At 39.5% G+C, this 121,896-nt stretch overlaps 4 protein-coding genes and 1 long non-coding RNA gene across 7 annotated transcripts; 2 read left to right on the top strand and 3 right to left on the bottom strand.

Moving 5' to 3' along the window:
• The first annotated feature begins 351 nt into the window (after positions 1–351).
• LOC122654803 (splicing factor U2af large subunit A-like) lies at positions 352–44,504 on the top strand. 2 transcript variants are annotated; one of them, XM_043849062.1, is made up of 10 exons: positions 352–409; positions 1,701–3,353; positions 3,452–3,589; positions 11,150–11,221; positions 26,196–26,237; positions 26,391–26,480; positions 42,684–42,791; positions 42,940–43,041; positions 43,144–43,223; positions 43,315–44,504. In XM_043849062.1, exons 2-10 carry the CDS (start codon positions 1,911–1,913, stop codon positions 44,072–44,074), a joined length of 2,835 nt encoding a protein of 944 aa, XP_043704997.1. In that variant the 5' UTR covers positions 352–409; positions 1,701–1,910; the 3' UTR covers positions 44,075–44,504. The 2 variants fall into 2 exon arrangements, with proteins under 2 accessions (XP_043704997.1, XP_043704996.1); XM_043849061.1 differs by having other exon boundaries at positions 11,129–11,221.
• Positions 28,858–35,119, bottom strand: LOC122654804. The gene is made up of 3 exons (XR_006331965.1): positions 35,109–35,119; positions 34,273–34,278; positions 28,858–29,056 (listed from the first exon to the last, which is right to left on the bottom strand). It is a non-coding gene; the product is annotated as an uncharacterized LOC122654804 (long non-coding RNA).
• A 2,922-nt stretch (positions 44,505–47,426) lies between the features above and the next one.
• Positions 47,427–92,006, top strand: LOC122656516. Of its 2 annotated transcripts, XM_043851074.1 has the most exons (11): positions 47,427–47,601; positions 47,929–48,236; positions 52,744–52,821; positions 52,931–53,496; positions 54,592–55,230; positions 55,350–55,504; positions 74,775–74,986; positions 75,075–75,208; positions 75,294–75,640; positions 75,746–75,849; positions 91,424–92,006. In XM_043851074.1, the coding sequence occupies exons 2-11, from the start codon at positions 47,948–47,950 to the stop codon at positions 91,492–91,494; spliced, it is 2,595 nt and encodes an 864-aa protein (XP_043707009.1). In that variant the 5' UTR covers positions 47,427–47,601; positions 47,929–47,947; the 3' UTR covers positions 91,495–92,006. The 2 variants fall into 2 exon arrangements, with proteins under 2 accessions (XP_043707009.1, XP_043707010.1); XM_043851075.1 differs by lacking the exon at positions 47,427–47,601 and having other exon boundaries at positions 48,095–48,236; positions 52,939–53,496.
• Positions 92,007–102,517: 10,511 nt separating this feature from the next.
• On the bottom strand, positions 102,518–107,104 carry LOC122654678 (rho GDP-dissociation inhibitor 1-like). Its single transcript, XM_043848884.1, has 5 exons — positions 106,829–107,104; positions 106,349–106,412; positions 106,017–106,238; positions 103,878–104,002; positions 102,518–102,690 (listed from the first exon to the last, which is right to left on the bottom strand). Exons 1-5 carry the CDS (start codon positions 107,042–107,044, stop codon positions 102,622–102,624), a joined length of 696 nt encoding a protein of 231 aa, XP_043704819.1. The 5' UTR covers positions 107,045–107,104; the 3' UTR covers positions 102,518–102,621.
• A 7,848-nt stretch (positions 107,105–114,952) lies between these two features.
• On the bottom strand, positions 114,953–121,658 carry LOC122654677 (protein NPGR2-like). Its single transcript, XM_043848883.1, has 5 exons — positions 121,362–121,658; positions 120,350–120,602; positions 118,512–119,728; positions 117,948–118,101; positions 114,953–115,372 (listed from the first exon to the last, which is right to left on the bottom strand). Exons 1-5 carry the CDS (start codon positions 121,614–121,616, stop codon positions 115,056–115,058), a joined length of 2,196 nt encoding a protein of 731 aa, XP_043704818.1. The 5' UTR covers positions 121,617–121,658; the 3' UTR covers positions 114,953–115,055.
• Between the last annotated feature and the right edge of the window lie 238 nt (positions 121,659–121,896).

Below are 121,896 nucleotides of genomic sequence, written 5' to 3'. Positions count from 1 at the left end.
TCGAAGCCTCAACCCCGTTCCTACCCAACCCTTATTTATGGCAAAAAATTTATAGTCCTCACCCGCCCTCGGGGCAGGGTATCTCAGCCCAAACTCTGTTCAGGCTCAGGGTGGTCCAGGACGGGTTGGGCCATGGCCAAACTTGCAAACCTAGTACAGATCCAAGTATGTACGCACAAAGGGCGATGATTGGAGTATTGGACACAATCAGGACTGAGCGTAATAGACCTCCGGTCCTGAAACTTCTTTAAAGAGCAATTCTCAAAGTTGATATGAATCCCGCAAGCCCAGCTTAAAAAATGAATCTGCCATAATTGTCTCCTCGTTGGAGCCCTAAATCAATCCCAACCTCACTGTCTCCTGTTTCGCCGCGTGAGCACCTCAGAGTCCAGACTTGTATTTGACTCAGGTCAGTTAATTTCTGTATTTCCATGTATTTCAAGTTTCCGTTAATTTTCTCCCAAAAAAAAAAAAAAAAAGGTTTCCTATTGAGCTTTGGTACTTTCCTTTGCTGCTTAAAAAACGGTTGTTCTGTGAACCTCAACGATAGTGTGCAGCGCCATTACCTGTTTATGCAGAAAAACAGTACATGAGTTGTAGCATATGTTTTAGGTTTGTTATCTGAAGAAGCACAATATGGTTGGATCTTCTTTTACTGTTTGTATTAATAAGGTAATATTTAATGCTTGTATTTATCCATGCCTTCTACTTTGAAAGCTTAAGGAAATCCCTGAACCTAAAGTAATACATCAGCTGTCTTGTACTCTTGTGTACACATTTTTTTTTTTAATTGTTGGGCGACTGAGCATAACTTGCGAAAATTTACTTCCAAATTGCATAATTTTTTGTTTACTGGATTGCCCAATCATGAAGAATAGTGGTAATTATAAGTGCTTTCATGAGGCTTGATTTCGGTAATGATTGGGAGACTGGGCATAACTTGCCAAATTGCATAAATTTTCGTTTGCTGGATTGCCCAATCATGTAGAATAGTGGTGTACTTATAACTGCTTCCGTGAGGCTTGATTTCGGTAATGCATATGAGTTCAAGTACTAAAGGATTTTTGGAATAATTCTCCGTGTCTCTGTTAGTTAAAGGTGGCTACTTGCTTCCCATTAAATGGTCAAACGATGGGGTTATTCCTCCTTTGTGGCTGGCAATGGTATGCACCTTGCTTTGTACTTGTTTTGCCACATCATAGAGAACAAAAGTTGTTGCTGACATTATTAGTGGTAAGTAAGATCAAGAGGTTTATATCATTGACAACGCAGAAGGAGACAACGCATAAGGAGTGTTTATGTATTTATGTTTGGACATTCTTTGTGATTGGGTATTTTTCTCCCCATATATTCATTTTCTTTTCATCTCCAAAAGATGAACATTCTTTCACTGGGAGAGTGACCATCGTGTGAAGGAATTGGTCAATGTATGTGGGTCTCGAACAATAACTCTTATCTGCTTTCGAACTGCAAATCTTGAAGTTCCATATGTCAATTCAAAGAATATTTACTTATAAACACTGAGTTGCTTGTTTTTAAGATCCACCTTTCAATATATTCCTTATTATCCTAGATTGAAAGCATGATGCTGTCATGGTTTGTTGGACCTTAGTCTTTATTGGCATCCTTTCCTTCTTTTCTAGCTTCATAATTCTCTCTGCATTTATTTGACCCTTGTGGCATGTTTGTTGTACTTGTAGGGATTGTTAGTTGGGGTGCATTGAAGCAGTTTGGGCTAAGCAGCCAACTTGCACTTTCTTTGATCATAAGAATGCATCAATCTTCATCTTTTATAGTGTCACTGTGCCAGAAGCAATCCAATTGATACCTGGCATATCTTTGACGGGTGAGCTTGTTGAATGTTTTTCATATTGTTGTGGGACATTGAAGTTTGTTAGTGTAAGGATTGTATGTTGGAGAAGATGAGCAGGATTAGTCGACACAAAGAAAAATATGGCACTGGCAATGAGCTTTCCAGGGATGACTCAGAGGAAGGGACTGCCGCTCGGACAAGACCGTTTAGCCTTGAGGAAATAATGCTAAGAAGGGAAAGAAAGAAGCTGGCTGCAGATGCTGAAGATGGAGCTGGAGAGCCGGGGAAATCATCGGGGAAAAACAATGTTGAAAGTGTTGTTGACCATTCCGAATCTGATAGAGGTTCCAAACGAAGCAAGGATATTGTCCTTGTTGTCAAGAAGCATGATTCAGAGGATAAACAAGCTTCTAGAAAGAAAGAAGCTGCATCCACGACGGAGGACAACATTGTTAGAAGTAAACCTAAAGAAACACGTGATATAGAAGCCAATTTGAAGGTGAAATCGGACAAAGGTTCAAGCAGTAGAGCTAAATCAGACAAGAGTGAAAAAAGGAGTCATCGCAGAAGCAGAAATGATGACCATTCAAGGGATGATTTTGAAAATGAATCTGAGAAGAAGCCTCCCAAAGGTAGAGTGGGGAAGGAAAAAAACATAGACAGAGATAGAGGGAAATCTGAAAGAGAAACCAAAAGAAAATATCGTAATGTGGACGATGAGAAAAGTAGGTCAGAGATTAAAGGAAGTGATGGGAAGAAACGTGATTCAGGCAAATGGCATGATTCAGAGTCTTCAGAAAGAAGGGGCAGGAAGGAGTCATCTCAATCCCATTATGATGAAGTGAGGTTGAAAAGGAGAAGGTCAAGAAGTCGGGAATTTGATGGGGACAGAGACAGGAGGTCACCCTCGGTCTCCCCGAGAGCACGCAAACATACATCTTATCATGGTCAAGATCGTGGAGAGGCATCATCTTATTCCTTCAGAGATAGGTCAGCAAGGCAGGATTCTGATGTTGACAGGTATAGAACGTCTAGTAACGGAGGATATTCAAGTAGTCACTATCGCCGTCATGGTGGGTATTCAAGTGGGATTGGTGGCTATTCACCACGTAAGAGAAAAACTGAGGCTGCTGTTAAGACTCCTTCCCCAACCACTCGTTCTCCAGAGAGAAAAAATGTCGGGTGGGATCTTGGGCCTGCTGGAATGGACAACATTTCTTCTGCTTCACTGTTGACTAATTTCCAACCGTCACACCAGGCTATCTCATCAAATTCACAAGAGCTGCCGGGCACTTCTCCAGTCACAACGAATATGGCAAAACCATCATCTGGGGCTGATCAGAAGTCCTTGTCAATGATAAACAATGTGTCTATTGACTCCATTCAACTCACACAAGCAACCCGGCCAATGAGAAGGCTTTATTTAGAAAATATACCAGATTCAGCTTCTGATAAAGACTTAATGGAGTGTCTTAATGATTTCTTGTTGTCAAGGGGTGTTAATCATTACCAAGGATTGAAGCCATGCATCAGTTGTGTTGTAAGTGATATAAATACTAGATATAAAATAAGTTTTATGCATGGGATTGCCACTGGGTGTTTCTGGGTGCTCATTATTGTCCTTGCCATGAACTGCAGATAAACAAGGAGAAGGGACAAGCTTTTGTGGAATTTCTTACACCAGAGGATGCTACATCAGCTCTTTCTTTTGATGGTAGATCCTTCTCCGGTTCAATTCTTAAAATCAGGCGCCCCAAAGACTTCGGTGAACCAGCAGTAAGATTGCTAATTGCTAATTTCTACTTGTGTTGACTTATTTTATTTTCATCCTTGCATTAATCTTGCTTTCTTGTTCTATTTCTTTGAGCTTTCTTTATGAAATATGGTTTTTCGTGGAGTTGAATAATATTCAGTGTCCCAAGACTACTGGCGGGATTCCCTATTCAACTTGGTTTCCCAGCTTTCATATGGATGTTCCTGAAGTGCTTCATACGTTGGTTAGGCCCCTTTTAAGGTTTCCTTAACTGGCTCGGATTGTTCTGATCCAATTGACCTGGGTTTTCTTTGAATACTGCTAACTCTCCATTTTCCAAGTTCAGGTTCACTTGTCTCCTTGCTGTGTAAAAATTTCTCTTTTGGTCCCCCTGCTGCACATATGTTCTAGCTAAAATGTGCCTGAAGCATTACCATGCTCCTCTAAAGTAGATAATGTCATGGGACAGCTAGACATCGGCTAAGACATTGCTGTCACTTTGGCCTTTGCAATTTACAAAGGGATCAATACAATGACAAAATTGTTTATTGTATGCTTCCTCCAATTCAGAATGCATTTGACTTGGTAGTTTCTTAGACTTGTCAAAATGGTTCCTGTCCATTCCCTAATGTTACATCAGGTTAAATACACTTCTTATATATATATAGTTGTTCTTAGAGTTGGGGCTTTGCTGACTGAATCATATGATTGTTTCATCTGTCAAGCATCAATCATTGATACAACAAACTCAGCCTTATCAAGCATCAATCATCGATAAAACCAATTATTTTTTGCAATATTTACTCGGTATATATTTTTGTAGCTGTTGCTTTTATCTTTTTGAATCTGTCATTTATAAACAAATGTTTAATTCAAGAGAAGTCTAGTTTTTCTTCAGTTTGCTCATGAGTGAATCTGATTAGTGTTGTTGTATTCTGATACAAGTTAATGATGATCTGCATGAAAAAAAGGTGTGGACCATGGTGTTTGTGAGCTTTAGAAGTTAAAATGAGTTGATGTGCAAGTAGCCAGTTCCTGAACTTTGGATCATGACCAACTGTACTGCTGGATCTGTGGGTGGACTTTTTCCTGCTATATGGTGGCTTCGTTGGCACTTAGATTTTGTGGAAATGTAGTCCGTGTTATCATTTATTCATCTGGTAATTTTCAGACCTAATAGAGTTAAGAACATGGCAAAATAAAGCTTTTAGCCTTTGAAAAATGGATGAACTGTCACTATTTTGTAAAAAAAGGGTTGGATGGCTGAGAATAGTTATAGTATGAGAAAAGTTCAATACATGGTCGGCTATACAATTTAGTTGGACCAATAATTTTTTTTTTTTTTGTGGGCGAGGGAGCTAGGTAGATTGTTATGTAATGATCTTAAGCCCTCCTTGCTTATGGCCAGCCAGAACATTGGAAAACAGCTGCAGCCTGCAGGAATTGAAGACTAAAATTCCAGCATTAAGGGCTCAAAGCCCTGAAAGGCACCAGCCAGCCAAGTATCCTTTTTAGACCTATGATGCAGTTGCATTAGACATTAATCCCGCATGGAGGCGTATGCACAAGCTTGGGAGTCCCATAACGTGCTTGTGGCAGTCCAATAGGTTGAAATTGACCTTTGGGTAGTTATATTATAGATCGAACCTTTTATATTTTTGGGTTTTATTATAATGAGACTAATTTATAAACCCATAAAGTGGGGATAGTTAGTACACGGGATTATTAGTTAAGTACAAGGAATTAGTAGTTAAGTTGAGTGTTTGAGTTAGATTAGAATACTTAATAGCTAGATAGAGTTCTGTTTGAGTTCATTTGCTTTATGGAGTGTGTGTGAATGTGGTTAGGAGACCTTTTGATGCAGAATCATCACCAAATAGAGCTTATTTCTTTAGAAATAGGTCTAGGGTTGGGTTATATGCATGTTGGGCCTTTGTTCCCAAGGGTTTTTTATGTAATAGGCCACTTTAATGAGCCTAAATTAGGGGTATATAGGTTGCATACGGGATTAGCCCAATACTTAGTTATTTTTTATGTTTTTAGATTGAACCGGTTTAGAATTGGTTGCATCCAATTGGTTCAATTAGTCTAATTTAAGTGAAGTGTTCCTATTGGTCAATAGGTCCTTATATCCTATTGGCTAACATGGAATCTTCTTTTAAATTAGTGTTTTAAGTTAGATTCTTTTATTTTAAATTAGTAATTTTATTTTGATTAGGTCCCTTCCACGATTTTAAGTGAGGAGGTAGTTAGATTGTATTAGGACTTGGCCTTTGGCCTTTATTTATAAAAGAAGAAATCGTGGGAGGCTCTCCGACAGAATTTTGAATTTAAAAAAAAGACAGATATTGTGGCTGCTTGTTGCTGTTCCTTGCTCCCTTGTGAGTGTATGCATCCTTGTGGATTTCAAGGTGGAAGGGTGGGTGGATTCCTGCGACTCTTTACGCCATGACGGCTGGGAGGATCTCTCTTCGAAGGTGGTTTCATCCTTCAAACATTCAAGCTATTGCCGGTGGATTCCAGTGTGAGTTTGAATTTTAATTTTCTGTTTTTATCTTTCCTTTCCTTCCCCATTCGATCCCCTTTTCTTTTTCTGTTTTATTCTCATAAACCCTAGGAGGATCTCAGTTCTGTCCAGATCTGTTTACCCATCAGAAATCATCCAAACTTTGACCACAACCTCCCCTCACCATTGTCTATACTCGATCCTGACTGCTGCCCCCATCCCTAGTTAAAGCCCTAATTTCTGTAAAAACTCCATTAACCATTAAACCCTAAAAAGTACAGATTCCACACTTCTAACCATCAAAACCCTCCCATATTTGGATCGAAGCTCCCTCTCACAGTCCCCTAAACTCGATCCCAAGCCCAGCCCTATCCATCCATCTAAACCCTAGTTTTAGTAGTTTTCCTAATTTCTAAAATCCGAAACCCTAACCCTAATTCTGTAGGAATTTTAAATTGAACAAAATCCTTTTTTTTTTTTATATCATAATAGTCCCCTAGACTTGCTGATCATTACCCTATATTACTTTCATCCATAACCCTAGCTTAAACCCTAGATTTGCCCAAAATAGCCCCAAATCTGCCCCAAACAGCAGACTTGATCAGAATCTGATTTCACCAGGCTCCTAGTAGGATTATCTCCTATTCTAGGACTACATTACCTTTTATGAGTCAATTTTAGGAATTTTAGAAGATCTTTATCTATGTAATACACCCCCATCAATTAGAGATGATTTGACAGTTGAGTAAAGAATATGAGTTTTTTAGGAGTTTTGGTGGTGTTGAGCAGTGCATACGGGAATGGTATACGAAACCTGGTTTCTTCTCTTCTCATCTCTTCTTCTCTCTTCCTCCCAAGAAGATCAATCTCATCTCTTTTCTCTCCCCTTTCATCGATCTGATTTCTTCCCTTGACAATGCAGTTGCTTCCCTTATCTCATATCTGATGGCATATTTTATCATTGGGCCTGCTTGCATCTGAGATCCATAATCGGGATTTTAGGTTGCACTAAGAATCACACATACCTTCATAATTAGATGTTCGATAGTAAGGATATGATCAGGATTAACAGTCCGTATGTTAAATTGAATCTTCAAAGAGATGCCTCTCACTCCCAGATCTCCAGGGCTTCAAGGAAAATGAGATCTAAACATTGAGAATTGATGCATGCAAAACCAGACTATAGAAAGACTATTATTTAGTTACAAATCCTCTTTCAATCCTAACACCTGCTGGGGGATTTAGAAGCTGATCAAACAGCTCAATTTCCCAATTGTTCAACCATCTTTTGAGTTGAGGATGTTGAGCTGGGTAAATGGAAACCGTAGAAAGGATGGAATTAAAATGACTGCATTTGGAGGAACTTAGAGGTAGCATCATTTGGTGGCAAAATGGTGCTGTCCGATTCCTTTGTACAAACTGCCAACATTAGGAAAGTTGATTGAGATTTTCTTTGAAGACCAATGACTGCAATGAGAAGGATCAATTTGGTATTCGTTGAAGGCCCTAGATAGTTGAGCAAAGTCCAAAAGCTTGGTTAGTGAGGAAATATCTATCAAAAAATGGGCATCAAGATTCATATGTATAGCAGAATTTAAATGAAGGAATTTAAATCCCTCAGTGCTATATGTAGTATAGTCCCTGATTCAAATTGCTAGTAAAGATTTTCTGCTATTGTTCAACTGTTTATAGAATGTTACTTATTTGAAGAAAATGGTGTTCTATAAATGTTTCTTTTGTGGTTTTAAATAATTAGAGTATAGAATCCAATTTGGCATCTCAATGCATCATTTCTACTCCTATTTGACCTGCTATTTTCACAAGGGTGAACATATGTAGTCATACAATAATATGCAGCCATTTTTTGTTTGTGCTATGACCCACTTCGGAGAGCCAATGACAGCAAAATATTTAACCTTGTATAGTGGCATTTGGTAAGACCTGATCAAGGGAACATGAATTTTCTTCCTTGTATGGGCTGGGAGTCATGGTCACGTACCCTCAGTTCCAAAAAAAGAATGTATCATCAAGGTTGCAAATTTTGTTGAAGCTTCAGAATCTCATTATTTTTTTTAATATAAAATTTGGTCATAAATTTCTCTTCATAAGGAAAACCTTATAGAAGAAATCAGAAAGCTAGAGAGGAAATGAGGAACAGGTAGAGAAAAATAGGTAGAGTTTCTGGGGAGGACCAAGTACCTAGTTTCTTTTCTAATTTTATGTTTTTGTATTTTATTAATTTGACGAAAATTCTGGAATTTCAGCAAAATCTGTTTAAATTTTTCTCTCAAGCTGGGTAGAAAACTAGTGTAGGTTGGAAAATCCACTGGTTGCCATGACGAAACTTTTGGCATGGGCTGCATGTTCCCCCTCCAGCTGCTAATGTCTTCTATTCACTTTTCTCATCGTTTGAAATTGGATATGTGAAGCAATAACAGCTTCAGGGAGGACAAAGAGAAGTGCTATTATAGATTTATATTAGATTCATCAAAATGTTGATTCCGGAAGAGGCAAGAGTAATAAAGAGTTGGAGCTCCCATTAGATCTTGGGCATTCAGGGCTCCCCATACTTGAGTCTTCATATCTAATTAATTTTGAGCAGTCTAGAAACTGTAATTATTACATGTGCTTGAGGATAAGACAGGATATTGTGCCTTTTAGTCCCATTTGGGCTTAATCGTCCTCAGAAAATGTCATTTATTGCTAGATAAGTCCTTGCCCCTGGAAAGACAGATTATTTATCCAATTTCCAATCATAACTGTTATTTTAGTTTTATGTTTGTTTAAGGCATGCATGATATATCTGTCTCCTTAGGTGAGATATTGTCTGACCATCATGTTAAAATCTCTCTTACATAGGGTATTTATGTTGGGTGTGTCATAATTCACCTTCAGGATGGTGTTGAAGCTGAGGACTTCTAGAAGAACCACTTCCAGGTGTAGTGGCAATTTTGATGTGATTGCTACTTTCTTTGAACCATTGAAATTCACTGATCTCAGCACTTGGGAGAGTCGATTCTATCTAAATTGTTTGTTTGATTTTATATGATGCGAAACTTTGCAAGATAATATGAAATGTGTTCCTGTTGGGATTGTCGCCATTTCCTGTATGATGTACTAGGTTTTCATTTTCAATCAATTTTTTTCCTTTTAAATTAAGTGGATTTTTGAATCTTGTCATCTGCCTGCATTCACACGTGGCATTCTTATGATGTTACCTTTTCATCTTTATGAAAATCATGTGGTGGGGTCTATTCTTAATGTTGGGTTCCTTTAATATATTGTCTCTTGACAGCATCCATTCTTGCCATCATGTGTCTCTATAGTTTGTGGAGAGGATTCTCTTAGATTTCTGACATCCATACACTACTGTTGCTTTCCTTTTTAATTATGATAGTTGTGTCTCTATAGTTTGTGGAGAGGATTCTCTCAGATTTCTGACATCCATAGACCACTGTTGCTAACTGGAGTTGGCCCAGTGAATAAATTGAAGTAATCTTGCAGTCCATGACAATTTTGGTTGATAATCTCTCAGTTTGAAAGTTCAGCAGATATTTCATTGAACTAAATAGGGGAATTAAAATGTCCTGTATTCATGTAAAATAAGAACTAGAATATTCGTAGTGGTAACTACAAAAATACTCTATGATGTACTGTTCAGAAGAAAATACTCTATGAAAAATACTGTTGCTTTGGGTGTTCAAATTTGCAGTCATAAAATGAAATAGCTTGTTAGGCCACTTAAAAAGTCACATTTCAGAATATATCTTTGGAGATGTTGAGGTTATATTGAGATTGTCAACCGTGGATTTGTTGAGGATAGAAGTGGATATGAAGTCAATGATTTGCTCCAAATGAGAATGGATATTGCCTGGAAAGCTATTGTAATGTAGTTCGGGAATCAATTATCTACTTGAAGTTTATCCAATCTTGCTTTTCACTAGATAATGAATTCATCAAGTTCAGTCATGAGGCTGTGCAAAGTGGATATGCGGGATATTTACTTCTTGTATGTGAAACTGCAAGATGAGTCTATTGATTGGATGTGTTAGACCAAAAATCACCTTGTGCTGACATGACCTTGAGGGTCAGTTCTCAGGGATTTGGTTATAAATGAGTTGGGTGAAAAAGAGGCCACCTCATTTCTTGACCATTCCTTGTCTTGCTTTTGTATGGAAATGCTAGTGCAACTCTTGGGTTTTTAAAAAGTTGCCCTGATTCTGAATTCAGGGTGGGCAGCAGGCAGTTGAATAAAGGTTTTCGCTCTAGCATTGCTTTAAAAAATGTGTGTAAATTACTACATTGATTTTATTGCATTTAATCTTAATGGTGGTGGTTTTCCTGAGGAAGTTTATTGACCCCATTGATGACTAGAAATGTGGCAGCCATGTTTCCCAAGGCTATAATCTTGTGAATAATGCTCTTTTTTGTGGTCTTTTGGAGCCTTTGGAGTGAGACAGAGTTTATTTTGTAGGATGAGTTTGCACATGCTCCAAGTGTGGTTGAAAGGCTAATAAGTCGTCTTTTTTGGGTCTTCTATCCTTGTGTATTTGGCTGGTTCTACCTCCCTACACTGTATAATTTCATTATTTTGGTGGCTTTTTTTTCTAACTAGAGGGCTGTGTATGTCTTCTTGGAATGTACTTTGTATAATTTTTCTCTCCCTTAATCTTTTCTGCTGTTGTTAAAAAAAAAGATCAATTTATTTATCTGCACTGCAATCCCTCGGGTATGTTTGTGATTGGATTTTGTATAGTATTTAATGGGGACCTGTACAAAGACCCACCTTATGAATCCACTGATTCATCTTCAAATTTATCACACATAAACTTTAGTTTGCTGCTTGTGTTTCAATAATCAAGCTTGTTGCATTTAATGAAGCTCCTACTCCAACTCATTGTTTTTTTCCCCCCATCAAATGGAGGTTCGTTTTTCTTTTATCTACTTCTGTCTTTTATTTCTGCTCAGAGGCTATTTTGGTTCAACTAGTACTTTCTACTAGTCCTTTCAGTTTCTGAGGTATATTGTGGTTACCATTCATGTAGCAGGTATTCAGACAGTTGCTATTTTCATGCAGACTGCTGCTGCAGAGAAACCAGCGGCCTTGGCTGATGCAATATCTGACATTGTTAATGACTCACCACATAAGGTATATATTTAATGCATCATGGGATGTACTATTTTTGAGTTCCATGTTCTTGTTTCCATCATCCACACCTTCTCAGTCCATTAGGTTATCTGTTCAGTTTTCATGTTATTCCACCCTTATGTATTGATTTTTCTTAAGTTTATTTTTGACTTATTTCTAATAAGACAATAACTTCCTCTGTAATCATCAATAGAATTTTGAAGGAATTTTCTAATGCAAGATAATCCTTATTGTACTTTTGTTTATAGTTGACAGCAATTTGCTATCCATAGTGAGTCCAAAAGTTGCTATGTATGGCCATGGTGATTTTATTTTAGTAAATCTGAGTTTCTTAATTATTAGGGATGTTTATTTGAATTAGGAAATTGACTCTAATTGGTCTTGTTTCTCTCTCCCTTTCCCTGCGTTTGATCCTGAAAATCTGTTCTTAGTTGTTCTCGTGGGTTGGAGTCAGGATTTTTCTTGTGGTGGGGTCGGAGTAATGGCAATTGTTAGTTGACAATATTTTCATTCACATTGGGGCGGGTCAGGTTAGAAGAAGATGTTACTTTGTGAGAAAGAATCTCTACTCAATCTTTGGAATTTCAAAATTCCTCAACCTTAATATATCTGTTCTTTTTACAAGTTTTTCTCTTCTATTTTTTTTTTTTTTTCATTTATTTGGAAGTTATAATTACCATGGTCCTAAAACGGCATCAAAATACAGAAATACCAATATATTTGACTATAGTGAAATGGCGTTCTTGTAATTTGATGAAAAATTTAAGCTCACATTTTAGGTTGAAACTTGACAAATGAGATGGGTGTCGGGTTCTCTATCAAGGACCCACCTATGCCCATTTGAGTCTGCCTTGTGGCAAGGGAGCATAACCTTGTGCGAAATATGAAGTTCATAAAGTCTCATGATACTTGGTTTTTCTTTTCACACTATATTAGCATAGAGAGAAAAGAAAATCACAACACAAGTATTTGACATTTGATGTTGTATTCTTAGTTTCAGAGGACACATGGTTTGCTATGTGATAGAATTTAGAATAAGGTTGAAGACTGAAGAGTGGCAATTGTCTGTTTTTCAAGACATGTTTGATAGTTTATACTATAAAGTGTCCCTTATTTATGTGATGGATGGAATGGCAGTATCATTGATATGGCAGCGTTAGATTGGATGGACCGATTTAATTGACTTTGGAAACCGATGCCCAAACCCAAGAAATCAAGTGTAAAGACCATGCCGATGGGTCAGTTTTGGGTTGTCCATGCAAGGCATTGCTGGACCGCTGGTAGCTATATTAGTTGGGTGTTATTACTTGGGGGGCAATTTTTTGCTTTGTTTCTTTAAACTAATAACTGTTAGTAGATTATTAGGCCGTCCCATGGGCCCTAAGCAAGGGAGCCGTGGGTTAGTCCTCTAGCCCAACCGTTAGTTATTTTTAGGATTCTTTAAAATATTGAGTCAATCTGGTAAAAGAATTCAGAGTTCTAAGTCAACTAGAGTTTTTTTTGTAATCTCGAATTTCTCTAGGACCCGGGCTGGCCCTTAGGATTTTATTAAAATAAAAACAATCAAAATAAATAAATACACGGGGGGGGGGGGGGACATTCCCGCCTTACCCCAACCCGGAGAACAATCAATAATCACTCACTCAAAAAAAAATTGCACTCCCTTTACAACAACCCACAAGCAACTATTGCTTTCTCAATACAGGAATACCTGCTGCATCCTCATGCAATATTTGCCTAAGATCCAATGGAAAATTTGAATCAGAATAAAAAATACAATTACTTGCCGAATCACAAGCCAAGTTTGCCAACTAGTCCGCTGCCCTGTTTCCTTCTCTGAAAGTAAAAGCTATACCCGGGCAAAGAGCATCAACTAAATCCCAAATCTCCTGGAACCAATACCAAGCTTTCCAAATTTTGCATCTTCTATTGGAAATACAATGAACCACCATGGCTGAATCCGAATTCACGTGAGCTGCCAAAAAGCCTATCTCCGCGCAAAGTTTGAGGCCATCCCTCATCGCTTTGAATTCCGCAATGGAATTGGTACAGTCTCTATAGAAGTTAGTGAAAGCCGCCAATACCCGCCCCTCTTGATCTCTTATGATTCCCCCTCCTCCCCCCAATCCAGGATTTCCTCTGCAGGCTCCATCCATATTAAGCTTCACCGCACTAAATGGAGGACACCAATACACAAGGATAGGTGGCTTGTGCATAATTGGAGGGTGAGGAAGATTAAGAACCTGGAGAATGAGCGCCTCCTCTAATGAGGGGTATTTTGTGAGAGAAGAATAGGGAAGCTCCATAACCCAACTTTTAATAGCCTCCACTATGCAACTAGCAGAACGGGTCTTCTCACCATGCCTCCTGTTGTTTCTCTCCTTCCAAAGCTCCCAGATGATAAGCGAGGGAATAAAACCTGTAATCAGCTCACAAAGGGTTCTACCATTAGCATGATTTTGCCAGAAAGTCAACTAGAGTTCTTATTATGGTCTTTGTATATCTATTGTAATTCCCAACAATGGCCGAATTGAACAGAGTTTATTTGTGAATTGTGTGTGATGTGTGTGTCTCTTGCCCCCCTCCATTGTGACCTCTGATTTCTCTCTCTTCTGTACCTTCATTCCTCTCTTCTTCTCCTCTCTCTCTCTCCATACCTTTATCTTCTTTTTTCACTATTAATATCTTTTGTCTTCCTATTTTCCTTTCTTCTTTCTGTACTTCATTTCTTCTTCCTTTCACTATCGCAAGGTGCTGAAGTTATTTGAATCAGCAAGCAACTCTTCAAGAAAATAGGTCTTTTTGATTTATAGAATGTACCTTTTTTTTGTGCCAAGATTTGTAAAATATATCTAATTGATACTTGTTTATTCCCCTAATTTCTATTATTTTTTCTAGTAACTCGTTCTCTTATGCCTATCTAGTTCTGTTTGATTTGCACAGTTGCACACGTATCTTCCTGAATATATAATTCTTTCTACTCTGCTTCTTGTGATGGTGCAACGGTAAGGTTGCTCCATTGTGACCAGGTGGTCACGGATTCGAGTCTGGAAACAGCCTCTCTGCAAAAGCAGGGGTAAAAGGCTGCGTACATTATGAGTTTATGACCCTCCCCAGACCCCGCAGTGGTGGGAACCTCGTGCACTGGGTACGCCCTTTTTCTACTCTGCTTCTTAGTTCAAAGTTCAGATTATGTTCTTTATTACGTGTGTAAGTTTTGTTACATAATAATATTTCAGTCCTTCAAATTTCCTGTACTACATCTTCTGGCCATGTCCAGCAGGCAGCAGCTTGGAATTCATCAATTGCTCAAACAATTGGGAATTTTGGATGGCTGGCTGCATTAACCATCCTTCCATGCGATTAAATCAAGGGTCTATATTAGCTTTAAAAATACAGAATTTTGGGGTAGTGAGCATAGTTCGAGAGCTCGTTTCGTTTCGGTATTTCGAGCTGACCGAAATATTGTATTTTTTCTGGTATGTTTCGATAGGTCATTTCGGTGGGTTTTAGGCCAAGTTAAGGCCTGAAACTTCATGGAAACCCTATTTTAGGCTATATAAACACATTCAAATGTTCAAATTGCAAAAATAGTCACCCAAAATGGTGTTTTGGATGTGCACCATTGATTGGCAACGTACGGTCGAACCCTAATGTATAACTTAGTTAATTACACATTTACACATGCACATTGTACATTAAACAAGTAAATTGACTTGGAACTAAGTTGGAAATATAATGACTCATAAGTTAAGTCATAAATCATAATATTAAGTACATAAGACATCAAGTCAATAACAAGTTAACAAATAACAACTTAAGAGTTAAGATTTAAGAAGATGATATCAAACATTCAAAATCACAATATGTCAATATCCCCAATTGTCCCCTACAAGGCTACAAGTCAAGTAGTCAACTAGTCATCATTCATCTCAAATGTTTACAAATTTGCTAATAATAACTACTCCGCCGTCCAGGATCAACCTCACTAATGGTCCGCTGGAGCCGATGTGTATTGCTCTCCGATTGTAGGACATATGCATGCCACGTCATAGTCTGGGAGAAGAAGCGAGTGTAGTCATCCACAGTGGCCATGTAAACTGCATCATCAACATGCTGAAGGTAACCTAACCTAGGATATAGGTCACCAAACTGTGAAGAAGTACTACCCATTGATTCACTATGATATGAGTCATATGACGGCTCTGGGAGCATGTACGGGTTGTACGGCTGCTGCTGGTGGGTTGGGTAGCCAGTGTAGGAAAAGAAGTCATCCACAAAAGACGATCCACTATATCCTTGTGAGTGGGAGTTATACTCAAAACTGGGAATGGATGGAGAAGATATAGGCTGCTGCCCCCAAGGGTACTTCCCAGAATGCCCTTCGCCACATGGATGTGAATGAGATGAACCATGCTCTGATTGTGCTGGAGGAGGAGGGGGAGCTGCCCTCGTACTCTGTGATCTCCTAAAGGGATTAGGCAACCCACCTCCTCCACTTGTACCTGCTCCTCCACTACCACTAGCACCAGCTCTAGAGGTACTAGCTCCTCCACTACCACCTACTCTCTGTCTCTCGACTCTCTCCTGATCCTCATGATAACTGGCTCTGCTCATCATCTGTGCTCGTCTCCAATCCCTAGCCTCTTGCTCAGTTTCTATATCATCAGGAACATAGACATCATCACTGTCATCATCATCATCATCACGATGGCTTGATTGGCCTCCCGCTGTACACCTCACTGCTTCCTCAAGATCTACTTTTGCCTTCTCCCTCTGAGCCTTCCTCTTACTCCCTCCCTTCATGTAATCAATGACAGCCCTAGATACCTCCACAGGGACCATATGACATGCGACCACTTCAGGAGAATTCCCAGCTAGATGTTGTTTGAGTCTAGTGGCACCACCTCCCAAAAACTGCATGTGACAATAGTTGCATTGGGATTTTTTTTTATCCCCATCAATTGGAGTGCCATGCAACCATGCAATGTCACCCCTAGTGCGCCTGGGTGTGCTCCCCTCCCCTTGGGTCTTTCCAGCTGCCTCTGCCCCTCTTGCCTCTGGCTCTGTCGTTTACCACGATTCGTCATAATTAGACTAGTTTACTGTTGCATGAATAAAAGACAATTCATTAATCACTGAAGCACATCAATTCTTTTAGTTTAAATGTTTAAGAATTAAGATTTATGAGCACTAACACAAGTATATAAGTATATAACTATTTAGTATTTTTCCCCTAACCCTCATATTTTTCTCATATTTTTCAAATAAATATTGGCCTAGCACAACAAAATCGAAAAGATATGTAAATGGGCAGCAAATAAGAAGTATGTACAATTTACTTTTATATTTTTCAGTAATTTTAAAACAAAAACATCATATTTTTTCTTATTTTTTGCTATTTTTTTGAATTTTTTAAATATTTTTTATAATTTTCGAAAATTAAAATAATTAATTATTGGCAGAAAAATATTTTTGACACCATGAGGCCATAGATCGGCCAATGGTGTCCAACATATATTTAATTCATTACCATACAATATACATAACCCCTATTATTTTTTGATTTTGTTGTAAATAAATCCAATTTTTGAAGTAGAAAAATAAATAAATAATATATATACCAAAAAAAATTTTCGACACCGTGAAGTCGTAGATCGGCTTCCGGTGTCTAACATATATTTATTTCATCACAAACAAACATGTTGATCAAACATTTCCCTAAAAATAAACAATTTTGAGAATATTGTTTTACCTGAAATAGTGGAAAGGCTTCACAGATGTGCTAAGAAGTTTGTTCTCCAAGTGATTCTGGCGTAGATGCCGCAAGGATTCAAGTGGGAAGTGGAAGATTGAAGAAGAAATAAGCAAAAACCTTCAAAAACCAAGCAAAAGAGGAAAAATGCTCTCTGTTTCTCAGTCTCGGTCGAAATTTCGATCGAGACTATCGAAACATGGTATTTTATATAAAGCATTTTCTCGAGATTTTCGAAATCTCGCGAAAATCTCAAAATCTCAAGAATTTCGATCGAAATTTAGTATTTTTTTGATTCGAGGGGTCGAAATTCTCGAAATCTCGATCGAGGTTTCGCGAGATTTTGAACTATGGTAGTGAGGCCAAGTTTTTGTCTTGACACCAAACGTCGTTTTTTTTTTTTTGGGGGGGGGGGCCATGGTAAGGGATTTTGAAGTTTTCCTCTGTTGGCCACCCTAAATCCTGTTTATTATATAGGTGTTTCGAAAATTTTATGGGGTGGGGGGGGGGGCATGGCACCTTCCTCTCCCCCTGTATCCACCCCTGCTTGTTCTAATGTTGGTCTTCTATTTTTTGGTCATTTGATCACTGTGTCCAAGCCTTTGCTATTAGCTATGGTTAATAGTGTTTCTGCTGGTCTTATGATTGTTGTTTGTTTGGTACCTTTTTTTTTTTTTTTTTTTTAAATTCGAGTTCTTGATAAGTTCTTGAACTTTTAATGATATTTCAGTCACATCTTTTAGCTTTGAAGTGTAGGTTTATACTCCTATTTAATAGTTGGGTTTTTTTGATGAAAACTACACTATTCCAATTGCTCCACTTTAGAGGGTTGAGAATTTGTTTAACTGCTGCCCCCTTTAGCCCATCGTTTCCTTTGCTTCATTTCAAGTTTATGTAGTTACATGCTGGGTTAATTAGGGGTTGCTTTCGTAAGAGGGATCTCCATATGGTCTTTATTAACCTAGAAAAAGTCTATGACAGAGTCCCTAGAGAGTTAATCTGGAATATGCTAGAGAAGAGAAGAGTGTCATGTAAATATGTGGACATAATTAAAGATATGTATGATGGTGTGGTGACTGGTGTCAGGACTATGTGGGGTCAAGGCAGCGAATTCCCAATTACAATTGGGTTATATCAAGGATCAGCCTTAGGCCCTTATTTTTTCTGTGCTTATCATGGATGACCTAACCAGAGGGCCATACAAGATGAAGTGAGGTTCCTTGGTGTATGCTTTTTGCAAATCATAGTTTGAAATCTCGCGATATCTCGGTATCTCGGGCTCGTTGAGATATCCGAAATATTCCGAAATTTCGCCGAAATATGGTATTTTTTCTGCCATATTTCGGCACTCCATCTTGGTGGGGTTTTGGCCATATTAAGGCTTGATACTTCATGTACACCCTTATTTAAGCTAAATAAACACATTTAAACCTTCATATTGCAAAAAAATGAACTCAAAGTGGTGTTTTCTCTGATGTTCAAATTGTTAAATACACATTGTTTAAGTAATCTACCGAAATTTCACAAAATTTCGACGAAATATCACGAAATATACCGAAATATCACGAAATTTGGACTTTTTTCATTTCGTATGTTCATCTCGTTTCGGCAGTGTTGAGATATCCGAAATATACCAAAATATCGGCGATATATCGTGAGATTTTGAACCATGTTGCAGATGATATTGTTTTGGTGGGTGAGACAAAAGCAGGGATTAATGCCAAGTTGGAGCTATGGAGATCAACTTTGGAATCAAAAGGTCTGAAGATAAGTAGAACTAAGAAGAAATATATTGTGTAACTTTAGCCACACTAGGACGGGTAATGAGGTGATGAATATTGATGAGTAGGAGATTCCACAAAGTGATTAATTTTGGATATTTGGGCTCAGTCTTAAATAAAGAAGGTGACATAGAAGATGATGTTGCCCAAAGGATTAAAATAGGGTTGATGAAGTGGGGAGGTTAGTCCGGAGTGCTGTGTGATCACCGTATTCATTTAATGATCAGAGGAAATTTGTAGAATGGTCATTCGACTGGCTATGATGTATGGTGCAGAATGTTGGGTAGTAAAGATGTTGGAACCGGTTCCTTTAAAAGACCAACCTTGTAGGAAATGGAGGAAACAATATGTTTATCATACAGGAGCTCTAACATGGCGGACTATCCAAAGATGGACACGGGTGGATAAATAATTCAACACCTGCCCGCTTGCAGGGAGACTCGTTATGGTGACCCTTGCCTGGTCTGATACCATGTTGGAACCGCTTCTTCTAAAAGACCGACCTTGTAGGGAATGGAGGAAACAATATGTTTATCATATAGGAGCTCTAACACGGCGGACTATCCAAAAGGGGATACGGGTGGATAAATAATTCAACAAAACAAGTGTCATATAAATAAACTGTGTAGCGGAGATGAGGATGTTGAGATGGATGTATGGAAAAGAAAAACTAGGAAGGATAAAGTAAGGAGTGACCATATTAGAACTAGGTTGGGAGTAGCTCTGGTTCATGATAAGCTTGGAGAGAGTCATTTGAGGTGGCATGGCCATGTCCAATGGAGGCCTTGGGATGCCCCAGTATGGAGGAGTGATTTGATTAAGATTGAGGGAACTAAAAGAGCGAGGGACAGACCTAAATTAACCATAGGAGTAGTGAAGAAAGACATGCTAAGCTTAGGCCTTGTTACATGTATGACTTTGAATAGAGCTGATTGGAGAGCAAGGATCCATGTGGCCGACCCCATTTAGTTGGGATAAGGCTATGTTGTTTTTGTTTTGTAATTTCCTTTTGCGAAATGGATGATGATATTTTACAAAGAATTAGAATAGGGTGGATGAAATGGAGGGGTGCAATCTGGAGTGTAATGTGATCAACGTATCCCTCTAAGACTAACAGGGAAATTTATAGAACTGTTAACGATCAGCAATAACGTATGGGCTGAATGGTGGGCAGTAAAGAAAAAAAACATTTAAACAAACTTCACGTGGCTGAAATGAGGATGTTGCGGTGGATGAGTGGTAAAACTAGAAACTATAGAATAAAGAATGAATAGATTAGAGCAAACCGGGGTGTTGCCCCTAATGATGATAAGTTGAGAGAAACTAGTCTAAGGTGGCATGGACCTGCATTGGAGCCTTTGAATGCTCCAGTACGAAGAAGTGAATATTTCAAATTGAAGGAGCTAAAAGAGCTAGAGGTAGGCCTAAAATGACCATAGGAGAAGTGGTGAGGAAAGACATGTATAGCTTAGGACTAAAATCTTGTATGGCTTTGAACAGAGCTGACAGGCGAAATAGGATCCATGTAGCCGATCCCATTTAGTTGGGATATGGCTGAGTTGAGTATTCATGTTGATAGAGTCGTAGGATAGAGTTGGAGTTTGAGTCAAATTTGTTTTCAGTTTCAAGATATGATTAGTAGCCCTTTCCTCTTTATATATTTGCATGTAACCAACGATTAAGGAGGTTGAATATTGAAAGAAAATTTGAAGGCGTTTACCTCACAGTTGTGGTCTGTGGGTGTGTGAGGCGTTGTTCATCTTCTGCTCTTCCCTCTCTCTTTCTCTTTATTTTCTTCCTTCCCTTGGTATTCTGGTTTGTGTTCTCCTCAGTTCCTATACTGGCGGTAAAGTGATCAGAGTTTGTTGGAACTCCTACGATAGAACTCAGATTGACTTGAGATTTTGATCGAGGGTATGGCTTCCACATGCTAACTAAACCCTAGAGTCTCATACCTGAAAGCCTACTCTACTGTGAGTTGCAGAATCGCAAATATTGCTGGTTGTGACAGTACTGCCTGGTACTGTTTTCAGAGAGGCTATTCAGTTCTTAAGTGCTGGTTTGGTTGATTAATGATTGGGGATTATATGCCAGTGGGTTAATAACCGGGCAAAATCAGGGTTATAGCAATCAGTACTTGCGCAAACCAATGAAGCAAAAGAAGACGAAGATCAATAACTAAAGAACCAGCCAACCGCTGAGGCTGAAAAACTGGTCGAACAGTGGCCTATACCTACTGTACTTGTGGCTAAAACATCATAGGAAACTAACGGTTAGATTGAGAGTAAAGGAGGTGGACAGAAAATAGAAACTTAAGAAAACCAGATAATAATAACTTTTCAAGACAAGAATTACTTCCGAGTTCCAGATCTGTTGAACCTGCAATTCTGGACAATTGTATTCCCAATAGGGAGGAACAACTTATAATAAAATGGTTTTGATGCAACAGATGGATTGACTAGAATCTTTAATGGAAGTCTGAGATCACAACTGGACTGAAACTGCTATCGCAGGGAATGAAACTGAGGAATAGAGCTAGCAGAGTATGGAGTAAGTAATAACTGGACTAAGTCAATGGGAATGGAAAAATGATGGTAGAATCCAACCCACAAAATTAGAGTTTCAGAATACCTTGGTATTTACCCACGCTCTCCTTGTATAGCTTGCTGAAACTGAGAACAAGATGGAGAGAAAAGAGGTGTGATGTAGATTCAAGCCTCCTCGAGTTGAAGAAACCACCCTATGCATAGGGTCATAGTAGGAGCCTTAGAATAGTTCTATACTTGGTTTTATTTTAAGTTTTTAATTGAACCGGTTTAAATTGTTTGCATCCAATTGGTTCAATTTAAGCTGGTTTAGTTTAAGTGATTTAATTGTCTTTTATTTTAAGTTACTAGGGACAAATAGGTCTTTTACCTTTTAAAGTTTAAGTTTAGCTACTCCCTTCCACGATTGATGAAGGAGAGTTTAACTTGTATTAGGATTTTGGCCCTTAGGCCCTTATTAATATAAAACGTGGGAGGCTCCCCCACACAATTCAATTTTTTTAAAAAATAATTTGTTTGAGGCTGCCTTTGTTGCTGCTGGTTATCTATCTCCTTTGAGATTGAGTCTTGTGAGTCATATCAAGGTGAAGGGCTGGTGGATCTCCAGTGACTCCCTTGTAGATCGGGAGGTTCTTCTTCAAGCTGTCTTCAAGGTTGCTGCCATTGAAGGTTCTTTTAAATCAGTAAGTTATTTACTGTTTCAGCATTCCCATCTTCTTAATCCTCCATTAAAACCCATCGATCCTCATAAACCCTAAAACTCCTAAAATCTGTCCAGCCTTATCCCTCCATTCAAACTCCAACCACAACACCCTCTCATCCCCTCCTCCACTCGACCTAGCTTGCAGCCCCATCCTAACACCCAAAACCCTAATTCCCCCTCATCTCTGTAAAACCCCAAAACCCTAAAATACAGATCCTATACTTCCAGCCATCAAAACCTAACCAAACTTCAGCCGAACGACCCCCTCACTGCCTAGGACACTCGATCCAAAGCCCCTCCCCAAATTGTCATCCTAAACCCTAAATCCTTCATTTTTCCTAAAACCCGAAACCCTAACCCTAATTTCTGAAAATTTTAAATTTTGTTTAAACCTTGTTCAAACCTACACTATTAGCTTCTCCTAGACTTGCCCATTAAAACTATATTAGATTTAACCCCATTCACATAAACCTAACCCTAGATTTGACCCTAAATACCCCAATCTGTCCCAATCGGCTGGCACCTTTGTGAGGGTCTGATCTACCTGGCTCCTAGTAGGTCTTCTACTTATCTAGGACTAAATTAAGGGGATATGACCTGGTTTCATCATCAAGGCCTGTGGGAGGCTTCAGTGCTTCACCACCTAGGGTTGCTGCTGATTCACCACAGTAGCATGCATCTCACATAGAGGGCACAAGTTTTTTTTTTTTTTTTTTTCAATAGCCAAAAATGTCGGGGACTATTGCCTCTTGTCTTTATCTATAACTCCATAGCAATCACTAAGGCTCTCTTTGGTATAGTTTAAATTTATATTTATGGGACACAAACATAAATAGATGTGTTTGGTATGATTTATGACCCCTATTTCTCATTAAAATAAATCAATATAAGCATAAATTCATAAACAGCTCGAGAGTTGTTTATGATCTATCACCATAAACTGTTATTGTTTATTTATGCGGGTACCATTAATGAACATGTGCAGAATTGCTACTTAAGTGGGGGTAAAATGGTAAAATTAACAAAAATTAGAACAAAACCTCTCTCTCTTTCGCTCCAACCTCCATTGCGCCCCATCCTCTCTCTTAACATATATTAGGGGTGTCAGCCTGAACCGACGAAACTGAGCCGAACCAACCAAAACAGATATGAGCTTATTGGATCATGTTTCGGATTGGGGTTTTTTTTAACACCGAAACCAAAATGGACCACACCGAACCGAACTTAAAAACAAAAGGACCAAAACCAACATAACGGTAAGAAACCGGTACCATCCCTAATATCATCGATTTTAAATATATTTACAATGCAACCCGAAACCAAATCGATAGTAAACCGATAAGAGAAACCGAACCAAAACCGGTGCACCCTTATTGGATCATGCTACGTAAACAGGTGAAATCAAACCAAAACCGGTCCAAACCGACCAATTGACACCCCTTTTATATATATATATATATATATAAAATACATAATGTATTCTTCACTTAAACATACCAAACATATTTTTCATTATATAATCTATTATGTCTAGTAGTAACCAGACGATTATTGTTTATAACTTATAACTTATTATCATAATTGATTATTTATAAATAGGTCATAAATATACGGGAGAAAGTTCTCTGTCCGGGAGTGTGGCCTATGCCAGCACTCCCATGAGTCTATCTCTCTCCTCTCTATATGAAAAGACACATTTGGGCCCTTGTTTTGAGGAGGAGAGAGATAGACACATGGGAGTGCTGGCGTAGGCCACAGTCCCGGACAGAGAACTACTTCCCTAAATATAAATATAAACTATGCCAAAGAGAGCATGAGGTAGGAAACCCCCTATGTATGGTAGGGGGGATCCCTTACATCTTAAGTCTCTCTTCAAAATAAAAGCTATTCTAGAACACTGAAAAAAAAACCTACCTAATCCCGTATAGGACCGAATTCCCTAATATTTGTGCCTAGAGAATTGAACCATTACAATTTACAATAGAAAACTCACAAGTACTAAGCCTCTGACCCATATAATCCATTGGGCACTCAAATTAAGCCAAACTTAAACCAAACTTTAACCATAGGTGCAGTTGGGCCCAATAAATTAAACCAAATTCAAAACAAGCAGCCTGTCTTCTCTTCTTCCTTGAATTCTGCATTACCCTAATAGACCAGCATAAGATATATTTATAGGGATTAAGCTCTCTGCACTGGGGGCTCAGGGTATGCCCAGACACATGGGGGTGGGCGAAATGACCGGCCCGCCCATCCCGCCCCATGTGTCTCAGATGCGCTCCTGGACAGAGAACGTGCACCCATAATTATATTACTGAACAATGCTCACTTACATAAAACTCCATGTAAAAGCAAAGACTCATATACTCTTGAAAGTTAAAAAGCACTAGCGTTACATAAATACCCCTAGCGACACAACCATTAGCGGTAGAATCTTTAGCAATAACCTTTCCTTGAAGATTCAAAGCCTTTGGTGTTGAATCGATTGAATTATCCCTATCCTGAATCTACATGTAATACCACTGGCTTGCTGTTCTTGAACATCTTATCGAGGAGGAAGAAACAGCTTCTGAATTTATTTTATGAAATTACAGAAACACCCTTGCATTCTTCAATTTATTTTTGACCTTTCTCTTTTCTATTGTTAAATTCCAGAAAAGCCCTCGTCATCAAATTTATTCACCACTTAATTCCTGATTCTGTTCTCTTGCCTAAAAGGGGTCCAGAACTCCTAATTTTTTTTTACCGTTTTGCCACTAAACTTGTAACCTAGCTAATTATCATTCTTGTGGGCCTACAGAAAACCCATAATCAGGGTTATTGAAACCCGAGATCATATCCCAAGCATAGTTGTCACTTCATTGCCTAGGCGTCCAAACGCCTTGGTTGCCTAGGTGGGTGCTACAGGTGCCTTGGAGGGTGCCTTGGTTGCCTTGTTGGTGTCCAGCCCCCCTACAACGCCTTGGGTCTCCTAGATATTGTGACAACTATGATCACAAGTTCTGTGTGGTTTTGACATTGTTTGTATAGTTTTTTATTTCTATTATCCAACTGTTTATCTCAAATTCTTGATGTTGTCCTTTGGATTCAGATTCTCTCTTTCTATCTTCCCCCCCTCTCAAATGTTTCTTGATTAATCCTAATCCCTAAAGGGTGTGATATATGCCAAAATGTGAAACCTGTCCTTAATTTGATGAGGCAAGCTTTGATTCTCCAGCTTGTTGTCCATAAAGGTGTGTTCTTAAAACTATTCTACACAATTTCACATCAAGATCCCTGCATGATTTGTAGTTTTAGTCGATTTTTAGTCCATGATTTAACTTATGGGAAAAAGAACACTGCCTGGTCGCGTGGCCCCTGCGTCCAGATACAGGAGTGCGCAAAATTACTGCCTGCACCCTGTGAAATAAAAAATCACATCCATATTGATGCTCCTGCGTGTGCTCTCATTGGACCCTGCGCTGGTGCAGGGGCCACGTGACCAGGCAGCCATCTCTTGCCCTTAACTTATTTAAAAGAAGAATGGCCCGTGTTTGGACAATGGGGTTTTAGTGTGTTTTGATCAGAATACCTGTGCTTTAGGCATTACATTATTAGCAGAGTTTGGTTTAACATGTTGGGGTACAAAGGGTAGGATTTAGAGGTTGAATCTGTTTTGATTCACATTATAGGTTTCTGCTTATAGCACTATCAATGGTGATAGTTTGTTTCCTTATTCTGAATATTGGTCAGCATTTCTTTCAACCACCAAACGCTTAAAGTATTGGATGAATGAGCCCATGTTTACTGGGTTTGCTTTAGGTACATCTGGTGTGGATATTGAGCTCATGATACTTTTACTTTTTTATCCCTTAATTTATGTAATTATTGGAAAATTGAGTCCTTGGATCTTATGAATTGGAGCCCACCCATACCTACTGTACCCAAAGTACAACTTGGCTATTTATTATGTATGCTGCAGCAGTACAATTTTATGCACCATCAACATCCCTTAAAAGGAGGGGGAAAAACTCAAAAACCTTATTTGCTGGTTGGGATTTTTTAGTAGGGTTGTTGTTCCATTTTCTTACCAATTTTCAGTTTATTCAGATATTGACTTCATTTTTATACCAAAAAAAAAAAAAGATATTGACTTCATGTTGTTATTCTAAAAGAAACTTGGTGTTGTGTCTGGTCTTTGCGGTGCCAGATCTTTGTTGGTGGGATATCAAGGGCTCTTTCATCTGATATGGTAAGTTGGTTGGAAACTTTCAGCCATTTCTGAGAAAAAATTACCTTTTCAACCCCAGCTTTTAGGTCACTGATATTCTTTCACTTTCATAACATTAGATTCCCTAGCCTCTGCGAATCTGTAAGACTGATAACTCTATGCTGTCTTTTCCAGTTCATGGAGATTGCTAATTCCTTCGGACATTTGAAGGCATATCGTTTTCAGGTTGATAAGGATCTGGATGAACCAGTTGCTTTCCTGGAGGTATGACTACTGAATTTGTGATTATGATTTGCAGTATTTCCTGGTCATTTTTGTGGTTTATAAGGTCATACTTATCTCATTATCTTTAAGATCTCGTTGATGTCAACTCACAATCATATTCTTAATTAGATAGAAAAGCTTCTTTCTGATTGGAATAATTTTTTTTTTTGTTGGGCTTAACTACTTCCTATTCTTGTTGTTCTTCTTTAAGTTATTGCATGTGTTGTGAATGAAATCAGAGAAGGTTGGACTCGATTACTTAAATTCTTGGTAAACTGCAGACTGCTTAATGTGGTAGGGTTTTTTGTTTTGTTTTGTTTTTGTGGGTAAGCCCCCCACCTCATAATTCCTCAAAGGCCCAAACCCAACCCCCACCACCCTAAGCGGAGATGGGATTCAATCCCAGGTCACGGTGACTACAAACCATTGACCTTATCAGCTGAGCTAGCTGACACCTTACTTACAGTGAAAATATGACTTGTGTTGTAATAGGGGTTCACGAGTATTTTTTGTCCTAGGGGTATTTCAGTCCTTGTACAAGTTGTACCTATTCTAGAATGTTCTCCATATCATTATAAATAAAGTGGGGTTGTGATCATAAAGTCACAAGACAATATTCCCATTCTCAACATGGTATCAGATCTAGAATCCACATTGGGATCCTAAGCCTAATGCCTTTCATCACGAAACCCAGAACACCGTCCTCTCCCTCTTCCCTTTCTCATTTTTGCGCTGCCAGCCACACCAAACCTTCCGCCGTCGCCGTCTCTATCGGTCTCGACTTCCGCATCGTCACTGTCACCGCCGTCGCCTCCTATCTCTCTCTCTCTCTCTCCCGGCCTCGACTCCAACACCGCCAGCCACAGCCATCGTCATTGCCTTCTTCCCGCGACTTCACCGCATGCCTCCGCCTCCTCATAACTCACCACCAAGGGTCTTTATTCCTGCCATGTTCTAAATCCCTCTTCCATTGGGATTTGTTGATGTTTTCTGTGGGATCCATTGAGAGGTGTTGATGTTTTGTTGAGTTCTATCTTGACCAGCAGCCATGGACTCTGATTTAACGACCACTGCATCTACTAGACAGGAAGGAGTCAGTCAATGTGATTTTCCTTCATGCCTTGTTAGCTCCATTAAATTAGATGGGAGCAATTATTTGATGTGGTCGTGGTCTTGCTATCTTGCTATTGGTTCCTATGGTCTTTGGGACTACATTACAGAAGATTCCATAAAACCTACAACTGCTGGTCCTTCTCAAGACAAATGGGTAACATCCAACTTCCTTGTCATGTCATAGCTCATCAACTCCATGGATCTTACCATAGTCGGGGGCTATTTTCTTCTTGATACTGCTGCCAAGATTTGGAAGAAAGCCAAAGACACCTATTCTCAGGTTGGTAATGCTGCCTAGTATTATGAACTCTGAAAGAAAATTTATGAGACCAAGCAACAAGAATTATCTTTATCACAATATTATTCCACCTTGTGCAGTATGTGGCAAGAGTTGGATTTCTGTAGATCTTTCACTGCTACCTGTGATATGGATACCACTGCATTTAAAAAATGGGAAGATATCCCTCCGTGTGTTCAATTTCCTTGCCGGCCTCAACATAGAGTTGGATAAGATTTGGGCCCATGTTTTGCATCGTGATCCCTTTCCATCCCTTGACCAAGCTTATGCCATGGTGTAGTCTGAAGCAGTCCGAAGACAGTCATCACAGTGCCATAGTTCATCCAATTACACAGGAACATTCAGCTCTTTACTCTGGTCCACCAAGCACTTCCCGTGGGGGTCTTTCTCGTGGTGCTGGTGACCGTTCTACCTCTGCCAATGTTCCAGTGAACTGTAACTATTGTGGAAAAGAAAGACACTAGAGATAATTGCTGGAAATTGCATGGGCGTCCCAATGATACTCACAGACGTGGATAGGGACACCCTTCTTCAGCTAGGGCTCATCACACTACATCTGAAGATATTACTGCTGATCCATCTCTTTCCCAGGAGGAATTACAGACCCTACGTCATCTGATACCGGGATGGACTCATCTTCTTCACCAGCACCTTTTGCAGCCTTTGCTACATCCTTGCCAAGGACTTCCGCTCCATCTTCCTCTTCCCAGTCAGGTACTCCTTTTGGTGGCCATTGTCAGGTGCCACTGACCACATGACAGATTCTCCTACTCAATTCTTTCAATACTTTCCTTTGTCAGGTAATAGTAAAGTCCGTGTGGCTGATGGCTCCCTCTCCACTGTTTCTGCGAAGGGCACCATTAAGTGCACTCTTTCATTATCTCTCCCTTCTTTATTGCATGTTCCCAATTTTTCTACTGTATTGAGCACCATTAAGGGTACTCAATCATTATCTCTCTCTTTTGTATTGCATGTTCCCAATTTTTCTACTAATTTACTCTCTATTAGTAGTCTTACATGGGATTTAAATTGCAAAGTAATTTTCTTTCCTACCTATTGTCTTTTCCAGGACTTGGAGATGGGTCGTACGATTGGCAGTGGTAAAGTGGTTGGTGGTCTCTATTTGCTTGATAGTTCTCCATCAGCTTTGGTTTCTAAGGCTTCTCTTCATGACTCATCGGCGTTTGTTTTGGCCGAATTACGTAGGTGGCATCGTCGTTTGGGCCACCCCTCCTTTAGGAGTTTTATCTACTTTATTTCCTAGTTTAGTAAAGAATTGTAACCCAAGCAATTTTTCTTGTGCTTGCATTTTTGCAAAGCAAACTAGAGCTGTTTACTCGGTTTCAGATAATAGAAGTTTAATTGCATTTGGTTTAATTCATTTTGATGTTTGGGGCCCTGCCCGTTGTATATCTACATCTGGTTACCAGTGGTTTGTCACCTTTATTGATTACTTTAGCCGTACCGCTTGGGTCTACCTTATGCGTCCGAAGAGTGATGTTTTCTCTTGTTTTCAGCTGTTCCATAAAATGATTCAGACTCAGTTTGATGCCAAGGTGAAAATACTTCGGACTGACAATGGGAAGGAATACATCGGCGGATCTCTTCAGGCCTATTTGTCTACTCATGGAATATACACCACACCTCTTGTGTAGACACTGTATGTGAAACCCGGTCAAATTTTCGAATAAATTTGAACTTTTGGAACTTGTGTGATTTCAGGTTCCAGCTCTCAGTTTATGGTAGCATCGATGCTATGGACTATATCGGTCGAGGATATAGACGAATCTCTCAACACTCCTATGGAGGACTTATGTAATCATGAAATTGGAACCCTGGATAGGTTGACCCACCTTGAAATGATGTTAAAACATCAAATTGGGCCATGCATGTAAGGATTTGCCCAAAAATAGCAAAAACCCCAAATTCGGACACACTCTCGGATGGAGTTGCAGGTCCATGGGCGGTTGACCGGCCCTGTTGGAGTCTGCATCCGGCTGGTCCTTTTTGGTGCCCTTGCTGCCCTGTTATGTTGGGAATTGTCCTGACTTCAAATTAGACCTAATATATATTGTGTTATGATATTAGGGTCTGTTTCTCTGCTGTCCTTGTGTGCTTTGCTGACCTATTGGAGAATTACCTAGTTGAATTAGACTTCGATCCAGGTAAGGGGACTTTGACCTTAATTTATGTGTGTTTGTCATTTTAATTTCTATATTGTGTTGATTGCCATACCATGCATCATTATAACTGTATCTGAGACATATAGTTTCCTAGCTTGTTTTTAATGCATTAGAATGCACTGTGAACTAGGCTGCATATGAGCATGCTGCATTGCATTGCACTGATATATTATTTATGTGAAATTATTGATGATAGAAATCGGTACTCTATAACTCAATCTATGATTGCGCATCATAATTAGATTGCACTGGGTTAGGTTGTTATTTATAACCCAGTACTACGCCCCTTACCAACAGGGGGAAAGGTGTTGGACAACCCGTGGTACAGCCGAAGGGACATGCCGGGGTGCCATCTTCTGTCCCATATTAGCGTGTCCGCTCCGCTGTGGGAATAAACAGACAGGGTTGATCATTGAGGGTTTGTCGGGTCCGCTGCCTGGTGTCATGCCGATCTGGCGGGTCCTCACCGTAGTAGAATGGTTTCACTTGGGTGACCGATGTCTGGAGCTGCCTTGTGTCATGTCTTCCGGTTGGTCATTGGGGGTTTGTCAGGTTAGCTGGCTTGTGACTGTCTTTCTTGGCGAATTCTCTTCGAGGTTAGCATCTACTACTCGTAGTACTTAAACCTCATGAGACTTAGTGATTGTGCTAGGAACATATTAGTTAGGACATGCAACATAAATTTATTGTGTATGTATGTTTCCCCCACCTCTTACTGGGCTCAGTTGAGAGCTCACCTCAGTGGACGTCCTTCTTTTTCAGATGATACTACTGCCCTTACCGTTACTAATTCTGTGGGGATTGCTCCTTCTCAGGATGCTTTTCCTGTTGCTGGAGTTGATACTCCTATCCTTATTGAACACGATGCTGCGTGCTCCTGCGATGACTGCGCGTTCTCCTGAACGTCCGGCCTGACCAGGCTACTGTCCTTCCTTTTTGGTTTATAATACTTTTGTATAGCTATAGTTACTAACCTGTTGGTTTTTGAGCTTATCTTATCTCTTTTTTTGGTATCAATGTAAATGATGTACAAACAAGCTTCTTTTGAATATAATATTATCATTAGTCTTTCCTTATTTATTGTTTATTGCTCTATTATTGCTTCCGTTGCATTTTTAATTCTGATAATTATGGATGAAACTGCGAATAGAACACTGCATTTGCGATCCTGGTGGGATTCTCTGGGTGTCTGAGACATCCAGTCACACTTGGCCCTTTTTTTTACTGGGCCGGGGTGTGACACTCTAGCCCAGAATGGTGGCTGAACGGAAGAATCGTCACCTCTTGGAAATGGCCAGATTTCTTATGTTTACAATGTCTGTCCCTCGGTTTTGGGGTGATGCAGTGCTTTCGGCAGCCTATCTTATAAATCGGCTGCCCTCATAGATGTTGGCAGCTTGCTATCCTCTTGACGTATTGTTGGGTTCTTAATACAAAAGTCGACTACGAACCAGGGACACCAGCGGGAGATCGATTGCAGCCAGGATCAAAACGATAAAGAACAAATTAAATAACTGAAACTCTTTTTTTTTTTGTTGTTTTCTATTACATTTGAATGGAGAACATAAAGGATAAGAAGAAAGGAGAAGAAGATAAAGAAGAAGAGGTGGAAGAGAAGAAAGGGGGTAGGGGAATGGCTATATTAGCCTAGGTCTCTCACCCACAACTATTCCAGCTGCTGAAACATGGAATTTCTCCCATAACCAATGGCAAGCTTGGCCACAAATTCTATTCTCCAAATCTGATCCTTCCTTACAATAGGGGGCCTATTAATAGCTTCGGCAAGCTTACAAAGTAGAAGGTAGAAAATAGAAATTTCCTAAAACCAAAATAGAAGGTAGGAAAATAGCAACTAATGAAAATAGAAACTAGCTGAAAATAGAAAATACTAAGACTTTATAGATCTAGCCTTCTAAACAAGCAAAGAAACAAAACTAGAAACAAACTGAAATTAGAAGCTACCTAATATGCTTTCTAAAACTGAAAGAAGAAACTAAACTATGGAAGCATTAGGAGAGAATCTTTCTCCACTTGATGGGCCCACAAGATCTTAGAAAAAGCATATCCCCACAAGGCAAATATGGATTGTGACACTGTTCACGTGAACAATGTTTTAGTCTTTTAACTTCTTCATGCTTCACTTTGGGTTGAGGCTGCCTTAGATGATGCTCCATCGAACCAACAAAAACTTGCCACGTGATCAAACCAGGCTGCCTCTCACGGCAGTCGAATCCCACAACCTTGCTGGGCTGGTTTTGGGGCTTGTTCTTGCAGGTACATATGGGCTTATAATCTACATCAGTTCTTCTTCCTTTTTGGTGCCTCCTAAGGTATTTGGTTGCATTGTATTTACTTGAAATCATCATGTCAGTGGGAAATTTGATCCAAGGGGCTTCATTGCATATATTTTTTTTTTTTTTGGGAGTTTCTGATACCTAGAAGGGGTATAATTGTTATCACCCTCCTTCCCGGAAGTTGCTTGCCACTATGGATGTAATATTTCGGGACTCTGAGGCCTATTTCCCAACCCATGGATCTCTTCAGGAGGTGTCTGCGAGTGAAGAGGTGCCCTTAATTGCGCTATTGAATGTGAATGTGCATGTGCCTACAGTGGAAGATCCATCCATAGAGCTTGAGGATGGTATGACATGGCAGGAACAGGAGCAGCCTTTAATTTAGGGGGAGCTTGTGGAGCCCAACACCTTGAAGACATTCACTTGAGGAACGTGGCATGAAAGAAAGCAAGTTGATAATACGACCACCATTGCTCCTAACCAATCAGCACTACCTGTCCCAAGTTCTTCCAGTAACTCTATTCCTTCTAGTGAGTCTGCTTCTGATCCTAGTCTTGACTTACCAATTACTATTTGTAAGCCACCTAGAACTTGTAATTAGCATCCCATTTCTAATGTTGTTTCATATGACTCTCTTTCTCCTTCTTTTTATGCTTTTGTTTCCTCTTTGTCTTCTATTTCCATTCCTAACACTTGGCAGGAAACACTAGCTAATTCGAGGTGGAGGGAAGCAATGAATGAAGAAATGAGTGCCCTGGGAAAAAATGACACTTGGGATTTGGCGACTCTTCCTCCAAGAAAGAAACCCGTAGGCTGCAAGTGGATTTTCGTAGTTAAACAGAAGGTTGATTTGATCGGTGGAAGATACAAGGCAAGGCTGGTTGCTAGAGGTTTTACCCAAACTCATGGGATCTACTATCAGGAAACATTTGCCCTAGTAGCAAAGATGAACACTGTTAGGGTAATTATTTCCTGTGCTGTTAACCAAGGATGGGATCTTCAACAACATGATGTGAAGAATGCTTTTCTCCATTGGGAGCTCAAAGAAGAGGTGTATATGGATATCCCTCCTAACTTTGCTGCCCCAGAGACTTAGGGCAATGTGTATCATTTGAAGGGAGCTTTATATGGTCTTAAACAGTCCCCTAAAGCTTGGTTCGGTCGTTTCCATGGAGCCATGATGTCAATTGGCTATAAACAAAGTTATGCTGATCACACTTTGTTTATCAAGAAGTTGGGTCAGCATTTACAGTTTTGATTGTCTCTGTAGATGACATAGTAATTACTGGGAGTGATGTTGATGAAATAGGCAAACTAAAAGCCTGTTTGGGGACAGAGTTTGAATTTAAGGACTTGGGAAAGTTACAATATTTTTTTTGGATTGAGATTGCTCATTCAACTCAAGGTATCTTCCTCTCTCAATGGAAGTATACACTGGATTTTTTATCTAACACAGGAGTGCTGGGATGTAAGTCTGCTGATACACCATCAGAGCCTAACACTCATTAAAGAGTAAGGATGGAGAGCCAGTGGATAAGGTTAGCTACCAAATTCTGGTTGGGCGACTATACCAATCTATCTCACACACGGCCAGATATAGCTGTTAAAATAAGCAGTTCTACGCGCTAGTGGTAGTTCTGTCCTTTTTTATGTTATTTCTCCCTTAGCCGATTCTTCTTAGGTATTCCTAATTAGAATCGGCTAGGGTAGCTTTCCTATTTGTAATGTGATTAGTTGTAATTCTTTTAATATAAATAAAGTAGCTTGGTGATCCATATTGATCACTCAAGCATTCAGTTCTAAGGCTGTTTACATGGTTCTGGCAACTGGGGTGACGATTGGATGTGGTAAGATGCATGGTGGATTGTATCTGCTTGATAATGGGAGTCCTACTTCACCACCACCACTTCCTTCTCTTATTCATCAAAGCTCATTAGTATCTTCTGAACTTCAACAATGGCATAAAAGACTAGGTCATCCCCCTTTAGGAACTTTATCTTTTTTATTTCCAACATTAGTTAAACAATGTAATAAGGACGAATTTTTTTGTGAGGCTTGTGTTTTGGCCAAACAACATCGTTCCACTTACCCTATTTCTAATAAAAGTTCTTCTCCGTTTAATCTTGTTCATTCTGATGTTTGGGGACCTAGCCGAAAACCTTCAATCAAAGGCCATCGTTGGTTTGTTTCTTTTATTGATTGTTATTCTAGGAGTGCATGGGTTTATTTAATGCATAACAAAAGTGATGTCTTCTCCTGTTTTCAAAATTTTTATACAATGGTTCAGACCCAATACAATGCCACTCTCAAGATATTGAGGAGTGACAATGGTAAAGAATATATGGATGGTCGGTTCCAACACTATCTTGCTGCCCATGGAATCCTCCGTCTGACTAGTTGTGTTGATACTCCAGCCCAAAATGGTGTGGCTGAAAGGAAAAACCGCCACCTCCTTGTGGTGGCTCGAACTATTATGTTTGCCCATTCTGGTCCTTCCCAATATTGTGGAGATGCTGTCCTTACTGTAGCTTATCTTATTAATAGACTGCCTACCCGAGTCCTTGACTTACAAACCCCTGCTACTTTATTACGTGGCTCTTCCTCTTTTGTCGTTCTACCTAAAGTTTTTGGTTGTATTTGTTATGCTAGGGATACCCGATCCCCAGGCAAACTTGAACCTTGTGGCGTCTGTTGTATTTTCTTGGGATATTTTCCATCCCAAAAGGGTTATAAATGTTACCACTCCTCTACCCGTCGTACCTTGGTTAGTATGGATGTTATCTTTTATGAAGCCCTCTCCTATTATCCATCTACACCTCTTCAGGGGGAGAATTTCAGTGAAGATATGTTGGTTGAGCTTCCTGTACAGAACCAGCTAAATATTGGCCCTACCCCTCTGGACCCATTTGCTCCTCCCCTCCCTCCTACTGAAGACAGAGAGGATTTTCCCCAGGGGGAGAACTTAGATGATGCTGAAAATCCTATTGTTGAAAATCCCATTCAGGGGGAGTTGACTCTAGTCCAACAAACCATTAGGAGATTTTAGAAGAAAATTAATGACTCTAATCTCAAAACCTACCACAGGGGACATTCCAAAAACACGCAGCTCCCATCCACTGTAGCATCGGTAACAATCCAGTTGCCGGCCCTGGAACCAGATCATTCTCCAGGTAACTTCTCTTCTCCTTCTTCTCCTGACTTACCTATTGCTCATCGCAAAGGTATTCAGGCTTGTACTCGGCATCCTATTTCTCATGTAGTCTCTTATGATTCCCTCTCTCTATCCTTCCGTACGTTTGTCTCTTCTCTTTTTTCTGTCTATATTCCCCAAAATTGGCAGGAAGCTTTTACAGATGGAAAGTGGAAGGCAGCAATGATGGAAGAAATGAAAGCCTTACAAAAGAATGATCATGGGAGTTTGTGGTTCTTCCTCCAAGAAAGAAACCAGTTGGATGTAAGTGGGTGTTTGTGGTGAAACAGAAGGTAGATGGCATTGTGGATCGATTCAAAGCATGATTGGTGGCAAAGGAATTTACTCAAACTTATGGGATAGACAATCAGGAGACCTTTGCACCAATTGCAAAGCTGAACACTGTTAGAGTACTACTATCTCGTGCAGGAAATCTGGGATGGTAGTTGCAGCAGTTAGATGTGAAGAATGCCTTCCTCCATGGAGAGCTTGAAGAGGAAGTGTATATGGATATTCCACCGGGTTTCTCATGTGATAAAGCCAGCGACAAAGTGTGTAAATTGAAGTGTGCTTTATACGAGCTGAAGCAGTCACACCATGCATGGTTTAGACGGTTTCACAAGGCTATGGTTTCTGTGGGTTATAAGCAGAGTAGCCTTGTTTATAAAAAGGAATGATGAAAAAATAACCATTCTCATAGTCTATGTGGATGACATTGTGGTTACTGGGAATGATAATAATGAGATCAGCAAGTTGAAGACTTTCCTTGGCCAAGAGTTTGAAATAAAAGATCTGTGAAACTTAAAGTACTTTCTAGGGATAGGTGTTGCTCGTTCCTCTAAGGGCATCTTTCTCTCTCAAAGAAAGTACATCGTAGACTTGTTGACAGAGATGGGAATGCTAGGGTGTCATCCTTCTGATACACCTATGGAAGCTACTACATGGCTCAAAGAAAAGGAGGGTGAACCTGTTGATAAAGGTCGTTATCAGAGATTGGTTCGCAAGCTTATTTATCTATCTCATACGTGACCATATATAGCCATCGCTGTGAGTATGGTAAGTCAGGTCATGCATGATCCTCATTCTTCTCACATGGATGCTGTACTTTGAATTCTACGATATTTGAAGTCAGCCCTGGGAAAAGGAATTCTTTTGTCCCCAAATGGTCATCTTCGTGTTGAAGCATATACTGATGCTGATTGGGCTGGATCCTCTGATAGGAAGTCCATCTCCGGCTATTGCTCATTTGTTGGTGGAAACCTTGTCACATGGCATAGTAAAAGCAGAACGTAGTGGCAAGGTCTAGTGCCGAAGCAGAATTTCGTGCTATGGCACAGAGTATTTGTGAATTGTTATGGCTCAAAGGCTTATTGCAAGATCTTAGTGCTCTTGTCCGTCTTCCCATGATGTTATATTGTGACAACAAGGCTGCTATTAGTATTGCTCACAATCTTGTTCAGCATTATTGTACCAAGCATGTGGAGGTTGATAGGCACTTTATCAAAGAGAAGTTGGAAGAAGGGCTGGTCTGTGTTCCTTTTGTGAAGTCTGCTGACCAACTAGCTGATGTGTCCACTAAGGGATTAAGTAGAAAAGTTTTTCATCCTATTCTTGTCAAGTTGGGCATGTTTGATGTTTATGCTCTAACTTGAGGGGGAGCGTTAGAATAAGTAGTTCTACTTGATAGGGGTAGTTCTGTCCTTTTTTATGTTATTTCTCCCTTGGCCGATTCTTCTTGGGTATTCCTAATTAGAATCAGCAAGGGTAGCTTTCCTATTTGTAGTGTGATTAGTTGTAACTCTTTTAATATAAATAAAGTAGCTTGGTGATCCATATTGATCACTCAAGCATTCAGTTCTAAGGCTGTTTACAATAGCCTTTGCTGTTAGTGTGGTTAGCCAATATATGCATGTACCTCACTCAATTCATCTAGAGGCAGCATATAGGATCTTTAGGTCTTTGAAGTCTTCCCCTGGAAAAGGTGTACTTTTTCTCTCCTTAGAATCAGTTGTGAGTTAAGACTTTCACTGATGCAAATTGGGCAGGATGTCCGGATGACAGGAGACCTACTTCAGGCTATTGCACCTTTGTTGGAGGCAACTTGGTTACTTGGTGGAGCAAGAAGCAAGCTATAGTTGCTCAATCCAGTGCAAAAGCAAAGTTTCGGGCTATAGCCCATGGATATGTGATCTTCCTTTGGCTCCAGGGACTTCTTCAAGATTTATGTATTCCTATTGAGCTACCTGTACGCCTCTATTGTGACTGCAAATCAGCAATAAACATTGCACATAGGGGTGTAAGTTTGACCCTGTCGGCCCCATAGAACTAAAACTCGTGAGATGTCGCGACGAATAACTCGCTTTTTCAAATGCTCGAGACGAGATGAAGGGTGAAATGGACAGTTACAATGTCTCGGCTTGGTGGGAAATCTTGGTATACAGACACCTATTTTTGCAAACCTTGGTATGCAGACACTTATTTATGCCAGAATCCTGGACAAATACTTATTTATGCCTAATATCATTTATGTAAATGATTTTGTATTTCATTTACTCAAGATATTATTCATAAATAAACAAATACCCCATATTTGAATCCAATAAAAATAGTTAAAAATCAAATTCCAAAGGGATAAAAAGTCAACCCCCCTAGTTCAAGAACAAAAACTAGATTTTCGGCAGTAGGTGGAATTTTCAACTTTCTAATGCTTGGGTTTTTCTCAAATCTAAAAATTTCATAAATATTAATATGGTAAAACATTGCTAAAAACCAAAAGTGCGGTAAAATATTCATTTATTTTGATGTCCAAAAAAATATTTTCATTCAGAGCGATTTTGATAGCATTCGCACACACCAAATTAAGTTTGACCGGTACATAACTCCTTCAATATAAATCAGATTTAAGCAATCTTGAACTTGTTGGAAAGCTTTCAACCAGGGCTTCTCACCCACGGTTTCTCATCGTTGCCGCATCTCACAGTTTCATCAATAGCTCTTTTCTCTTCAATCTCTGTCCCTTTTCTGTTTAGCCACGTACATGTAGTTATAATAAAACAACCCAATCCTAATCTAAGTAAGAAACTAGTTAATAAAACCTATAAAATAGAAACTAGACTCTAACTAGGATTCCTAACAGAACTAGGATTCCCAATTATGATTACAACTCAAATAGGATACTAAATAAGTGTCTAATAATAAAAATAACACCAAAAATCAACTCCTCTAAGCCAGCAGTCCATATCAGCCCCCAAATCACTGTTTATGTGAATAGTGTCGTGTGAACAATATTTTTTCTCCCTTTAGTCTTCTTCATGCTTCGATCTACATCAACTCTCTCCATCTTGGAAAAAAAAAACTCATCCTCAAGTTTGGTAGAGATGTCGAATCTGATTTGCATGATGAATCTTCAATTGGAAGCTCGAATGAAACAACTGTTGATCTTGTCTATAGCCTTCTCCTTAGCTTTGATACCAGGTAATGCAAAGTCGACCTCAATCTATGGAAACCAGCTAGAGATCGATTGCAGCAGGATCAATACAATAAAAAGAACAAAATTTAAATAACGAAAACTCTTTTATTGCTATATTCTTTATTATTTCACTTTCCTAGTCAATTTAGGTTACCTTATTAGTTAAGGATAGGATTAAAGCCTTTACTTTTTAGTGTCTAAGTCTATTTTTGAGTCTTCTATATAAGTTTGTAAGGGAGGCCAGCATTGTACACGAATTTGATTAATGAACTATTGGCTTGAGCCTTTGTGAAAATCCTGAGATAGGATGGGTGAGATGCACAGGGCTGAGAAAGCCTTCTCCAACCCCTCCCTATTCCCTTCCCCCATCCCTTCCATCTATTATTGAATCCAAGACCTAATTTTGTTCAAATCGATCTTAAGAGTACTAAAAGCTGCTGGTATTTCTTTCAACTGATTGTCACTTCGATTTCTTGAAGATTACCACATCAAGATCATTGCTGCTTCAATAGGTTACAAATATGTGGGTTTTTATTTGTTATTTCAACCAAGGAAATTGTTCCTTCATATGATTTTGGTTCCCATTGTTCTCTTGGTTTCCTCATATAATTTTATTTCCCATTGTTCTCTTGGTTTCCTCATATAATTTTAGTTCCTATTGTTCTCTTGGTTCCCTTATGTTTTCTTGTTTATTGGAAGGTTTTCTATTTGATCCTGCCTGGGCTAGACCTATTTTGGTTCTAGTCTTACATTATTTGGTATCAAGCCTACTATGGTGAGCCATGAAGATGGACGTGCACAACAAGAAGCTTTCTCTAAGGATGATCAAAACTCTTGGACGATTTTTTTTTCTTTTTCAAGATGGGGAGAGTTGGGGAAGGCTATCTTAGCCTGTGCATCTCACCCATCCTATCTCAGGATTTTCACAAAGGCTTAAGCCAATATTTCTTTAATCAAATTCGTGTATAATGCTGGCCTCCCTTACAAACTTATATAGAAGACTAAAAAATAGACTTAGACACTAAAAAGGAAAGGCTTAACCCTATCCTTAACTGATAAGGTAACCTAAATTGACTAAGAAAGTGAAATAATAAAGAAAACAGACTCAAAATAGGACTCTAACTAAAACTAATAAAGTAAATCCCGTTTTCCTACTTTCTACCCATATTTTAGGCTCACTAAATTATACAATTACAAAGTAAACCCATGGGATCAAATTCCCAATTCATATATGACCCAACCCAAAGCTTATTTCCACTAAAATAGGCCCTAAGTGACTTATCTACATCAGGGTTTCAATAACTCTCTCCCATAACTTCATCGTTTGACTCATTAGTTTTATGCCTCTATAGATCACCTTTATTTTTGTAAATCGGGACCACATTGCTTCTCCTCCATACATCTGGCATTTTCTTTGTGCTCATTATCGTGTTAAACAACTTGGTTAGCTCAGATAAACCACAAATTCCTAAGCTCTTCCACATTTCTATTGGGACCTTGTCTGGGCCTGGTGCCTTGCCTATTATCATCTTTCTTAAAGCTTCTTTTACTTCAAACACTCTAATTTTGTGTATATATTTGCGCCATATGGTGTCAAGATGAGTAATGCAGCTTTCCGGGCCTCTATTACTTAAAAAGTCTTCATTAAGTAGGTTTTTAGAAATACTCTTTTCATCTCTCCTTAAAGTCTTCATCCCTTATTAGTATTCCACCATCATCACTTTTAATACATCTACCATGGTCGAAATCTCTATTCTTCTGTTCTCCCATTTAGCTACCTTATAGATAGCTTTTTCTCCTTCCTTTGTGTTCAGATTATTATAAAGATCTTCATTTTCTTTGCTCTTGCTTCCCCACAATCTTCTTAGCTTTGTTTCTGGCAAATTTATACCTTTTTAGATACCCTACCTCTTTTGTCCTTTGTCATGTCTTAAAACTAGCTTTCTTAGTCTTTATGGCTGCTTGGACATCATCATCCCACCACCAAGTTTCCCTAGAGGCATGATGTATAACTTTCGATTCCCCTAGCACCCCTTTTAGAAACCTTCTTAATTGAATCCATCATCACGTTCCACATCGTGTTAGTGCCTCGATCAAAGTCCCACTTTCCTTATTTGACCACTTTATCAGTAAATGAATTCAAGGAATCTCCTTTTAAGCTCCACCTTATCTTAGAGAAAATAAGCTCCCCTATCATATCATTCTGCACAATGAGGCACATATCCAGGACCATCAATCTATGTTGCGTGGTTAACTTACGCTCTCCCCATGTATAACCTTACAGTCCTTACAAAACAATGTGTCGGACTTTCTTGTTAGGAAGAAATCTATTAAGCTGATATGATGCCTACTTTTGTAGGTAACTAAATGTTCTTTTCTCTTTTCAGATAAAGTGTTCACAATGGATAAATCATAAGCTACCGCAAAGTCTAAAACTGAGATACCCTCCTCATTCCTCTCTCCAAATCCATAGCCTTCATGTTCGCCTACATAGCCTCTACGATCTCTTCCAACATGTCCATTTCGATCACCCCCTATAATAATCTTTTCTCCTTGACAAAAACTTTGCACTAATCCATGTGTTCCCAAAATTGTGGCTTACTATTTTCATTCCTCTACATGGGTGCGTAAGCAATAATTATATTGACAACCTCTTTCTCCAACACAAGCTTGATGGATATAATCCTATTTCCTAATCTTTTAACATCCACCACATCATTCTTCAATATGAATGATAGTTGACTCCTGAGCTACTCGTTCACAGGGAGCCTGTCTACCAAATTGTTTTTGGCTGTGTTTGGATGGCCGGGTTGTGGGGGAAGAAGTAAAATTGGTTGGAAGGCGGCGGGGAGAGGGAAGTATGGAAAAATGCACTTTTCCTGGCCCCCCCCCCCCCATCTCATTCTCTCATGTCCCCCTTTTTTCAATTCTTCCCCATGCCCATTTTTTAGCGCAACCCTTTTTTTTTTTTTTTGAGCTTTGACAACCTTTCCCTTACCCTAGCTAACCAAAATCCAAGGGGAAATGCTAATTTTCACTTCACCTTCTTTGGATTGTGGGCCCTACACTTCCCAAACATCCAAACATAGCCTTTGAATCTTGTAGTTGATTCAATTTTGGTTACATTCTATAAATCAACATTACATATCAAGCCTTCTGTTGGTGTGGGGCTTTGCCACTGGACTCTGGACAAAATCGGTGCAAAGTGCTTACTGTTTATTTTTCATGTGTATCCAAGTGAAAACCAAGGCAGAAGAGAAGGATCCAGTTAAGATCCAATGTTCAGTAAGAAACTACAGAATTTTGTTTTAATGTTATTATTGCTAGGCAACTGAATGTCAAAACTGTAGATTATGTAGACGTATCTGCACAGTAATTCATTGAGAGTTTCTAGAACCACTGAATGAATGAGTTCTGGTTCTCCCAAGAATGTGTGATTAATTGAGGTTACTGCATCCATAAGTTTTTCTCATTTTGACTTCAGCCTGCTATTATAGAAGTCTTACAGAATCTGGGAAGGAGAAGACGTGCTTTGTTTGAGTTAATCATGTATATTATTTGGATAATAGTTTTAGCCATTTATTTTTACTTTTTTATAAGTCAATCTCCTTACATTATGAGTTTGTGAACTTATTCACTATTTAATATTTTTTCAGTATGCTGACCAGTCAGTCACCCTTAAGGCATGTGCTGGACTAAGTGGGATGAAGTTGGGAGGACAATTCCTAACTGCTATTCAAGCTTTTCCTTGTGCATCCAAAGAGGTATTAAACCCTCCCTTTCTCTGTCTCCTGCAGATTAGTCTCAGATAGAACATCTATGATCTATGTACTACGATGGTGTTTATTTGGTTGCATCCTGTTTGAATAGTCATTTATCTTCTGAAATCATAAGCAATGGAACCTATCCCAGGAGAATAGTGAATATACTGAGAGGTCACCATTTTATGGGATTCCTGAATATGGAAAACCACTTCTGGAGAAGCCCACGAAGGTGCTGAAGCTTAAAAATGTGGTATGGCGTTCAATTGAACCTCTATCTACCTTTCTCGCCCCCCCCCCCGCCCCCCTCTTCCCCCTCATTTAGCTTTTAATAGTTGTATAAAATTGGGTACAGTTCAAGCCTGAGGACCTCTCTTCTCTATCTGGACCCGAGCTGGAAGAGACTTTGGAAGATATACGATTGGAGTGTGCCAGGTCCACAATGAAATTCCGTCGTTTGATTTCCGTTCACTTTTATGTTTTAAGTTTTGTTGGAGTATCTGTTAAAACCAACACAATCTTGCAGGTTTGGTACTGTCAAGTCTATTAATATTGTCAGGAACAGCAGCACAGTAGAAAAGGCTGAAGTCACTGTTGAAGCTGATACAAAGGGGGCCTCTCAGTACCCAGAGGATGATGATGGCACCAACAATACTGAAGTCATGGAAGGAGATGTTGCCCTCAGTGCTGGAGTTAATAGCACAGTGGAGCCTCCAAATAATGATACAGAACTCCTAGAAGAAGTTGGAAATGCAGAAAATAACTGCACTAGTGAAGATAAATCTGCGTATGATATCATAAAGAAAGAATCAAGTGAATCAGTTCAACTTAATGGTAACGCAGCTATTGTTGAAGTAACCTGTCAGCTAAGTACTGATGGGTCTCCCCAAGAAGCTCCTGTTCAGCTGGATACTGTGAAAAACCCGCCTGAGTACGATGACAAGGATGCTGACTTTCAGGTTGAGGAATCTGGTCCAGGAAACGATTTGATGGTTGAAGAAGAATTGGGACCCAATGAACGTACCAATGACAAGTTGCAAGAATCATCTATCGGATTGAATGATGCCGTTGCTATGGAGTCGGGTGCTGTGGAAGAAAGTGATGGTGAACAGAAGGCAAGTGATCTTGTTAACGTCTTTGAGCAGGGTTGTGTTCTTGTTGAGTATCTTAGAACAGAAGCTTCATGCATGGCTGCACATTGTCTACATGGACGACTCTATGGTGATCAGGTTGTGGCAGTGGGTTACATTTCTCATGATCTCTATTTATTGAGGTTCTTGAATTGATTTTGGAATCAGTTTTGGTAAGATCCACTGGTGGCTTACCTGATGTCTGTCTGGTAGGTTCACCCATTCACCATGCAGAAAATTGAGAATTTCATTTTTGGGTGATTCTTTTTAATGGAGCTTTTACCAGAGAAATTGGTAATGATGCTTGATGGTTGTGGTGTGAGTTTGATTTTTGGGGTTGAAGCATGTCAGTGGGATAGAGGCTAATTGAGATTTTAGAGTTAGTTGTGATAGGGAACAGGTGAGGAGGGCTCAAGGTCTTCTAATGTGTTGTGTGATGATCAATGGTAAGGAGGTTTGATGCATTACCAGTTCAATTTCTCCATGATATTCCCAAGCTTAGAATTGTGTATTTTCCCTCTGATTTATTTCTATTTTATACCAAAGAAAGGTAAACCTGCTGGTTACAGGCGCAATGTTATTTCTGCGATAATTTTACATTGATTAGTGATTCAACTGGGACATCATTGCATTGGAATAACTGAGGCTTTGGGTTACAAGGATCCAAATCCAACTGTAATAAGGGGCAATTCTCTGTTAGATTATTCCTTTGGGATCACTGATCTTTCATCTAGCAAATGCCTTCTTTTTTTTTTTTTGGGGGGGGGGGGGGGGATGAACAAATAGAGAAGTTTAACATAAACTGTACCTTCTGCTTGTCCCCTAGTCTTTGCTAATCCTTCTGTTGACTCATAAATATGTATTTATGGTCAATCGGTTGTTGACCAACCTGCCCTATAGCCAAACCCTCTTGCTATGCTTATTATGCCCTGAAATCCACAGAATATTGTTTCCAGGCTTCCATACTGTTTAATGCTGCCGGTAAAAAAGTGTCATGTTCATGAATAGTTGAGTCGAATCTTTAGAGTTGTTTTGGTGAATACCCACATACTGAGTACCCCATGCGAGTCTATGTTTGTATCTATGGACTGGACTTGTTTCAAGTCCATGTGTATTCTCCATTATGAATAGGTCCATTACTACCAGATGGGACCTAAAATTGGATAGCCCAAGCACTAGTCGGACTGCATTCAGATTGACACCCATGATCCACTGTAAAGGTATTTTGAAGGACTGATATGTGATGCAGTTCAAGTTTAAAAGGAAAAGAGCATATGAAAGGAGGAAGGAAATTGGAGAATTTTCTTTAAGAAAAAAAAGTACAAGGACATATGGATAACTAATGCATTGTGCTTCTCTCCAGGGAGGCTGACCGCCCAGGGAGATATCCGACGGCTTGGTGGGTTAGGTGTGCTTCGAGATGTATGCCTGTACGCATTTTGGCTCACACCCTCAGCACGCCCAGCCGTTGGGTGCTCTCTGGCAATGCTTTCCCTGGAGAGGAGCCGGATCCACAACTAGGGGAATTATTCCCCCAACAAGAGATACTATGGAATGCTTATCACAATTCAAATGATTTGTTAAGGAAATCATTCACACTTTCAAATGTGTCCATAAGCAAAACGTCATATCAAATTTTATCACAATATTTACCAATAATTTTTTTTTACTAAACACTTCTCTTTAGCGGGAACTTCACTCACTTTTTTAAATCAATAGATACTATGGGATGCTTACCACAATTTAAATTCAATTTATCATCCATTTCTCTTGAAATAATCTTCTCACTACTATTGGAATTAATCAAAACCAAACTTTTCTTACAATAGGTCATGTATATGAAAAAGGTTATTTCTAAGCCATTGGTTATCTTCCAAACATTTAGGAACGGTTAAAATTCGGCTAATTTTCACCAAAAAAATAAAAATAAAATAAAACTCGGCTAATGGCAAGGTTTTATTCTTCGTTATTAGGGTCACAACATTCGTGTACAGTTTCACCTTCTTGGTTACTTACATAAACAACTTCATTATTATTACCTTTAATTAAAGTAACTTGGTTGTCTTTCTTGGTAGGACAAGAAAAAAACAAATGACCTGTTTCTCCACATCGATGACATATATTATTTCTTGGTAGGGCAAGAAAAAGATAAATGACCTGTTAGTCTGATTACATACATTAGAATTGTCTTTATTTCCATTTTTGTCTTGGTAATCAGTCTTAGGCTTTTCACCCTTTGTGAGTTTGAACCTCCCATAGATCTTATAAAAATCAGTCTTTTGAAATTCCATTAGAAGCCTTGTCAAATTGTCTAAAGCAGTTCTTTTCAATTTTTCTTCAGCCTTGATGACCAATTGGTGTGCTTCATCAAGGTTATTCAAGTTGTGTAACATTTTTAATAGAAAGCCTTAGACCACTAATTTATCTACCCACCCCACCCATTGATCATAATCTTCATGTAAATCAAGTCAATATAAAAATTTTAATTTTTTTTTTCCAGTATAATCATTTACACTTGGATCTCTTGTTTGTCAAAGATGATGAAATTTCTTATATAATATTTGTGAAAATCAAGAGAGAGAAATTCCTCATCTAATTTCTCTTTCATATTCGCCCAATTATTAATTTCTTCTCTTTTTGATATAAATATATTGTGACTATTAAGAGTGCCATTTGAAGCACCTCCTAGGACTGAAGGAGCCTATTGAAAATGACTATGAATCTCAAATCCAAAACTAAGAAGGAGATGACATTTGAATAAAGAAATGAAATCGGAGATCGATTGATTAAGCGCTCGCCATTCTGGTTGCTGTAGAAATACAAATGTTATACTTCAAGGTGAGGGTATTCCTTCTTGAGAGCGTCACGCACGACATTGTGTTCTTTCACGAAAAGGGCCTGCAAGGTGGAAACCCTTGCCCAGTTGTTGTGCACCTCGCCAAATATGGCCACCCAGTTGAGGTATTCGATTGAGGAAGAAGGAGGGTATTTGGTTCTTTTAATTGGAAGAGTAGAATAAGTATTTCATGTCATTACAAGGGTAGCATTGTCTATAAGAAAAAATTAACCTATTGACATCATTACTTAATAGTCTTGACTAACGGTAAGGTGTATATGCAATTTTTTTTGCTAAATCAGGGGAACCGCTGATAAGGTTCATATTTCATGTGGATGCCTTAAAATATTGGCAAACTTTTAATTTTTCCAATGTTAGTTGAGTATTTGTATCAGATAAATTTTTTTTTTCAACTGAATGAAATTTTTTTCTGAATATCCCTAATCGGATACAAATACCCAGATATGGATTGAATTCGAATTTTCAAATATCGATTTACATCCCTGCTTATGGATTTATGGGACACAAGAAGAGATATCCCAGCATTTTTTTTTTGGGGTACAAAGATATCCCAGCATTGGGGTCGTGGGAAGCCTCTGCTTTAGATTTATTATAGAATAAAAAAGAAACGGAAATGGAGCAATAGACTGAGACACACAGAAACACACCCCCTCTGCTGGTGTTTGTTTTTGTGGCTCATTCCCTCCAAATCGAAGGAAAAATAACTGCAAACGAATCACTAGATCGATTGACGGTGAACTGCTAATAGTCTCAAGCTATCCTCTCTCAAAGCTTGTAAGCCTTTAAATGGCGAAATTGTGGTGAAATCCTCATTCTAGATCCAAAGGTACGTTAATTGATCTCCTCATCTTGTTGCTTTTGCGATGGAAATGTTCATGAAGTATGATTGATCTAACCAGTGAAGGTTTCTCTTGTTTAGCAGTATCACACATGTTTCTGAATCGTCTGGTTCAGATACTAAGCAGTTTTTATAAGGGTTTCCTTTTTATTAGATCAAAATATCTGTCCAATATGGTATGTTTTGCGAGGCTTTAAGGTTCTCCGATGCTTTTAGTCTGCTAGATCGACTTGGAGTTACCCTTTACTTGAGAGAAGATTTTCCTGTTGCGGTTTTCCTCGATGAAATAATAAGCATTCTCCTATACCTTCGCAGATAAACCTTGTGAGGGACGATGAATTTTCTCTTGCGAACTGCTCAACCTTCAGTTCCTGAACAACCGGCCGTTCAACTTCCCCCCACGCTTCCACATTCTGTGTCAAAGGCCGCAAAAACTTTGGAGGGACTTATTGCTGAAGATCCGTATCCAACGTCCACCTCAAATGAAGATGGTGATGTAGAGAGCGATGGAATTTCTGGTGAAAGTGGTGGCCTTTCCAGTCGAAGGACACAAAATCGATTTCCTATCGTTGAAAATTACTCGGATGTAACTGAAGACGAGGGATGGATTACAATTCCATACGGTATTTCCCTTTATCATTTGATATCACTAGTCAATCTATTTATTTTTGTAATGTATTTTTATGTGTGTGTATTGATTCTCACGTGCATATCTCTGTTCGTTTCTGCATTTGTCCAGTTGAATCTAGTAGCAGATGTTTTCTTTTGATGCCAATTTGACTAAAAAGTTAATATCAAAAGCTAAAGAATGTTGGTGATAGACAACTGATGGCTCCTGATTTTTTTTTTCTTCTATGATTTGAATTGGAGATGATTATTTTCTTGTACTCTTCTAGCCTATTTGTGGGCTCTTACAAAAAATATGGAATTCAGGCATAAACCAAACTTTACACCGGTGTTGATATTCCATATCACTTAATACACTATTTAGCCGCTCATCAGAAAGAAAAGAAAGAAAAAAAATTATTGGGAAAAACAAATACTATAAACTATTTTGCTATTTAGCCAAAAAAATAAAGGAAAAATGTATGCCATTAAATAGATTAAGGAAGACTGTAGGAGCTCGACTGAAACATAAGCTAGAAAATTTTATGAGAATGCCACAGATCTAGACCACAGATGATGAATAATGGCTCTTTAACCTTTACACATGATATATTTAGATTGATTGGAGTTGTGGGATTAGAAATTTAGAATTATCTGTTGATGATACTGAAAAATAGTAGACTAAGAAGTACTGATTGCTGTGACATTTTCCAATGTTCACCCAGTTTCTGTTGACAGATTTGCATTACTGTTATGTAAGATTTTGCAATTGGAAACATTCACTTCGTCCCTATGAAATAAAATGTAGAAGCTGCTTTGTCAATGATATTTCTTTAGCGTGTTAGTGTCAGCTAAGGCTGAAAATGTCAAATGGAGCTTATGTCTGTCATGTCAAAACATTTATATAATGTATAGTTCGAGTATCTGTCATTCAATGTGGCATTTGTTGGATGTTATGGTTATCAGAGGAAATAAGAGGCTTCATGTTTTTCACTCTAGATATACATGTGCCTGCTACTTTCTACCCAATGACCTTTCCCGGATTGTATTGCTGTCATCAAGCATCAATATTTGTACCAGATCTGCTATTTTGTGTTAGAGAAATTACGAAAATCCCTTTTGCAAAAATTGCCCATGAGTGCCTGCTTAAAGAGAATGTCTGCTTTACTGTTTGCATTCTCAGTGAGAGGCTGTATAATATGCAAATTATCTTTGATGCATTTTGACTTTCTTTTATTTATCCAAACTCTCATGGACCCAATACTTCACTAGAACCACACACCATAACATTCGAGGAATCAACTCCAGCCATGAACATGGAACTAAAACTCGCGAGATCTCGGTTTTTTCCATGGTCGAGACGAGACGTATGCCGAGTTAAAAAATTACAATATCTCGGCGAAATCTCGGTCGAGTCGAGATCTTGACCCGACCCAGATTTCTACCCTTTTTTCCTTTAAAGACTTCCAGAACTCGACAGATCTTGCGAGTTCTCTGTCGAGTTCTACTGAGATTGCCATTTTGGTATACAAACACCTATCTATGCAAACCTTGGCACACAGACACAAGGCATACTCTTATTTATGCCTAATATCATTTAAGTAAATGTTTTTGTATTTGTATTTCATATACTTAGACATAAATAAGTGTCTGTCCTGGTTTCCCACTAAGTGAAACTCCTATTTGGACTTTGTTTTTTGCAAAATTTGATAGTGCCATTGTGTTTAAATGGCCTAAAATAGGCTGAGTACCAAGTTTCAGCCCCAAAATAGGTCTAAAACCCATCGAAACCAGCCTTCGAGTTGAAAAAAAAAATTACCCTAACTCGAGTGAGGTCTCGAGCCAACTCAAAAATTTGGCTGGTGGAAACCTGTACTCGAGACGAGTTTTAGTTCCTTAGCCATGAGTGATGTTCGGAAAAGTAAATGCAAGTGTCCCTAACCATTGAAATTAATTCCTTTGTGTTTATAGCTTTGTGCAAAGAACATATGGTGAAGTTTTTTATCATCTCCAACTAAACGCCCTGTTTTTTTATTGTGGGATTGCCAAAGGAATAGTTGTCCAGATTTTACCCATTGTTCATTCATTGAATGGTCTTTCATTTTTGGCTGTTGCATCATTTTCAAGACCTGTTTCTGATCCATGTCCAAAATTTTTGAAGTCAGACTTTTCTAGAATAGATGGCACTTAGGAGTCTTGAATTTAGTTTGCATATTTGGGTTATCATTCTTACTTAGTCTAGTAAAACTTGTCCATTTTCCTTGAGCATAAAAGGTAATCGCCGTACTACCATATTAGCACTACACAATTAAAAGCAAGCAGTTGAAAAATGCTTTCATGTTACCAATTTGAGCACAATGCGTGCATAATTAGCATGCAAATTTGGACATGACGTAATTTCAATCACCATAGACGAATGGTTTTGCACTTTGCATTATGGTTGGATGAAACTAATGTAATCCTAGATTGTAGGAGACCAACTAGGAGCCAGTAAACCAATATCTGTTATGAACTGGGTAATTCGGCTAGGTCAAAATAGGAGTTTTGGTCAAATTAGGGTTAGGGTTTAATGGGACCTAGGGTTTGAAGGTAGGGTTATGCTAAGTTGATGTAAGGAAGGTCTCGTTAAGTTTTAATGGTGTTAGGTATGTAAACTTGAACCGGCAGCAAGGTTAGGGTTAGGGTTTCGGGCTTTTGAAAAGAGGAAAAGATGGATATTTAGGGTTTATGATGGTCATATGAGGGAGCATCTTGGATCGATTTTTCCCTAGTATGAGGAGAATTCGATCAAAGTTTGGTGTGACTTGGCTGGCTGGTTTGGTCTGGGCAGAATTTAGGTCTTGGGAAAAGTGAAAACAAAAAGGGGAAATCTAGGGTTTGGATGTATGGAAGGTTAGAAAAAGAAGGGTAGGGTTTGGGCATGATTTAAACTTACTATAGTAGCAGAATTTCCTGGACACCAGCTTGTTTGAATGAGATTCGTGAATAAAAATGCAATCTTGAACTAGAACTTGAATGTAGAGCTTCAAAAGAACCACCTGGGCTTCACACTGCAAGGTGTCAATTGGATCAAACACCAATCCCACCAACGACCACCCGGGCTTCCCACCGCAAGGTGTCAATCGGATCAAATACTGATCCCACCAGCCTTGATCAAATACAAGACAAAAATCTTCAATGGAAAGGAAGAGCAGCAAAAACTTTTCATTAATAAAAAAAATTTTGTTCAATAATTGCCCCCTTACAACCTTATATAAATGACTTAAAAATAGACTCCTACACTAAAAAGGAAAGGCCTAATCCGATCCTTAACCTATTAGGTAACTTAAACTGACTAGGAAACTGAAATAGACTCAAAACAATGTCCTAATCCAGCCCCACTAAACACTTAAAAGAAAACTACTAAAATCACTTAAATTGAACCATTGGTTGAACTAGTTCAATTTATGAACAAAAATACCAAAAATAAAACTAAGTATGGAACTAAAACAACTAATCCTGTATACAACCTAATTACCCATATTTTAGGCCCATAAAAGTGGCCTATTACATAGAAAACCCATGGGATCAAATGCCCAACATGTATATAACCCAACCCTAGACTTATTCCTAAGCAAACAAGCCCTATTTGGTGATGAATCTGCATCAGAAACGAGTCAATAACTCATTGATTTTATTGAAGAAATTCTAGCAAGTCACAAGCATATTTTTCCCATCTAATACAATGAGTAAGTTCTTATTCTTTTTGTTGAAATTGGTGCTTGATTCTTTATGGGTGATTGGTATCTCCCCCCCTCCCCCTTGTGGGTAAGGTGGGCTCAAGAACTAGAGGTAATGGTATTGCTCTATAATCATGGGGAACATGTACTCTGTCCAGGAGCGTGGCCCCTGCGCTGGGAGCACGTGTGGAAGCATCAACAAGAGCGAGAGTTCCGCCTTTCACGAAGACAGGCGGTCATTTTGCCCCATCCTTAGCTTGGGCGCAGGCACCACACTCCCGGACAGAGTCCTTTTTCCCATAATCATGATATTTGTGATGAAATGTGCTTGATGATCAGGTCTGAATGCTGGTTTCTTGAAATTCCTTGGACTGGACTCTGAATTTATTGAACTATTGTAGATATATTATAGGGATATGATCATTTCTTTATTTTATATATATATGGGTGCTTCGTATTGCCACCAAAGTGGTGAAGTGAGAGGTGGTAGCATTCTTTTGATTGCCCCTTGTCTTATTCCCAAAAATTATTTGAGGCAAAGGGTAAAAGGGTTTTCCAAATAATTTGAAAGTGACTTATCATTAAGTCACTATCAAGAGCTGTCATTGTTTGCATGCTTTATTGGGTTGACATGTGAAATGACAGGATTTACCCTCATTGAAAAAACTGTGTTATACTAAAAGGCCAAAAAAGCAAGGTCACAACTTTTTTTTCACCAAGCTTAAATTACAACAAAATTTTCCCTATATATATATATATGTATATTTGATTGCCTAGTATTCTAATGCTTGATATGTGCTTGCAGAGGAACTTCCTGATAATTGGACTGATGCACCAGATATCCATTCACTTCGCTCTTTTGACCGCTCCTTTGTTTTTCCTGGTAGCTTTATCTCTCGAGTACTCTTCTGGATTGTTATGGGATTTGATGGTACCCATAAAGTTGGTGCCTTATCTTTTACTTGGGGCCTGAATTCTATTTTCATGTCCAGGTGAGCAGGTTCATATATTAGCATGCTTATCAACAGCTAAGCAGGACACAGAAATTATAACACCATTCAGGGTTGCTGCAGCAATGAGTAAAAATGGCATCAACCATGCTAAGCGACCGAAGGAAAGTACAGGGACTGAGTCTGATTCTGTCGCTGGAAACAGTGAAGAAGTGAGTCCTACTCGAAATGTGGAGCAGAATGGTGAAACCCTATTAACTTCGGAGAAGACTGATCCAGAAGGGGACATTTCTGCTAGTGAATGTCTTCTTAGAATGGAAGACCACAAAAGACGAACTGAAACATTATTGGGAAAGTTTAAGAACTCCCATTTTTTTGTTAGGATTGCAGAGACAGATGAACCACTTTGGTCTAAAAGAAATGTGTCAGAATATTCTGAAACAGCAGTAGTGAAGTTAACTACTATTGATGCTGGAGTGAGGAAGACTTTAGAAAAGGATGCTCATGTGAATGCAGTTATTGATAGAGGAACCTTTGATGCTAGTATGTCTGGTGGCTTGGCTAGAGATACTGTTAGATGCTGCTCTCTTTCTAATGGGGACATAGTGGTATTTTCTGGGACTTGTCTTGTTGTTCTTGTATGCAGATTTGATCTTTCTTGCTCTACTGTAGAGAATGTGTGCAAATATTGGGCATTTGCGTTGACATTGTTCTTTCAATTGCAATTGATCTTAAGAACTTTGGGAGCTCTTCATTTCTAAATTGGACTTGAAATATATGATAATGATGTGGCCCTGAAAGTGCCATTCTGGATCAAAAAAGTTTTATATAATTTTGACTAAGTAAATCTTCTCAGTTGTTACCACATTTTGACATATGTTACCTAGACATAATTTTCATTATCCATGTATAATAATGTATCTTGGTATTGTACATTGTGTTGACATTGTTTGTAGAACACGCTGCTTTTGTGCCATTTTTGTTTGTCTAAGGGTTGGACTGAAAATAAAATTCCAACTTCTGTCCAATGGCCACTATAATATAGTGCCCAACTGATTGCTTTTATGGCTGCCTTCAAGCACGTGAGCCACTGGAAAATGGGTTCTGAAAGATTTTAGGTCTTAATATGCTTGAATTTGATTATACTGCCTATTTTTTGTTCCCTCTCACTATTCACTATATAATACTTCCTGTTTATCTTGTGGAGTTTAATGGGAAATAATCATTGTCTTATTTGTGTTGATCTGTATGTGCATATATCCATGCATTTTGGAGTGAACCACAAAAAGATAAGGGATAAAATTAGAAAGAGTTTACTTGATTTGATGGTAAATGGTGAAACCTTTGACAAGCAGTTTACTATGAAGGCTACGAAACAATAAGGGGTAATGATTTTGAACAACAACATGAGGGGGTTGATGTTTTGTCTGCTAATCCCTGTTTAATTTGAAGTTTTGAATTTTCTCTCTCTTTCCCATCTTTCCTGAAGCTGTGTTTCATTTTTGAACATTTGGGATCTATCCTCTGATAATTATTTTTTCTTTTATAAAAAGAACTCTGCGAAATTGGTATGTAGCTTCTATACTGTTGGCCAGAAACTTCATTATATGGTTCTATTTTCCGACCTGAAGTGCCACAGTTGAGAACCAGTGAATAGGACCACTACTGATGCTCATCTCATTTTCTTGTTTGGAAGGATGCAGGTGCATTTAGGAGTCCATGTTGGAGTTGATCTTTTGAAAAATCCCACACTTGAGGTTCTTCAATTTGAGAAACATCAGGATAAAAATCTAGCTTCTGATAATGGGGACAGCTTAGTTTACACAAGTCAGGAGGATCCCTGTGGAGAGCTGCTTAAATGGTTGCTTCCTTTAGATCGTAGTCTTCCTCCTCCAGTTCGTCCACTATCCCCTCCTTTGAGTAATACTTCAGGCGTTGGTAGCACATCTTATAGATCCACCACCCTTTCTGCTTCATCTGGCTCCCAACTATTTTCTTTTGGTAACTTCAGAAGTTATTCTATGTCATCGCTTCCTCCAAATAGTGCTGCACCACTCCCTCCAGTTACGTCCTCCAATCCTAAACCCACCTTTGACCTAGAAAACTTGGACCGTTTTTCGGCCCAGAAGTTTAGGAAGACTCAAGAAGCTGGGACTGAAGGGATTTTATCTTTTCGTGGTGTATCACTGGAACCAGAAAGGTTTTCTGTTCATTGTGGCTTAGAGGGCATCTATATACCAGGCAGGAGGTGGAGAAGAAAACTTGAAATTATTCAACCACTAGAAATCCATTCTTTTGCTGCTGAGTGCAATACAGAGGACCTCATCTGTGTCCAGATAAAGGTGTGCATTACATTGCCACAGTAGCTAGACGATGCTGTTGTATATTTTTTTTCTTTCTCTGCCTTTTTTTTTTTCTTTCTTTTATGCTAACAATGATGAACCATTTTTTTATTTGGCAGAATGTTTCTCCAGTGCATACACCAGATATTGTGATATTTCTGGATGCTATATCGATTGTTTTTCAGGAGGCTCCAAAAGGTGGAACACCTATTTCCTTACCAATTTCTTGTATTGAGGCTGGAAGTGACCACAGTTTGCCAAATGTTGCCCTCAGGTTGGTGTCTGTTCTGAGTATCATATTAATTGTTGTCAGTTGAACACACACACACACACATATATATATATATTGTTGAAATCCGTGAATACTGGCTTCAGTTAGAGTGACTACAGCCATCCTTTATTTATAATATGAGAAAGAGTGTTCTGGAACAGGTACAAGGACAATATTACCCCTATGACAATTTTACCCTTGAACCCATATTACAACACACACACACACACATAAAGGGAAATTATCAACGCCACCCCCTGAGGTTTGCCAATATATGAAGGCACACCCCTGAAAGAATGAAATATCAACCATTACCCATTTTCGAACGGTGATAACTTCTGAAATTGCATTTGACTAAATTATCTTTCACATTAAAGCATAAAAAAACCCAGCCCAGCACTTGACTGGTTCATTAGCTTCTAACTCGTGGACAAAGTCCTGATGTGGTGTGACCCTACTGATTGCTTTAAAGCTCCTTTGGCCACAAAGCTGTTCTTCCGCGTCCGACGGCAATGGTGAGCTGCCGGCCACGAAGCCTCCTCTGCTGTGCATCTGCATTGTCTGCTTGCTTTCCGTTTGGATGTCCTTATCTCCACTCTCAGGCTTTGCCTTCTTGTTCTTATGCTCAGCCATGTTCTCTGCTTTGTGCTTCCTTGTCCCTACCTTCTCTTCTTCAGATGATGCATGAGTTTGGGACCTCCTCTCTGGAGCCTTCTTAATTCCACATCATTATCACCCACAAAAAAGAACTGTTAACTTCTTCAAAAAAGCTTTTACGAGAAGCAAAACCCACCTTCATCCTGACCAGAGACAACTGAAGAGAATGTAGAAGAAAAAGACCAGTTTCTGAGTGCTGAGTGAATAAAAGCTTCAAATGGGTAGGAAGAAGATGAAACAAGCTTTGGAAATCAGGGTCTCACTCCTTTTAAAGGGACACGTTAATGGTGGCATTGCTGGGGATTGCACCTGTGTCTTCTTCAAACGGCAACATGTGTTTAATTTTTTTTTTTTTTTCAACAATTGACGCGTATGCAGTTCATCAACTTCCATTACAGAAGCTTTTGACAAGTGGGATCGGTTTGGTCTAACCTGTAGATTGCATCCTTCGAAGACCTGTCGGCCCATGAGATGTTGGACCAACACTTGGAACTTGGACGTTGGTGTTCCAGGCTGTTAAGGTGGAATTATTCTTATTGATTCAACGATGGCTGAGGTTAGAACTTATATATTGAACCTATTTGGGTTTGGTTACAAGAGGTGTAAAAGAGAGATTGAGATAGGGTGAGTCACTCTACATTCGTGTACATAATAAGAGATGGGATCATGATAAGGTTAAACTTATCTAGGAGACTGGTGAGTAGAGTCTGCATGTGATCACCAGCAATAGAGTAGTTCTTAAGAAAGCGTGAAACCAGCAGTAGAATCCTTATGAGATAACACTTGTTGAGATCGGATAGCAATAAAGTCCTCATGAGATAACAACTCAACCTTGGCCGACATTAGGAACCCTATCCATCGTTGCCTATCTGAGTTTTCACTTTCAAATTCTCAACCTTTGGATTTTTTTTGCAGAAATTTATGATTCATGATGGAGATAGCGACATAACGTTGAGTGAGATAGATGCACTAGGCTGGGCAGCAAACGAATCAGAAGGACCAAGTGTTTAGTTGCCATTGGACCCAAACCAACCGTTGAATAATGAAGGTTCAAATGCCAGAGTACAATGCATGGCTCTCACGAAATAATTCGGGTCGAATTGTCCATCAACCAGAAGTAAGTTGATCAAGCCGTCGGGCTTTTTTGGTCGCAGGAATGTAGGGTCATCGGAGTGCAAACGGTAGCAGATGTCTGTTCTAAAGTTGAGGTATTCGGTTGAGGAAGAAGAGGGGTGTTTGGTTCTTTTATTTGGAAGGGTAGAATAGATACTTCATCTATTAAAAAGGGCAGATTTGTCAAAAAAAAAAAAAAATCTGCTGACATCACTACTTAACAGCCCATTACTAATGTCCGTTAAAACAGGGGAGGTTAGTGTAATTTCATTCTCACAGGGGTGTGCCTTAATATATTGGGAAACCTCAGGGGGCAGTGCTGATAATATCCCTATATATATATCCTGGTAGCTCTATTGCATTTACTTGTGTTTCAGTGTTGATATGTTACTAAAAATAATTTTTGTGATGCGATGCATTCTGAGTATAACTTTAGTATTACTGTGAGATGACTTCCCTTTGGGGGGGGGGGTTGATGTCGATTATAAACCATGAGATTGTGTTTTCCTTGTATGTATTTCTCTGGCATATGACTCAACTCACTAAGCTTTACTTGTGAATTCTCCGCACCATGGAACTCTATTACGTTTAAGCCCATGCTGCATGCGTGTAAAGCTCTAATTGCTTTCCATTTTTCCAAGAAAAAAATATATTAAATGCCTCAGGTTTGCACCATAGCACTCCTCATTGGAGCATTCGTCACTCCCTGTGCACATATCTGAGTCATCCCAGTCTGACCTTTTCTCCGATTATCACTTACTGGTGCTACTCCTGTGATGCAGATTTATCACCAAACTGAGCTTCTTTGCTTAGGAATAAGTCTAGGGTTGGTTTATACACATGTTGGGCCTTTGATCTCATGGTTTTTTAATGTAATAGGTCACTTTTATGGATCTAAAGTATGGGTAATTAGGCTACAGACGGGATTAGCTTTTGTACTTAGTTTATTTTCATGTTTTAGTGTTTTAAATTGAACCGATCCAAAATTGGTTTGAACCAGTGGTTCAATTTAAGTGATTTTAGTAGTTTTTCTTTTAAGTATTTAGTTGGGCTAGATTAGGACTCTGTTTTGAGTCTATTTCAGTTTTCTAGTCAATTTAGGTTACCTAATAGGTTAAGGATTGGGTTTAGGCCTTTCTTTTTTATTGTAGGAGTCTATTTTTGAGTCTTTTATATAAGGTTGTAAGGGGGCAAGTATTGAACACGAATTTTGATATTAATGAAAAGATTTTGCTTCTCTTCTTCTCCATTGAAGATTTTTGTCTTGTGTTTGATTAAAGCTGGTGGGATCGGTGTTTGATCCGATTGACATTTTGCGGTGGGAAACCTGGTGGTTCGTTTGTGGGATTGGTGTTTGATCCAATCAACACCTTATAGTGTGAAGCCTGGGTAGTTTCTTTGAAGCTCTACTTTCAAGTTCTGATTTTTTTTTCAAGTTTTCATCATCAAACAAGCTGTTGCCAAGGAAATTCTGCAACAACAGTGAGTTTGAATCATCCCCATCCTCTACCCTTCTTTTTCTAATCTTCCATACATCCAAACCCTAGATTTTCCCTTTTTGTTTTCAATTTTCCCAAGACCTAACCAGCCATCAAAACTCGCCCATATTTAGATCAAATTCTCCCCTCATACATTTGGAAACTCGATGCAAGTCTGGTCCACTTTTGACTGCTCTAAACCCTAGATTCCATCATCTTCCACCTTTTAAAAACCCAAAACCCTAAATCTAACCTGTTGCCAATTCATTCCAACCGTGGAACTAAATTTCGGTTTCATAAGAAACTAAGACAAGATTGGCATCGACTTTAAAAAATCCCATGTTTCAACCCAATTTGACCAGTTTCGACCAAATTTCGACCATATTTCGCTAGTTTTGACATGAAAACCTATATAAGTGTCACTTATCCCCATCGAAACTTGAGGAAACCTAGCCGGAAATTAGGACATGCACTTATTTATGCCAGAAATTAGGTCAGAAACCATGATAGACACTTATTTATGCCTAATATCATTTAAGTAAATAATTCATTTACTTAAGATATTATTCATAAATAAGAAAATATCCCCCTAGGTGAAATTTTAAACTTTCTAATGCTGGGGTTTTTCTCGAATCTAAAAATTTCATAAATCTTAATATGGTAAAAATTGCTAAAAAAAAATATAAGATTGCTTAAATCTGATTTATATTGAAGGAGTTATGTTTCGGTCAAAATTAATTTGGTGTGCGCGAATGCTGTTTAAAATCGCTCTAAATGAAAATATTTTTTTAGTTATCAAAACAAATGAATATTTTATCACACTTTTGGTGTTTATCTAATTTATATTGAAGGAGTTATGTTCCAGTCAAACTTAATTTGGTGTGCACGAATGCTATTTAAAATCGCTCTGAATGAAAATATTGTTATAGTCATGAAAACAAATAAGTATCTTACCACACTTTTGGTTTTTAATAATGTTTTACCATATTAAGATTTATGAAATTTTAGATTTGAGAAAAACCCCAGCATTAAAAAGTTGAAAATTTCACCTAGCGACGAAAATTCAATTTTTGTTCTTGAACTGGGGGGTTGACTTTTTATGCTTTTGGAATTTGATTTTTTAACTATTTTTATTGGATTTAAATAGGGGTTATTTGCTTATTTATGAATATTTCATTTACTTAAATGATATTTGACATAAATAAGTGCCTGTCCTAGTTTCCAGCCAATGTACAAGAACAATATACACTATCAAACTTGGGTAAAAAACCACAAGTACCATTTTTTTTTGTGAAAATAGTTCACGCATTGTGTTTAGAATTTAAAAAATAGGCTGTATACAAAAATCAGATTAAAAAAAAGCATTTTTGAGCCTCGAAACCACCAAGTCAAGTTGGCTGGGAAAAAATCACAGGTTTCAACCAGTTTCGACCATATCTCGGTTTCTAGCTGATCGAAACTTGGTCGAAACCCAAGTTTTAGAACCTTGATTCCAACACACCTTCCACCATTAAAACTTAACGTAACCTTCACTGATAGACTCCCCTACATCAATTTGACTTAACCCTACCATCATACCCTAGGTCCCATCAAACCCTAACCCTAATTTCACAATTTTCACCTATTTTGACCTAGCCAGATTACCCAGTTCATAGCAGATCCTGGTTATTGGCTTCTAGCTGTCTCTTACCAATCTAGAACTGCATTAAGCATTCTTTTGAATTTTTTCTGAGTCATTTGCACTTGTGGATCTCAACATCCTAATCCTAGATTCTTTGCTACACTAATTTTTATGTGCATCGTAAGGCACCTTTGATTTTACAGCTGTTCTTTAAAAATCTGCCCTTTAGTTGCTATGGAATGTATATAATGTAATCTGAAAATCTAGATTATGGATCTCAGATGCAAGCAGGCCCAATGATCAAATCTGTGATTAGATTTAAGATAAAGGAAGCAACTCTTTTTGTTTTTGTTTTTGTTTTTTTTTTTTTGGGGGGGGGGGGGGATGTATAGTTAATCAAATCGAAGGAAGAAATCAGATCAATGGAAGGGGAAGGAAAAGAGAAGCATTTGTGTTGTTAAAGGCATGGTTCGAGAACTCGGTTTTGGACCCCAACTCGGTCAGCCAAAAAACTGAGTTGGACCGAGATCTCGGCGAATTGGTTCAAAAAAATTTAAACTCATTTGATGGTTTCGGTGGGTTTTTAACATAGTTTGGTCATGAAACTTGGTATACAGCCTATTTTGGGCCATTTAAACATGACGCTATCAGGTTTTCCAAAATCAAAGTCTAAATAGGAGTTTGACTGTGGACCCTAGTTTGGTAGGCTAGGACGTACTAATAGGTCCTATTCTACACATAATTTAGTAATAGAAAGCATTCAAAGCATACAATTAATGTAAACAAGCTTAAATAAACATTAGAAATGTAAAAATGTAAAATAGGCATTAGAAAGCATTCCAAACATACAATTACCTTGAAATCCTCCAAACTTGTCCAAATCATTGCAATCTTGATGTAGATCGACGTTTCCACGCGTTTGTTGAAGTTATCCGGCGATTTTCCATCAAAAATTGAGAAGAAAGATGAATTTTTGACAAATCAGAGGTATTATTCTGGTTCAGTCTCGGTCGAACCGAGATCTTGGCTGAGATAGTGTACTTTTCCTATTTCACTTATGATCTCGTCTCGCCTTTGCAAAAAAGCGAGATATTACTCGGCGAGTTCTTGTTCCATGGTTAAAGTAAGAAATCAGATCGATGGAAGGGGAGGGAAAAGAGATGAGATCGATCTTCTTGGAAGGAAGAAGAGAAGAAACCAGGTTTGGGATACCAATCCCGACACTGCTCAACAATACCAAAACTCTTTAAAAAACTCATATTCTTTACTCAAAGCATCTCCAATTGATCGGAGGTATAAAGACCTAAAATTCTTAAATTAACTCATTAAAGGAACTCCTAATCAATTTAACACAATCAATAATGTGAATAAACTCATAACAGAACTCTATCAAAGTATTTACTATTAAGTCCTAATCTAACTCAAATACTTTACTAATCCCGTGTACTAACTTTATCCCCACTTTTTGGTCTTAGGCCCATTACAATGAAACCCCCAAAAAATGAAAGGCCCAACCTATAATATAACTACCCAAAGGTCAATTTCAGCCCATTGGACTGCCACCAGCATCCCAAGCTTGCACATAGGCCTCCATATGGGATTAATGTCTAATGCAACGGCACCAGCATGGACTGAAACAGTTCTTTGCTATAATGCCCCAGAAATAATGCCTATAATGAACATTATTTCTCAAGGCTATTTAACCGTACACATTAAATGAATTTGTATTCAAGAAGACGCATATAATTCACCTTCACAGTTGCCACTCGCCAAAAAAACTCATTTGAGTATACTTTGACTAAAGATTTATTCAATGCAAAAAATTCTTGCACCACCATAATTAACCCTGAAGAATGATTCGTTACGTGTCCTGTGTCACTAACTCATTTGATAATTTAGAGGAAAATCATATCAAGTTAGTAAGAACAAGAAATGATTGAATAGATGAGCAAATAAACATCTGGAATTGCAATTTTTTTACAGAAGTCTGATACATTGATATTTAGAGCTGAGGAAATAAACGTGTGAGATTTCCTCTTCTTCTTTCCCCCCTTTAGTTTGGCAACAAGTGGAATATCTGTTACATAATAAATCCAGAGATTGAAAAGAGTTTCTTTTAGCTCACCTCTCCCTAACTTAATAAAAGCCATGGGCTCACATTATCTTCAACTAAACACCAACTTGATGTAGGTGCAATACCTTGGACTGACCCAAACCAATTGGGTATCCAGATGGAGATGAACCGGGTCCAGTTTGAGTCTCAGGTCTAGTAGGATATTAGTAGTCTATTTATTTATTTAGATTTATCTTTTAGTCTTTTGTTTTATTTTGAATACGGTATAGGCAGTGATAGAGTTTTATTATATTTCAGTTTTAGAGTTAGAATAGGAGTGTTTTGGTTCCTTTTATTTGTACCATGTAATCATGCAATTAGAACTCTTTTCCCCCTTCTTCTTCTTATGCAATTTCTCCTCTCCCCTGCAACTTCTTGTAGGCGGTGCTACAGTCCATGGGAACATGATGGTTCACCATGGGAAACCAATAAACAATATACTGTGAGTTCCCAACTCTTGGGATCTCCAGGGTTGTCCCTAGGGAACCCTAGGGTTGCCCTAGGGCACCCTAATCTGGCTTGGGCATCCTATTTTCAATTTTAGGGTTTTCCATGATCGCCCATGGAACCCTATTAGGGTTTGGTATGACAAACCAATGCCTAGTCCGTCTCTTTGATGTCCCATAAAATTATTGGGATCCATGTTGTCACACCTCGGCCCGGTTTATAAGGGCTAAGTGTGACTGGATGTCTCTGACATCCAACCAGCCCACCAGGATTGTAAGTGCAGTGCCCTGTTCACAATCATTATCACAAATACAGAATTTAAATGTAGCGGAAGCAATTTAAATATAGAATTAAGACAGTAATAAGGAAAGCTAGTGATAAAGCTGTTATATATATATATATATATATTTAAGTGAAACTGAGTTACAAGACTATCCATTACAGTAACCCACAATCAAAAGACTTATCTACAAAAGTCTATATACAAAAGTGTTGTAACAAAAAGGGAAGGAAGTAGCCTGTCTGTCAGGCAGCTCAAGAGAACGTGCAGTCATCACACGAGCACGAAGCATTGTGCTCCACCACAAGAGGAGTATCAACTCCAAGAGCTGAAGGAGTGTCCTGAGCAGAAGAGACTCCCACAGAAACACCAGCAACAACAACAGTAATATCATCTGAAAATTAGGGATATCCACGGGGGTGAGCTCCACTGAGCCCAGTAAGGAAAAACATGCAAGCACATACAGGCAGTCCGTAATGAATGACCTAAAATAAGCATGCTCCTAACATGGATACTAAGTCACATGAGGTATAAGTACTATTGTAATAGAATGCTAGCCTCGGTCCCGGAAACACATAACCAGACGTCGGTCACCCAAGCGAAACCATTCTACTACGGTGGAGACCTGGCAGCTCAGGCATCATACATCTGACGCTAATGGATCCCCAGTGACTAACCTTACTGTTTGTTCCCACACCTGTAGTGTTCTTCGGTAATGGGACAGTGAATGGCATTCCAGAATCATCCCTTCGGACCTACCACGGGTTATCCAACACCTCTCCTCTGTTGGTAAGGGACGTAGTACTGGGTTATGTCAATCCTAACTATATGCAGTTTAACATGATGGCATATGTATCAAATATAGTAATTGTAAGTTAACCAGTACATCATCATCATTCATACAGTTCCAAAGTAAAGTATCAATGCAATGCAACATGTCGATGCATCCTAATTCACGTGCAACTAATGCAAATAATTAAAAGCTATAAAACTACATGATCTGAGTTATATTTATGATGCATGACATGGCATACTTAACAAATAACAATTAAATCGATAAGCACACTAAATTAAGTCCAAATTTCCCTTACTTAATATGATAGACTAGTCTAGCCCAGCAAAACTCCAATAGTCCAGACAAACCACACAAGAACAGGTTTATAAAGCCCTAATTAACACAAAACATCGTAAATTAGACTTAGGAAGAGTCCTAGGTCAAAACCCAAGCATTAGGGTATAAAATGGGGTTAAAACACTGAACCAGATTCAGAGCCCAGGCCCTACGGTCGACCGGTTGTAGGCCTACAACTCCATCCGGTCCAAAAGTCAGAATTGGGGCTTTTGTTTGTGACCCTTGGATCTTGACATGCAAGGTCCCAATTTTACTTTTTGGACCTAATCTAAGGTGGGTCAATACAAATTAACAGTTTAATTTCAAAAACCATAAATAATTTTAGGGTGTTTTGGCTAATTAACCCTAATTAGCGTCCTAGGGTTAGTAATTTGGGCAATTCAGCTATGAATTGGGTATTTAAGGTGTAATTCTCAGGTCACAGCCACATTTGAACCAATATTTGATTCAAATTAGGGTTAAGACATGGGGTTTAGTCAATTAAACCTATTAATTCTAAGTTTTAATGGCTGAATTGGGTATAAGAGTCAATTAGGGATGAAGAATTGAGAAGATGAAGATGGGAACAGCAGATTTTAAGGCTTACCTGAGTACAGTAGTGAGAAAAGGTGAAGGCAGCTTTGGTCTTATGCCGGCAGCTTTGGTCTTATGCAGCAAAGTCTCCAATGGAGGTCTCAAAGCTTAAACTCCAAGTACAAGATCAAAGCCCCAAGTATGTCCTCTCTTTTCCCTTCCTCTTCTTCTCTTTTCTCCTTCCTTCTACTGTTTTCTCCCAAGTTCTCAAGGCTGGATCAATTCTATTAGCTTTAGGAATAATGAATAGTACTAATAACTTGGTTATATAAGTGGTTTAACTAAGGCCTGTTTGTTTAATTAACCAAAATCTGATTTCTAAATCAGATTCTTAAAAGTGATTCTAACTAGAATTATTTCATTCATTAGCTTCTTTTAACTATAAAATGATGTCATATGACATCAGGGGAAAAGTCATCTGTATTCCATCCCATGGATAGAGGGATCCATCCCATACCCGAATGCGCAGCGGAAAACAATCGATTCGGGTTACTTTCACATCCCATGAATAATCAATACAATTAAATCAACAGGAATTAACATAAAGAAAAGTCATCTCTATTCCATCCCATGGATAGAGGGATCCATCCCTTACCCGAATGCGCAGCGGAAAATAATCGATTTGGGTTACTTTCACATCCCAAGAATAATCAATACAATTAAATCAACAGGAATTAACATAGAATTGCTAACCTGATGAGTCTCAAGTGTTGCTCCTCCAATAGACAATGGTTCTTCCTCCAATGAGCATTCCAACAACAGATCTGAACCTCCAATGGTACAGCCAAGGTTCTTCAAGCCAATCCTAGATACTCTTCAGTTCTTCAAGCATAGATCCGAGTTTCCAATACCCTAACTCTCAAATAATAGAGAGCAAGAAGAAGGAGAAGAAGAGATCACAAGAGAAAGAGGAGGAAACCCAAACATCATCCAGAAGGGGGGGCAGCCAAAAACGTGGAGGTAAGGATTTAAGTCTCGGTATCGGGTATCGTATCGGTCAGGCGATTTTAAGAGACGTATCATATCGTATCGGAGATACGTATCGATCGGTGCAGAAACGCATGAAAATGATCAAAATACACATGAAAATACACTTTTGGACACAAAAAACAATATAAACAGGCAATTTGTGTCATATATCATGCATACATACTAAAAATTGTGAATAATCAATAACCAGACAAGTGCAGCACTTTGAAATTGTTATAAAAGATTAAAAGATGAAATGCTTTACATGTAGAGTCACTCTATTGCCATGAAGAATGTCGGGGTGGATCAAAGTCATGTCTGTAAGGGTCTTTAACAATAGGAGTGACTAGGATGATGTTGTGTACTGTCCGAACATAAGCACAATACTGATCCCAGTCAAAATATTGATGGTAGTGACTCTCCCACTCATAGTAGAATCGTGTGTACTGCTCTGGAGTGGCTAATGTCACGACAGCACTAGGTTGTGCTTGTGCTTGATTCTCTCCGTATCCATAACTTCCATACCCTACAGAAGCCCCATGTCCATAGCCTGAAGAAGAACCTGATGCATAATGCCCATGGCCTGATGAAGCACCAGCATAATCAAAACTAATGCTAAGTGACTCCATGCCACTCATAAGCACATCACTATCATATGGATTGTGGGAGTGCTTGGCAGACTTGCCCTTATGCGGCTTCCGCGAGTAAGTCTTATGGCCAGCAGGCTCAGCACCATGATCCATATCTTGGGTAGTATGTGTGTATCCTGCCTCACATGTGAACTGAACCCCAGCACGATGTTGTGAAGCCTCATGGCCACCACCACTACCTCCAACACCACCACTACCTCTAGCACTATGGCCACCACCACCACCACCACCACCACTACCATCATCATCATCATCAGCAGCAGCAGCAGCAACAGAACCACCACCACCATCACCATCACCATCACCATCGTCGTCTTCATCCTCATCATCAACATGTTGTTGAGTTCCTCCATACGGATGACCTGACCTGACCTTGTCCTCCTGACTAAACCTTCTTCAGAGCTACTTTCATTTTCTTCAACATTAGGACAAGGATCTTGTGATGGTGGCTGTGTTGCATCCTCATCCATCTGTTGAATGATGCTCTCTATCACTGGATCGGGTTTGGTTGTCTGGCGATCCTCACTTAATTGATCCATCACCAATACCTTATCGGTATCTTCTATCCATGCTCTAACTGGATCTTCATCGTCAAGTAGGTGGTTGATGTCGATTGGGTTGACATCTACATCATCTCCTTCTCTTTCCAGCTCTAAATATTTAAGCTTCAGCTTCATGTTGTAATGGACATACACTAGCTTCTCCAACTTTGAATAACTGAGACGATTTCGGGGTTTGGTGTGTATCAACCCGAATGTACTCCAGTTACGTTCGCAGCCACTAGAGGATGCCGTCAGGGATAATACTCGAATTGCAATTCGGGTTAAGTGTGGAGCACTAGTACCCCCATAATTGAGCCACCAATCAGCTGCACAATAATAAATGAAATATTAAAAGACAAAACCTTAAAACAAATTTTAAATGATATAATAAATTAGGTAAACCTAAATTACCTGGGCGTTGTGTGCTCCTAGCATGGATAGCCATTCTATCAGCAAAACCACGAGTGGCCTCCCGAAAATACTTAGCCTAGAGAGGTATTAAAAAAAAATATATTAGTTCCACTTCCACCAATCACTCTATTCTTGGTTTCAATCATTTATACAACTAATTTAGTTCTAACCTCATCCATGGCAAGTGTGGCCTTCGCTACATCCTGGCTCCATTCTCGTTCACAACATTCCTTAGGGCACGCATGATAGATCCGGTCTACACCCTATATCATTGGAGTATTGGATATCCGGATTCAAATAATATGTTGCACATGGTTTGTAATGGATGGTTAGAAACCTAGAAATTCTAATAATAAATAAATAAATAGTAACTTACTAACTACTAAGTGTTTAAAATGAAACCAAAGTCATATACTTATAAGATTACCTGCCCAATGAACATCTTGAACCAACATATTTTCCCATTGATCGGATATAATCTTCAAATACTTCTTGTTTGATGTTGGGTTATTCTCATGTATTTTTCTCTTCACACATCCCATGGCCTCTACCATCTTACCCATGGTCTGTTCTTTATCCCCATCAACCTCTCGAAGCAGTCAAAAGAGTGGCATCATAACATTATAAAGTCGGCCCATTGCAGCCCAAAACTTTGAGGAGGTGACAAGATCTTGAACAAATCTCCCAATTTCAGACCTTGCATAATTGCTAGTCAATCACTCAGTAGAGGTGAACATCTGTAGCAGCCCATGCTTTCGGGAAATGAGGCTATCAATTGCAATGTAATTTGTTGCAAATCTTGTTGTTGCAGGCCTCACTAAATCCCCTTGTGTATAACTCCTCATCAATGCCAAAACCCAACTATGGTTGTAAATAAAGTTGGTGATTTTCCTTGCATTACCAACCAACTTTTGGACCTTGGGCAATTCTCCTATGTCCTTAAACATCAAATCTATGCAATGAGCTGCACATGGTGTCTAAAATAAATGTTGCCTCTTTAACATAAGCAACTGACCAGCTTTCTTGAAATTTGCTGCATTGTCAGTTACTACTTGGACAACATTTTCTTCTCCTATGTCCTACACAACTTCATCCATTAACTTGTACAAGTAGTTGGCATCTTTGATTTCACTAGATGCATTGATTGACTTGTGGAAGATCGTCCTTCCATCACAGTAGATAAGAAAATTGATGATGGATAATCTTGTTGGTCCACTCCATCCATCACACATGATGGTCACTCCATATAGTGGCCACTTCTCCTTGAACCTCTCTACATACTCATGCACTTCTTGGACAATATCATCCAAGTAAGGCCCAACACTCTCATGAGGTGTGGGTGGCTTAACATTTTTCCCACACCGCTGAACCTCCTTTACCATGGCCTTGAAGTGGGGATCTTTTGCCTTATGTGGTGGAATCATAGAACTGTGGAACCATCTGGAGATTGCTCTGCCTATCCTTTTACTAAGTGTTTTGGGTTGAAAGCTTTCTTCAATCCTCTGTTGGCTAGCATCCCTTGCTCTATAGACATTAGGATCCATGTCTCTGATATCTGGGCTCTTCTTTCTCTTACCCTTACCACTCTTTGTAAACCGGTCAAACATCCCCTTCACACTGGTTGCTCTACTAAGGCCAACAGGCTGCTTACCCTTACTTAGAGATGGACGACAAGAGGAGCCAACACCAATATCTATAGGGCCCTGGCTGGGTCGAGCTGATTGACTTATAATCAATTGCTCAACTCTCCATTATTGCTCTTTTGCTTCATGTCTTGATTGTTTCATCGCCAATGCCAACTCTGGGTCCTCCTCTGCTTCCATATCCGATCCTTCATAATCTTCAAAATCTTCCATCAAATTTTTCACCAATGCATCAACATCATCATGTGCTTGCTTGGATTTTTTTTTGGAATCTCTAAGGTGTTTTTGCATTGCCCTGCTTAACTCTACAGGGCACTGTGTACACTTGGAAACATTTCCATATCCTCCTGCCATGTGCTCTTTTTGCCGAGTTACCCCACCTCCAAGATGTTGGGTGTCACAGAAGTTGCACTGTGTATGCAATCTATTATTGTTTATTTTGGTACAATAAGACCACCCAATGTCTTGTTGTCGCGGCATCGTCCTAAATACCAAACAAAAGTAGATAACTATATAAGATATATATTAAACAATATTCAAATCCACACATCAATAATTTATTATTTATACAAGTATAGACACACATTATGATGCATGTCATGCATTGCATCATCTTCTTTTATTTACTACCTAGCAAAGTTGCCCTAAACAATATTTAAACATTTTTATATTTTCTACAACTAGTTACACATTATTTAATTTTTTAAATAATTAAAAAAAATGACATAATGTACTACATATATGAATCTAAGTCTTTGATTCTATTTCAGCCAATTATACATTTTATCAAACTATAATGAAAGAGTATAGATGGAAAAATTAGATTTTTTACATTTTTTTAAGTATTTTATAAATTCAGAAAATACCCCCCAAAAAAAAAAAAAAAACAGATTTTAGGGTAAATGTATAATCTTCTTGGGATGTCATACATCTATACATAATGTACTCCATATCTTATAAACATTACCATTTGTTTTAAAGTTAAGAAGAAAAAAAAAAAAAATTTCATTTTAAAGAAGGAATTTTCGGTTTTGGGTAAAAATGGTCAAAGAAACATGGATTTGAAACCAAATCTCTGTAAATGCATACAAAGAATGCAATTTCTATGTTTGTGTAACATATTCTCTTTGATTCATACCAAAAAACATACCAATAATCAAAGATTAAAGCAAAAGATTCAAGTTTTTTTCAAAAAACTTACCTAACCCTTCAAGAACAGCTTTTGAATTCGAATGTAGGCTGTTAGATCCACCAAATGATGTGATTTCAGCTCCTCTAAGTTCGTTTTTGGCAAAGAATTGAAAGCCCTCAAGAAATCTTACCCAAAAAGCATGTTTAAATGTGTTTTTGGAAGGGTTTCTCAAAGCTGGGAAGACCTTTTTTCCGCTAGGACTGCTAGAAATCGAGTTTTAGGTGAAAACAATGAAATGGCCATGTGTTTTTAAGTTAACGATCGTATCGAGGACGTTCGTCGAGTCGAGCGTTCAGTCGTCTCGATATGTATCGGTATGTATCGGTCGATACATATCGATACATATCGAGACGACTCGATACGTCTCGATACATATCGTTTTTTACATATAATAAAATAATCTCTTTTTAAAACTCTCGACTGTATCGATCGTATCGTATCGTATCGGTACGTCTTGGTCGATACGTCTCGATACAGTCAAGACATTTACATTTAAAAAAAAAAAGATACGTCTCGGCCTGTATCGTATCGACCACGACCGATACCGAGACGTATCGGCCGCGACGATACGATACGGACCGAGACTTAAATCCATGCGTGGAGCTCTGCCCCCCTTCTGCATTTTTGGGTGTTTTATAATGCTAGGATTTTTAAAACCCTAGATGGAAAAAATCCCAGTGAGAGTCTAACTCTCTCTCTCCTTGTTGGCTTTCCTGTTTAAACTCATAGTGCTTCTAATTGGTGAAGAAGTAGAATCTAATAGGGAATGATATAATTAATTAATTATTTTAATTTATGGATAATTACAATTAGCATCATATCCAATAACTATAATTATTTTAGCAAATTCCAAATAACTCCCTACATGATAATTTAACGCCCCTACTAATCAACACCATCATTATGGAATCTAGGGCATGTACACTTGTACTGCCAAACCCCATTTCATAGTACATGCCCATACAAGAGTGTGCGTATCTAATCGGGTCCCGCAAAACTTGATAAAACACTTTAATCAAATAACTATATATAATCTATTGTTTTATGTAAAATAGGTTTTGCAAAAACCATTTCCAAAACGGCACTGGATCCAGATTCCGTTCCGACCATACACAACCTCAATCTCGGTGTTCCCCAATCGGGCAGTGGTGACCATGTTGAGTAACTCCTTCACTCATAAAGTGTTCGCGCATTCCCAGAACACCTGCTTTGATTCGCTTGAGTCTCAGTCATTGATGAACCAAAGAATGCGGTCACACTTTGCAGTGACAGGGTTCCCTCAGGTACTGGGTCTCGGTGACGCATGTCTATCCCTTCCTACATCTGGCAGTAATACATGAGGGAATCGACAAAATAGATTTTTCGCCAATACACACATCGATCATGTGAGTACTCGCATTCGTACCCTGACATCACATGTCTAGGCATACCCAATGCGACGACCATATGATAAGGTTGCCCAGCCCAAACCCTAGTCGTGACTACCATTTTAAGCAATACTTACGGACACATAATGCTCAAAAAGTTTATATCGCATGTGATAATATTAAACGAAAATGTATAAAGGTTCAATACAAAGTAAAACCGGATTGAACTGGACCGAACCGGGTTTGATGGACACATAAATCCAACACTTCTTCCCTACCGGCCCTCCACCAAAACTCCTTTCTCCCTCTACCAACATGATTACAAAGGTAGAAAGAGGATGGGCCTGGGAGATGGCCGCGAGGATTACGCACAAGATGCTACTGTGGATCTCAAGGGTTGTCCAATCCTAGGATCAAAGAGAGGGAAATGAAAGGCATGTTCTTTCATTGTAGGTGAGATGTCCATTTTTTAAGGGCATTATACTGTGTCCTTTTTCTCTGTTCCTTGGCTTTTCGGGAACATCTTGGATTGAGGGGTGTTTTAAGAGATGAAACAGCAAAGGGTATCTTCAGCTTGTACTCAAACATCTCTCCCATAGATATGCCATGAAGTTAGGTAATCTGTCAGAAGTGGGCTTTCTTTCTGAAATTATTTCATGCTCTTCTTTTTTCCTTTAATTTTTGGAATCTGGATGTAAGCTAATATGGAAGATTGAATAAGTTAACCCATTCTTTTCTCACAATGACTAGAAATTGAGCTTTGGGACTGTAATGTGAAGCTAGATAGGGAATCTGGGCAAGTTTTCCTTCAGTACATGGTCTTGTTTATTGTGAAGAAGAGATGCTTATCAAGAAAATATGTCCACTTGAGATCTGGTTAATCCAAGGGCTGTTTCTACCCATCCAATAGTCAGTTTTAACAGTTCAACACTTCATGTAGTGTGGCTCAAAGTGTGGACTGTATGGCAAGGGTTCCATTAGGTGTGTTTTGCTTAGCTTTGCAACAGAGGTGCATACCTTCAGTGTGCTTTTAGAAACATAACAGAGAAGGCTGAGGAAAAGTTGGTTTAGTGGGAAGGGGTTTATCCGTGTTTTCTGGCAACTCTGAGGTGTGATGTGATCTAATTCAATCTGAGGAAGCAGTGTGTGATGCAAAGCATGGTTTGCAAGTTCACATATCATGAATAATTTGCTTATGTACCAACATTTTGAAAATATGTACCTTATGGCGTACTGTTACTTCCATAACAATACAAGGTAGAAATAATAAGGAGAGTAGTTATGATCATATTTGTGGGAGCTTTTATAGTTATTTTCTATGGCTAAGTAGTTAGGGAGTCTGGTTAGTAATGGAGATAAGTTAGGGAAGGGGGTAGTTCGATAACTAAGTAGTAGTTATCCAAATCCTTATTTATAGTTGAAGCATGTAATGGAAAAAGGGAATGAGACTTTGATTAATTTGGGTTCCTACAATTTCTCTATAGAGAGAAAGGAGGAGGTCATGGCTTCCTCGATAAGGCCAAAGAAGCTCAGCTTCGTCTATAAAGCCAAATCCTATCTATTTTTCTATTTTATCTCTATCTCTGCATCCCTATTTTTTCTCTTTCTATTTTCTCTCTTCCTACCCGCACGCAACACGTACTGTATAGGATATGGAAAATTTCTCGTATTTTTAATACCCGATGTCCGATGATATTTTCTATGGACTTTTACCGTCGAAAAAAGTTCTCTGAACTGCACTATCAAGAGAGAGATACTCTCTTGACTGTGTGCCATGTGGGAGGGTGATCTGGCAATTTGGATCACTGGATATCTAGGAAATGGTATGCATTCAATTTGTGTAAAATTTCAGACTCAAATTATATCATACCTTCCTATGTATTGACACATTCCCCTTGTTTCTTCGGTGGTTCATTCTTTTCAATGTTTTATTTTTCCACTGGATTTGCAAAGCTTTATTTTGCCACTTATTCCACTCCGTTTGGGATTAAACTTGACTGTGAGCAGAGGAGCATGGGTATATCCTGTTCAAAAAATTTCGGCCCCATCCAACGTGCACATGACAAAATATAAATGCTGTCCATGGATTCCCCAATGGAATGCATTCAGGAGATCTGTTCTCTAAATTTTCTGATATTTTTATATATGAATGTTTGACGTTTCCACAAGTCACAATACATGGCTCCTCAAAGTTGAGAGAGTGCATAGTTGTGTCAAGATTACTGGTACACATCTATGGACATACACGGGATGCATGCTAGGGTATTTGTTTGAATTAGAATCTAAAATTTGACACATGGATAATTTAGACCATGTCCTCTATATCCAATGGTTGGAATGGATACATCATCTATCCACGTCACAGTAAAGGTGTGTTGTGATGTTTGGAAAAGTAACAGACCCTTGTGACAATAATATTTCGCCTATTAATGTAATATAACATCTGATTATTTTTTTGGTATTTTTCAATGACCATTCCAAATGATACTCATACATATCCTGCACTGTATTTTTTCTGTTTGCGAATTTACTATAGTCTGGAGGACCATGCAAGAGCTTTGTAGTAGGGATACGGTAAGTGATGAAGGGGTTGTGCATCTTACCCTTACAATGCTGAATGCTAAATTCATTTTTGTTTTGGTCACAAAGAAAGCTGAATTCCAGTTTTTGGGTTACTGTTTTCTTGATCATTGCATTCTATTTTTTTGTTGGGTTGTTTGATCCTCTTTTTTTTTTTGGGGGGGGGGGGTGGTAGGGGTGTGGTGGTGATTTCTGATTGAGAGTTTTGGCCTTCCCTTAGTTGTTAGAGAGTTTCTGTCTGAGGGGCTGCTTTCATTTTCTTTTTCAGGTGGGTGTTGATTGTTGTTGCTGCATTGGACTTAGGTTTCCTCTCTCCTTGATGTGGGTGTTTATCTTATTTTTTTCTTAGGGCTCTGCTTTTGCTTTGTTTTCCTGTTGTTGATAAAATTTAGTTTTATAGATAACAAGAGTTATTTACATTTGTTGATAAAATTTATTCTGATTGATAACAAGAGAGACTGATTTTTCTATTCACAACAGCATGTTCTAAGTTTTACCATTGCAGGAGAGGAGAAGAACACTCATTTATTCTCAAACCAGTACCTATGTGGAAGAATAAAAAAGTACGCGGTGAAAATTTTTTCCAGCCATCACCTATGCAGGCTGGAAGTGCAGTGTCAAATATGCATCTGCCCTCCACGGTTGTTGAAGAAAGAAGGCTTTATTCAAGTGCTGATCAGTATGCAGTTTTGGTGTCTTGTCGGTGCAACTACACTGGTATTTTTGGTGCTTAGTTGCTGACGTGTTTACAAGAATGGATTTTCATTTCTTTGGTTCTTATATTGTGTTTTTTCTCTTCACATAGAATCAAAGCTATTTTTCAAGAAGCCCACCAGTTGGCGACCTCGTTTAACAAGGGATCTCATTATCTCTGTTGCTTCTGAAATGTCAGAAAAAAGATGTGGACCTAATAGAGGGGTTGATCAGCTTCCGTTTCAGGTTACTATATCATTACTTTGTTCGTCCTATAGCTTAAGGTAAGCATGACCATTATCTAACAAGTGCAATACTTGCAAAATTTCAGGTGTTAACTCTTCAGGCTTCAAATTTAACTTCAGAGGATCTAACATTGACAGTTCTTGCCCCAGCATCATTTTGTTCACCCCCTACAGTGGTTTCCTTGAATTCTGCGCCATCAAGTCCAATGAGTCCTTTTGTTGGTTTTTCCGAGGGAGGAAGATTAGGGGGTGATAGACATGCTAGTGTTGTGCAGAGGCTGAGCTCAACTCCTGTTGTGTCAGAGAATAAAAAAGAGAGTGCTGGTAGTGGTGCAAGATCTGTTTCTTTTGACGAGCAGAGCATATCTGATGTCATTCCGAGTACAGGGTTGGGTTGTACGCATTTATGGTTGCAGAGAAGGGTTCCTCTAGGGTAATTTTTCCCTCGTTATTTTGTTCTTTTTCTTCATGTTGTTCTTAGATACCACTGTTTTGAGGAAGACATTTGAGAATCCTAATTCCTTTTTGTCCCCATCAGATGTGTCCCCTCTCAGTCCACTGCAACTGTCAAGCTTGAGTTGCTCCCGTTGACAGATGGGCTAGTTACACTTGATACTCTGCAGATTGATGTTAAAGAGAAAGGTATCTACGTCTTCCCATATTTTTGATTTGATATATTTATGTCTTTAACCAGTCTGGGCTAGTTTGAAAATACACGCTCCTTATGTAAGACATTTAACTATTTATAGTAAACTAAAGCTAATTTTCTCCAGAGAAATGTTAGCAAACAGATGTAAGCCATATGGGCCTTTTCTGTTTGTCATGGGATCAGGGTCTATTTTAATGATCTCTTTGAGTGATTGGAAGTACGTGTTTATAGTTGGCAATAAAAAATTCTGTTAGTACCTCTTGGAGAATTTTTAATAGTAGCTTGTTATAGATTGGGCTTTGCTGCAATCTCTGCTGGGAATCTGGTTTCAGAAATTATTCAAGAGAAATTTTCCTATTCATTTATTTGGGGGTGGCTGGGGAGGGGTATGGAGGAGTGGCTTGGAAGTTTCAATTTTCTAGGCAAAAGGGCATCAAAGATTCACCTCCAAGGTAACATTGCTTTTACTTTTTTTTTTTGGGTGGGGGGGGGGGGGGGGGGGTGGTGGATAATTAACAGCAGTTTCATCGATAAAAGGAGGTGGTGATGATCGGTTTAAAGTATTGGTATCGGGTATCGTATCGGAAAGGGTGATTTTAAGAGACGTATCGTATCCGAAAGGCGCAAGATACGCTAAAGATATGTATGGACATAGTTAGGAGACGTATGAAAATGCTTAGGATGTATGCAAAATACAGTTTTGAAGCATAATACATTATAAATAAATAATATGTATCATATATGAAAATGAGAACAAAGTATGACAAGACACGTGTATTCAATTGATTATATATAAAGGATGAGGTTTCTTACATGTACTAATACCAATTTTTTTTAGGAATCATATCTGTACCGTATCGTATTGGTACCTTAAAGTTACGATACGTATTGGTCAGTATCGGCGGATACTTAAAACCTGATCCAGTTCCAAGACATAATGATACATAAGACTATAGGAGTACAGAAGATGGTATACAACAACAGCAGAAGCCTGGAATCCAAACCAGGCTCATACACTGCATTGAAAAATGCATTGGAAAAAAACTCAAACACAGAAATATTCTGTCCACCTTTTGATGCAATAATCAGTCCACAACTTGAACTAGATTTGCAGAAATTCAGGATCACCAGAACAGATTAAAAATAATAATTTGACAAATTTTATAACTTGAAATAGGAAGGTCAGATTGACCTGATTTTCTAGTCAAGTGTAGATCTCAGTAAGACCTGCCCGCAAAATATCTCAGGAATCTGAGACCTGAACAGTGACGTGCAAGGAATTCCTAGTAGCACTAGGAAAACAGGGCAGGGTTATAGTAGCTTAGGTTTCAACAATAATATTCAGAATTGCAGAAAAAATTACGAGAGAGTATAACCAGAAAGTAGTATAACCAAGCAGAAGTGAGGGAGTTTCTGAAAATTGGTAGAAACAGGTGTGCTGCAGATTATGGAAGTAGAGAAAACTCCTGAAAATGGAAGAGGACAGTTCCAACTGTATCAGTCCCTTGGAATCCACCAAACAACCCACTGAGAATCCACCCAGCAACATAATGAATCTCTCACAGCAACTCATTTGAAAAAAATATAAAAAAATTATTATTCATAAATTCATGGGTAAGGCTATAGGCCACTAATATATATAGATTTCATAAACTGACTCTCTAACAATCCTAAACTGATTTGGAATTCAAACTACTGCTTTGAAAAGCCAAAATAGACTAGTATTTGACATTTCTACTCAAGTTAGGACACCAAAAAACAGAACAGACTTAAAATGAAATCTGGATTCAAATTCCTAATGATTATAGGACAGGACTTAGTTATTTAGCTTACTTTTAACATAAGACTGACTCAAATAACCCCACAAATTTGGACTAAACTAATCTTACTTGACTAATCTCGTAATCCCAGCTCCTTCCCATATTAGAGGCCCATTAAGTGGCCAATTAAAATAAAAACCCCAAAAGCGGCTCCTAGGGGACTATTCCTTGCTCACGAAAGAGAAGCTTTTGCCTCTTAAGTATGGATATCCGCAAACATGTCCTTTGCCGAGACAGCTTGTCATGACATAGTGGGCTTCTTGAAGATTAGTCTGTTTGTTAGATTGTGATTAGGTTTTTCCTTTTTCTACTGCTGTGGCTCCTTGGGGTTTTCCCTTCCAGGCCCATGCCTCCCTTTAGTAAAGGCAGGCCTTATATTTTGTTTGCTCCCCCCCCCTTCTCTTTCCTTTGGTAATGAATTTTTATTCATCCCAAAAAAAAAAAAAAAAGAAAGAAAAAGAAAAAACCTTGGACCAAAGACCTGAACACATATGTAACCCAACCCAAGGCTTATTTTCACAAAAATAAGCACATATCCGATTTTCTTACATCACCCTTGCCTTAGCTAAAGAATCAGGCACCCTGGTTTCCTAGTCTTATCCTCAATCTAAAGGTAATGACTAATGATCCTGCTCAATGAAAGTGAGCTGGCCTTCATGACATAGTTGTCAAGGTGTTCTCTAGGAAGCGAGGTGACCTTAGATCTCTTAAGACAACCAGTTTCTGTGCTTTTGAGGGACCCAGATGGGAAATGAAAGAAAAAAATGGAAATGGGAAAAGGTAGGGGAAGAAGGGGGTAGGGGGAGGGAGGGGAAAAAGAATAAGAGGAAGCAGTGGCGGCAGCCATCACTGGTGTAGCCTCTGCAGCAGCAGCAGTGGTAGTGGGCGGAGATGAAGAAAAAGAAGGCAGCCGCAGCAGCGGCCGCTACTGCTGCAGGAGATGCCGCAGCACAGCAGTCAATGCTGCTATTGCCAACAACACTGCAACACGAAGAGAAAAAGGTGGAGAAGGGTACCTAATTAGCCTGATCTCCCTCCTTTTCTTCGAATAATCTACCGGCATTTGTCTCAGTCTTCCGTCATAGTCAAATTGATAGCAAACCCAAAACAAACAAAATACTAACAATAGTAATCAAAAGGATTTGCTAAGCAGGATGTCCAATGACTGAAGAATGACCAGGCAACTCGAAAATTCATAATAGAGGAGAAGATACTTATATAACAGTAGTCTGGTCAGAATGATCTAATTTTCTGGTTGAGTGATACTTGAAGGAAGCCTTACTTGCTGGAAAAATTTGAGAAGGATCAAGCAAAGAACCAGGGCTCAACTGAAGAGTCCTTTTGTAACTAGGACTCCAGTACTGCAACTAGAATACTCAGAATTTGAAGACCAGTGTTGATTTTATCAACTGAATTTGAGGGAAGAGCTAATATAGAATACGTATGTTTAATCTGAGACTGATCAGATCAACAAGGAATCTAATATATCGATATGAAGCTAGCCGAAACAAATGGTGAAAAAGGGGTGGCACTTGATGCAGATCAATCGGATGATCTGCTGGTGGTGGGAAAGAGAGAGAATGAGGAAGAGAATAACAGAATTTCAGAATCGTGGAGGGAAATTAGAACGGAGAGAGAATTGTATGGGGGAGGGAGGAGAGAGAAGGGAGACCATATAATGTAGTCCTAGATAGGTAGAAGACCTACTAGGAGCCAGGTAGATCAAACCCTCACAACGGCGCTGGCTGATTGGGACAGATTGGGGTATTTTAGGTCAAATCTAGGGTTAGGTTTATGAGAATAGGGTTGAATCTTATATGGTTTTAATGGGCAGGTCTAGGAGAAGTTAATAGGGTGGGTTTGAACAAGGTTTAAACAAAATTTTAAAATTTCAGAAATTAGGGTTAGGGTTTTGGGTTTTGGGTTTTAGAATTTAGGTTAAAACTAGGGTTTAAACTTGGAATTAGGGCAAGGGGCTAAGGTCGAGTGCTAGGGGGGCTAGGGGGAAGGTTTGGTTGTAATATGATGCAATTCTGATGGCTGAATTGGGCTATATAGAATTTAGGGGGTTTTTTTGGGTTCTATAGAGACAAGGCAAATTAGGGTTTGAGTGGTTGGGTGGGGCTGCAAGTTAGGTCGAGTTGAGGAGGAGATGGGAAGGGGCTGCAGTTGAAGTTTGGTTGAGATTGGATGGAGGAACAAGGCTGGACAGAATTTAGAACAATTAGGGTTTATGGGGATCAATGGGTTTTTAATGGAGGAGACAATGTGGATCGAATAGGGCAGGTGGGGCTTGGGTTGGAGGATTAAGAAGAAGAGGGGAGTGCTGAAACAGTAAATAACTTACTGGTTTAAGGAGATCTTCAATGGCAGCAACCTTGAAGACAACTTTGAAGATGAACCTTCCGATCTACAAGATGCAAGGAGTCACTGGAGATCCACCAGCCCTTCAACCTTGATATGACTCACAAGACAATCTCAGAAGAGAGAAACAACAGCAGCAATAGCCAGCAGCATAGAAACAATTTTTTTTTTAAACTTTAATTGGTGGGGGAGCCTCTCCCACGATTTCTATTAATAAGGGCCTAAAGGCCACAATCCTAATACAATTTAAAATCCTCTCTCTTCCAAAAACGTGGAAAGAGTGTGACTTAATGAAATAACTCAAAGTTAAAAGTCTTAACTACCCCTATTAACTTAAAACACTTAAAACTCTTAAACTAAGAAGATTCCTCATCAACCAATAGGATATAAGATCCTAATAGCCAATAGGAACACTTCACTTAAATTAGACCAACTTAAATTGAAGCATTGGATGCAGCCAATTTGAACCGGTTCAATTAAAGACATAAAAATAAAACTAAGTATAGAACTGAAATAAAGTAAGTATAAACTAGGCTAAGGCTCCTACTAAAACTCTATGATCAGGGGGGCTTCTTCAGTTCATGGAGGCTTGGATTCGCATCACTATAGTTCAAAATCTCGCCGAAATTTCGGCTAGGTCGAGACGAGATGCTATGTCGAAATGAAAAAAAATGCAATATTTTAGAAATTTCGGTCATCGTGTTTCGGAAATTTTGGTCTAAAAAATGCACCGTTTCATTGAAATTTCAGTCATTTCGTTTCGGTATTTCGGCATTTTACACCCCGAAATGGCCAAGCAAAACTCATAGAAAAATACAATATTTCGGCAAAATTTCGGCATCTCGGAAATTTCGGTCTAGCTGAAATGGCCTTCTGAAACGATATTTAATACTATGAGGGAGACTACAACCTCACCTTAAAAAAATACCAATTCTTTCATTTCATTGATCAATCATATGGGCTGTGAAACTTACAATATATTTATTAGTGTCTGTACAGACTCAGACTTTAAAAGGAAATATAGACAAAAAGAGACAGGTTAGGAAACCTCATGTGTGATTGCTATTGGAGTAACCTTTTTTTTTTTTTTTTTAACCCGAACTTCTCTGGGACCTGGGTCAGCCCCTAGATTTTGTTAAGCCAACAAAGAATAACGAATACAGGGGGGGACGTCCCGCCTTACCCAACCAAGCTATAACTTACAAGTTACAGAACATGCCATCATAGTTGTCACGGCGTCACGGCGATCCAAGTCGGTGGAAGGGTGTCACGTCGATATATCGACATGTCGCCCATGGCGTTCATGGCGAGCATGTCGACCATGTTTAATTTTTTATTTTCGTATTTTTAATGTCATTTAGTATGCTATAATATATGTCCTATAACATCAAAAATCAACATGAAAGTGTACTACACTACTACTAATATACTATGCCACTATGGTTTAATTCATGAAAGTGTAACTAATATCCATTAGTGTATATGAAAGTATGAAAAATTGAAAATATAGATTAACCTATCAAATAATTGAAAGCAATAGTAAAAATCAAATGATAGGCTAACCTATTTAAAGCTTGATAGCAATAGTCTTTCTTTAGTGTATGTGATTTGGAGCAAAGCATCTAAGCTATTAAATGGTTTAAAAAAAAATTTTAATCTAACTTTTATATGTACAAATATCGACGATATGCCAACATATCGTGTATGGCGTCCGGCGACGCCATGGCGTCGCCATGGCGTCGCCGGAAGCCATATCGATATATTGACATCCACCATGGCGTAGCTCGATATGCCCCTCTCCCAACGCCAGGAGCCTGGCGGCGCCATGGCGCGAACAACTATCATGCCATGTCCTAAGCTCTAAGGACCGGCAGCCTTCTCTATCCTCCCTCACTATACATCAAGCCGCCTAGCGGCAAATTATCGGCTGAAAGGTAATGGAGCATTGCGAAGCCGCTTGCTTGCGCGATCGCTGCCCGATTACTCTCCACGAAAACAATGTCACGTCGCCCCTAGTCGCTGACATCAGCTGGAGGATCTCATCAAACTAGTACCACCCCTGCCACAGGTTACACTTCTTATGTTTTATTTGTGTAACAGTGGTCTCTGAGTCCGAGTGAACAAGCACATCTACGTATCCCCGATCATGGCATAAGCGGAGGCCATCCCTCAGAGCCCTCAGCTCTGCAATAGCAATAGTACACATCCCATAGCTGTTAGAAAAAGCTGCCAGCACTTCTCCCTCATTATTCCGGATGACTCCCCCTCCTCCCCCGACCCCTGGATTGCCCTGACAGGCTCCATCAACATTTAGCTTGACAGCAACAGAAGGGGGGCACCAAAAAACAGGGATAGGCCGAGAGGCCTTGGTCGGCGGAACCACTAACTCGAACCACTGCTGAATCAGCCCATCCCTTGCAGATCCGCGTTTGCCCACTTGTGAGGGGATTGGGAGCTCTTTCACCCACCTTCTAACACGATCAATGATAGTGGCAGCAGTACGCCTAGTCTCCCCATGCCTCCTGTTGTTTCTTTCTTTCCATAGCTCCCACACAATCAAAGCTGGCAAGAGCCCCACAATGTAATCACTGATGCACCTGTAGCTCGCCAACCCATGCCATAGCACTAGCCGACCCCTAACACCCTGCCCTGGGTGAGGCACCAAGTCAAATAGGCGAGAGAAGAACCTCCACACCTTAGCCGTTGTAACACCACCTATTAAGCAGTGATCAGTAGTTTCCCTTTGGGGGGAGCCACAACAGTAACAACGAGAGGCCAAAGGAATCCCAACTTACATTAAGGTAACTTGCATAGGTATCTTGCCGTTCAACAGCTGCCAAGAGAAGAAAGCCACCTTGGTTGGGAGTGAGGGGTTCCATATCCACTTTGCATAGGCAGCAACTGGCCCCACCGTCCTGATCTCATTCCAGACCGATTTGGTCGAAAAGCGACCATTACTAGCCGGTGCCCACACTAGAACATCTGGCCTGTCAGAGATGTGAACATTACCTTGGACAATGGCCTACCGGATGGCCTCATCATCAATGTGATCCAAAATGTCTTGTCTCCAAGAGCCATCCCCCTCAACAGCATCTTTCACCCGCAGGTCAACATCCACCAGAAGGGCATTGTCCACTGCATCAATCAAAGGACCTGCCCCAGACCAGTTATCCAGCCAAAAAGAGACATTCTCAGAGCCAACCAGCCACCGAGATCTCTCCAACATCATTCCCCTAAATGCCAGCGCATTCCTCCAAGACCTAGAAGTCACCCCATGAGGGTCAACCAGCACCACATAGAGGCCCTTGAAGAACTTGGCCTTGAAAAAACTGCTCCATACAGAATGCTCCGTCAGAACACGCTAGAGACCCTTAAGCCTCAAAGAGAGCCCAACCTCGTCCAACAACCTAACACCGAGGCCCCCTTCCTCCTGCGGCCTACACACTTTCTGCCAGCTGACCCAGTGCCTTCGTTTCCCCCATTCCGAGGTTCCCCAGAGAAAATTAGCAAAGATGCCATACAACCTTCGCAACACAGCTTTAGGAGGGTCCAGCGTGGCCAGGACATGGATAGGGACGGAAGAGAGAACATGCTTTAGCAGGGTAACCCGGCCCCCCGCTGAGAGGAGCTTACCCTTCCAACCTGCCACCTTACTATTGATTTTATCAATAAGAACATCAAAGAAGCAAACCTTGAGCCTACCACAGTGAAGCGGGGCTCCTAAATAAGTGATAGGGAGTGCCTTCTGAGAAAAGCCTGTAACTGCCCCCACCATCCTAGCATGGGCAGGCGTAGCCTTGTGCCCAACCACAAAACAACTCTTCTGTTTGTTGACCAGCTGTCCAGAGAAACCTTCATACCTAGAGAGAAACCCCATGATCTGCTTAAGAGAGCCCTTGAGACCCCTGGAGAAGATGATGGTGTCATCAGCAAAAAGACTGTGAGAGATCCCCGGGTACCCTCTCGGCAACCTGAAGTAGGAGGCATGACCTTCCATAAATAACTCCTTGATTCCCCTGCTAAGCACCTCCTCTGCCAAAATGAAGAGCGTAGGCGACAGGGGGTCCACTTGTCGCACCCCCTTGGTAGATTTGAAGAACCCTGATTGCCTGCCCCCAAGTACTACCGAGAACCAGCAATTCTCGACCGTCCGCCTGACCAGATTGACCCAATCCCTACAGAACCCAAACTTCAAGAGCACACTCCATAGAAACCCCCATTCAAGCCGATCATAGGCCTTGGCCATGTCTAACTTAAGGATCACATTTCCCCCCCTCGCCTTCCTGTTCAACTCGTGCGTAACCTCTTGCAGTAGAGAAATGTTATCATGAATGCATCTCCCCTGCACCAAAGCACCCTGCTCCTCCGCCACCAGGGTAGGTAGAAGACCCGCTAGCCTAGAGGTCTTGATCTTCGCAATAACCTTGTAGGATAAGTTGCATAGGCTAATAGGTCTCAAATCAGCCATCACCTCCGGATTGTCCTTCTTAGGGATCAGGACCAACTTGGCAGCAGTGTAGCTCCTAGGGAGAGGCCCACCTGCAAAAAACTCTTTCACCGCAGCCTACACATCTGCCCCTACCACCTCCTAGCAAGCTGTGAAGAAATGGCCCGAGAACCCATCAGGCCCAGGCGCACTGTCCGCCGACAAGGCAAAGACAGCACCCCTAACCTCCTCAAAGGATGGGACCACCAGCAGGGCTGCATTATCAGCCTCAGACACCACCTCAGGGATCACCGATAGCAACCCCTCATCCATCACACAACCTTGTGTAGTAAAAATTTCCGAAAAATGTCGCACGGCCTCTTCTTGCACCCCCTCCACCTCCGAGATCCACTCGCCATTTGCCCCTCTGATGCGCTCCACACAAGCAATTCTCCTCCTGACATTGGCCATCGAGTGGAAAAACTTTGTATTGCGGTCCCCCTCCTTAAGCCAGTGAACCCTGGACCTTTGTCTCCAGAATATCTCCTCCTGCAACAACACCTCCTCCTGGAGATTATCCCTAGCCCTCCCCAGAGCTGCCCTGGTCGCCTCCTCATCACGTGAGTCAAACTCAGTTTCCGCCCTATACACCGCATCCTCTGCATCCCTAACACGCTGATGTATGTTGCCAAACACCTCCCTGTTCCAGCTACGGAGGGCAAAGCGAAGCCCTTTAAGCTTCAAGAAGAGTACATTCAAGCCAGACCCTAACACCGGCTTATCCCACTGCTCTTTCACAAAGAAAGAAACTCAGGGTGTCGGAGCCACATCTGTTGAAACTTGAACCCTGATGAAGGACGGTGCCCTTCCACCCCAAAGGAGAGGCCAAGAGGCGCATGGTCAGAGCAAGTCCTGCTAAAATGTGTCACTGAGCACCTGGTAAACACATTAGCCCATTCTGCATTCACCAAAAATCTGTCCAGCCGACCCATCACCCTACCAGCACCATCCTGGTTGTTAGACCAGGTGTACATGTTCCCAACATATCCTGCATCTATAAGTGCCGCCCTATTAACAAAACCTCCAAAGTCCTCCAGCGAGAGAGAGCAAGCTGGCCTCCGGCCCACCTTCTCAACTGGTGCCACAATAGCATTAAAATCACCCTTCACCGCCCAAGGAGTGGATACAGTCTGGGAGAACTCCTGTAGCCTCTCCCACAAGCCCCTTCGGTCCATCCTCTCACAAAAGCCATGCACAAAAGAAATGAGAAAGGAGCCTGCACTACCCCCCATACACTCCAAAGTCACAAACTGGTCGCCTTCATCCACCACACGAGCCAGCACCGAAGCCCTCCAAAAGACCCAAATCCTGTTCGAACACAACAGTGAGTCCAACCCGATCCTCCTCCTAACCACTTGCGCCTTTGAAACTTGTGCCTTTGGTTTAGCCACTGCCACCAAGTCCACTTTATTAGAGCTAACAAGAGCTTTCAACCGCCTACACGTAGGCTTATTACCAACACCTCTTGCATTCCAAAAGATGCAATTCATTGGTCAGATTGTAAAGCTGCAACTGCCGATCTCATCGATCTCGTGACCCTTCTTTGCGACCCATCTCTGTTCCTCCTTCCCGCTGCAGCCTTCTTAATTTTCTTGCATTTATAGACTAAGGCTGCCCCAAGGCTAGGTGCCCTCGGCTGCAAGCGCCTCCTACGACCACGTCCCCTCTGACCAGCCCCTGCCTGAGGCTCTGGCACTCTCGTGGGGCTAGGGTCAGCCTCCAACCGCGACTCAGCCAGTCGCTCCACCAACCTGTTGACCCTCCCTGTAAGCGTGGCATTGAACGCCCTGAGACTCTCCATCAATACCACACGATCTGCCACTATAGGAGCAGCACCTGCCACTTGCGAGTCATCTTTTTAACCTGCCGGGGCAACACCATTCGAGAAAAAAGAAGGCCTGTCACGCACCACTGGCACTGCTCTTGGCAGCCCCCAAACTTGGCTAGGTACCACGAGCTCACTACAAATCGGAGCAACTGAAGGCCCCACCGCTGGACTCTCCACAGCTGCCATCGCCTGCAGCCCTGCCGCCGGAGCACAAGGCTCAGAAGACACTGCAACTACTCTAGGGACGACGCTGCCTGCCACCCCACCAATAAGGCTCACCTGCTCCTCAACTGGTGCCTCCACCCCTCCACTATCGGGTATCTCAATCGCTTGGGCCTCCACAGAGTCTGCTGCCAAAGGCCTCCAGTGACGCCTCTCCCTACGCAAGGTCCTTCTCTGCCGCTGTGCTTGATTTCCAACACCCTCACCGCCAGCACCAGCACCTGCAGACGTGCCTTCTCCATGAGGAATGAAAACCCCGTCACCAGTTCTCCCCTCCTTGACAACACCCGCTGCTGCAGTCCCTACCGGAGCCGAAGCCGCTGCAGCATCTGGCCTCCGCTGCTGCAATTTCCTGCACAAATCATTTGAATGGCCAATCTTCGAACAATGGCTGCAATAGAGGGGCAGCTTCTCAAAAACCAGAGTCTGATGGAAACCACTGTCGCCACAACCCACCCAAACCTTCGCCGGCAACTGCGCACGCAGATCAACCTCAACACAAACTCGCGCTGCCACCGTGCGAGTGCAATTAGCAGTCGCGCCATCCACCTTCAAAACCCTGCCCACAGCCCCTGCAATTGACAACAAGAAATTCCCTTGATACAAATTCACCGGCAGCCCCGGCAGAGAAATCCAAACAGGCGCGAAGGGGGACTCCCAACCAGAAACAAAGTGTGCAGTCCATTTCATAAAACGGAAAAGAAAACCTTGGATGTGCATCTGTTCTTTCATCCACACCTTGACGAAATCTGCCGGAGAAGAGAACCGCAACAAGACATGCCGAGGATCCAACGTCGACACCACCACATCCCCCTGTAAGTGCAGCACTTTGCGAATGCAATCCTTGATGACAAACAGCGACGGCTTGCCGTAGCTGCACTTCGCGATGAGAGAAGTCGCAAAGGGCCCCTCCGATCGAACCAACTCGTCTTTGGAGAAGAAGACTGCAGGACACCCATAATGAGACGATGCCTTCTTAATCTCAACCTCTACCGCAGGGAGCGACAACGGGCGAGACACGACAGCGGCAAAGGAGGGTGCCCCACCACCAGAAACCCCATGGCGATGTTGGGGATCAGGGGGCAGGGCATCCCTGGTGGGAGCCTCCATCGCAAAACACGTGAACTCAAACCTAAACCTGCGCCATCAGAGCCAAACCTACGCACCCCTGAGCTATTGGAGTAACCTGGACAGACTTAAACACTAAATAAAAAAAGCTAAAACAGGAAAGGACTGTAAAATCTCCCATCTGCAGGCTATGGAAGTAATCTAATCTAATTAAGAAACTTAATAATAAATAAAGAAACAAACTCCGCTAACCAGGAAACTAATCCCAATCATAACCAGCTGCTTGGGAGTTTACTTATCTGACGCTACCGCTTTATCTTAGAAGAAATAAAATAACCCAATGGACCTCACGTGTAGATTGAGTTCCTAAAATTTAGGAATTTTCTGGAGCGTAGCAACTAGCAACTGCAAGCCATATCCTGTAATAGGAAATGAACCAAAAGGGCTGGTTCAAACCAAAACACTGGTTTAAGGTTGAACCTGACCAAACCACAGGAGCTTTTCTTCCTCTTCTTTATGCTGGAATTCTGCATCAGTCAACCGGTCCTGCATTACCACTGGTGTCAGAAATGAGTAGAGAACTAACCTGAAGTTAAAAATAAATAAACAGAGAGAAGAATGAGGCAGGAAAAACAGGAATCCACCTGATGCAGCTCCAAGTAGGAAGAAGAAGAAGAAGTCTTGAACTTAGGGCTTAAGTAAGGTTAGGTTTATTTTGCTTGCATTTTCCATACTTAGTTTATTTTCTGCTTTTTAAATCGAACCGGTTTAAATTGGTTGCATCCAATTGGTTCAGTTGGTTTGAGTTAAGTGAAGTGCTCCTTTTGGCTAATAGGTTCTTAAATCCTATTGGCTAGTAAGGAATCTTCTTTTAAATCAGTAGTTTTAAGTTAGATTCTTTTATTTTAAGTTAGTAGGGGTAGTTAGGTCATTATACTATTTTAAGTAATTAATTAGACTTAAACCTCTCCCTTCCACGATTTTGTGAAGGAGAGGTATTTAATTTGTAGTAGGAATTGGCCTATGGCCTTATTATAAATAAACAAAATCGTGGAGGGCTCCCCACAATTGAATTTTAGAAAAATTAAAGATTCTTACTGGCTGTCGATTGCTTCTGCTGCTGCTCCTGCTCTTTGGAGTGTTGCCTTGTGGATCTATCAAGGAAGAAAGACGGGTGGACTTCCTGTGGCTCTTTACGCCGTGACGGCTGGGAGGTTCTCTCTTTGTGAAGGTGGTTTCATCCTTCATTGATCAAGCTGCTGCCGGTGGAATCCTGTGGTAATTTTGAATTTAAATTCTGTTTTCCATTCCTTCTCCTTCCCCATTCGATCCCCCTTTAATTTCTGTTTTAATTTCATAAACCCTAGTTCAATCTAAGTTCTGTCCAGCCCTATCCCCTTACCCAATTCCTCTCAGATTTCAGGCATATCATCCCTATCGCAGCCCCTATACTCGATCCTAGTTTGAACCCAATCTGATCATCTAAAACCCAACTTCAAACCCCCATCCAAAACCCTAAGTTTCACCCTAGAACCTGAAACCTAACACCCAGACCCTAACCCTAATTCTGCAGGAATTTTAAAGTCATCCAAATCCCAATATTTTTATAATAAAATAATCCCCTAGACCTGCTGATCATTACCATATATTACATTCACCCCTAACCCTAGCCTAAACCCTAAATTTGCCCTAAACAGCCCCAAAGCTGCCCCAAACAGCAGACTCGATCAGAACTTGATTGTTAATTGGTTTCTAGTAGGGCTTTACCCTATCTAGAACTACATTACCACCTGTGAAGAAACCCTTGGGAGTCCAACAAGGAACTTGAAAGTCGACCTAAGAGCACTGCGAGAACACACGGTCAAATCTTGAAGAATACTTCTATGATAGTACTCATTAATTCGTGGGTTAGGCCATAGGCTGGTGGGGCCAGGTTCACTATGCAACAAGTAAATACCCAACCCACTAGTAGGATTGATAGTTACTGTAGTACAGCCGGTTAGACCCTTAATTACCAGCAGCAATAGTGATGTAGATCACAAGTCCATATGTACCTGCAAGAACAAGCCCCAAAACCAGCCCAGCAAGGTTGTGGGATTCAACTGCTGTGAGAGGCAACCTGGTCTGATGATGTGGCAAGTTCTTGTTGGTTCGATGGAGCTTCACCTAAGGCAGCCCCAGCCCAGAGAGAAGCATGAAGAAGAGAAGGGACCAAGACAGAAAAAAAAAGGAAAGATACTGTTCAAATGAACAGTACCCGAGTAACTGTTCACGTGAACAATGATTTGGGGGCAGATATAGACAAGCTGGTGGAGATTGAATACAACTTTGAATACTTCTAGAAGACTTTCTAATTTATATAGTTTCTATTTTAGTGTCCTTCCTTTGGTTTTAGAAGGTTGAAATATAAAACCTTAGTAGTTTCTAATTCTAGTTGGTTTCTATTTTCAATAAGTTTTCATTGTCACTAGGTGCTAGGTTTAGTAGTTTCTATTTCCTACTTTCTATTTTCAGTTAGTTTCTATTTTAGGAAGTTTCTATTTTCTACCTTATAATTTGTAAGCTTGCCTAAGCTATTAATAGGCCCCCTATTGTAAGGAAGGATTAGAATTGAATAATAGAATTTTGAGGCCATGCTTGTCATCGGTTATGGGAGAACATTCCCGTTCAACAGCTAGGATAGCTGTGGGTGAGAGACCCAGGGCTGAGAAAGCCCATCCCCCTACCCCCGCTTCTTCTATCTTCTCTTCTCCTCCCTTCCCTGTTCGATATACACTACTGTGCTGTTTCTGTGACTGCAATAAACTATTGTGAAGATACCCTTTGAAGACCAAATTCAATTCCCAATCATCTTCAAGGTTTGCTGCTATTGCACACCATTAATAGATCTTTATCGTGTTGATCCTGGCTGCAATCGATCTCACTGGTTTCTCCCTGGTTCGAGGTCAACTTTGCATTAAATAGTAATGCAGTCCTAGGTTTGAATTGTCAAACTAGGAACCAAACCAGGATCTGTTATCCAAAAGTGAATCTGTTTAGCAATGTTTTTCCATATTAAGATTTATGGAATTTTTAGATTTGAGAAAAACCTGAGCATTTGAAAGTTGAAAATTGCACCCATCGCCAAAAATCCAGTTTCTGTTCTTGACCTAGGGGTTGATTTTTTATCCTTTTGAAATTTGATTTTTTAATTATTTTTATTGGATTTAAATAGGTGATATTTGCTTATTTATGAATAATATCTTAAGTAAATGAAATAACAAATTAAAAAATATTTATTTAATTGATATTAGGCATCAATATGTGCCTGTCCTGGTTTCTGGCATAATTAAGTCTGTCTTGCTTTCCCACTAAGTCAAATTCCTATTTGGACTTAGATTTTTCAAAATTTGATAGTACCATTTTGTTTAAATGGTCCAAAGTAGGTTGTATAACAACTTTCATGACCAAACTAGGTCAAAAACCCCCGGAAACAATCAACCGAGTTTTAAAAAAAAAAAAATGCACCAACTCGCTGAGATCTCAGTCCAACTCGGTTTTTTGGCTGGGCAAAACCAGTATCGAAACCGAGTTCTCTAACTATGAGGTGAACTATGATTGATATTGACTTACTGGGTGAAAGCTGGTATTTTCTGTTGTCTCATACTGATGCTGATGATGTCTAATTCTAGTATGTTGTAGAGAAATGGAAGGAGCTCTTCAAAACATTTGTATCTATTTTTGTTGTAGTGAGTACTGATGAAAAGAGTATCTAATTAGAAAATGTGTTGGCATAACAGGTCTGACTTATATACCAGAGCATTCCCTAAAGATAAATGCAACTTCCAGCATTGCAACAGGGATCCTATAGGATTCATTGGCATCTTTCCAGGTTACTCATGACTTAAATGTGACAAGAAACCCACAGTGCCTACTCATTAGGTTGTCAGAGATTGGGTATATTGCTTCTGTTATGACATATATGGGCAGCACTAAGGTATGTGATTATTGTTCTGTCACCAGGAGTATGGTGGGAATTGGAGTATTACATTCCTCATGAAGTAGGACTTGAGCTTTGGGGAAACGGTTGATGTGTCTCACTGCGAGTTGGCCCATGCATTTTTTATTTTAAGCCATTGTCTGAGGTGGCAGTTTTCTAAAATTATTACCCTTCACAGGGAAGTGAGGATCAGAATATACAACACCATGTAGAACAACAGAATTGTGTGAACATAGCTTTTGTTTGTCTGTCTTTTGTCTTTTGTCTTTAGTATTTTTCTTCCAAATAAAAGTTGAGTATTTGTAGAGCTCTTTGGTTTTGAAGAGATCAGGATGCCTTGAATATGTTTGAAATGATAACATTGTGGTTGCCAATTGAGTTAATATGATTGGACTGATTACAAGTCCTTTTCTTTTCCTCAAAATGATACTGGTATTGATAGGCAATTTATCCTTGTGTTGTAAACTGTGAATTCCCCAATCCACAATTGAATTTTTGTAAATCTCATGTTCTTTGAATACTTGGTTACTACTGAAAGAAGTGTTAAATGTCTTCTGCACTGTTGGCACCTTAAACAATTTATCACACTAGCAGGGTTTCCAATTGCCAGAACAACTTCATGGCCTGTGCAAATATTTAGCAAATTTACACTTGCCATCTTTAATAAATTCATAGCTAATGGTAATTTGATCTTTTTGATTCTTGTCCTGGGGATATACTGGGCAGGACAAGCTCGTAGCTTTCTCATCTTCACTATAGTTGAAGATGCTGTTGTTCATAGAGCATCAACAAGGGTTGCAAGATATTGATCTCTCAGACATGTTTTATACATTCGAATTACTATTAGTGAGGTTGTAAAGATATTTTCACCATTTCTCCCCTACTTACGTCCTTATGGAGCGATGCGGTAGTAGACCAGAAGATTAATTGGAAAGAGCATTTGGGTTTCCAGGTGTTAAATTCTCCAATTTGCATTGGGTGTACAGCGTACTTGCCAGTCCTCCCTTCATTTTATCATTGGCTTGGCCCCACTTATTGTCATTTCCTTCTTTGCGTTTGGAATTTTTTGGATGTCACAAGACACACGTGGCGAAAGTAAACTCACACATTTAGGAAGCATGTGTGGTTGACGTGGGTCCATGTTATAGAGGTTCATAAACTGATCTCACTGGTGAACTTTCTACTCCAAACAAACAGATAAATGTTATTCTTTGCCCACCCCATCTAAAAAAAAAAGTTACAAAACTGAATTTCAAGAGACAAAATTCCAAAAATTTTAAAATTGATGAACTTTTATTTTATTTTGGTAAATAAATTGATGAATTTTTAAACCAACCAAATAGACAAGTTCGCCCAGCAGTTGTTTCTGGTTGGAGATGAGTGTATGGTCCTCTTTGACATGGATCCACCGAAGTTATCCATGGTTGCCATGTGTCAATTGGTGACAAAATCTAGATGTCACCAATAGTGATGACACCTAGATTCCCCCATTCTCTTCCCCCCCCCCCCCCTCCACCCCTCCCCGGCGGTCTTTTTATATGGACAATTCTCTTTGGAGGACTTACAATTAGAGCAATTAGGGTGGGATAGGAATTTGGTGTGCTTGCCCTTTTATCAAGCATTGTCCATGTCTTTCATTTATTTGTTGTCTGAATTAAAAATAAAATGTGAAAAAGAACATCGTTTTGGTTGCATGTGGCCCTTGCGTCCAAACATAGAAGTGCGTAAAATTATTGTCCCATTTCTGTAAAATAAAAAAAATTTCATCCATATTGATGCCCATGCACATGCTCTAATTGGCCCCACATTATGCGAAACCTGTGTGATCAGACAGTGATTTCTTGCCCTAAAGTTGACTCACATTTGGGTTTTACAACATGAGAGGGAGAGAGAGAGAGAGAGAGAGAGAGAGAGAGAGAGAGAGAGAGAGATTGCATTAGGAGGGTTTATGAAGCATGGAACTAGTGTGGGCATGGTCTACTCTCTACACCAGCATTACTTTTTTAATTTTTTCTTTTATTTGTATCTATCCTATCTAACTGTAGAGTGAGACTTTAACAACTACAAGGGGAAGGAGTAATAGTCGAAATCCGTTTCTGTTTAGCACTATCCGAATCCATCCGAAAGCTAAACGGATGCGGATACAGATAGGCTATAGCTATCCGAAAAACTATATTTACATGTAAATGGATAAAATATCCAATCCATATCCGTGTCCGTATCTGTTTAACACTATCCGAATCCGTCCAAAAGCTAATTGGATGCGGATGCGGATATAACACTATCCGAGTCAAATCCGATCCGTTTACATCCCAAGGAAGGAGTGCTCTAAGGCACAAAGGTTAAATAGGATAATCGATCCCTTGATGTCGTGGGGGCATATGCATTCAACCGGTAAGCCACCGACCAATTGACAAGCAGCTGTTCACCGCCAATGCTACTTTGGTGGAAAAAATTTTGCTGCTACACCTGTAGCAGGAATGTTCCTGCTACAAGACTGGTAGCCAAGGAAATGGAATAATTAACTTTCCCTTTGGGTTCATAAATACCCTCCTAGATTTTAATATTTTCCAAAATACCCTTTAAGATCCCATTTTCTTGGATGCCAGCCTTCCTGCTACAAGTGTAACAGCAAAATTTCGTTCTACTTTGGTCTATCCCTCTCCTCCCCGATAAGGGGTATGCTCTCCGGATTACTCCAACCCTCTTAATAGAAACGACCTCCTTTTTCAATCTCCAATCTCCAATCTCCATAAAATCTCTCATTATTAGGACCCATGGTTTAAAATTCGACTAGGAATTGATGGAATCGATTGATTTGTTTTGAAATTAATTGGCCTAATTTCGATTTTGATGAATTATATGCTAACCGTAATCTATGAAAAACAGAGAAGAGAAGAAGAACTTGCAGCCGTAAGTTGTAATTCATTAATGAATGAAGGAGACACAAATATATAAGACTAGGGGCAAAGATGAAAAAATGCAAAAAGAGAAAAGAACAAATATTGAGACCCACAAGGGCTCTCGGTATTAGTGTCAGGCGCTAATCCCGAGACCCGAGAATGGGCCACCACACGATACTTCTAACACTCCCCCTCAAGCTGGAGCATATGTATAATAATGCCCAGCTTGTTACAAATATAATCAATCCGCCCATTATCCAAAGGCTTCGTAAGCACATCTGTAAGCTGTTCTTCGGTTCTGACATGATTTGGAAGAATCAATTCATTTTGCATCTTCTCACGAACAAAATGGCAGTCAATCTCAATATGCTTCATCCTCTCATGAAACATAGGATTGGAAGCAATATGAATTGTTGCCTGATTATCACATCACAGCTGTATGAGAACCAGAGTTTCAAAACCCAACTTAGATAACAACTGTTGTATCCACATCAACTCACATGTCAAGTGTGTCATAGCTCTATATTCTGACTCAACACTGGAATGGATTACGACACTTTATTTCTTGCTTTTTTAAGAAACAAGATTTTCCCCAACAAATGTACAATATCTTGTAGTTGACCTCTTGTCAATTGGAGATCCTGCCTAGTCAGCATCTGAAAACCCTTCAACTCGGTTATGACCATGATCTCGATACACTATCCCTCTACCTTTAGCCTTCTTGAGATATCGTAAAATACAAATAACAACAACCCAATGAGGAGTCTGAAGAGAAGAGAGAAACTGGCTCACCACACTAACAGGAAAAGCAATATCTGGTCGGGCAACTGTTAAATAGTTCAACTTACCCATTAGTCTTCTATACCTCTCAGATCATCAAGTACATCCCCCCCTTCAGCGATGAGCTTCACCTTGTGATCCATAGGAGAGTCAATAGGCTTGGACCCAAGCATGTCTGTCTCAGTAAGTGTTTGAGTTAAAATAATACCGCAAGCGTACGGGTCAATCGTAGCTACGGGTCGAACACAAGGAGATATACGCCACTCTATTTAATTAACTTAAAAGTAATGCAAAGTGGATCAAGTTAAAGTGTTAAATTAAACTAATGAAAATTAATGCATCCTAACTCATAAGCATCTAACAAAATTAAGGGATTAAATTGACGTCCTAACACATGAGCATCTAACCTATCAAACTAAAGTGAATTGAAAGGAATAACAAAAACGCAGCCACACTTCATAATCACATAAAAAGAAATACGGGAATAAAAGTGCATCCACATACCACAACCATATAAAAAAAATAAAAGAAATAGAGGGAGAAGAAGAAGAAGATAGAGAGAGATAGAGGAAAGGGAGAATGAGATTAAGGGATTAGAGAATGAGATACCTTGATGTGCTTGAATACTTGAATAAACTCACCATGGCTTCTTCTTCTAAATCTCCATGTCTTGTCATCAACATTGGAACTTAGACTAGGAAGCTTTAAACTAAAACTATTACAACCATTAAACTAGACTTATGAAATCAAAACTAAGAACTTGAAATCAAAACTAAGAATTTAAGCCAAAAATAGGAAAAGAAGAGAAAATTTCACTAAGTGAATGAAATAAAAATTACACTAAAAAACTGAATTAAAATTGAACTAAAAAACTACTAACTCCTTACAACCCAGAGGGTAAGGGGTATTTATAAGAGAAAGAGAGGAGAAGAGAGAAGAGGGAAGTGTAGGAGAAATATTCCCTAAGAAAAGAGAATATTCTCTTCTCCTTCCTCTTTTACAATGCCTTGAATCCTAAGAAAAAAGAAAAAAATAGAAAGAAGAAGAAGAAAGATTGTTTACATGTAGCTTCATTTACAGAAAAGTAAACTTCCAATTCTAACAAGTCTTCTTTTCTTTGTAGATATCTTCTCCAAGCAATAAAATCAAAGCATCTTTGATTTTTCAACTTTCCATAGGTGAGAGAATATCTTTCAAAATAAATCTATCCCAAGTAGAATTCCAGAAGTGCCCTTGAGAAGTTGGAGGAGAGAGAGAGTAAGGGTAATGACTAGGATTCCTTCAAGAATAAATAAAATACCCATTCTATCCTTCAGAAAACGTGGAGCATGGGGTCCTTATATAGGCCTCACCATTGTGTTTCTTACGAAAAATCACTCAAAATAGACCCAAATTTCGTCCAATTTGGAGTTCGGGAGCCCAAGATATCTCAAGTTGAAGTTGGACTGTCCAGAGCCCTCCAAATGGAATCTTTCGGGTACAGGAAATATAACTTCTGGTTATTGTGTTAAGGCCCCTAGAATCCGAACTTTCGCTTCACTTTGTCTCCGGCCGACTGTCAATAATTGCAAATAAACCCCTACAGATCATTTTCGCGCTTCGTTACGAAAATGGCCGTAACTTCTTCGTTTCAACTCGGAATCAAGTGCCGTTTGAACCGTTACGAAGCTGACTCGATGGGCTACGTATCCAAGCCATTAACACCTTTAAACAGCTTAAAAACATTTCCTTAGCATCATCTCCTCCATTTTCACAAGAATTCACCTAAAACCTGAAAAGCACAAGAAAGCACCGAGTAACTCTGTCCAATGTGGTAAAATGTATGCTTTATGCCCTAAGATTTCACACATAAATGTGCTCATCAGTAAGTAAATCCAAAACATACTTTCATCGTGAAAGAGAAGCTCCCTTCTGAGATTGAGCCACTTCAATTCCCAAAAAATACTTCAACTTCCCCAAATCCTTAGTCTAAAATTTCTATTGAAAATATGATTTTAAATCTACAATACTTACTAACTTATCACCAATAATAATAATGTCATTAACATATACTATCAGAAAAATCCTCCTTGCACTTGATTGTCTGTAGAAGAAAGAATGATCACCACCACATCTAGACAGACCAAACTCAAGAACAACATAAAAAGACTAAACCACACATGAGGAGATTGTTTCAGCCCATACAAGGACTTTTTCAAGCTACAAAACATACTAGACTACCCCTGAGCAACAAACCCTGGAGGTTTCTCCATATATACCTCTTCTTGTAAAGTACCATGCGAAAATTCATTTTATGACATCCAGTTGAAATAGAGGCCAATGATTGGATGCAGCAAGGGAGATCAAAATACGGACGGAAGCAAGTTTGGCAACAGGAGAAAAAGTATCTAAATAATCAACACCATACACCTATGCATAACCCTTCGTCACAAGTTTATCTTTCAAACGAGTAAGAGAACCATTAGGGTTAACTTTTACAACATACACCTACTTACAGTCATGCCCTGGGGTAGAGAACAAGTTCCCAAGTTTGATTTATCTCTAAAGCCGATAATTCTTCTTCCATAGCTGTCCTCTAGCCAGGACAAAATTCTTTACTAGTCATTCTAATTCAAGTTGGAGCCTGAAAGGACCCATGTGGAGAATATAACTATCTCCATAATCAATTTTCCATTCTTAAAGGAATAAATGAATGGGGAGAACTACAGGACAAAGGAAGAAGTTCTTCAGTCTTGGTGTCTGGTTGACAGTTTAATTGGTGTTTTGTTCTGCTATTTTAGGTATCTTTAATCATGGATAAGATCTTTCTTATCATTCCTGAGTTTTGATATAAAATATCCTTTAGCATCTGTTCAATTGATTGCTTCCCTTGTCCCACCCCCCCCCCCCCTTCTTTTTTTTTTTTTGGGGGGAGGATCAAGTTCATGCTTTTAAGCAATTCTTGCTTAGTTTCTTGGTTTTAAGAAATTCTTGAAACTTGATACGATCATATTTGAATCTTGTTCTCAGAATTCTAGCTCTGGAAAAAGGTATGTATTGTAATAATTTTGGGCTTAATTAATTATTCACGTTGATTAGTTGGTGAGAATCAAGTTGCAAAGACCAGTTTGGTTCACTCTCCAGTTTAGGGATATGCTGGCCCAACCAATTGTGGTTTAGGGTTTAATGTCAGGACAGTATTATATATACTATGTTTTGGGTTCCCACAGCCCACATTCTATTTTTCTCTACTTTACCATAAAAGGAGAGAGCAAGGAGGTCTGAGGTAGGGGTGTCAACTGGTCGGGCTCGGTCGGGCCTACCCGAGCCTCACGGTGCTTAAAGCCTGCACTGTGACCGCTCGTTTAAGTATTCGGGTCAGGTCTGGTCGGGCTCGGTCAGGCTAGGTCGGGGTTCGGGTTATAATCGGGTAATATAATCGATCCTTAACCGGGCCTTAAATGGTGCAAAACCGGGTTATGGGCTTTTTAAATATAAACATGCTTTAAACGGTATAGCCCGTTAAAACTTAATATTTTAATTTTACAATGAGGGGTACCATCTTGCCACTTCTTTTCTGTCTTTTTAGATTAAAATTGAATATTTCAATCATTCGAACATGACTGATTCATTAAAAATAGGCTGAAATAGTTTAAGTCTTGCTGGCCCATGACCCATGATATAAATTTAAGCTAAAAAAATATCATAAAAATATACCTAATACATCAGGCCCAGCCCAACAGAAAGTTAATGTCATATAAATGTACAGCTCAACCCAATAGAAAGTTAATGTCATAAACAAATTTGGGCCAATAAATCAAACAAGGCCCAAACCCATAGCAAAGTTTACAAGTTAAAGCTACGTCGGGACTAGAATCGGTCGGTTCGGTCGGGCACTCGACGAGTTGGACCCCTACACTGGGACCGCCCGATTAATAAATGTGTCAGGCTCAAGCCCGACACGTTTAGTAACCATGTCGAGCTGGGCCGGGTCGGCTCGATCGATACTGTCGGGTTGGGCCTGGAATTGACACCCCTAGTTTGAGGTGTTGTGGAAGATCCAGAATCAGAAGAGGAGAAGATTGTGAAGAACTACATCGAAACCATCTCCAACATACTTCCGTGCAAGGTACGTATAGACGCTGAATTTTATCACCACCCCCGGCAATGACAACAAACTGGACGTAGATGACTGGTAATGTCCCCTGAAACCTACCCTCCCACAACGCGGAAATGTAAAGAACCCAAAAACACCCCACAACCCCTATAGGGCATGTACTGCATGCGCGACACGCACGGAAGCACTGCAGACAAACGCGGCCCAGCCATGTGGCGCCACAGATAGCCGTAAAGCCCATTTTGTCCTATAAATAGCCCCCTTCCCCCCCTCCCCCTCATTTGCACATTTCAACTTTCCGGGAGAGAGGGACCCCCGCAGAGCTCCAACTTTCTAATTTTTTCCTAGTTTCCTTGTTTCGGGGCTCTTCCCCAATCCGTTTCTGAGCCTTCGAGCCTTGTCCCTTTGTCCGAAGTCCGGGTTATCCACTTATCCGAATCCGACTTTTTCGATCCTTTTTCGCCTGATCCCCAGAAATCTTCCATGGTGTAGCCATTCTGCCCGAGATTTGGGTACCCAGTTCCTAAAACCTTGCGACGTTGTTATTCTATCCGAGAGCCTAAGATTCGACACTTGCAAGTTGTTACTCTATCTGATAGAGGACAAAGCCAGTCATTTGCCTCCACCTGAGCTGGGGGAACACCGTCCGTTTTGCATTTCTAATAATTACATTAGTTTAACAAACAAGTATACATTTCCATTGCTAATCTTTAATTTCGGCACAATGTAGTCCTTCAAGTATTCCTGTGTAGTGTACATAGTGGTTAGTATAATATAGTTTAATTCATTTAAGCAGTTTTTGCATCATTATTTAGCCAAACATGTGGTATAGGACATTCATAAAAGGAAAATATTCGAAAACCAGCATCTAGTAGAAAGAACGGTTTATCCGGGCGAGGTGGGTGCCTAACACCTTCCCACTCTCGTAACCTGACCACTTACCCTGAATCTCTTACCAGCCCACTCGAAACTAGGACAGACAAGTATTTATGCTAGAAACTGTCAAAAGCCAGGCCAGAAACCAGGACAGACACTTAGTTACACCTAATATCATTTAAGGAAATAACCAGATACCCCCTATTTGAATCCAATAAAAATAGTTAAAAAATAAAATTCCAAAAGAAAAAAAAGTCAACCCCCCATTTCAAGAATAAAAACTGAATTTTCGACAGTAGGTGCAATTTTCAACTTTCTAATGTTGAGGTTTTTTTCAAATATAAAAATTTCATAAATCTTAATATAGTAAAACATTGCTAAAAATCAAAAGTGTAGTAAAATATTCATTTGTTTTGATGTCCAAAAAAATATTTTCTTTCAGAGCGATTTCGACAGCATTCGCGCACACCAAATTAAGTTTGACTGGTACATAACTACCTCAATATAAATTAGATTTAAGTAAATTTGGACTTATTGGAAAGTTACCCAAAAAAAGCTTTTTAACAAATCCAAGATTGCTTAAATCTCATTTATATTGAAGGAGTTATGTTCCTGTCAAACCTTATTTGATACCATGTCCAAGGACAATATACAGTATCAAACTTGGATCAAAACCACAAGTAATATTTTTAATGTTCTCTATGTGAAACTAATGCATGGATTGAGTTTAAAATGACAAAAATAGGCAACACAACAAGAATCAGGGTAAAAAAATAACTTTTAGGCCTCGAAACCAAGGTTCGAGTTAGCCTGGAAAAAATCCCAAGTTTCCACCGAGATATGGTCGAAACCGAGACGAACTCGTTTTTTGACTAGTCGAAACCTAATCGAAACCCAAGTTTTAGAATCTTGGTCACAGTTGAGTGGCGTCAAAATCTCGTATCCTTCCACAACAATCCATGCCACCAAACCCATCTCTGTTCCTTTCAGACCACCCCTTCAACCCATGACTCATCTTTTCTATCTTCACATCTCTTTTTCTGAGTCCCCCCCCCCTCCCCTTTATTCGCCTTCTTTTCTAATTCCATGGGCATTATCATTCTGGGTTTCCCTGCAATTATTGCATTTAGATTTTGTTTCACTTCCCATCGTCGAATTCTTTTCGGTTCTAGAGTTTTAATCTTATCTTTTGAAAAAAAAAAAAATTTTCTTGAACAATGCTGGTTGAGTCCCCTGCATCAATTGTTTTCTTCAATGCTTCATCAAATCATTTCTGATTCGAACTGGGTTTACAGTTCACACTCTAGTTTGGTTAGGCTTTTCCGATCATTTCCAGGCTCATCTTTCATGTTCCTTTAATAGTACTGGTGGGCTTCCATAACACTTGAACTGCTCTCTGTTTTGCTGATTGGAATTGGATTTATGGCTCAGACTCCTGATTACATTTTGGTTTGAGTTCCCGGATCAGCATTCGTGTTCCTTAATTACTGTTGCTAGGCTTCCTCAACAATTCATGCTCTCCTTTTCGTTGATTGAGATTGAGTTTATTGTTCAAACTCTGGTTAGACTTCGGTTTTCACACTCAGTTCCCAGTTTCCATGGCTCTCTGTTCTGCAGTGGTTCCATCTTACCGGAAAAACAAAAGACAATAAAATCAGCTTCGCTTTATGTGGGCAGACTTAATTAATCAAATTAATTGGCTTTTCTTTCTTTCAGGTAGAGTGTCTCCGTCCATTCACTGGGAAGAAAGCCAACAAAGCAAACAGAGTCTCCTTCTCCAACCACAAGACTAAGAAGTTACTGTTTGTTAACCTACAGTACAAGAGGGTCTGGTGGGAAGCAGGGAAGCGCTATCTTAAATTGCGTTTGTCCACTAAGGCATTAAAGACCATAGAGAAAAATGGCCTAGGCGCTGTTGCTAAGAAGGCGGGGATTGATCTTCGGAAAGAATAGTAGCTTCATCATTTGATTTTTTTTTTTTGGCCTTCTGTACTGTATTGGTTCAACAGTTGAGCTGAAAATTTCTGTTTTAGATGTTCTACAAAATCTTCTGCGATCTGTGCCCAATTGAAGGCAATCTTGAGCTTTGGATCCATAATTTCTTTCGCTAAGTATTTCTTCTTCACGGTGGTTCAGATGCATGAGAGAGGGAGAGAGACTTAAGTTGCTGCTAGAGCACAAAACTGGCAATGGAATTAAACTAAAAAATCTAAATGTTGTATATTTCAAGAAGTAACTAGTAACAGAGCCAAATTGCAACTAGAATTATATGAACAAATGTGCATCACTGTTATGGAAAATCGAAACTATGAATAACAATGAACTCGTTCCTCAAAGACTCCATCAGCTACGCTTCTTGATCTCAAATGAATAACTGAGCTCCAAATAACATCTTCTATCATCGTCTTCAAACTGCACAAAACAAACATTGCTAAGCTTAATAGACCAAGGCAGAAATATTCCATTACCTCAAAGTTGGTGAAGGGGGACTCAAAACTCTAAAGACAAGTCAATCAAGATTCTGGGTTCCAATCATCACATGCACCGACCTGTGCTTATATTAATACACATCTACCAAAAAAAAATAATAATAATACAGATCTACAATATTTAAGAAATAATGGAAACTATTCTATAAGCAGATCATAGAAGTGGCAAATTAATGCTACAAATTGCCATACATAGATGGATTGACTTTTGAAGCAACTGTTAAAAGGTAACAGCACTGACGGTCACTTAGCCAACCTTTTAGATTGAATACAGTCACTAAGCTAGTCACTTCACCTCTCTTTCTTACCCGCCCCTTACATCTAAGGCAACCTTTCTTTCTCACTCGGCCAAATAGGAGGAATCACATGCCAGCATGTAAGAGAGCTCTTGTGATATCTTATTCCAAAATCATTTCCAAAGTGTTTTCTACCATGAAATGCGTATGGAAGTTCAGCATGACATTGGCTATAATAACACAATTTCATGGATATTAATACATCCCAGTGACAGTCCAGTACTTTGTAGGTACTTTTAACTTCCCTTTCCTGCAGGGTGCATGGTTGTGTTTGAGATCATTGTCCACAGTAACATGATTACATTAATGGGAGAATGTTTCCTGCTTGGGGGCATAGCCTCCGCTAGCATCCAGGCCCTGTCTCGTTCTCTCTCCTCCCCCAATGAAATAACTTCTCTGCCCCCTCCCCCCATTGATTGAACCAGTAGGGTAGCCCTCATTTGTTCTTGCCTGCCCGTGTAGACTTTGCTACCGGGCAGGAAACACCTTCTCTATTTTTATATAGGTCCACTCGGAACCACGAGGAAAGCAATTTCAGGCCTGGATACAACAAGGCAAACACCAAAGGGGATGTCATTATATCAACCCACTGACTCGCATGATTTTATCCGAGTTGGAACATTTCAGCTCTGATGAACACTCCAGGTGAACATAACATTCCCACAGGCTCAAGAAAAGAAACTAGTATAAGAAACAGAAAAGAGAGGAAAGAGAACAAACATTTAAGTTCATTCTGATTCTTTGGTTGTTTCAAAAGATTGCAACCATAAAATATGATTGTATATGCAATAGTGAATTTTAAAACTAAACTCACCTTAAGTTTTGCTGAGTAAATTCCCCTTGCAAGCACACCAGAGGGAGTGGTCTCCTCATCTAGGCTGTGTACATAGGGTTCCTTCTGTGGAGCAAAAGTACCTAACATGCCTTTGCTTTGATCAACTGCCATCCAAAAGCACAATAAAAATATTCAAGGAAACAAAGATTACAATATATTTCAACATGATCTCTGGGTCTTGGCTAAAGCATGTAAAACCTAAGGCTACGTTTGGTTGGAAGGGAAATTAAAGGGAAGGGAAGAGAAAATTTTCAAACCAAAAGAAGAAACTTTTGTAACCATTATCCCATGTGATTGTATAAATTACTTAAATTTCTTATCATATTTAGTAATGATACATTTTACATGTAATCTTTATTTTACTTCTTAAACCAAAGGGAAATGGATGCAAAGTAAAGTGAACTTTAATAACCAAATATGGTATAATTTGGAATTAGTGATATAATCACATGGGGTGTTACCAAAAAAATATAATCACATGGGGTAATGATTACAAAAGTATCTTCTTTTAGTTTGAAAATTTCAATTCCCTTCCCTTTAATTCCCCTTGCAACCAAACGTAGCCTAAAGGAAAAACCACATCCATTTGGGTAAAATCTCTGGGATTTGGCTAGACTCATCCTAGCAGTGTGTTGGTAATGTATAGGCTCTTCTCGCCACCTGAGTTCTTTCGTTCTTTTGTTTATTGGATTGAGCATGCTATCCTTTCTCCTCCATCAATGAGGTGTTCTTTGTCAAAAGACAAACAGCTAGACTTGTGGAACCACAACTGTGAAGTATTTCCCTGGGCTAATGTCCATTAACTGAAGAAAGTATTCACAAATTGCAACTAATGCATAATATTCCAATGGGATTGAGCTCCCTGTCTGGCTGCATAGCGTACGATAGTGCCCCCTGTGTCTATCCCTCTCCTCCTACAATAGGGAGTGTATATGTCAGGTCATAGGAGGGGAGGAGAGAACTAGACACAGGGAGGCGCCAGTGTACGCTACGCAGCCTAGCAGTGTTCTTTCTCCAGATTCCAATATATAATTTTCTTGTTTAAGCAAATGAGAAAACTGTGGCAGATAAAATCTTTTGCATGTGTTTATCTGTGTAATGCATGTGTGTGCATGAGGGGGAGAGAGAGCTTCTCAAATGAAGCTTCTGCAAAGAAAACATGGAAAGGGGCCATGCAATATGCTGTTGAATTGATTCTTATGATACTGGGAGGTGAGACAGAAGCATAAATCCCATTAACTTCTAGGCAGCTACATATGCCCTTCAACCAAGATTTTCACAGGCATTTTCCCCCTCAATAAACCTTACCTCAATCTCTTGTCTGAGACTCTGCACAGAACCACAAATATGTTCTTGAACTAGGCCAGAGATAGTTAATTCCTCTTTCTTCAACCTATCCTTGGCAGCTAAGATACCTCCTTAAGCTTTTTTCATCGTAAGATCAGGAACAGTGTCTTTCTTCAGCAAGTCAAAATCCATGTTCTTTTCATATATAATTATGCTAAAACACATTTCCCTTTTCTCCATAAGAAAATATTATTGCCATGTCCTCTGTGCCTTGCTCTAACGATTCCTTGTGCATTATGATGACCTTTAGTAAGAAGGTCTCTAAGTGACTCTAAAAGCTTAAAATACCTTCAAAATTAAAAAATAACAAGGTAAACAACAGGATGTCAGGGTCCAATTCTCACTAAGTGGATATTTTATGCTATCACAGTCTTAAAGGTTAAGGTTAACAAAAGCAGCAGCAGGAGATTTGGGTATCGAACAACGACGTCCCGCGAAAGCTTCTGAATCCTTCTAAGGAATACTGGCCATCACATTTACTGCCCGCCTCTCTCCATCAGTTACCTAATCTATTTCAGTTAAAGAAGCTACATCACCCGACTGACCCAATTTCTCTAATTTTGCAGCACCTAGCTCTATGTACTATCCTTGGAAAACAATCATTTTGTATCCATAATCCACAATCTGTAAATTTCTATATATGAATGCAGTTTAGTTCTATTTACCAAAAAAAAAACAAAACAAAAGCAGCAGCAAGTTTTGTTTTTTTTTTGTTGGGTCCAATCCAATTGTAATATAGGATCTAAAGAGGTGGAAAGAAATCTACAGTACCTTTAAGTCCTCCTTTCCAGACAGTATTGGAGTAGGCCAAGCCAGAGACAATATTGTGCTGCACAGTGAATGTCAGCTTCAGTCGATAATGGGACCCTTCCCTGAGAGTAAATAGAACACGGTTGCTTTGTTTGGCATCCAAGGGCAAAGGAGTATTTATCTCTCCCAAGTCCTCAGAGACAATCCCTATGGAGTGGAATGTAACTTCAGGCTCCATTTGACCTAGCAAAACAGGAAACATAGCTCTTAGGAATCAATCAATCAATCAGCAAACAGGGCCTCCAGAAGGGGAGGAAAAGTAACAGAAAATATAGGGAACCCAGAAGGATAACCATTTAAGTCTTCTTCCAAACAGCCAAGAAGTTTCTCTTTCCACCTCCTTAAGCTCTCATCATCCTGCATAAATAAGAGATTCCAGTGAGACAAAGGGAATTTCAGATCACCCATCATCGTCATCTTTAATTAGCCATTAAAATCTCTAAAGAACAGGTCACTTCACAGACTATGTGAATACAAATGCCCAAAGCAGAACAATACTCATCTAGAAGCAAAACACCAAGAAATTTCTACAAATACTAGAAATACAGCAACTCATGAACAGTAAACGATTAAAGATAGAAATTAAAAACAAGAAGAGAAAGCACAAAGAACAAAATCACTAAAAGGGGTGGGGATGGGGATGGGGAGGGGGGAAGAACCAAATTTATCCATTTGTTGAGCAACATAGTCCTTACCCATTCTGAAATTCGTCGAAAGCAAATACCCAAATGACCCAACTTGAAGAGGGTAAATCAAGAAAAAAAAAATTGTACCTTATCTTTCTCAAGCTGTTCTTTGAGAGGAACCAAGGGACCAGGAACAAAACCAGAAGCAACCCCATCATCTTCTTGTTCATCATCGTCCAGTTCAACCACTTCATCATCACAAATCTTCTCAGACTTCTCGGTCAGCATTTCTCTTACTACTTGTTCTTGCTTGTGAAAAACCCAAGAAGAAGACCCTGCTTCCACTTTCTCACCACTGTCCATCACTACCACCCAAAAAAATCTCAAAAGTAATAAAGACCGCCCAATCAAAGGATTCAAGAACCCCCCCCCCCCCCCCAAAAAAAATAAGACCAAAGACAAGGAAAAGGAAACCGTATACTGATATACTCTTCTACTACTACTACTACTACCGAGGTATACGTATATGAGTTCTCTGTGCCTTGGGCCGTTGGGCGTCGGCGTCGAGGAGAAGAGACAAGAGACGAGACAAGAGACAAGAAAGGAATTGCAGAGAACGTTACAGAACTTACAGTAATTTTTTTTTTGTTTTTTTGGTTTAAATCGTACTAAAAAGGCTTAGTTGGCACTTGGCAGACACCAATACTAAAATAAGTATAAAATTTTTCATTACGAGAGTGGGACCCACTACAACCATACTAGAGTCCCCATCATATAGTTGTTGGATCCTGACTATAGGCGTGACGAGTGGAAAATGGTCCCACTTCCCTATAAAGGTTTACCTAAAGGCGATTTTAAAGTAAGGTTTTGTGGGACCCAAATGAAGTAAATTTAGAAATATATTTTAGGAATTTTGGCTCCAAACTGAGGTAGTATTTCACATATCTGTGTAGTGGGGCTGGGCTGGGCTGGGAATGTTTTTTTGTTTTCAAAACCCAGACCATACCCAGGTCCCAGGGCCAGCTCAGGTTCGGCCCACCCCTGAGGTCAAGCTTTGGGCTGAGGGCGTGTCGGTCTTAGCACTGTTTTAGTAATTTTCATGTTATTTTTAGGATCAAACTTTCTATATACCAAGTGGGTATAGAGGGAATCTCTACATCCACTCATATCAGTACCATCAGATTGTATTAGGGAGGGGTAATTTTGACTTCATAAATAAGGGGTAGTAGTGCAATGATGACCAAAGAGTCCAATCATCAGTAGGGGAAGAGTTTATGTACTACACGGGTAACGTAGGGGGCAGATAGGTCATTTGATATGAGGAGAGAGATAGAGAGAAAATACTAGTGCAACCTCCATGGTCGGCTCAGAGAACATTTTCCCAAATAAAAAAAATATAAATTTTAAACTCTGATACTAACCATGAATTATGATGTTATCCAAAACCCTAATTTTGCACAAATCTATACATATATGCATACATAATTTATTTACCCTCCGAGGTTGGGCCGGGCTCAAGCAGCTCAACCCAAGGCCCCAGCCTATGTCCAGCCCAACCTAGTCCACCCTGTAGGTTGAAAAGGCCACCCGTGGCCCTAAAATTTTTAGGCAGGTTTCGAGTGGGCTTGGGCTTGTGGGAAACAATTGCACCCCCTACAAGGCAGGATGAGGCCCACAAATAGATTTTCAAGAAAGATAAATTAAATAGACTGGTAACTCCTCACAAATAGATTTTCGTACCCAATGGAACTGATGAGCTTCTTCTCATGTTAACCAATCAATTCAGCATTTTTACATTTACAATTAGATTTACAGTCATCAAAATCTTGCGTGTGTTTGCTTGCGTGTACTTGAACACTTGAACGCCTGTGAACAAGACTATGAAGCCTACTCTCACATCAGGCGTGTGAGTGTGGTGTGTGTTGTCTATATCTGCCATTCCGTGGCCCCAAAAATTTGTTACCCTTTTGGGATTGATGTGTTGTTATTGTGATTACCCAAAAAAAAAAAAAAAAGGCTATGAAGGCTACTCTTAGCTTGTTAAACAATTAATGTACATAATAACTCAAAAACCTAACGAATAAACAGCATACTTCTTACAAATTACAACCCACAAAATGTAGTGAAAATAGTTTCGACTTATCCACCGTAGGAACTAGGGCTGCAACAGGGTCGGGTTGGGTCGGGCTTTGTAGAACCCTAGCCCAACCCTAAGTCCCCTTAGCTGGGCCCAGGCCCGACTCGACCCTGACTCAAGGCCAGGAAAATCCAACCCTGACCCACCCCCAGCCTGACCCTGATTGGCCCTGATCATGGGAAAGGGGAAGGAAATGCATGGATTGGAATAGACTGAAGAGAAAATTATCAATTTTACGTAAAAGGACACTGTAATAAAATGTAGGGAAAAGATCTCTGTCCGGGAGTGTGGCCTATGCCAGCACTTCCATGAGTCTATCTTTCTCCTCTCCATGTAAAAAGACACCTCTGTCCCCTTGTCTTAAGGAGGAGAGAGATAGACACATGGGACTGCTGGCGTAGGCTACACTCCCGTACAGAAAACTGCTTCACTAAAATGTATTATATCACTTATTGTCTTCATATATAATATATTATATAAAAAATTGTGGGTGACGTTTAAAGTTTATAATATAATATATTATATCAATATATATTTTATAGTATAACTTAAAAAAGGGTCGGGCCGGGCCGGGCCAGGCCAGGCTTAGCTCGAGGCTTCAACCTTAGCCCAACCCGACCCTGACTCAGGGCCAGAAATTTCCAGCCCTGACCCGCCCTCAGGGTCAAATATCTCAGCCCAGGCCCTGTTCGGGCTCAGGGCGGGCCAGGGCGGGTTCGGACCGACAGGGCCAAACTTGCACCCCTAGTAGGAACCTTCCCACATGGCCCTTATTTGTTGCCATGTGGATAAAAAGATTTAACATTTTAATAATTGTATAAACATATAATCTCTTACATAGGCTAAATAAAAATTTAGTGACTCATCTCAATCATATGTTTCCAACCCATGTTTAGGGAGAGGTTTTTTTTTCTTTAATTTTTCAATAGATGCTATTATTCAACCATTATTATTTTTTCCAACAATTTTTATAGTATTGCAATAATACATAGAAAATAAAATCAATTTGGCTTTAAATTTTATACTTGAATAGGAAATGGATAACACGTCCAATGAATTTGAGTGCAAGTTTGGCCTCATCGATCTGAGCCTGCCTTAAGCTTGAAAAGGGGACAAAGAAATGGCCTACCCCTTGCATCTCCCTGTCCCCTCCCCATGGTCAGAGATAATCAGGGTCAGCCCAGCCCAGCTTGACCCTAAGAGCGGGTCAGCGGTTGGATTTTTCAAGTCCTAAATCAAGGCTCAAGGCTGCATCGGACTTGGATTGGGATTTTAAAAAGCCTAGTCCAACCCAATCCTGTTGCAGACTAAGTGCAACTGCGATTTCTTCACCCAAAAAGAAGAAAAGAAACAAAAAAAAGAATAGTGTATATATTCTCCCTTAATTAAAATTAAATCCTACCCTTTATTCTAGAATGGGACAATTTGGGTGAGGTTGTCCTAAGTACCAAACCCAAACACAAACCCATCCTACCGAAAAAACCAAAACACAAACCCATCCACTCTTTTGATATTATGTTCATCGATCATTACGTATCATAGTCAAAGATTATATCTGATGGCGATGGGTGGTCTGGTGGAGTGATGGCAACCTAACAAAACTTATGGATTCAAGAGGTGGATTGTAAAACCTGATGATACGTCGCTTTAATAAACATGTAATTTCCACAAAATGAATCATGAACATCCTGTGAAGGGAGAAAAAAGGTCAGAGTGGCTTACCTCATTTTTATCTTCTTCTACTTCTTTGACTACTAGTTTAGATGTTACACCAAGACCATAGCCTAGTAAGTTGTTAAGTACATATCTTGGAGCCTTGGAGGTCATTGCGTGGCTTACAATGCTTGGGCAGGCGGGGTATTGGGCTACGTGTCCAAGCACTTGGGGCCAGCTGATGATGCGCTACAGACCATGTCGTGCTACAAGGAACCAAATCCAGAGGTCATTATTACTCTCCGCTTTTCTTGGAGGTATGAAATGCCTTTCATTATTTCCATCCACTAGTAATTGATGGTCATCAATTAGGAGAATTTTTTTTTTAACCCTTGGTGAAAAGGAGGATCCCACCACTCGTGTCATAATGATCTCCTCCCTGCTATATGAATGTCAAAAATGTACTTATACTATTGAATGTCTCATCTAAGCATCACAGAGCCCATGAGAAAAAAGAAAAAGAAAGTCCAAGGAAAGAAGGGTTCCTTTTAGTAGATCACATGACTGAAAAATACAACAAAGAGTATTTATGTAAAGGAAAAAAGAACGCTGCCTGGTCGTGTTCTCCTGCAGCCACACACATGCCCTTCCAGTTGGATGACCCTGCGCTTCTCCTCATTGGCCCCGTGCTAGTGGGGGCATGCAACCAGGAAACATACCCTTCCCCTTGCAAAAAATCTACAACTTAGGGCCTGGCCACTTGGTCTCACCTAGAACCTTTGACAGGAATCAATGCCAACATCATGGAAGAAAATTTTTAAGGTCTTACTTGTTTAACTCAGGAAAGTAATGTTGGAATTGTGTGTCCATCAAACCCGAATTATTAAATTATTGAATTTAATTTTTTACACTTTATTATTTTATTTAGACTTATAAGAATGTTCCATAGGTTTTTATCGAAAACTTGTCTGAACTGAGAACGGGACTGGACATCTTGTTTATATGATTTTCATATCGCATGTCACGAGAAATGGAGATTTCGGTGCATAAAAGTGGGTATACGTCGAAAATATATATAGATGAAAATCTGATACGTATATCTTATGTATTGTTACTGGTTGCGTATGTGATACATTTTTTTTTTTTTTTTTTTTTTGGCCCGAATATTATTTGGGACCCGGATTAGCCCCTATGATTTTATTAGAGAATGTCAAAGAATAATTGAATACAGGGGGGGACATCCCGCCTTACCCCTTCCCAACAATAAACAAAGAACTCTATCACTCATAGGAAAAATCTACCCCAAACGCCCCTACAAAGTCAGAAAAAATAAGCATATATACTATTTTCGTATCACCGGGAGACCCATCGCATCTTCTCGGATAATCTGCCGCAAGTTTGTAGAAAATCGAGTGACCCCAAGATTAGTGTTGTCTGTCGCCGAGTCACAAGCCAGGTTTGCCAAGAAATCCGCTACTCTATTTCCTTCACGGTAGATAAAGGCGATCCTCGGACGCAGCGTGTCAATCAATTTCAAAACCTCCTGAAACCAGTACCAACCCCTCTCAAGCGCCACATTCCCTTTTTTGGGTGCAAATCATAGTAGCCGTCGAATCCGTATTAACATTGAAGTCCACATAGCCCAAACTTGCACAAAGCAATAAACCATCTCTTAACGCACGGAGTTCAACAATAGAGTTAGAACAGTGCCCATAGCAGTTAGAGAAAGTTGCGATAACTTCACCTTCCTTATTCCTTATAATGCCACTACCCCCCTATCCCTGTATTACCTTTGCATGCCCCATCCACATTTAGCATAACAGCGTTAAAAGGTGGACACCAGTAACTGGCATTCGTAATTTATGCACCAGAGAGGGTGGGTAATATCAAAAAATTTAAGAATAAGCGAATCCTTGAAGGAGGGGGCCTTCTTGGCCTTGGGGAAGAAAGGAATCTCCCTTATCCAGCCCCTAAGAACCTCAACAATGCAACTGGCTGATCGAGCTTTTTCCCCATGTCTTCAGTTATTTCACTCCTTCCATAATTCCCACACAATAAAAGAAGGGAGCACACCTGTAATCGTGCCGCACAGAGTGGAGCATTTAGCATGCCCATGCCACAATAAAATTCTGGATTTAACATCCTGTAAGGGCACAATCTATCACACAGACCTGAAAAAAATCTCCACACTTTGGACGCTGTCCCACCTGCAACCAGACAGTGGTTTGCCGATTCACACCTGGGGAATTTACAACATAGACATTTCGAGGTGATATACTCCACCTGTGTGTGTGATATACTTACTCGCCACTCGATGGCCCTTTGACTTAAGAGATTCCATTTGTTGCAGTGTGGCATTACGAATTTTGGTAAACCAATGGTTGATGTCCAATCGGACTACAAGCTGATACACTGGATTCATGATCCCGCATTGTAAACAAAGAGGATTCTCAACATGAAATCCACTGTCCGTTTACGGGGAATATCTAGGAGAGAGAAAATCGGTGATTGATCGGACAGAAATCTGGTTCTAGTGTTTATTCGAAATGTTTTATAAATTTATTTTCAATAAAAATTATTATATATAATATATTGAGAATTGATTTCGAAGTTTTTTTTTTGCCATCCAATCGCAATCACATATTCTCTCGATCAACGTACATGATGAATTGGGGATAAGTAGCATTAAAGTACATACCCTATAATTCATTATGGGATATTAGAAAAATAAAAGGGCTTATGTGCAATAAAAAAATTTATAGGACACATGGCATTATATGGGAGAACAAAACATTTATGATTGAATATCTTTTTATATTATGACAAGAGACATTATGAGAATCTCTCATGAACCATAATTTAGAAAGATTGTATCCCTTTTGAGATTCTATGTCTTCACTTTAGTAGCAAATTGGAATTGTAAAAATTAGAAGATTCACAAAACACCAAAATGAAATATTAAACCAAGGCCAAGATGGAAAGAGATTACTTGAGACCCAAGGATCTCCAAAACTATAAAAGAGGGAGAGGGAGGAGCCTCCCACGATTTTGGCAGTGTTCTCTCCCCCTTCCACAATTCCTCTCTCTCCCCTCTCTTAGAGTGATGTGTGTGAGATTTGAGTTAGAGAACTCAAGAGGCTTTGGTGATTTTTGTGTTCTTCTAAAAGATTGCAAGGATTGATCAAGCTTCAAAGTGTTGAATGATTTTTCAATCTCCAAGTTTGCACAAGTTGGAAGACCTATTATCTATAGGAGGAGTTTCACTTGCGACTCTAAGGTAACCATGAATGTTATTTTGAAATTGTTTCTTCCCTACTTTTGATCATGTTACAAGTATGGACCCGATCCAAATTCCGCTGCGCATCGGATTTATTCCCAACAAGTAAATCACTTATGAGCTGATGATACTGTTTAGGAAACTATAGTTGTGGCAAGTACCACTCATTTCTTATTATCAGAAAACAACTCAGAAGGATGTGTGGAAAAATAAGAAAGGGTAAAGTACGGAATAAACTTATTAGATCGGACTTGAGAGTAGGCCCGATCAATGACAATCCAAGAGAGTCGTTGAAGGTGGTATAGTCACATTCAACAGAGGCCTAGTGCCGCCCCAATAAGGAGGAGTGATATGATTCCGATTGAAGGGGCTAAAAGAGCTAACGGCAGACCTAAAATGACCATAGGAGAAGTGGTGAGGAAGGACATGCATAGGCTAGGGTTTGTTCCAAATATGACCTCGAACAGAACATACTGGAGATCAAGGTTCTATGTTGCAGACCCCATTTAGCTGAGATTCTCCTAATGGGTTGGGCAGTGCCTCTTTCCTCTTACTATCTTTCATTGTTTTATTTATTTCTCATCTTTCTTTTGTCCTTTTCCTTTTTCACCCCTCATCTTTTTTCACCCATCTCTCCTCTACCATCTTTTCTTTTTTCGTTAAAACTGTGTTTTCCATACTTTGTTTGGATCCATGTAGCCGACCCATTAAGTTGGGATAAGACTGAGTTTTTTTTTTTGTTGTAGAAAACAACCCAGAAGAAGAAATCCTACTTGGTTGCAACTTTCAAGTGACCACTTTACTGATGTTTGTACAAATATAGACATGGAAAACCCCATTGGATCTTGTAGCTAAAAGCTAAATCATTCATTTTCTTTGAATTGAAGTCAAAAGTTGTAAACACAGAGAGAGTCATAATCACTGGTTATTGGTCACTAGGCTAAGAAGTGCAGATATGGACTTCCATATTTTTAGGGGAGTTTGAACCATAACAAATAATAGAGAATGTATAGAAATGGAAGAAATGAGTCTAACGATACAATTCGTGCCTTGAATCTAAAGGAAATTTAAATAAAAATTTGCAGATCATAAAACATCAAACAAAAGGAGGAGACATGATGTGAATACTTTGTATAATAAAGGTCAATTTTATCCTTCGAGATGGTTAGTGATGAAAATTGATGTGCGAGTCTTCTTCAATATGTGAAACGTGTAGAAACATTTCTGGAGGGACACAAAAACAAAAGAGAAAGAACTACGAGTATACATTGAATGCTTACAGAATTTAGCTGTGCATGTGATGCTGATTATCTGAATGGTTCAACTGGTGCAGAGTCTTCAAGAAAAGCCGCAGTCTGAAAACATTCAGCAGCTTCTTGTGCTGATGCACCACCCTCAGCTTTGTACAGAAGCCCAAGGTTGTACCAAGCAGAGGCGTTTGTTCGATCCAGCCGCAAGGCATCTATTAGGAAGCTTCTAACTACAGCCAATGACTTGTCACCAAGCTGTCTAAGAACAGTAGCCGTAGAGACCAAGCTTGGGACATGGGTGGGTTCAATATCTAGTGCACTTGTGAATGCTTTTAGAGCTTCTTTGTGGAGGCCTTTTGCTTCATTGAGTAAACCTGAGAGACCATAACTAAAATTGAGTGCCTTAAATTTTAGTGACAATGCTGACAGTTTTTTTAAAAAAATAATACTTTAAATGTGAAAGTAAGAACTGCATTAAATCAAAATTCAAAAGACCTTTCTAAGAAAGAGGACAATAATAATACAGTAATGAGAAAAAAACAAGTGATCAGTTATTCTAGCCAAAGCACCGACACCTAACAAACACCTCAAATTGAAGCTTTCTGAACTAGTAAGACCATATCATGATTACAGATCTAAATAAATAACCTAGTAGATTTTTTGACGAAAATAAGTTTTACAATATCCACATTAAAATTGATAAAGTGATGAGAAATAAAGTGACTAGTTTATCTAGCAAAACTCATGGACTTTCATTAACACCTTGAATTGAAGCTTTATGAATCAGCCAAACCTTACCATGATTACAAGTCTAAACATATATATCAGTAGGCTTTTTGAAGGACAAAAAAAAAACTTATAAGTTGCACATATAAAATGAAATCAACATAACTGTTTCTTCCTCCATCCTCTGCAAGATGTTCACTTTCAATTACATCAGTCAATGATGAGACAGCTAGCAGACCAATCAGAATGCTATTTTGAAAGTTTATAAAGAAAGAAGGTTTCCAACCTTCTTTTCTCTTCCCATGGAGAATCGAAAGGTCAAACAGCAGTGTCATCTCAAACAAAGAAAAGATAGAAAGAAAAAAAACCAAATAAAACCTTACACCCTCTATCAGCCGCTAAAGTACAACCAGAAAAGCCATCAATTCCCTCTCCCAATCTCTCCCTGAACTGAACAGGCAAAACCCACACAAAAAAATAAGAAAGAAGGTATCTCCTCATCCCCCACCCTTCCCTGCAAATGAAAACTTAATAATTACATGTCATCGTACCAATTTTCCACATACCCCTCCCACAACCTCAGGTAAGCATCTTATCCCACTCAAAATTGTTAGATCATAAATGCATGTGCCGGGTTTCTAGATAAATTGAGAATCTCTTTCTAATGGTTGTCTGTAATTGATAAATTGACCTCTACTTGAAACAAATCAGAGTCTGAATTTTTGAATGTATTGTTGCAAAATTAATTAACCACCTTCACCTCATCGGAGACCATAACCTTGTCTCTGGAGTCTGAGAACTTAGCAGTGGCAGCATGGGCCTGTTGGACGTTGTGCCTGGAACTGTATCATGCTGTTCCAGTTGTGCTCGGCACACCCTAAAACACGTTTGGAATTGTGCCACATGTTCTATTCCAAGCACAATAGTGTGCTAACAGCACTGTTCCACAGAACCAAAAAAAGTAATTCCTCACTACAGCACAAACCACTTGCCCTTGGTTTAGAAAGCAGGAAGTGAAACCCACCTCATCTTGTTTGATCATGGAAGATTGGAGACACCAGTCAGGTTTGTGCTCTTTACACCTTTTTCATCATCTCCCACACCTATGTCTTCACTCTCATTGCAATCCCAGTCCCTGTTCAACCTTGAACTATCAATTAAAAGTTTGGATCATTGCCACTTCAATAGGCAATCTGACTTGCAGAACTTTGATTTGCATTTAAATTCAATGCTACATAGGAGGGGTAAGAGGTGTTGGTTGGATAAGATTGTTGGAGAGGCACCATATTGTAGTATAAAGAGAATGCCAACTGAAAACTTTTCAGCTGCAGCTATTCAACTAAAAAGGGGATATCTCTCAAGTCTGACTATCAAAATTGGGAAATAAGACGGGTAAAATATTTTAAAACTTACTTAAAAGTATGATAATGTTTTGTTATTCCAAATGCATTCTCAGTGCGAAGAACATCCCTGAAACAGAACAAGCTAGCACACATTTCTGGAACAGCACAAGTTGTTCTCATATCCAAACAGACCCCAAGTACTCATAGAATTAATCTTTAATGCAGATTCGTAAGAACTTCTGAATCCACAGTCCATTTGGAGATCTACAACACAGATATTTCAAAAGAATTGTAATGTTCAACTGTTGTAACATTTTTTTTTGAGGGGGGGGGTGTTGTAAAGCATAACTTATTTATTGCAAAAATTACGTTAGAATTAGTTATAGAATCATAATGAGCTCAATTTCTCAAGAGATGTCATTCATCAAAACAAAGTCTTATCATAGTTGTCAAGGTATCACCTAGGCATCTAGGTATCCAGTATTCCAGTCAACTTGTTGGTGTCGCCTTGCGTCCAGGCCCCCCTCCAATGCCTTGGATCGCCTAGACGTCATGACAACTATGAATCCTATCATAATTTTTAATGACTACATAAATTTGAAGACATTCAATGAAATCTGCATCCAGTTACTCTTTGTAGGCAGGTCATTTTTTTCTGTTCACGACTCCAGAATCCCAACAAAACCCATCTGTACAAAACCTCAATTTGCATAAAGACAAGACCAAAATAAGTCTTGTAGTTCCACTAAAACTAATACTTTCTCGCACTTATACAGTTATCATAGATTCAATAGCTAAAAATGACGGGAGAAATGCTATGCCAAATGCCAGAAAAGGACAAATAGTATAGTAGTAGTGAAGAGAGTAAGTATCAATGTACCTGTGGCATGACAACGAGAAGCAGAATAAGGACTAATGACCTTGGATTTAGAGAGACAGACTTCAGCATCTCGCCACAGTGACAAGCTCATGTATACATTAGCCAGATCATGCCACGTCTCTATTTCTAAACTTCTATCATGCTTTCCACTGTCCTGAAGTATGTAAGTTGAAGAAAACGTAATGTATTCACTCTTTTATTTTAATAATGTATTTTTAGACAAACTGTTGAACCCAAATGCAGTTATGCTGATTCCCACCCCGCCCCCGAAAAAAAAAAAAAACAAAAAGGTTCCCCTAATTGAAAAGGTAAAAACAAAGCACAGAGAACAGAAAAGGTTAAGTTTGAGGTTTGAAACCATGCCCCATAGAATCTTCAATAATTTCACATTTCTTTCTGGACTATGACTCTTGAGTGATCCCAATGGCACTACACGATATCTCATCTATGTGGAAGAAAAAACAAAGGTGTATGAAGATCATTCAACTGACACTAATATGGGTTATAATTATTTCCATGCTTTATCACTATGAGAGAACTGAAAGAAATATGCAATATATCTACCTTTTGAAGCTTCTTCCCAGCTACAAAATTTTTACTCTGAACTTGAAGAACAGCAAGTAGATGAGTAAATGTCTCAACAGCATTCCTCAACTGACCCTGTGCAATCTGGAGTTTAGCTTTAGTCCGCAACAACTCTCCCTGATCCCACTTCCCGGTCTGATCCAGAGCAGTATTGATGACTGTCTCGGCATCCTTATATCTCTGCTGAGAAGATAATATTCGAGCCAATAAGAGCCACCCTTTCACGTTAGAATCAGCTTCCAATTCCAGTAATTGCTTTGCATAGTAAAGGGCAACATTCAACCTCCTCTGCTCAGCATTTTCAAGGCTGAGATGAAATAAAACTTTAGGATCTCTTTCTCTCATTGTTCTCTCAGCAGTTTCTAATGCCTTAAGTGCCTCAGACTCTTTCATTGTCCTCTCAGAGTCTGAAAAACCTGATCTGGCCTCAGCTGAGAGTGAAATACCAAGTAAGCAGTTAGCAACACTTCCCATCGTATCACATCCACACTGCAATAGACCAAGTGCTCTGCAAGCAAACCCCACCCCTTCTTCTGCACAGTTAGGGCTCCCTCCACAAATCTTGGAAGCCAGTATTAAACCTGGCAGGCTATTTGGATTCTCTCTGCTACTTAGCAGCTTCCTCAACAAATTCAGAGCAACCATGTCTTCTCCTACCCCATGGTAACAGAGAGCTAGGATGTAATATCTATCATTTCTATCCAAAATCCCAGGAAGTAATTCTTCAAATTGATAGGCCAAGGTTCTCAATTCCCCTGACACCGATAGAGCAAATGAAAGGTGATCCATGATAGATGGATCCCATTCAATCCTTTTGAGAGCAAATTTTCTTAACAAAATCATCAACAGAAGAACAGCCTCTTCTATATTATTTCTAGGTACAAAAGAGCCTTCTATTTGGGAACGGAGGTTTGGGGGGCTTGCATCACAACCACTATAGAGAAGAAAAATGGCGAACTCTTTCTGTATCCTTGCAGTGGTCTCCACACCAAGATTCCAATGGTAAAGGAGGGCACGCCGGTATGACAAAATTGCTTCATGAGGAAAACCAGCAAGCTTCCATAACTCCGGAAGCAACTCGACTGCCTTGTTTAGAGTCTCCAGTAATTTACAATCAGTACCAAAGTTTTCAGGTAAGCCTTCCGGTAATGCAGATTCAATAGTGTCCAGAATAACTTTGCATGATTGAGCAGCTTCTGCAAAAACCAATTGGAAAGAAAGATTAGACCTGCAAAGATGGTTATAACAGTGAATGTTGTAGATAGTGAATGTCTTCTCTGAGAAAATTATGTCAGTGAAAGACATGCAGAGAAAATTTTTTTGGTTGCCAAAAAAACATACCACAAATCCTAAGATGGCTTATTGATGAAAAATACATGAAAAAGACAGTACTTGACAATTTGTGGGGAGTGTCAATTTAGAGGCAAAAGAAAAAAAGGTCGTCAGCAGTTGGGGGGAAAAAAAGAAATTGGTTTGGACAATTTGACTAGTGAGTGCATATTTACTGAAGAAAAGTGACAAGGTGCTTAAGTATGACTATGAAAAGTCATTGAAGACGAATGAGGAAAGAAATGAAGTACAAAACCTAGATGTTAAAGCCAACTTCTTCATAATGTAACAGAATCAGAAAATTCTAATTTAAGCATAAAATTACTTTAAGAGCTTCCAATAATAGAACATTGCACCTGATCAATAAAAACTTGGACATAACCACCCCAAGTAACCCATAAATGGGAACATAAACAGAAAATATTTGAAACAGGGTATGGAAAAAAGACATGTTAAAAAACAGAAGTCAAATTTATCAAGAATCATACCTCCAAATTTCCCAAGGACTTGCAATGATTTTGATTTCAGAAAGATTGCTTCAGAAAGCAAACTGACAGCATGCATAGACATGGGAGGGGTAACATCATTGTTGGAACGGCGTCTGTGGTTTTCAACTCTTCGAGCAATTGAGAGTTTCATCTTGGGAGTAACAGCAGCAACGTCTATTCCCTCAAACACATGAAGAGCAGCTTCTATGTTTCCTTTTTGATACTCAAGCTTTCCTAACAATGCTCTAGCCTCCTATATATACGAAAAGTGTTTGAGCTTCGTAACCAAATTCATAGAATCAAAAGATATAGGAACCAATTTCTGATTCCATAAGGCATGGTAAGCTACCCATTATTTTAAGAATAATAGGAGTTTAAAAGACAAGCAATTTTGCAAATTTTAATAGAATGTTAAAGGTGAATGATGGATGGTCCAACAAAACAGCATCATGGAAGGATGACCAATGCCTTTATTCAACAGTGAATGTGAGGATACCCAAGAATATTGCTAATAAGATTTGAAGACCTCAATTCTCATATTTGTGATGCATAGCTAGATACCTCAAAATTTTCATAAGACCAACCTTTAAATACCAGCAAAGAAACCGAGCAGAATAGATGACCAACTTATCTCGTTCAAGTAGCTAAAAGGGTCTAGAATATACAGAACAGACCCATTTCAGAAAGGGATGGAAATTCATTCCTAAATGGAAACACTGCCTATAATCTTTCTCAATACGACCATACTGATCCTAGACGATGCTGCAGTTAACGAATTCATAATGTCAAATACATAAGCCATAAACAAGAACGACCTAACTCCATTGTATTATCTTATTTGGAGAGCAAGGAAGGATTTTCCTATATCAAAGTAATCTTTCAAATATCGCATATGGTGAATTGGTTAACATGTAGTTTTGTGGTCTATGTCATTCTCCAAAATCAGATTTACATTCACATAGTCGAAAACTCAGCATAATCACGCAAGGCAAGAAAATGTGGAGGAACCAACCTCATAGTTTAGACAACTACTTTCACGGAGAGATGATTCAGCCTCTTCAATATTGCTAGTATCTGGCCTCTGCTCAGTCTCACCAGTTCGAGATGAATACAAACTGGCCGAATAGTCCCTGGTGGCCAGGGAGTCCGATGAGGGGACCATGTCATCTGCTCTTAACTGCTCTCCAGAACAAAGGCATCTCATCATCTTCCCCAACCCTGGTCTAACACCACTTCCCCGCTTTCTCATCCATTTGTTACGTCCCATATTGTTTCATTACACTCCAGAGCTTTCTGACAAAAGAAAGAAATCAAACCCAATGATTTTGTGAGAAAACTAGGATAACTGTACAATCACAGGTTCACTTCTTGGGTATTATAAGATGATTGACACTGTGTAACATGATAAAATTCAAGATTGCAGGAATGGAAAAAGGGAAATTGATCAGGCTCGACAAACCAACTCTAATTACTAGTGAGACTACATAAATAAATAAAAATAACCTTTTCACTTAGCATAAGAAAACAGAGAAAACAACATTCACCTT

Source organism: Telopea speciosissima, chromosome 3, assembly GCF_018873765.1.
Source record: "Telopea speciosissima isolate NSW1024214 ecotype Mountain lineage chromosome 3, Tspe_v1, whole genome shotgun sequence".
NCBI lineage: Eukaryota > Viridiplantae > Streptophyta > Magnoliopsida > Proteales > Proteaceae > Telopea > Telopea speciosissima.
Note: the sequence above shows the minus strand (reverse complement) of the source record. Positions and strands in the feature narration are given on the sequence as shown.

Excerpts from the sequence above, each read along its gene's own strand:
- LOC122654803 (XM_043849061.1), top strand. The coding sequence starts at position 1,911 with ATGTTGGAGAAGATGAGCAGGATTAGTCGACACAAAGAAAAATATGGC. Across the intron at positions 26,238-26,390 it reads GGGCTCTTTCATCTGATATG|TTCATGGAGATTGCTAATTC; the intron begins GTAAGTTGGTTG and ends TGTCTTTTCCAG. Across the intron at positions 43,224-43,314 it reads ATACGATTGGAGTGTGCCAG|GTTTGGTACTGTCAAGTCTA; the intron begins GTCCACAATGAA and ends ACAATCTTGCAG.
- LOC122656516 (XM_043851074.1), top strand. The coding sequence starts at position 47,948 with ATGAATTTTCTCTTGCGAACTGCTCAACCTTCAGTTCCTGAACAACCG. Across the intron at positions 52,822-52,930 it reads CCGCTCCTTTGTTTTTCCTG|GTGAGCAGGTTCATATATTA; the intron begins GTAGCTTTATCT and ends TTTCATGTCCAG. Across the intron at positions 55,231-55,349 it reads TCATCTGTGTCCAGATAAAG|AATGTTTCTCCAGTGCATAC; the intron begins GTGTGCATTACA and ends TTTATTTGGCAG.
- LOC122654678 (XM_043848884.1), bottom strand. The coding sequence starts at position 107,044 with ATGGACAGTGGTGAGAAAGTGGAAGCAGGGTCTTCTTCTTGGGTTTTT. Across the intron at positions 106,413-106,828 it reads AACAGCTTGAGAAAGATAAG|GATGATGAGAGCTTAAGGAG; the intron begins GTACAATTTTTT and ends TTATTTATGCAG. Across the intron at positions 106,239-106,348 it reads TTTGGAAGAAGACTTAAATG|GTCAAATGGAGCCTGAAGTT; the intron begins GTTATCCTTCTG and ends CTGTTTTGCTAG.
- LOC122654677 (XM_043848883.1), bottom strand. The coding sequence starts at position 121,616 with ATGGGACGTAACAAATGGATGAGAAAGCGGGGAAGTGGTGTTAGACCA. Across the intron at positions 118,102-118,511 it reads CTGGGAAGAAGCTTCAAAAG|GACAGTGGAAAGCATGATAG; the intron begins GTAGATATATTG and ends TACATACTTCAG. Across the intron at positions 115,373-117,947 it reads TTCTCGTTGTCATGCCACAG|GTTTACTCAATGAAGCAAAA; the intron begins GTACATTGATAC and ends ATGGTCTCTCAG.